Source organism: Mytilus galloprovincialis, chromosome 1 (assembly GCF_965363235.1).
Source record: "Mytilus galloprovincialis chromosome 1, xbMytGall1.hap1.1, whole genome shotgun sequence".
Classification (NCBI taxonomy): Eukaryota; Metazoa; Mollusca; class Bivalvia; order Mytilida; family Mytilidae; genus Mytilus; species Mytilus galloprovincialis.
This window is the reverse complement of record NC_134838.1, coordinates 35,052,194-35,196,372: the sequence shown is the minus strand read 5'-3', so window position 1 is coordinate 35,196,372 and position 144,179 is coordinate 35,052,194. Positions and strand designations below refer to the sequence as shown.

Below are 144,179 nucleotides of genomic sequence, written 5' to 3'. Positions count from 1 at the left end.
AAACGGATATTCCATAACGGTCAACCAACTGGTGATGGTGTCCATAAAATAACGAAGGGATGATTCAACTTCACCATTTGAAACTCTTGCTTAAATAGATAATAGTGAGCAGCAACCAGTTGCCCGATAGTAGAGTCGAACGATTAAATTGGCGATTGATTAACTTAACATAAGCTTTTACTTAAAATAACTTCTTGAATTCGTGTCGAATTTTATCATTTTAGTCAATAACTCAGAAAATAAAAAAAATGTAGTTGGCCATATTTTGTTTGTAACAAAGTATTGAGAAATGCATTTTATTACATTGGTTTTGTTTTCCTATCGAGTACAATTCAGAGTAAACATCAATAAAAATGAGTACAATGCATAAGAGAGCATACCATAGTTTTAAGTAATACAATGAATCATACTCCGATTCCGAATTATTACCTGAAGATCTTTGGAATTTAGAGTAAGATTTCAAGTTGAAATTCGGAATTTCAATTTTTAATTGCATTGGGGCAGATTAGGGACCCCATGTATTCATATTTGTTCCGTAATATATTTCTGGATTGGAAAAAATCCCCAAAGAAATGGGATAGTTTACAACTTACTATAAACTGACAGGTCACAAATAACAACAGGACCGTGTCTATTTAACACAGCTAGATATTGTCCTCTCTGTGGTCTGTCACAAAATACAGACGCTGAAGACCCGTGAGACTCGATCTCACTACATATCACCATGGTAAATAGGTTACCGTCATCTCCGACCTTGATCTGCCAATCAAATAACGAGGTGTTTGTACCTAATGTTAAAAATAGAAATAACGAGTTCAAGAAATTCTTTCAGACGATATTTTTTGAATTACAGGAATTCTGGCAGCCATTTTAATTATATTTCATACTGGTGTACAACAATAAAATGAATTGTTTGCTAATGACTTCTGCAAATGTTCTATAACCACAAACATATGTATTTGTCTTTTAAATACCATTTCATATATTATTTGAATAAAGCCTGAATAGTTTATAAACAAACAATGCCAAAGAAATGTCCACCCTCAAATCGTCTGTACACAAATATTTGATTTTAAAGTATTAACTCGAGAGACGAACTAGAACTACAGCCGTATTTTATATCCGTCGAACATGTGCGCTAACCACGTGTACTACATCAGATCCGATCCTCCAAAGATAAATTTTCACTGGGGGTAGTGTTGCCCCTGATTGTCTCGAAAGCTCTTATATTATACTAGTAGATATAAATTTATTTGCAAACGTCTGCGTATTTTCTTCAAAAACTATCATACCTGCGTTTAGATATATTGTATGGATTGTATGTGGTTTATCAAACTTGACCATCCACCAACCATTTACACCAGCCGTAGTTATAGCACAGGTACTAGTATTACCATCAACCCCATACCAAGATTCGGTTGATCCTGTTCCTACTTTGTGTGATGTAGATGCATTAAACGATACATTCTCTGAAAAAAATAACATGTTTATCTTATAAAACAGTTTGTTATGGATTAATGTAATATGTCCCAAAAGTGAATATCGCAAGGCCATTTACGATATCTGACCATAAACACAATTCCGTTACAAGCACTGTACAAACATGACAAATAAAAAGAAATTATAGAAGTACTAATTAGTATCACAAAGTAAAATCACAAAAATACTGAACTCCGAGGAAAATTCAAAAAGAAAAGTCCCTAATCAAATGGCAAAATCGAAAGCTCAAACACATCAAACAAATGGATAACAACTGTCATATTCCTGACTTGGTACAGGCGTTTTCTTATGTAGAAAATGTGGATTGAACCTGGTTTTATAGCTAGCCAAAATGTTGGTTGTTGACTGTTTCCTTGTTGCTTTATGCTATGTTGTCTCATCTCTCCGACTACATTCTAGAAGATATCATTCGAGTACATTCTCTATATGATGTGTTCTGACATACTAAGTGTTCTCACCTTGCTGGCAGTTTCTACCGGACCATTGACCTGTGCAACCAGACTCACAGTTACCAGTGTTTTTATCACAATCAAGAGGCTCCCTACAATGGCAACGAAACTGACACATTGTTCCGAAAGTACCTAAGGGACACACACTTTCTGAAAAACAATAATTTTAACAGTTCAATATTAGAAATAAAAAGTGAACAGTTCTTAGGCTTTTAGCGCAACTGAAGCAGACACCTTGTAAATGTACACTGATTATAGAAGTAATTCTTACAAAAATAGTTGTGGCATACTAGTAGCAGAAAAAGAAGACTTTGAAACCAAAGTTTACCTGTCATTAAAGAAAACATTACAACTCCAAATAAACAGAGAAGTGTTCGATGAATGTTTACAGACATTTTTATTTTATTATTCATAAACATGTGATAGTATTAACCGTCGAAGTTCAAAACATTAATCTTTTGGCACAGATAATCCTTTTAAAAGTAACAATACAAGCGTGAATCTTTACCTTTATATGTGAGGTGTAAAGAAATTTCTTTTAAAATATGACCATATGAATTGTTTACATCAAAATACTTGACTGACAAACGGTGAAAGTAAAATATTAAATGTTTAATATCGTAATTCATGAATGCAGAGGGATATCATGAGCGTTGTGTATGTAGCTAGCACAACATGGGGTCTCCTTTAGTCTCGTCTGCTATTTACGTCAAGTATAAATAGAGGTCATCATAAGATGTTTTAGGGGGGACCACGATATGTACATTGGAATATTTCTGAAAAAGATTGAATAATTTCTATGTATACAAAACTAATTGATAATATTAACTACACATTAACAAATTCAATTATTATAAGATTGAAGATTCTCCATAGTTTTATTTCAACAAAGGTTATATATACATCTCAACCTTTGTCTCTAAAAGCCATCTGAATTTTTAAGGTGAGAAAATAAATATCTATGCCATCAATTAAAGCTACTGACTTTTTATTTGAAGAAAAAGGAAGTAAAACATCTTGATAATGCTATCTGTTTAATACGAATATTTATGTTTATATATCTTTTTATTTTATTATACCGTTACGTCTGTGGGTGGTTTACCGTACGTTGCCAGTACGTATATAAATCTGAGTACTGACGGTAAAATTCTGATTAAAAATACTGAAAATGAGGAAAAATACGATGATTAAAATTGTATCCAGTAATCGTGTTCCCATCCCTGGATATTATAACCCTGTTGCATAAATCTGCCTTTCCAATGAAAAGTCTGTAATAAATGTATAAAGAATTTTAAAGATTGATATCTTTATTCATTTAAAGACGTTACACAAATTTTACTCTCATTGTTATAAACGATTTTTCTTCATCTGCATGAATTGTAAATGAACTAAAAATGAGTCAGATTCGAAGAGTCTAAAAATAAAATCATTGCTGGAATGCTTAAAATGCTTATCTCATTTCTGATTTTTGCATTTTGAAATATATTCTTTCACATAGTAGATATATGGATAATATGCGATTTTTTTTTAACTTTTGTTCATCACAAGTTCATCAAACGGTAAATTCAGAAAATGTCATATTTAATCAATCAATGTTATTTGTAAGCGTAAATCTAATCTGTTAGAGAAAAAACGTACAGTTTGAGTTGCATTAAATTTACATTTCTTGCCAAAAACGTTCAGGATTTATATATTAATCCAAATGCGCTGAAAAAAAAACCTACATATTAGTTAAAATCTGCCAGAGCGATTTGCAACCCTTGTCATGCAATGTGAAATTTATAAAATAGACATAGTGAATTATATTGCTAACTCCGAAGTATTGACATACAACAGATAATACCGTTAAGCCTCAGTCACACCTTACCGGATAGCACGAACGGACACCTAACGGATGAAAATAAAAGTTGTTCGTTGACAAAATTGTTATCCGTTGGGAGTCCGTTGATGTACTAACCAGATAAAACGGACGTGTAACGAATGCATAACGGACAGTCGGACACACACCGGATATGCAACGTACGAGAAACGGAAACGTACCGGACAGAACGGATGTCGAACGTACATCCAACGGACGAGTAACGCATAAAACAGACACCTAACGGAAGCGTACCGGATAAAACGGATGAACAAGATATACGGAAAAATTAAAGTCGACAATAATAATACTTGTACATTGCATAAATATTCAAAATGTTTCTATGTGACTGGTCTTGGTTTGTTTTTCAAAATGCCACCAAAGGGCAGTGTCTGGCCTGAATAAGAGCTGCTTGATTGTGAAGACGTGCCTTTACTTTAAGATCGATAATAAGAATTCATGAACCTTAAAAAATCTGACATGCCAATAATTGGCATTTCTAATGCGAAATTTTCAATTGGCATTTATTCGTTTCAGATCCGTTCATCATCCGTTTTATCCGTTATGTGTCCGGTAGGAGTCTGTTTCTCATTCGTTCAACATCTGTTTTATCCGTTAAACGTCCGTTAGAAGTCCGTTGGTGAATTCATCTTCCAGACATCCAACGGATGTATAAAGCCTCGGTCACACCTTACCGGATAGCTCGAACGGACGCCTAACGGATAACCTTTTTTCAATCCGTTCATGTCCGTAAGACGTCCGTTCTTATTCGTTAGACGTCCGTCCATATCCGTTGCATATCCGTTAAGCGTGCGTTTTATCCGTCGACGTCCGTTCTGTCCGGTGCAATCTAATTAAAATATTGATCTCTGATTACGTTATACTACAATCTAATTAAAATATTGATCTCTGATTACGTTATACTACAAATGAGTATAACGTAATCAGAGATCAATATTTTAATTAGATTGTGTCCGGTGGAAAATTTTGAACATGTTCAAAACTTTGAACGGATGTCCAACGGATAAAATGTCCGTTGAACGTCCGTTAGGCGTCCGTTTTGTACGGTACTCGTCCATTTCGTTTCCGTTTTGTATCCGTTACGTGTCCGTTATACATCCGTTGGAGGTCTGGAAGATAAATTCACCAACGGACTTCTACCGGACGTTTAACGGATAAACCGGATGTTGAACGGATGAGAAACGGGCTTCTACCGGACGTATAACGGATAAAACGGATGATGAACGGATCTGAAACGGATAAATGCCAATTGAAAATTTCGCGTCAGAAATGCCAATTATTGGTATGTCAGATTTCTTGTTAAGGTTCATGAATTCTTATTATTCATAATCGATCTTAGGGTATAGACACGTCTTCACAATCAAGCAGTTCTTATTCAGGCCAGACACTGCCCTTTGGCGGAATTTTGAAGAACAAAACCAAAACCAGTCACACAGAAACATTTTGAATATTTATGCGATTTACAAGTATTATTCTTGTCGCCTTTGATTTTTCCGTATATCTTGTTCATCCATTTTATCCGCTACGCATCCGTTTTATGCGTTCTCGTCCGTTGGATGTACGTTCGACATCCGTTCTGTCCGGGACGTGTCCGTTTCTCGTACGTTGCATATCCGGTGTGTGTCCGTTATGCATCCGTTACACGTCCGTTTTATTCGGCCAGTACATCAACTGACTCCAAACGGATAATAATTTTGTCTACGGACAACTTTTATTTTCATCCGTTAGGTGTCCGTTCGTGCTATCCGGTAAGGTGTGACCGAGGCTTAACGGACACGTAACGGATACAAACCGGAAACGAAATGGACGAGTACCGTACAAAACGGACGCCTAACGGACGTTCAACGGACATTTTATCCGTTGGACGTCCGTTCAAAGTTTTGAACATGCTCAAAATTTTCCATCGGACAGAACGGACGTCGACGGATAAAATTAACGCTTAACGGACATGCAACGGATATGGACGGACGTCTAACGAATAAGAACGGATGTCTAACGGACATGAACGGATTGAAAAAAGTTATCCGTTAGGCGTCCGTTCGAGCTATCCGGTAAGGTGTGACCATGGATTATTATTGGGAATATCAGTCCACCTTATGGGTATCCATTCAATGCTACAGCGGGCGATATCACAAGTAAGTAATAGTTCACAAACGTGATTATCTTCACAGTTCTATGGTGCATGATACCGTCTTTGACCACTAACTTTAGTATCAATCCAGTATTAGAACGGGATAAATTTCCAGTATATACTAGTCTAAACATGGGTATCGTTCCTGTCCTAGAGCGAACGATACCTCATTGGATAAATAATCCACCAGTATGATAACGCTGGTATCTAACAGTCCACAAGCATGCATGGATATCGATCCTGTTCTAGAATGAACGATACTGCATTGGTCTTATATTCTACTAGCTTAGGTAAAGATCAAATCATGTACCAGAGCAGATGATACCGCCACAAGTATGTTCATTGGTCGAATAAAAATTCAATATTTGAAGTAACAAAACATTACGTTGGTGAAAAATGACATAATTTGTAAACACACACTTTTTACTAATCGTAAAATTAGGTATTTATTGTGGAAGTATTTGACTCCAAATCACGGTAGAAATCTTTAAAAAAAAAATAGTATTTCACAACCCGTTGTTTACGGTTTCATTATCGAAACATTAAAATCAGTTAAGAAATTATCTTTGTTTATATATATATATAGATTAGCTTATTCAGTTTAGGTATGATTAAAAACATTATTCTATGATATGGTGTTATTTGACTATTATTGTTGTCATCTTTTGGTCTTGTAACTCCTCATGTGTTTTGGATCTATTACATCTTTAGCTTTCATATATTTAGTTTTCCATATAAAAAAGAAGATGTGGTATGATTGCCAATGAGACAACTATCCACAAAAGACCTAAATGACACAGACATTAACAACTATAGGTCACCGTACGGCCTTCAACAATGAGCAAAGCCCATTTCCATGTTGACCGGCGATTTCAGCAAGGCAGACAATTTATAAAGTGTTTTTTTTTTTTTCTTTTTTTTTTAGATAGTATTTTTATCAATTGTATACTGAATGAAACTGACAGGACATGGATGAAATGCTAATCCAAATTACTAGCTAATCTCAGTTCTTCATAAGCAAGTGCATTTAGCCTACTTTAAGTATTTTCATCATTCTTTGAAATGGTACCTCTCTCTTAAGTAACTATGTCACATTAATGAATAACAAAAAACGCATATCCAAATAAATTCTGTTTTGACCTGAAAATATGGAACTCGGTTTACTTTGAAGCAATACTTAATTACCTAAAATTACATGTATGTATATAATCTATGAAACATATTAAAGCTACACCAATAAATTCGCTTTCATCTGAAGATCTTAAAATAAACTCGTGCTGTAAAGATAACATTAATTGTCGGCTCCTTGTACCACCGTTACAAAACTATCAAAAAATACTGTATTGGTGCAACCGTTTGATCTATTAAACTATGTGCAACTGGTAATTTGGCTCTAATTATTTACCATTCAACTGTACTTGAAGTGCATTATTAAAACAATACATTAAACATATAGTTTGTGTTCCGAAAGATGTTATCTATGAAGATGTTTCTTCTCAGTAAAGAATTTTCAATGATCAAAGTGCGTCATAATTTACGTTGTTTCAATTTGTCCATCTTCATTCCGCCTTTTTAAATTTTAATGATACTAGTTCGTAATGATCTTCTGTCTCCTTTAATTGTCACTTACATACATCAACTTGCAAATACTCATGAAGGTGCATGTTACATTTCAATAAGTGTCGAAATACTTAACTCTGTCTTTTGTTCAATTACATTGTCACATCTAACGTTTGAAGGTGCATCCAATTACCCTACTTGATGTATGTATTACATAAGAAGAGCAGGTAAGACAAAATATATTTTGTTGTTTGTTCTACGTGGTCATTAAAATGCAATGGTAAACCACAAAACATATGTTAGAGGTCCATAATTGATTTTTTATCTTACAGAATCTGGTACCCCTGACAAGCACATCACATATACTTTACATGCACCAGGTGTGAAAAAGACAATTTTAGCTGACCCCTGCATGACTAAAGGTAACGTAATAACGAAAATGTTCTAAAAAGAGATGTCTATTCTTTTATGTGCATTATCTACAAAATCAGGAATCGCCGCTTGCTGCCAAGTACATTCATAAATATACTAAGGTAATTAATAACTTTATCTGCACAATAATAAGGGTGGCAGGTAATAAGTCATCTAAGTTTATGACATAAAATACTATTGTTTTTATTACAATAGGCCACAGTGCTTCTACTGTCATTCATAAAAATCTTTACTTAATTTACGACCATGCAATACCTACAGTGCACTAAAAGTGCATATAGATATGTACCCGAGTGGCTTTTGTCATTATATTAAAGCCCATGACGGAATACAAGAATAGAATGATGTACAATGTGTCTGGTTATTCAAAGATAAATCTATATAGTATTATTCATACAAGAGTTTGCAAATTATCTTTATACATATCTCATAAATGTCCACTCCCGGTCCAGACGAGTGCCTCTGGGAATGTTGAAGACTGTATTAACAGCATTTGCCTGTTGTTCATATTTCGAACCTGTTTAGCTATAATATCTGTCTACTGTTGATGCTTCTAATTCGATATAAATATGGTTCGTTGCCGCACATTATAGATAAGAATATTTCGATACTACATTTGTATTTCACTTTTAAGATAGATCTTTAGTTCTTCATGGTTAGTCCCTTTCATTTTTGCGAGAATAAAGAAAACATAGATATTTTTCAAATCGTATGAGAGATGATTTGAAAAATGTAAAAATAGTTATCAAAGGTACCACCAGCAGTAAACATCGACCCAGTGATGTAAATAGTTATCAAAGGTACCAGGATTGTACTTTGATACACCAGACACGCGTTTCGTCTACATAAACTCATCAGTGACGCTCAGATCAAAATAGTTATAATGCCAAAGAAGTACAAAGTTGAAGAGTATTGAGGACCCAAAATTTCAAAAAAAGTTGTGCCAAATACGGCTAAGGTAATCTATTCCTGGGATAAGAGTGTGATGTTTTTGTGCAAGAAAGTCTTTAAGAATTGATCATATATCATGTATTCATGAAGCACACTATAATCCAGTAATTTTAGTAAAGTTGATTAAAAGCTAATTGTCTTAAATCTATTTCTGAAACAATAAGATAAACACTATACCTCTGTACTGTCTGTACAAATCATTGTTATGCTTCAAAATAATTTTAGAGCTGCAAGACAGATCAATGTAATATAAACAAAAGCGTCTGAAGTTTAAAAAAAAAATACGACTTGCATATATTTTATCAATCAGCATATTTATAAAATTTTACAGATTGATTTTATTTTGATTAAGAAATTTGTAGGAGTGTCCTATAAATTTCTTTTGAAGTCCGTCAGTAAAAAGTAATTTTTAAATAATTTGAGTGACGTGAACATCATCTTGACTTTTGTATCTTATTTACTTTGATATAAAATTATTCAATATAAACTGTATCAACAAGGTAAAAGAAAAACTATCAAGGATTTCTTTGTTTATAAATTCACATAGAACATCTACCCTTAAAAGTCTTTTGATGTGCTTTAATGATACTCAAGCGGAGCTTAGTCCCATTTAAAAGGTTAAAGTTTGAATCCTTCTTTTAAACTTGCAATTGTATTTCTACATCTAATTATCTTGTTTAAATCCACTTTTATATACAGATTAGAAATTGCAATAGTAAGAAAATGTTTGCTTGCAAACTTTTCAAAAAAGTAAAATGAATTAATAAATGTTTAATATTATTAAATACTATTTTGAATACTGTTGGTTTAAGTATGAATACAAAAATGATAATATTAAGATATAGCTATTTAGTCTAAACGTGATTTCTAAATGTACTTTAAAGTATTAGAAAAATTGTTCCTTTTGAAACTCTGTTTAATAGACCAAGGCAAAAGTGATAATATCCGTTTGACTATTTGGTTTCATTTGTTGATGGATACGACAATGTAGTACTTCTGGATGTCTTTTTTTTTAAATGATTATTTATCTATCATTTTCACCCATGTTTCCCCGAAATGCTATTTAATTCAAGGGGTTTATGACCATGGATTATCCGACTTGTCTGAAAGCTTTGCAACTACACTGCCAAAAATAATACCGAAAAAAAATTGTTTTCTATGTTATACGAAATGTATAGGATAAATACATAATGTATCCCCGTAACATGGACAATCCTGCTAAGAATTATCACCCGTTATATGGATAGGCATTTCCTGCTAATAATGCAGATAATCATATCCCAAGGATAAGTATCTCATTCTATGAATGCATGTTTGTAGTTATACCTCTGTTAGTGAAATCGTCATTATGTAAATATGTTCTTGCATACAAAATATGGTATCAGCTTAGATACGTAAACAACAAAAGCACAGGCAGATGATATGTTTTTATAAATTTCTTGTTTACAAAACTACGAATTTTTCGAAAAACTTATGATTTTCTTATCTCCGACATAGATTACCTTAGTCGTATTTGGCACAACGTTTTGGAATTTTGGGTCTTCAATGCTCTTCCACTTTGTACTTGTTTGGCTTTATAACTATTTTGATCTGAGCGTCACTGATGAGTCTTAAACAGACGAAACGCGCGTCTGCCCTATTAAATTATAAAACTGGTACCTTTGATAACTATATTTAAACATCTTATCACAATTCAAGTAAGTATGCCTAGCATATTTCCCTTTTCTCCGCAGTAGAAACCTTTATATGAGTTGCAGCAATAGATATTTCAGAGGGGCCATGTCATTATTAAAACAAGTTAGTTTTTTGTATGATAAGATCGTTAGAACTATTCTCTGGAGATTAAATGTACTAATTTATTTCAACCAATGAAAGGTTAGATACGTAAACAACAAAAGCACAGGCAGATGATATGTTTTTATAAATTTCTTGTTTACAAAACTACGAATTTTTCGAAAAACTTATGATTTTCTTATCCCCGGCATAGATTACTTTAGTCGTATTAGGCACAACGTTTTGGAATTTTGGGTCTTCAATTCTCTTCCACTTTGTACTTGTTTGGCTTTATAACTATTTTGATCTGAGCGTCACTGATGAGTCTTAAGCAGACGAAACGCGCGTCTGGCCTATTAAATCATAATACTGGTACCTGTGTTCACTATTGCTACTAAAAAAATGAGAAGATGACATTCAGAAATTAAAAATTTGTCATATTATATATATTATATTTTGTATTGCCTATAATCACCAATTCAAGCAGAACTATATTTGTGTTTGTCTCTGCATCGTCTCAGTAAATAAAGACCTAACCTGTTCTTCTGTTGAAATATGGTTACTTGTCAAAAAAGAAAAAAACGTCTATTTATGGGGTCATATCGGTATACGACAGGTCTTACTGTGTGCATTGTTCCTGTTTTTTAAATTTTTAAAACAAATTATCAATATTTGAAATTTAAATGGTAGGCATAGTTATGTTTTGAACAAAATGAAGCATAACTTATTTCTCGAAATAAATACCAAAATAAAGATAAAGAAATGTCATATGATTATCAATGAGGACCTAACTACGACCAGAATCATATGACCATACTAGAATACGTTTATCCTTGACTCGGCTGCACTAGGGAAATAATTAATTAGTAATAAGAAAGCACATAGTTCATAGTTTATTTTGGTTTACTTTCATTAAAAGCAAATTCAACATCTCTAAAAATAAATGATACATTAAGATTTACACTGAAGTTATGCAATTGTCATTAGGTTGTGTAATTTTCATGATTATGCTTCCTACTTAAAGTCAAATTAGATTATCCAAGAGAGAAACTGTTAAAGCTGACGTAACTAAACCTAATGTAATATCAAGGTTACAGATACGGAAATACTTAATGTCAGGGTTACAGATACGGAAATACTCAATGTCAAGGTTACATACACGGAAATACTTAATGTCAAGGTTACAGATACGAAAATACTTATTGTCAAGGTTATAGATACGGAAATACTTAATTTTAAGGTTACAGATACGAAACGTCTTACATCTTTAGAAATAAATCTTTTCATCTTCTTAAAGTATCGGTTTTTTTTTTATCAGTTTTGTTTTGTTTTTTTCTTTTTGTTCAATTTTTGACAATAAAACAAAGTGCATATAGTTCATTAGATTTGTCAAGATTTACTTCAGAAACTGAAATACTTGCTTTTTTAGGGATACATAATCTTTTCATCAACTCATCGCTTTTTAAATGTTGTTTTTTTTTTATCTGTTTTGTTTTTGTTTAAGTTTTGACAATAATGCAAATTGCATATAGCTGATGAGATTTGTAAGATTACCTTTAATGTTTTTACTTCGTTTAGAATAGATAAGATTTGTATTAGAGCTTTCATATCACTTTTTGCAGTAATTCTAAACTAAATATTGACGTTAGAGTATTGTGAAGTGATGAGCAGAAAAACGTAAGAAGAACATCTGTATGTCTGGTACGTTTGAAGGATGTAGCTGTTTAATTTGTTAACAGTAAATATGTTGCAATTCTGCATTCCTCTAAACTGTACAGGTTTATAGTCCGAAAATGCAGCTTGATATCAACTATCCAGATTTCTTCAAATGCTTAATTATTGCATCGTTTATAAAGCGTAGTGGAGTTACTGCTCTAGAATTGTCTTATTTTATTTAGTGTTGTATCATAATTTAACGTGAATTTTGAATATTCGGTGCGTGGTCATTTGTCACAGATGTACCATAATTAGAATAGTTAGCCAAATTTAAATATTCAGAGAACGATTCGTCATCATCTTCGTTGTTGCAGAACGCTTCTTGTAACATCAAAGTTGAAACAATCATTCCTCCTAATGCGATGAACCCCATACCCACCGTAATACAAATGTCTAAATGATATCCTAATGTTATGTAAAAATTCTCAGTTGCTTCCATTTCGCGGGCTGGTTTATTTGGATCGAAGTCATAGCCACGTGGTACTGCAAATCCCACAACCATGAAAACCAAACCAACAATCATTATCAGCATCGGTACGAGAGTACAACGTTCATCACGTGCAGTACAGCAGCAGACGATCAATGTATCGTCTGGTGTTTCATCTATTTGCTGCGGTAACATCGACACAAAACATAATACCTACAATTATTATGTAATTTAGATAATCTGAAATGATATACATAATTTATCTACTCATGTTTATTGTACTTTCAATGTCAAACCATATTTCATTCGTGTTTTGTAATAGTAAATCAAAAATGATAAAATCTTACACCTTATGTTAGTTTAGTAGCAGGGGCTTTGGTATCCTTCCAGTCTTTATGTAACTTCATTTATTTATACTTTGATCCAGTTTCTAATAGTTTATTTTCTTTCAAGATTATGCAATTTTCTAATCATAAGGAAATTGTCTTAATCATAATAGCATCTTTACAAAAAAATATGTAAAACTATGATTTAAGAAAACATTTTTCTTTATAATATATCAAACAATATATGCTAAAAGTAATACATATTAAGACATTTTTATTTCTGACATTTGCCACTACAAACGAAAGTATTGCTACTGTAAATGATGTCAAATCCTCTATTCGAGATTGCTGAGCCAGCATGATGGTGTTTCTTTAAACATGAAGTACCCACACAAATGACTGATGTTTCCGTCTGATATTTCGTGTGATCTTGCTTCAAACATATAAAGCTCAAACATGCCCTTTTCTGTCCCTATCGTATATTTTCTTGTTTGACAGCGCCAACAGAAATGTCCCGCTCTCTAACTAAGCGGTACCTATTTATGAATGAATTGTTTAATTTGTTCTTGTCCAGATTATTCATGGAATATTTGTCAACTAATTAATCCCTTTAAATCACATAGCAAGAGTTCTTATGATTTTTTTACACTTTTCTCCAAAACTGCAAAACAAATGAGACAAAATTTGAACGAACTTCCTTGGGACGTTTAAGAAAGTTTACAAATGGGCCTACCGCATGCTACGAACTATGAACTTGTATCTAATATAAAGCAAAAAAACTTTCAGTGTATTGTATGAATAACCACGGGGTGGAGTATATTAGAAGTGGATAAAGGGTATCTTTGAGAACACGAGTGATAAGCGCTCTCGTCGAATAACATTAAAACATATGACCACTCTTCCATCTACCCAAGAATCCTTATTCTAAACTTTAAGTGAATAATTTTCACGGCATTTGAAATTATTACCAACAGATATCGTTTCTATCATAAATTCTTCTTTCGTATACGTTGCTGCAGACACACAAACTATTAATAAAATTGTTGTTAAATTTAACTTGATAATATTCTATCGAATGTTTTCATGGACGCCAACATGATTTGGGTGACTGTCATGGAATATCTGTGTCACATATGACCGCGGATATATGTTCTACTGTCGTAGCCATAATGCACCGAATATTTAAGTTTGACAATCGATTTGGCTTTACACTATAACTTAGCGAAAACATATACAAATATTATATTTTATTTTCAAAGATCAGCTGTTTTGCATGTAAGCCTATGGAGCAGTCAATTACAAGACTACAACCAATGCTAGTAACATAACGGCCGGTACCAGTCTAGGTATTGTCAAACTCCTGAATTGATAGTCTATCTTGTACGGTACTAAATAAGTACATGATAAATGTGAAAACGGAGATTCCATACCACGTACGAAATGGTTGCCAGCTGATCCATACTGACTTATGTGAGCCTCTAGTTTAAGCATCCATAATTTAAACTTCCATTTGTTTAATGTGAAATGTATTCTACTTTCAAAAATCTAAAGTATTAGATTGCTTATGTAGTCTAAAAATTGACGTACAGGAAGAAATATACATGATTTTTTTAAACTGAACTTGTACCTTTCTTTTTGAACTAGTGATAAACTGTATATGTTACAATTGTTGACATTGATGACGGCCATGTTAACCCTTTGACATATGATCATAAGGTTAAAATATTCAAAAGGAATTATGTTTTTTGACCATCAATAAATTCTATCTGTCTAACATGATTAAACATAGGCAAATAAAACCCCAAAAATCTTTTTAACTTTCATTGATTGTAATAACTGAGAAGGTTGTCTTTAACTATTGACATTTTACAAGTGGAGGTCTCTACTCACAAAGTCAGTGAACTTACGCACTTTGACCGAGGATTATTAGCCAAATTTTATATAAAAAAAAGAAGAATTAGTACTTACCACTATCTAATAGCTATTGAATTCGAGATATTTTTAACGTGCTATAAAGCAAGTATACTAATATGAGTTATACACAACAATGTAACAGATGTTGACATAGAAATGTTATAAAACCAATCAATGTTTATAAAGTTAGTTATCTATAATGCTATTTATGGATTTATTATGTATAAATTCTCATTATTTCTTTTTTACGAGGGTGTGATTTTTGCAATGCACTTTTCAATGTTCCTAGGAAAAAGTCTACATGAAATTTAGGACTCGTATTGCGGTAACGTAAAACGTTTCTTTTCTTTGAACGAAAACAGGGTGGATATCTCATTCGCTTGGTGCGTTGAGCCCTCCCCTCTTTTTTTCTTTCAATTATTTTGTGTATTATTTTGTATACATTAACATTTGTCTCAACTTATTATCATTTATCTAATGTGCTCTCAACTTCTCACTCTATTTCATGAGACACTACACTGATACAAGTAGTTTGTAGTTGCAGGGTGCTTTTTGTTGACTGATAGTCCTGCAGTAGAGGCATCGAAATATAGAAATGAACTTTAGAAAAAAGAACCACTTAATGAATTGCACGGATCGTAAGCGTTTTTCTGAATTAACTTTAATCGGGAAGGCTCAAAGCCTAATATTTGCCTCTATTATCTACATCGTACGCCATTTCTAAATACTGAACCATTTGAAGCAAGTTTTTGCTTGGCCGAAAGGGATCTGAATATTGTTTAAGACAGAGCACTTTACAGAAACTTCACTAAGGCGATGTATCATACCAAGTTCAAGAAACCATCGTCGCATTTTTTTTTGCTCCTAATAAATACCGAAAAACGTTTTCCTCTTGTTCTCTTGACGGCTTTATTTTTCTAGAGCAAGTTTGGAATGCAAGACGATGCAGATGGAGCACTTAAAACATATAACACTCCAGGACAGTTGGCTCGGATGCAAGATATTTTACCACGTAATATTTATTTTAAAGAGGAGTACTGGTATATTGACTATATATAAAGAAAGTTCAAACTGTTATAAAATATTGATATTGTCATACATAAATAGATTAACAGTGTGTTTGATTAAATCCATATTTGGCGCATATGTAGATGATTCACAAACGAATATAATACAAGAGGCAACATTACGAGTGCAACACGTCTGTTGATTTTATCATCACGTTTGCACCAAACTTTCAGTCTTTTCGGTAAAGATACTCCGTCTAGACCACTTTTTTTCAAATTTTATGTATAAAATGTTGTTTTATATTATATGATTTTTTGCTGAAAATATAATGATTTGTTATTCCAAACCAATTTACATAGCTTAGATTGTAATCGGAAAGAGTTTTATGACAAATTATAACTGTAACAACTGGTATTTTCATTAAGGTAATTTTGGAGATGTTAAAGGCAAAACATTTGCGTTTCATGACTTGTGATCAATTTAATTTCTTCATAATCGTTATGCTATTTATTTACAGATTCCATAATTGCGATTTAATAGAATCATCAAAATATGATAGTATCTGCAGTAAACTACGATAGTTTGCAGTCTACATCTTTTTGTTAAAACTATACAAATTACAGAATATAATCTGCACCATTTTGACAAACATGTGAATTAAATGCTGTAATATGTGAACATGAGATGAACAACATGTAGAATTTAGATCCTGTAATGCATGTGCATTCCGATCTGTAAGATATTCTGGTCGGATATATCTGCATTATGTTAAATAAAATCGAGAATGAAAATGGGGAATGTATCAAAGAGACAACAACCCGACCACAGAGCAGACAACAGCCCGAAGGCCACCAATGTTTGTTTAGTTCACGTAGAACTGTATAAAGTGTTGAAATTTGTTTTCTTAACAGATTTCTAAAAACGTGTTTTACTCTGGAAATGGAAAATGTACATTTAAAATAAGATTTTTAGAATGTTTTGATTAGTGAGTAGTGAGTAAACTCCGCCGACTTACTCATAGACATCTGACTCTTTAGGATGTAGATAAAATAAAAGTCTGTTTTAAAGAAAATCATAAGAATAATCACATAAAACACATGTATCGTTTGAAATGACAATTCGATAACCCTTTTCTTATGTTTGAGAAAGATTGCAAACAATCAATCTTTTAAAACGTAAACCGACTACAAAAAATAAATTTAATGAAACTAATATCCTAACTCGCTTATACGACAGCGGTCACCCTGTTTTCACGCAGAGTCTTGTTACAAAAATATCACAACACCAAGGTCATCTGTTACTGTTATTTGTTTTTATTAGAAAAAGCGATTAAGAGATAAATAAATACTTACTGATTTACATTGGCAAAGGAGATATTTATATAACTTGTGGAAAGTCAAATTGAACTAAATAAGATATATATATTTCAGTAAGTCAACCAATTAATGAGAAAAACACACGCAAATAATCTACGTAGAACTTCATTTTAAGAAAATCGAACTTGCCTATGAAGCTAGTGTTCAAACTTTCGGACTCAAATAAGACATTGTTTTTCTCTATTGGTTTTTGTTTGTCTGTTGCATTTTATTTTCGTTTAAAAATGGCCTACTTCGTTTTTTCTGTTCTTCAATCAAACATCGATCACATAAAATCTCAACACAAATTAAAGGGTAAAAAGGTTTTTAATTGTTACCAGAATAAAACAATGTTAAATCTTAATTAATGAAACTAATTAGACTAGACACTGGTTATTTTACGTCAGGATTCTTTTTTTTATTTTATGAAAGCCTGTTCTTTATTATTGTGTTTTGCGAGTTTTGGAAATCAAACACCAAATCATTTTGGTACATTAATACAGAAAAGGAACTTAAACACACAATAACGGTCACGAGTAAACTTTACTTTTTTTAAAAAAGATTATCAGAAATTTACACATTCAAGCAAAAGCACAGGTTATCCGGTGACTTCCAAGTCCATTGCATGGCATTGACGTTTTGATAGAAACATAGACATAATGTTTCAATTATAGGGAACTTCACAAGTGTTTCTACATCAACAACCTTTCATTAATTATACGCTCCAGACTAAGTGTTTTAAAATAGTTCAATAGACAGCACTCAGAACCACTCGAGTTAGAACTTTGCGTAAAATTAAGCACAATGGCTTAATGAACAAACATGAATGAAAGGAATATTAGTGTGAGAGTATTCAACACTATTTGTCTATTCTCCGTCTCGAGGTTTTGAAGAACACTAACAAAGTAAGCTTAAAAACACACTTAACAAATAAGTCAAGTTCAGTTTATCAGTATTGCGGAAGACAGGATCACTTCTCGTAAAACTATACATCATATTCTAGCCTAGAGAGGAGACACAATTTGTTACGGACAGACGGACTGACTGATCACTATAGAGCGATCCGCAACTAGGCGGGCCCCTTATTATGCGAGCTGTTTAGGATTTAAGTTACATTTTTTTATCTCAATTTTTTGGTGTGAAAACTGATGCAGAATTGAAGAAAAATAAATATTCAAACAATAAATATGATACCATACCAATGAATGTTCTCCGTTCAAACGGCAAATCAATTACGATAAAATATTTCGTCTTAATTGTCAGTCACGTACCAAATGACTGTTTACATGGTGGATACGACTGATTTATTTGTAACACATAAGAAATCATTTTTCAGCAATATTTTATGTAAACATATGTATCTCTGTCAAGTTTCCGATTACGTGCTTCAACATTCAAACGATTTCTGCTGAAAAAATTATGCTTCGTGTGGTGAAACGGTGGTTGTTTTTAAATAGTATGAAATCATGTGCATCCTTTGTAAAACATCAATTAATCAAAGCTACATTTGTTACATTTCTTGATTCCAATGAACATTTAAAAACGGATACTATTAGAGTACAAATACAAGAAGGTGTGATTTGTAGGACCAGATCTTTTACTTTAAGTTCCAATAATGGACAAGTCTCGGCTATTGTCTGCTCTATGGTCGGGTTGTTATCTCTTTGACACATTCCCCATTTCCATTCCCAATTTTACTTATATGTTGCTCCTAAACTGAAACTTTGCCGTCAAGCTAGTTGCATAATTTAATTGTTTTAAGTCCAATGTCTTTTTTTTTAATTAATGGCTGTTACAGACATGAAACATTTGACTTGAGTTACTTTTAATAATTTGTGAAAAAAATCTATTTCATAATCAACATTGGATTTTTATTGAATATGATGGGTATAAATGCAAAACGCAATGACCACCGCCACAAGAATTATTAAAAATTGCAATTAAAGCTGCGGAAATATAAAAAGTCTGTATGTGAGTGCATAATTGAACAGCTGTCCTGTTATAATTGATTGATAATTTACTGCTGACCTTTCACCGAATGATAAGAATTTTAACGCCTTCCTTTAGTCGTTATTTTTTAGTCCATTGGTTCCTCAGAAGCCATATCAGATGATCATACCGGACATCTTATGTTTTTGAACATTTCAAAGATATCAACTTCGACATTTAGATGAGATAGCTTAAGTCAAAGGGACAGGGCAATATTATATTCATATCTTTTGCTTAAAATATGTTATAAATTTGTAACATTGCAAGACCTTCGAACAATAAAAGACAACAGACGGAAATTGTAATGACTTACAGATAAATATGGTAAGTATTTAATTAATTCTTTTGATCATTTAACAACGAAGGGCAGTTGCCTTTTAGAGAGGACCGGTGTCTTCACGTAATTGATTTCTTAAAATGTATACAATTGTTGCAAAATATTTTAGTCTAATTTTTAAAACAATGTTATATTTAAGATTTTAAAGTGTTACATTCTGGATAGAATTTACAATTCACAGATCAGTAAGCAGTCTTGTATAGAAAGATCAAGAATAATACATTGTTTTATTTTGTTTCTGTCATGCTGTCGTTGATTTTTAATTATCTTCCCTTTTGGTATAAGAATTTAGATTCTTTATTTATAGATCTTATGTTATAATTTTTTGTGGTTTGCGGAAGCCGTCTTCTCGATCGTTACTAACAATGTTCCTGTATATGGAATTTTGGAAAAATAATTAAAATTTGCTTCAAATTTTATTATGACAATTGGATTGGGGACGTTCAAGTCTTAGTCACTTGTTTTTATTTTTATTTTACTATTTACAATGTCCCCCTGAACGAAAAGTCTTATCAATTTACGATAAACGCTTCAAATGTGACTATAAAATTGTATACTGGGCGTTCAATCATGCGTACTTAAAAGATGCAAGTGCTCAAAATTTAATACTTAATTGAATTAAATTTTACTTTTGTAATATTGAATATCATTTTATTATCATTCTGAACGCAGTAAAATTATAGATATAATTTCTAAAATATTGTCTTATATGACCTTCAAACGTGAATCATCATCGAATATTGGAAATTAACTTAACAGATGTATAATTGTTTTCGACCTCTTTTAAGTATGTTTGTAATTTACCCTTGACATTTTTTGAAAGAAAAAACCGTCAGTCATTCCTTGATTACGCATTTCTCATATCAAGTGCTGATTTAAAAATTGCAGATCATTATACATTATTATTTAAAAATTATTGTAAAAAATGCTGTAAATGATACTCCAGAAATAAATACCGCTAAACGTTTATAATAAGGCAATTAATGTATAATTGATTTTATCTTTTAATGCTACTCTTTGAAAAAGCATGTTTCAATTAATATTATTCTTATAGAAATTTAATTTCACAAGTAGATGTCAAACTGGCTTTACTCAAGATAGGAACTGAATTAAAACAGGACTACAGATAGTAATTATACTATATTTCACGAGTAAACACTGAGTGAAGACAGAAAAAATAATGTTGATATACTGTCTTCTTGCCATGCTGACATTGAAATAACATTACAATAGTTTTTATATATACAAACTCGAAATCGTGACCCTGAAATATCACTACTTAGTAATACATGTATTGTTAATACATAAATACAAATTTATTCATTGTAAAGAATAAAAATATTAATGACTTTCAATCAAATTTTGCTTCATTATCTGACTTCATTTGACAATTTTCTATCGTTTTTCATGTAAAAAATAACCTGAAGAAAATTGGGAGTTTAAAGGCAACAGGATAAAATTACAAAAAAAAAAACAGACTGAAAAAAAGCTTCAAAATAAAAATAAGTTGACAAGAAATTGAAACAGAAAATTTCTGATGGATTAACACGGACTCCACTTAACCTTTGTTATACAATGCGTTAAATTATTCACTCCTGAGCTTTGCAACTTCTTACTTACTATCTAATTCAACTAGATACTTTTATTTTTGCACATCTATAATTGGTTATTCCAATTCATTATACATGTTATACTCATGAGTTTGATTAAATTTTCTGAAATTTCTCTCGTAACACCCTCAATCAACAATATTGCACTTTTCCAGTCCATAATTCGTTTTTAACATTTTTCTGTTACACCATTAAATACATTGTAAATTATTGTTTATGGTTTTAGTTGTCTCGTGAATCAAATGTTCTTGTGTCTGGTTTAAGGCGACATAATCTTCATGTCTCACTGATGCAGAAATTTTCATATTCAATAAATACATTTAACAATTCTCCTTTTCTTAAAGCATTCTTTTATGAATGAATTTGGCGGATATGTGAAACCGATATTTGAAGAATTGAATGCTTCAATGCAATAATTTTGATTATTTAGATGTAATTGTGAAACTTAATGAGTCAAAATAGTGTTTCAGAACAATACATTATATTTACCATTTTCACACAAAAGATATTTGTCGAGCAGTAAACTGTGAAAACAGATATATAATTAGAGCTTTTGTTGGTGGGAAACTTTGTACATTACCCTTAAATATCGCAATGCTTGTCATACATGGTCATAAATATTGATGAAATCTTTACCCAGTGAAGGAAGAATTTGTAACATGTCTGTACGATTGAGCAAGCGTGCAAAGATTGAAATCTATTCTAATTGCTAAATGTAAATTTGGTATAATCGCTTTTCTTAAAAACAATCGTATCAAAAACATATTATATTATATGGTTTAAGTCGATGGACATTAGATAACCCTGTTGCGGACACAATCAAACAGACGTTCAAACACAAACCAATTCTGATGAAGTCTTTGACTTTTTCGTATGAACAAGCAAGTCCTATTCAATGTCCATGTTTTTCATTGTTTCTGGTACCCGGTAATCTTATAAATCAAAATACCTCTAGCAACGAGACTTCAAAGACTAGACAACAATACTGTGATGTGAGACCACCATTTTGAAAAACAGTAGTGCAACGCACCACACTAATCATCCGCCTCATTAGGTACACCATAATATCGGCTATGTCAGAGCAACCGGGATGTATTGTCAAATTAAAATTTATAAGTGATCAAAGCAAATAAATTAAACTTAATTCTTTTTAACAATTCAATACCTTTTAATCGAGCATGTATCTGTTTATACGTCAGACTGATTTTATACCACAGAGCGTCTCGATTAACTCAGCATTTTAAAAGTCAACACATTCCTTTTTAAAGTAGACACCTTCAACAGATAAGAGTTTTAAGTAAGGAGAGGTCAACAATAACAGCAATGCCCATACAAATATAGCTATGAACGCAAAAGAAAAAGATATGCCTCCAGAACCAACTTTAATGGATATAATACAGTAACTGTCGAGGTTCCTTCATAGAATACTGGAGGATGCCATACATTTAGCAAACATGCAGGTTTAAATACGTACCAATTGCAATCTTTCAATTGATAGATGCTTGTGTGCTTTCTTGTAAAATTGTTTGTTTTAAGATTGTAACAGTGATGACTGCTGTACCCATATTTTGACTATTTTATATATTATGTCTGTTTTGTTCACACATCGTTGTAAATATAACGGAATTTGATGAGACTGTTGTAAAATTGAGAGGTTTAGCGCTATAAAACCAGGTTCAATCCGCCATTTTCTTCTTTTTTTTTTGAAAATGCCTGTACTAAGTAAGGAATATGACAGTTGTTGTCCATTCGTTTAATGTGTTTTGTCGTTTGATTTTGCCATGTGATTATGGACTTTTCGATTGAATTTTCCTCGGAGTTCAGTATTTTTGTAATTTTATTTTTTTCAAGTATAAACCTGATATAAATTAAATTAAAATAAATTGCAAGTGTATATTGTTATACTCTTTAATAAATTTAAATGCATTTTTTTCTAAATAACAATTTGAAGCAAGTGCAGCAATATGCATTTAGGTTATGTCGGCCCATTTTTAAGACAATAGATTTCGACAATATAAATATTTGAGTAAGATTTACAATAATTGGTAACATTTGTCTTGTCATATTGACACCGTGAGAACAATACGAAATGTTTTTCAATTGCCAAATATTTTTGTCGCTATGAAGCACAACCTATTTTAATGAGTAATGAACTATATAGTTACTTAAATCTGTGTCATTTTGGTCTCTGATGGATAGTTGTTTCGTTGGCATTCATAACACATTTTGTATATCTTAAACTAGTTAACTACATATGAAATCTCTGATGTTCTACGAAAGTTCAGGTCTTTTAACACCTTTATTCTTATTTAAATAAAAAAAATCTTACTATACATAAATAGTTAACAACATATGAAATCTCTGATGTTCTACAAAAGTTCAGGTCTTTTTAATACCTTTATTCTTATTTAAATAAAAAAAATCTTACTATACATAAATAGTTAACAACATATGAAATCTCTGATGTTCTACAAAAGTTCAGGTCTTTTTAATACCTTTATTCTTATTTGAATAAAAAAATCTTACTATACATAAATAGTTAACAACATATGAAATCTCTGATGTTCTACAAAAGTTCAGGTCTTTTTAATACCTTTATTCTTATTTAAATAAAAAAAATCTTACTATACATAAATAGTTAACATATGAAATCTCTGATGTTCTACAAAAGTTCAGGCCTTTTTAATACCTTTATTCTTATTTAAATAAAAAAAATCTTACTATACATAAAAAGAAGAAAATGTGGTATGATTGCCGATGAGACAACTCTCCTGCAAATTAGATAATGCAATTAATGGTACATCCACTTTATACAGTACTGTCACGAAATATAAGTTCCTTCATGATGGAAGAAATGTACAGTATTTGTTCCTAACGGAATAAAGGATATAATGTTTTCCCCCATCAGGAACAGATATTATGGCATTGTTTATAACTATGTTTCTAGGTGAACACATATACGTTGACAGTACTAGTTTATTAATAAATTATTTTGACAGACTTATTATACTCCCCCTAGGTTTTCAAGATCACCTATTTCAAAAACAACACTTTAATTGTTACATATAAGCTGTCAGAATTGCAGATACCTACAGCATTTTTCTTGTTTTGATACACCTCGGCTAACATATCTGAAAAACCTTCAATTTCTTCTGATAAAAGATAAGAAATTAACAGAAGCTTATCCATCACAGCAGATGTAACACCAAAGATGTGAAAATAACGAACTAATTTTCTGAAAAAAATGGGAATTCATGTAATACTTAACCTACAATATAGGGTTTGAATATTTATACTTTTTGTGTTTCGTTATCTATTTCATTTGCTATAATTATAAAGTTTTTTTCTGGTGGGTCGCATAGTCACATCCGCCAAAACTATATGGTCACAATATACCAAATAAAACATGGGCGCAGCCATTTTACATAGATGGCTCTCTGTGATTGGTTGTTATATCATTTATATATTTTTCTTCTGGAAAGCATTATGAACGAAGTTTCATGCAAGCACAAATTTGTCCTTAAATTTATATGATGAAGGGCCGGAAATATTTTTTTCATGTTGATCAAAATTAGGGAAAATTTTCTGCGAAATCGTAAGGTATCGTGAAAACCCCTAAAATTCAGCAAGAAAAGCCACGGGAATATATATATTTGAGTGCGTTAAATCACAAATAGATATCGAGCTTCAATTAGACAACAGCATTTTTTCCATAATTAGTTCATTAAAAACGCCTTTTAAGGAGATAATTGCTAAAAATGGGGCCACCATTTAGTACTTTATATTCATAGCGTCATCTGTCAGCTGACATTATGTGTAAATACAATTGTTTGTTAGTCAGAAGGAAGATACATATATAATGAAAAAAAAACACTTTTTAAACAATTTGTGCGTCGGAAGCATTTTGCTGTAATGCTCAAAACGAAACACATGAAAGCTAGGATGTATAAATATTCAGCCACGTTATTAGCTATATAACCGAAAAGCGACTCAAATAAAACTGACCTTCATTTGAGGATTAGTTTGCCTAACGGAGTTGGAACATTGATTTCTAATCTTAACATCTGAAAGCTATGATATACAAACACGTATAGCGACGTTATTATATATACCCGAATGAAAAGGGACTTAAAAAATGGCTAACTTCATTTAAGGTGAAGTTTGCCTGAGGGAGTTAGAACCATTGCCTGGGTTTCTCAAAACTATGGCTAGATTTAGCAATTGGTTAGCTTATCCAATGGCTTACTATCCGTTGTCTATTTTTCCATTGCTCCATGGCAAAATGGGAGTCTGGTTAGTAAGCAATAGAAATTATCCATCGGTTAAAAGTTAGCCAGTGGATAAGACGTTTAACCACTGGTTAACACTATCCAACGTTTTGAGAAACCCAGTCCAGTTTCTAGATAATTTATCGACGGGCTATTTTAGAAAATAGTTTAAAAATCATGTCATTACCGAAGCACCGACAAATAGTTACAGTCCACCAGCAATAGTATCGGCTCGGTGCAAATAAATGAAAATAACACTGTATAAGTTTTGAGCATCCGAAGCTCTCATTTTGATATACATTAAACAGGACCGCCCATGTTTAAACATGTGAAAGCTGGCGGTGAATAAAAAATTAGCAAAGTTATGAGCTTCGTGATCAAACGGGACATGGAGAGAATAGCCAAATTTCCGTAAGATCAACTCTGTCTGAGGGAGTTAGAACGCTAGATTTTTCATATTTTTTAATTTACCAACTGGAAATTTCAGAATACATGTTAAAGATGTAGTCAGTAACGACTTTATACTAAACTGATTATACCTTCTGGGACTAAAAATCATAACAAGAAGTTGTATGGACCCAGTGCAAGTTAATTAGTATAGCACATTTTTAAACTGCGCTATTTTGCTATAAATTCGCAGCAACATAATGAGCTATGCAATCGAACGACAATAGGCAAACACATCTAAGGTCGCATGAAGGAGCTATAATAGAGGATGTTAAATCGGGAGAGGAGTTTTTCATGCATGGCATTTCGCCAAATGCAAACCTCTCAGAGAGTTAAAGCAATAGTTCGTCCACACAAAATGAGCGTAAGGCTCTCCCTATATACGAGACATCGGATTAACACAGCCATTCCTAACTTTAATTTCAAATTGATATATGTTGGCAATATTCACTCTATTGTATACATAAAAACATTTTTACATACTGTAGTAATACTACAGATTATGCACAAAAATTTTGTTAATGTGGAAATTTCTTAAAAGAGACAGTATCCTGTGAGCTATGAAACCTGGGACTGTTGCAAACCGGTTTTTTTTATGGAGTTTGTGTCTCGAAAACATTTAACCCAGTGAGAATGCAGACCTAACTGCCAGTCATATACAATATTTTCATTTTGGCAAGATCATGAAACATGTCAGCGTGTCATTATTTTTTTTAAACCTATATTCTTTGTCAAGTTCTTTTAATAATTTGTATTTGACTAGTAACATGAACCAATCTGATACAGAAAGTTATTTAAGTTCATATTTCCTTTCAAATCTTTTTTTTTTTTAAATAAAAATGAATTCTTTCAATAACAAGCGTGTATGGTCGTTGGTTCTGATAAAAATTATCCTTTTATCTTGCAAATGTGATCTAAAGTTTACGTTTTCCATGTGTGCTTTAAAAAGAAGTTTTACTTATTACAAATCAGGCAACATGCACATCTACTCTGGAAAATACAACTTTAAAAGTATATGCTTCGAAACATATGTACATCTTTTATTTTCCCCAAGAGTGACTGTGGAATATAAAAATATAGTCCTTTTTGGTCTCCTAATAAAGGTCTGTCTGTTTCTTTTATTTTTTCTCAAGAGTGTCTGTAGAAGATAGACATATAGTCATTTTAATCTTCTAATAAATTCTGTTTCTTTTAGTTTTTGGTTAGGATTTAGGACCTTGGGCTCACTTTAGCGTTATAGGTATGGATAAGGTTTGGGTGGAGTGATATTATTATAGCCTTATATAAAGGTCTCTAAAAATACACATATTCTTCGTTTTTTTTCTTTTTGCAATATCGTTGTCAGTTTCATTTGGAGATTTGAAATTTTATTGTCCCCTTGGTATATTGTGCATCTTTTTGTCCCTTGTTTGGTAAAAGGATGAAAAGAATTAAAAATATAGAAAAGAAGCAAACTTTTTGCCAGTTTATTCCATCTCGACACCAATTTGTAGTAAAGAGTTTCTTTGTTTAAACATATCTTATTGTTCAATAAGGACACACGGATTAGATACAAGTTTTCCAATTTTTTAACCTCTTCTCCTATTCTAAGAGTTCGTTACTTTCGTTAAACTTGGGCAAAATCTGTTTTTATAATTAGAATAAATAAACACAATTGAAAGAAGGGCATCTTAAGATAAGATTTCTGTCATTTTTATAGTTTAACAAACTGAAAATATTGGTCTGTATTAGAACAATGTCGTAATAGTTGATTTGGCCAAACACTTTTTACACATGATAGTGCAATGACATTGAATGTCTGTGTGATGCTGACAATACAGTGAACTGGACTTAGGTCAAATGATATCATAACCGAAACTAAGGGACCAACCTGAAACAGATGTACTGACAGAAATTGAATAGCCATCATTTCAGTTAATATCTATTTAAAAAATATTGAATCCATATGCTTAGTTAAATTCATAATTAGATATGTAATGTGGATCATTTGATAATGACAAATAATTAAAATGTTCAATTCATAAGAAATGCCAAAATGAAATACAGGTCAGAGAACTAGACACCCTGCTTTGTTGAATCAAAGATGTCTTCTGCTCAAACCTTTGATGTCTGCAAAACTAACCATTTCAACACCGTACGACAATAATTAATTATTATAGACAGAAGCTCATTAATTACAGGTACTCAATAACGGTTAATTAGATTCAATTATCTCATATCATAATTAAAAGATAAACGTGATTAATCAGGCGTGATAGTTTGGTCTCAGACGTGTGTAACCCAGACCAACAAGATATCGTTGACTCGTATACTATTTTATTCCCGCACACAAACCTTAAATTTCATATAAAGATATGTCCATATTTGATTTCTAGATCGTCCCTGGGAATTCACGTACTTTCTTAATCGATATTGTTGGCAATCACTGAATTCAATGTTTAAAAAGTCACAAAATATCTGTTTTTATTCGTTCACTCTTATGCGAAGTGACAAGGCGTAAAAGGAATCGCATTTTAAATCTTATTTTCACAGATGTATGTTATCAAAAGGAGACCACGTACCTTAAGAACCTACAACCCGTAAAACTGCGGTCACCAATATATTAAAATATTTGTTACAATTGGTGTTGCATGTGATCAACACACCTTTTGTAGATTATAGACCCAAATAGTCTGATATCTAAATATGCACATATTGTTTTCAAATAAATGCAAAGATATTAACAGTATTTAAAGAGAAATATGAAATATGTACATAAGATATTTCCTGTCTTTCGAATGTGATATATATCAAAGTTTAATCTCTATTGGCAAGAATTTTACTTGCGTGAGAAGAAAATATAAATTATCGTACATTTGAAGAAGATAATCTTTTAAAAAATATAATCAGACAGAAAATAAATCCCTCGTATGATATACAATGATATAATATAATAAAGTAAAATACATCAAATTGAATAAGTCAACATAAAACTTGTAACAAAACATCTTTGTCTATACAATATATGATAATATCTAGAAGACAAAAACATGGAATGACCTATATCTAGTTTTACATTTTGAATTTGTGATATTTTTATATCTGTTACCAAATTGTTAGAAGTTTGAAAATGGATCATCACATACGAGTAGCATGATTTCACTCTAGACCAGACATCCACTGATTAACATCAATGATGCAAACTTAAATTTCATATGACATTTCATGCTAACACATAAATCTCTCCAAACTTCCGCTTATTTGGATTTCAGCATCTAAGGGCGAATCTTCATAGCTTATTCAAGTTTTTTTCTCAATGAAAATAACACTTTTGATATTCCATGTGTTTGCCGCACTTTTTTTTATATACCTTAATCAGAAAAATAGTATGCTAACACATAAATCTCTCCAAACTTCCGCTTATTTGGATTTCAGCATCTAAGGGCGAATCTTCATAGCATATTCAAGTTTTTTTCTCAATGAAAATAACACTTTTGATATTCCATGTGTTTGCCGCACTTTTTTTATATACCTTAATCAGAAAAATAGCATGCTAACACATAAATCTCTCCAAACTTCCGCTTATTTGGATTTCAGCATCTAAGGGCGAATCTTCATAGCTTATTCAAGTTTTTTTTCTCAATGAAAATAACACTTTTGATATTCCATGTGTTTGCCGCGCTTTTTTATATACCTTAATCAGAAAAATAGCATGCTAACACATAAATCTCTCCAAACTTCCGCTTATTTGGATTTCAGCATCTAAGGGCGAATCTTCATAGCTTATTCAAGTTTTTTTCTCAATGAAAATAACACTTTTGATATTCCATGTGTTTGCCGCGCTTTTTTTAAATACCTTAATCAGAAAAATAGCATGCTAACACATAAATCTCTCCAAACGTCCGCTTATTTGGATTTCAGCATCTAAGGGCGAATCTTCATAGCTTATTCAAGTGTTTTTTTTCAATGAAAATAACACTTTTGAAATTCCATGTGTTTATCGCGCTTTTTTTATATACCTTAATCAGAAAAATAGCATGCTAACACATAAATCTGTCCAAAATTCCGCTTATTTGGATTTCAGGATCTTGAGGTAAAACTTCCAAGCTTATAAGAAGTATTTTCAATGAAATATCACTTAAGAAACTTGTTCGTTTGCCGCGCTTTTTTTTGGTATACCTTCATCAGGTAAACACAAACATTTCAAAGCCATGGATGTATAAATACGTAGCAACGTTTGGAGCAATATAGGTGAATTTTTATTATATTCATATCTTTTTTTTTTTTTTTAACACTTTATTGACGTACTGGTCAATCTGAGTTTGGTATGGCGATTTTTCGTTTTCATACGCCTGAAGCATTATAGTCACAAAGCGGCAGAGAAATCAACTGTATTGTGGTTCAGTAATTCATTAACATACACATTTTCCTCGAATATTCCGTTTATTTTGCAGTATATAGTTTACATGATGTTCTATCTTTGTGATATTAGTGTAATTGGATTGTAAACATTTTTGTTATGTAATTTTTCATTAGCACTACAGTCCATAGATCAAATTTTGATTACAGTAAAGCATAAATAACTCTTATCAGAAGAAGATATGTGACTTGCTGATATGATAACAGTCTGCTTAAACCACAAGTCATAGTTCCTATCAACAAGATACAATATGCAAGCTTCGGTGCAGTTTTCGAATTGGTTAAATTGGCATATTAGATGCATTCAATAAAATAGTAATCGAAGAACAAAAGGTTAATTGAGCATAAAGCTGCATTTTAAAAATGGTGTATGCACATTAATGTAGCCGGGAATTCTCCATTGTTTTATGTTGCCATTGTTGAGTATCATACAGTATAAATTCCTTATTGGATTGGTGTTGTTGACAGCGAGTAACGAATCTGTACAATACACGAACTAGCGTTAAGGTTAAGTTAACAAGTTTGTAATTTTCTCGCTGTGTTGAAGTTCCGTTGGTGAACTTCGGCTATGTTCTGCTTTTTGGTCGAGTTGCTGTCATATTCCCCATTTCCATTTTCAATTTCATTATCTTAAAAACATAATATGGATAAATAGATGTCTTTTACCTTTTTTTAATCTCTCGGTTGCTGGATAACTGATGTAGTTCTAACATCTCTTAATTTATATTTTGAAATCTATTATGCATTTATCATACAGACTTGCAATTCAAATTTATCAAACTTGACTGTACTTTTACACGAAGTGATTGTATAGTTAGACAAGTATTATGTCCCTAAATTGGCTATAATATAGGGGTTTATGTATCTAGCGGATGTATAAAATAATTAGGAGGTAAATCAGATGTTATCGCGCTATAATTACGTCTATTTGATACACTTAAACACGGTCATTGATGCTTCAGTATTGTCACCAAGACATAAAATAACGCAATGAAAAAATCAATTTAAAAAGGCGATAATTTGTCAAATTGATCATAACAAATAGCGTGAAATATAAGAAATTGGCCAACAAATTAGTCGAGTTATCAATACATGAAATACTACCCTAATGACCTACTCATACCAGTCTGTGCTGTCTCGAATTCAGTATAAACACAAACCGTTTGAAGATATCATTACAATCGTTTAATGTTTAAAACAATCTAATGGCAGGACTAAATGGTATGAATTACTGATAACTAGTCACCATAGCCCCACTCCACCCTTGTGGACGAACTATTAGACAGTACCTTGGACCAGACAAAACGTACATCGGATTCTTCTGAAGTACTATAGTATTATCTACGGCCTTGTTCATAGACGTAACTACACCGCCCCTTTAATTCGCTGTTACTATTGCACAACCCATTTAACGTAAGATTATATACCAATAACCAAATTTGTAAGAACAATATACTGATACCATGTAAAAGTTTGTGAAACACTATACATTTATTTTGGCTGAACGGCTTCATGTTAGACATCTGCTTTCAGCTTTACTCTTTTATATTTAGTCATCTGGATTAATTGGTAAATAATATAAATAAATAGTTACATTTTTAAGTATTTCTTCTGAGGCAAAGTGCAATTTTGCACGCTAAGCAGCATGTTTCACGGGTAATATATGTCACCTTTTGCTAATAAATACTATTCGTTTTAATGTGATACTCAGACAGTATTTCTCTTAAATCAAATGACTATATAGGAACTAAAATGAGAATCTCAGAAAAAACATAAACTTGATACTGGAAGACCAGAATATGATGCTTCTATCATTTTCCTCACCAGACATTGGTCTGATTGTAAAAACGAAGACCAAACTATAATTTCACATTCTTAGATACTTTTACTTATTGTAATTTGCTGTTCAGTGATTGGAAGGACCTTGTGAATCATTTGGCCTTGTTTGTAACCGCGCTGAAGTACTGGCTGAAAGAAAATTGAAATCAAAAGTTTAAGCATGATCATAGTGATATTTCCTAACTGATACAATTTATGTGAGTAATACGTCAATTCCAAAGACATAAAAAATATTCGGAAGTTGTGTTTTCTTATGAATTTAATTGCTATTTTCTTATTATCTATTAGAAAATAGATTAAACAAACATGAACAATTTTTAAATATTTATGTCTACTTTTTCTGTGATTTCATCAATATAAAATGTTTTGGTATACCTCGTAGGTAATATTGTTCTCAAGAAATCATTGCAATGGTAATAAACCAAACAGGCAAATTGTCGCAAACGATGTTCGATCTGTAATCCTGACCGTGATCCTTTTCTACGATTCCCACCCTAGTCTTCACGTGTAAGCATGCATGTTCATGTAGGTTGTCTACTTTTACACATCAGCAATGTAGCTAGAGTTATGGTTTTTACAGTAAATGATGATCTCGATCGTGCTAAATATTGAAAATCATTAAAATTCTTATTTTCTATCAGAAAGCCTCTCTGGTTGAACAAAATATTTACAGTTGAACACCGATATATTGCATTGAATATTCAACCATAGCAGTCAAGACGACGGTGTAATATGACAGTTATTCAAATTCTCGACATTAAAGAATCCTGTTAAGGGGTGGATTTTGGTCATTTAATATTTGAACTTGAGAATTACTATAATAAATGTACTGAATTGCAAGAAACATTTTACCACATAACCGTAGGTACGCACTTCTAGGATAGTACCAAAATACCAACAATGATAAGATCTAATTAATGCAGCTTTTCCTGAAAGAATTGCAACCTGAGTCCGGTTACATAATTTTATGAACTGACAACTTACAATTAAATCGTTTAAAATCATGCACGTACCGAACTATGCCTCACCGGCGGTGGTACCAATCCTTGGTAGTTTTTAAATCTGACATGTGTTTCTAAGATATTTTTATCAGACTGATATTCTTGAGGTCGGCAAATTTTTGTAAACCGAATACAGATAAAATTTGGCGCTTCTAAACAAATGTTTACTGACGCATTTACAACCTGTCAGATCTTAAGAAGAGGTTCCGTTAAATGATACATAAAAACTGACAATTATCAACAACCAAAATGTATACCGTTAGAATCAGACAATTAAATATTTTATTTTGTTTTTCATTTGATTGTTCTATATGGTTAGTTCTGTGACTTTAGATCATGCTGATTCTTCTTTGATTATTCATCATTTCGTCTATAAAAACCGTTTTTGGAAAATACCATATCATTTTAATTTGTGGAAATCAGTAGTTACCCTGTGATGGGTAGTATGAAGATAAATGTGTCAACTGTTCCGAAAGTTTAAAGTCTTTTAATGGTAACACTCAAACAATAAATAAGATGGGAAAGGCCCATTGGTGACCTTCGGCTGTTGTCTGCTCTGTGGTCGGGTTGTTGTCTCTTTGACATATTCCCCATTTCCATTTTCAATTTTAATACTAGTACATGTTTTTGAACATCAGTTTTATCGTTATATATTTATGATATTTTATCTCATAAAGAAAAAGCGGTCAGACGAAAAAGAACTTAAGATAGAAGAACTATTTAGAGATCTTTAGATATTTGTACATAGTTGAAGCCCGCCTCAATGTCACGTGCTCCGGAAGCGGGATTTTCTATCTGTGTTGATAATGTAGCCTTGTGTCGGGTTGTTGTCTTCTTGAAACATTTACCGTTTCCATTTTCTATTCTTTCTATGTCATTGGCCAAATATTGCTTTTATTTTAATGTCTGTAAATTTACATAGCTAGCAGACAAACGAGACGACCACAAATTATCATAAACTCTATCATATATAAAACAATGAGAATTTGAAAATAATAAAACAAATAAGCATAATCATAATCTGAATTGCACTATGCGCTTATACAAAATTATTTGATTTCAACATGGGCGACCATGAAGATATGAAAAGACAATTTCCAGTCAATCGAATTTTTAACAATATCTTGATCTAAAAATATTTTTATTTGTGCTATATGACAGATCTTGTCAAAAACCTAACAATGTGTAAATTTGTAGAAAAGGGTTTTGATGGAACGGATGATTAAAAATACATGTCATTTTTAAAGCAATGTAGATAACATAGGTCAAACAAGTTTGAGGCCGTTACAAAAAGAAATGTTCAAATCAGTTAACCCATCAGATAGTATTTTTTTGTTAATATTAGAAAGGGTCTTACCCCCAACAATCAAACATTGTCCCCTATCTTGATTGAGACAAGTCTACACGAACTTATATAGACTAATTTAATAAGAAATAGAAAAGTATGCCACTATTAATTAGAATAGAACAATTAGACAATCAAAGATTCAAGATAACGAATATTTCAAAATATCTGTATATAAAGCAAAGCAATGGTAACCGTATTGCATAACTATATATTTATATATGTATATAGATTGCTAGCACATTTTCAACGAAGTAACTTGTACGCAAGTCAATTTATCAATATTTCTTTGCACCATTCTAACGATCAGACGAGACTAAGAAAGCTAACAAAATAATTCATCAGATAGTATTTTTTTTTTGTTAATGTTAGAAAGGGTCTTACCCACCAACAACCCTATCTTGATTGACCCAATGTCTACAAGAAATTATATAGACTAATTTATAAGAAATTGAATAGAAAAGTGTGTCAATATTAATTAGAATAGAACAATTAGACAATCAAAGATTCAAGATAACCGATATTTTGAAATAACTGTCTATAAAACAAAGCAATGATATTGCATAACTATATATAGTATATTATGCCTATTCTGACACCGAAATCGGACTTTTAGTTTACTGAGTTTTACTGTGCCTATCGCAACATCTGTTTGTTTGTTCTACATTGGCTAGAGTTAATAGGGATGAGATCTCAAAAAACATGTTCAACCCCGCCGTATGTTTACGCCTGACCCAAGTCAGTGTCCTCTGGTCTTTGTTAGTCTTGTATGATTTATTTAACTTTAGTGCATTTATATGTTTTGGAGTGAAGTGTTACGTCCATATCACTGAAGTAGCACACATCTTAATTTAGGAACAAGCTGAAGCCCGCCTCCGGATGATGAATTTTCTCGCTGTGTTACAGAACCATTGATGGCCTTCGGGGTTTTTACGTTGTAAGTGGCAGCAATTGAGAATTAATACCCAAGCTTCGAATACTGTTTACTGTATGCTTAAACAATTTGGCCTGATTTTTTTCTGTTAATTTTTCTCAACTTTTAAAGACTGTGAACGCCTAAGAGCTTGATGTATTGTACATGCACCTATTTTCACGTAAAATGTATGCTGTCCGTTTTGGTATAGTTTTGTTATTTGTCTCGTTGGTGTTTTATTGACATTATCAATTCATTTCTTTTTTTATTTTATCATGCGACATTCTAACAATAAGACGAGACTGAGCAAGCTGACAAATCGCAACCATCCATTTCTGAGACGAGAACGAATACATATACTTGTCTTTACTCCTAAGTTGTTATACCACCATTGATTTTCCCCTACTAGTCTTTGTTAAATTTGCACTTTTCAAAAAATTGTTCAGAATTATTCTTTGTTTCAAATAAAGAAATACTTGACATGAGTAAAGTTTTATCCTGCCCAGTACTACAGACAACATTTCAATTCATACAAGAAATTACCATTTCTGAAAGTTAACCGATCACATTTTCACATTTGTTTTTTCCTGTGTACATTGTACAAGGCTTATATAAAGTGTTTTATAGGCCTTTTATAGCTGACTATGCGGTATAGGCTTTGCTCATTGTTAAAGGCTGCACGGTAAACTATAGTTGTGTTATTTGTGTTATTTGGTCTCTTGTGGAGAGTTGTCTCATTGGCAATCATATCACATCTTCTTTTTTTTTTTATATATTTAGTAATCATGTGACCTCAAGATTCAAATTATTCCTTTAGAAACACCAGATAAAAAAAATAATAAACGAAATAAGTTAAGATTAATTTCGTACAACTGTCAAATTCAAGGGAATATGGTTTTTCGATCTTTTTTCGTGACGTACTGAAATTTAGTGGTATTATGCCTTAAGTTAACTTCCAAACGAATCTTGGTTGATGTTTAATTATAAAAAAGCATAATTTATATCCATAATTAAAATTGCTCTTTGAACAATATTTTTTGGTACTTATAAATACTCTAAAATTGGTACTAAATGCATTTTTTTTTCTTTTGAGCTGTATTTGTGCTCAGGATCGATTTGATAAGTTATGCCTTATGGCTTTTTATTGATTTTTACAATTTGTTCTTATGTTGTGCCGTTGCACAGTCTGTATGTGCCTTCATAGGCCAGTGATTGTTGTTGGTTACAGTCGTTGTTCTTATGTTGTGCCGTTGCACAGTCTGTATGTGCCTTTATAGCCCAGTGATTGTTGTTGGTTGCAGTCGTTGTTATAATGTTTTTTGTTCAATATCAATTGCTGATACCAGGTCATTATTTTTCTCTTTTGTTTTGATTATTGAGCCATTATTAATTAACAATTATCTTTGAGTCACATCTCTTCTTTATGACTGGAAATGTACCCACAAGCTCTCTGCAAAAAGTAAGAACAGGATGGAGAGAACGACACTATTTAAAAGCGTGTTGAAAGGATTTAAAGTTATTATAGAATCATTGAGGATTAATTGATTTTCTTATAGTCTAGTTTATATCTTAAGGCCTGTAAAGTTTTAAAAAATTAAAATTTTATACCAGTATTTTGTTTTACAGTCTCATGTACAGTTAATAATTGTTTGACGGTTGTGTCTAACCAACAAATTAAGTGCAGCCATGGGTTCTGCAAAGTAATTCGACCGAGATAAAAGGCACGGAATTTGGATTTTTTTATTGAAAAGTGGCATATTTGAGGGGACTCGCAGAAAAATAACCTTAAGTATTGTCGTCAAAAGACACTCAAATAGGTATTGCAAAGGTTCAATTTCATGCACAACTCTAGTTTTCTTCCCAACTCCGTGTAGACGACAACTAAAATCGGATTATTTTCAATTAGAACCCAGAAATGCTGTCGTGAAAGGCCACAATTGTTCCCCTCAGAGTTGTTGCAATGGGTTTTTATTTCGCTAAAAATGTGACGAATCTCTACCACGTCTTGGCGAAACAATTTAAGTATAACAAGATCTGTCTTTGTTTGACGTCTATTTAATTTTCTCGGAGGCGTTGGTGGTCAGTAGATCAGATTTTTTTTTGTAATTACTGTTATCCTTTTTGTGTATTATCTAAGGAAGAAAGATGTCTATTAAGTTTCAAGCATATATCATAAAAACCTTATCTTTCTCGAAACTGTTTGAAAGATGTTTGCTTTAAGTGCATACTTAACTGCATATACTTAAACGAACGTTCTTCTGTATATATAACGGTTCTAAATCTGCGAGTATTGCTTTACTGATTCCTAATGTATGAAGAATAGTTTGTTGTAAATATGCAAATTGCTTTGATTGCATGAAAAACGAGAACATCGTAATAGTATTGGGACAAGGAGGAGTAAGAAAATAAGTTTTTAGAGATAATAAGCGTTAATTAAGATGTATCGGAGGTTTATAGGAAGATGATACGAAGAGGTTTGTGCACATTTTGATGACAACATAGACATAAGTGTATGTTTCAGTGCTTGTCAATTAAATAATCATTCATCAAACAGAAAATTTCCGGCTAGCTCTGCAGTCAACATGCTTAAGATGTTGACCTAACTAAAAGTATGTTTATGTTATTACGCTATTCTACGTATTTATATACTGAAAACACATCTAACGCAAAAATAAAACTGTCTGCAACTTCAAAAGAGTGTACAACTTTGGCTTGTAAACTTATTAGATTGATGGGTATTTTACCATACAATCCTTGTAACATTGTCTGCTGATATATATTAATACTAAACGGGGACATTATGTTACGATTAGTCAATGGATTTTAAAAGAACGTAGCCAAAGCTTAAATTTCAAAGGTTGTCTATGTCATCTGTAATATCTTCAACAAGGATCAATGTTTGAACTTCTCAATTTCGAGTAAGTCATCCATGCTGCTTCGAGTTACTTTTTTCATAATTATTGAAGCTTGATTTTTCTTGACTTTGATTTAATATTGTCCAATCAGCGTACAAAGTTATGTTACCCATAGTTATAAATAGTACAATTAGAATTAAATGCTACCTCTTTTGCAGAATAGGTGACAAGGGTTTGTGACATGGAATTGTGAGCGTTGTGGATCTACTGTTGAGAGATAGTTTGCTTGTGCTTAAAGTGGTATTATCAAACTTTGATTCATAGGACTAATTCACATGCTATTTTGAGGGAAAATCTTAAATATTCAAATAAAAAGGTAAGAAGAAATTGATTGCAAATATACACAGACAGATATTGAAAAGATATTTCTGAAGAAAAGACACATTTTTATTATTCGGAATTCTCTTATATTGTTAAAATTATTTGATAAGATTATATTTCTCTTTTCAATATCCGAGTGTGTACATTATCCATTTGTAATTTTATAAATTCTAATATTACTTTGATATGTTTTTGATTACGGGTTTCCTTTATTAATATATTTTTTTTTTTTGTATTTTAAACACATTGCTAATTATATGTTTGTAAACTGTAACTTTGAATTGGGAAATTGTTTGCGTGAGATCAAGTAGAAGTTAAAAGGAGTTTTATTTCACTTACAGACCAAATGGATACCCACCTGTGTAGGAGAAGTCATCTCCTCGTCCTAGCCCTTTGTATAGGTAAGTAGAAGTAACTTGTCGTGTTCATTTCAATTAACTATAGCCAAAAATCTTGTGAAGAAAAGCGGAAAATTTAACATGAAGGATATCTACTTTATCCGATTGTCCGGTGTTTAGTTTTCTCATTGAGTTTGATTTTTCACACTTGTTGAAATATTTAACTGTTGAAACGAAAAACATAATAGTTAAAATGATATTATATTTGTTAAAACGTTTAGGTTGTCAATAGCTTTCAATTTTATAGTCCATTATATGGGAAATGACAGCTTGTTACTTCTCGTTAAATTGTATCGCTGTCACTTAATATGATTTGCTGGTGGAAACTTTACTTAAATATTTGTTACTTCTGATATTAGTCTAGACGCAGTGTTGAAATTATTTTTTTATTCTTTCGGTTAATATTTCAATAAGATATGATTTGCAACTTTGCATACAAGTTCAAAATTTTATATTTTCTTTTAATAACATTCGACAGAGGAGTGATAACATTCATTAACAAGAAAAACATGTTCTACGAATAAGATGGGTAGAACAGATTGAAATCTCAAAGAGTTTTGTCTAGAGCTTGACGGCTTACATTGATAACATAGATGCACGCTGTCTAATATGATTGTTAGAATGATTTGATACGCTCGCTCCCAGTATGAACTTTCAATAGACATAGGAATTAGTTTTATGAGAGTGATAAGTGTGCCTGCAATCTGCGTGGACAGCTGCAATTGTTTTAATTCTTTACTATGCTGAAGAGTTCAGAATTGGGTTTTTTGCGCTTTTGGTTTGCACTACTTTTTGGAACAAAATGATTTTCTATCCATCTCTATCTCAATCGGCGTGGACAGCTGCAATTGTTTAAATTCTTTACTATACTAAAGAGTGCAGAATTGTTTTTTTTTCGCGATTTTGGTTTGCAGCACTTTTTGGAACAATACGATTGTGTATCCATCTCTATCTCATTCGGCGTGGACAGCTGCAATTATTTAAATTCTTTACTATACCAAAGAGTGCAGAATTTTATTTTCGCGCTTTCGATTTGCACTTCTTTTTGGAACAATGATTTTATATCCATCTCTACCTAAATCGGCGTGGACTGTTGTAATTGTTTAAATTTTTATTATGCTAAAGTGTGCAAAATTGGTTTTTTTTCGCGATTTTGGTTTGCACTACTTTTTGGAACAATGATTGTGTATCCATCTCTATCTCATTCGGAGCGGACAGCTGCTTCTTTACAAAAGAGTGCAGAATTGTTTTTCTCTTGCTTTTGGTTTGCACTACTTTTTCCACAATGATTTTGTATCCATCTCTATCTTATAATTGATAACTGTTGTATTATCGTCTGAGAATCAGAATAGTTTCAATGAATTGTTATTGTTTTCCCTGTTGGCTCTAACTTCTCGGTTTCATCAATTATAATGATACAGTGTAACACATTCAGTGTGTTAATACAGACATTATATCGAATAAAAATCTATATAAACAACTGTGAAGACAAAACAACGTGAAATATGAAGATAATGAGGTGCGCGGTGAAATTACAAAGTATAGCAAATCGGACACAAATTAAAGCCGATGTGTATAAGGCATACAAGATTCTTTTATATTTTTGACTGCATATGTATATTAAATTTAACAAAACATGTCTATACCAAAGCAGTTGACTGAGCACCCATTTACATTTTGGATATTTAAAAAAAAAAAAAAAAAAAAAAAACCGCAAAATTATTACAGTTTTAAAAATTTCAGGTGAATAATAAAGTTTTGCATTAACGCGGTTTCATACTTATATTTTATTTCAGAAAAAAAATTGGCCCAATTTCACAAATTGAATTTAGATAGTAACAAAGAGTTAATTCATTATTAATGTTAAACAATACTTTTCCACACTATTAGTCTTCCTAGGTTAATTTAGACTGACAAGCAATGTTACACTATACCCTTGTGACGACATGTCTATTCTTTCTAATGAAACTTTTGGTGCTTAACTACTGAAAAGTATGAATTTTCTGTCTTTAAATTAATTTATTGGCTTTCATTGATTGTAATAAAGCTCATTGTCCTTAATCGAAAATACTAGAACGATTTATGATCAATAATCATTTGAAAGACAACAGGTCAAATGGATCACCTTACATCTCAACTATCTGTGACTATTATAATTACCATTATCACGTATTAACAAGATTTCCTAACCTTTAAATCATAGTTTTAGTATAAATACAGAGCTGCTTTGTGTGCATTATGATACCAGGATATGTCGTATAGGGCGTACATCCTCATTTGGTTCCCCCTCCCCAAATCTCATGTTTTTCACGATTTGAATGAGTTTTGTCATTAAATACTCCCAGTTGTTCACCTCGGTCCATTCTACACTTTACTGGGACTACGCCCTCCTTTCTAAATTAAGGGTTCCGTCTCTCCGGATACTATCAAAGCATTTCGATTAGAGAACATTAGATCAGTGTATATTAATTCACAATAAATATTCAGACAAAAACTGGAAGACCGAAATATTTTAGGTTTTCAGAAACAGTATGATAGCTCTGCCAATAAATCTTGAGATAATCTGCAAAATAAGACCCAAAGTAAAAATGGTTCAGTTGGTTTTATTGAAAAAAAAAAAATGACGAAAGGTACTAGTAATAATTGTGACTAAAATCGGACGACACTATCATTGAACCTTACGCATCATATGAATACGTCGGAAAATGACTTTATTATGTACTTAAACTGACTGAGTCTCTCACATTTTACAATATTAACTCCCTCCCTAAATCAAACGGTCAGCCCATACCTCTTTTTCAAAGTTTCGAGTTGTATAAAAACCAATATTATTACCTTTGTGAATTAACTTGAGGTTTTATTCTAACAATGTAGAAAAGGTCTAATATACGATTTGACAAACATGCAAATTATTTCATATGTCTGATAAATTATCGGTCACATGATCAATGTCATAGTATAAGAAATTTATGAGTTAATAGTTTATAAATTCTTGGACTTTCACATCCTTGTTAATATTTACGCATGTTCAGCGTGTTGTCGCCCGTTGAAAAGGGGATGAAATGCCTGGGTCGATGTCAGACAACAATGTAGTCGTGAGTAGTTGGATTGGGGGAAGGAGAACGATTCCTCAATAATTCATAAACTGGTATTTCATTCCCTAAGTTCTATGCCATTAAAGTGCGCAGTTTTGTGAGTCGTTCCTTAAAAAAGTCAAAATAAGTTTTTCGCAAATCATTGTTACTAGTTTTGCTGATTTGACAATTTTATTTAATGGAGAACACACAAGTGCACTGATAAGATTTCTTTGAACCCTTTCCAAAATCAGTTTTATTTTTGAAATACTGTCTGCGGTTAAGTAGTAAGATCATTATTATAACCACATAATAGTAGCAAAGCTGTGCAATTACATAGTGATATGCAGCTGTTAAATCTATCGTAAATGTTTAAAACTTAAAAGAAATCAAATTCTTGTTTATAACATTTATTCTAATTTATAGCATTAAAAAACTCTACTATTATTCAAGATTAAGGAATATCGTTGTGCAACGCAACAACCAAAACAGTGTTATTTCATTTTAATGCATGTGAATAACTGCAGGTATTTTCAGCACGAGCTTTATCTGTCATCAAGCACCAACGAGCATGCTTTTTTTCATATAAACCTTGAAAACGGATTACTGAATATTATCACTTAAATATTTGAATTAGATTTTTTAGATTTTAGACTGAGATATGAACAGCATACTCGTGGGTGCTTACGTGCAAATATCTTCGACCATGACTTATATCAATAACAAAACTTAAATAATTCTGAGCACGAAGAATTATTGCTTATTTTGCAATTGCAGTTGTGAAATTAAAAGAAAATATAGGCAGTATAATGTTACCACATAAATAAACCTATGCTACACTGAGTTATAAAACTGATTCCAAGTTATCTCGATACACTTGTCTTTGACGCATCTGAGAGCTCCTTATTAACAAGGTAGCAATTTTTCTGAAATAAGTGTGTTGGTTTGAAACAGAATATGGGTTTTATGCTGAGTAATACATTATAAGTCGATACAATTGGAATTCCATATTGGTGATATGATGGTTCTGTGTTGTAAAAAAAAATGATGTGCAAAAGAAACGATCTCCATCGCCGAAAGTTTGCATGCATGTTACGATTATAAAGATATTCAATATTAAAAATAATAAATGTTTTTACACATTTGCACATATGCCATATTTATCATTTTAAATATATTTTGAGATATTGTATTTTTATATTATTTCATTTAGGTTTTATTTCGGTATCAGCAAGAACATGCCCTGACAATGTCGAAGGCGATGAAGATGCTCCAGGTATGTATTATCTGGGATTTTTTTCCTGCTGATTTTCAAATACATGCTGCTGTTGATATGTTTATGCCCTCCTTCCTTGACAATAACTCATGGATGTATCAGTTTTCTCTTATCCTTTACACCATAGTTTCCAGTTTCCCATAAAATTAAGAGACATACTTATTCGTCTCATTCTTCTTAATTTTTTTATTTTTCTCTTATTCTATGACTAAGTTTTGCGCGGGACATGCTTGTGTCTAGTTTCGTCTTTCTCTTTTGAATTGGTTAAAATACTAAGTCATTTTACAGATAATATAGTTCCAAATGAATTTACATAAAGGCTGCATTCAAAGTAAATGTACAAAATATGTTGCATATAGGTTGTTCTCTTAAATTTGTAAGTTGCTTCTTGTCTCATTAGATACAAAATTTCGTTTCGTGTTTCACACAAAATGTATTTAAAAGTACTGTAATGTTAATATTGTTTGTACCAATTTTTGAAATCTGACTTTTTGTTTTATGTAAAACAAATTCACATGTTTATGCTCTGATAATATGACATTTATTTCAGCTTACGATTTCATTTCTGCTTTAAACTTTGATGACCATAGTTCAAAACGAGGTATCCGAGAAGAAAGAGGGTCTTCACCTCGACAAAAAGCTTACAGGATATCACGTCGTACCGATGCCGATCTTCTGACCGTCTCTACGAGGTATGAATAGTATTACAAGTAATCATATTAGCGGACAAGTTGTTAAATAAGTGAATGTCGAACCATGTGCATAGAAAGGTTGAGCTCTTGTTACCGATCTGAAAAAAACTGAAGATGACTGTCACAGTTGAACACATTTTAACACACTTTGATCGAGACTTAGCCAGAAATAACTCTGGAAACAATTTGGTTGGGCAGAACTAATGTATAAACTTGGTTTTAGAAAACAATAAATAATAAACAAATACTATCTACACTGATTTGTGTCTACACTTGTTCCATTTAGATAATAAAAAGAAATTTTGAAACTTGTATTGTTACTTAAACTTTTATTAAATATCAGTTGCTTTTATCATATTTCAGTGATGTTTTTCCTGATGGATTCCCAACGCAATTTTCTTTTATCTCGACTTATAAAATGGCGAGTAAAACTCGAAGTGAAACTTGGGACCTTGTTGACGTTCAGGATAACAGAGGTGAAACTCAATTTGCTGTTCGTTTATATGGAAAAGGGAGAGAAATTCAAGTGATTTATTTAAACAACTATGGAAAGATTTCCATTGCCAAATTTAACAAGAAAGATGTTAGAAACGTGAGTATAGACAATTTGAATAAGATGTTGACAGATTACAAAAACGCAGATTTTTTTATAAGTGTAAATGATTGCATAGAGATGAACATGCTGTTTTATAGATACAAATTATGCAATCTTTTTACTACCATTATTATAATGTATATTCTATTTCGCAATCTTCACTTAGAATAGATAAAAACAGGCCATAACCATAACAGAATGCAGATTATGCTTCAGTAAAATAAATTCGTTACACAGTGTGCAGGTGACGTAGTACGATATATATATACGGGGACAGTAAATGCCTAAACCAAATCAGAAATATGACAGTTTTTATCCATTCGTTTGATGTGTTTGAGCTTTTGATGTTGCCATTTGATTAGGGACTTTCTGTTTTAAATTTTTCTCTGAGTTCAGTATTTTTGTGATCTTACTTTTTTTCATATGGTTTGATTACAAAGAGATGTTATATAAATATACATATTAAGCCAGCTACTTACTTCTAGCATTAGAATAAGCAATTACATAAACTAAAGATAAGACCGTTGTACATAGATTTAGCAGAATAAACAATCTTTTATAACTGTATATAACAGATTTTGAAGATTTTAATTTGTTTTTGAATCTGTTAAGCAAACTGTTTAACCCTGCCACAATTTCGCGTCTGTCCTAAGACAGTAACCTTTGGCCTTAGTCTTGTATGTTTTTTTTGGGGGGGACCATTTATAAATGTTTACAGTTTAGTGTGATGCCATTTTCGCTGGAGCACGCCTCCGTTGGTGGCATTCGGCTGTTCTCTTTGGTCGGGTTGTTGTCTCTTTGAGACATTCCCCGTTTCCATTCTCAATTGTATTTTTTTGTCAAAGGAGTACAACATTTTTATTTTATTTGTAGGCTTTCCAGAAAAAGTGGCACAAATTGATCATTGGTTTCACAGAGAAGAAAATAACCTTAGTTCTTGATTGTGAACATACATTTGTTTTTGCTACAGACAGTACAATGGGAAGCATAGATAACACAGGAAATATAGTCATCGGACAAGCACAGAAATCAAGAACTGTTATGGTAATGACATAATGATAAACTTTTTTATGACAGGGAAGGACCAATCCGTAGACACAAATTGGAGAACAGACACATACTGGCCAAAAGCAAGACGAGTTGACAAATAGTCGACAAAACATTACATGAAATAGATAATAAAAACTAAAATGCAACAGAATGACAATTAAAGCTCTTTCTGTTTCATTTGGAACACAATCATACAGCTCATTATTAGTTCAAAATCCAGTGAAAAGTTCAATTTTGCGATAAATAATATAGAATAAACAGTCCTCTAGTGGGGTATATTGAGTTTATCCAACTGTCTGTGAAGGGAAGAATAAACTTAATTCAGTCGTGACATGCTAATCAAGAAAAAAATACATATATACCAACCATCATATTTCATTTTAAACAGAATTTGCTTAGTAACACTATCTATGCTGAAGTTTTGAGTTCGATATATGTATACGGTGTCATGTACATTCATTAGTTTTCAATGAATATATGCATATATATATAGTCTCATGCTTACCAAAAAAGTTACAATTGCTATTGGTTTTTTTTTTTCAGTTTGATTTACAATGGATGGTAATGCACTGTGACTATTCTAAACCATCCAGAGCCTCATGTGACGAACTCAATCCAGTGGTAAGATTGAACAGTAATGAGGAAACATATTTTTTATTTTGAATTTCAATATTTAAAATGCGTGTTAAAAATTTTAAGCGATTTCTTGTTCAAACGATTATAGTTATTGTGTTCTCTTTTTGACTGCTGTCGTTAAAGAACATGAACTTTTTCTGGTCAATTTTACATTAAAATCTCAGCTGTATCATGAACTACTTATATACTCAGTCTGTTGAATAATCATAAACATTATGCTTGGTATTTATTGATATAACAATTGATTATGCAAAAATAAATAGATAGTGAACTTGTCATCTGATTAAAGAAAAAAGTTATATTCCACTTTTAATTATAACAGTAAAGATGCAATTGTATAAGTGGTTCGATATGGTTCTACAGCTTATTTTTAATCTAAGTGTTCTGAGTATTTGTCATGCTAAATTATGGTTGCTTGTAATATGTTATACGGCTAAAATTGTGAAAGACATGCAGTTGTAAGACCAGTGGGTACATACTTGTTTCCTTTGAAAGTGTATGTACAAAACTTCTGAATGTGAAAGTTATTATCCAGTGAAATTACTTTCACAAGTATTTTTATTTTCGTTTAGGTTTAGTTTTAAACATATTTATTTATAGTGGATTGGGAAACAAGTTTTGCAACTTATATTAATCCCTTTCCACTTTGCGGGTGCGAGTGCTGCCCTGTAGCGGCATTAGTCTGCTCTTTTTCGAGAATTTAGATGTTCTAATTTTTAAATCTCTTTGAAATTGAGCATGTTTGATATTAGCTGCGAAACCGTAGCTCTTATAAGTAAAGGATCTTATCCTATATTTTTACAATTTGTATGTATGTATGTTTAATATTGCTCATGTGAAATGATAAACATGTAGATAATCATTGATGAATATATCAGTTCATTCAAGTGAGAGGTTAAGCTAGCTGTAAAAGAAGGTTTAATCCACCATTTTCTAAATAAGATAATACCTGTACCAAGACAGGAATTTGACAGTTGTTTTCCATTCATTTGATGTGTTTGAGCTTTTGATTTTGCCATTTGATTAGGGACTCTCCGTTTATAAATTTTCTCGGAATTCAGTATTTGTGTGTTTTTATTTTTTGTAAATTTTGTAATATAAATATGTATTATATTTATTCCTGTAGAACTTTTGGGATGGATATCAGTCAGATAAGGTACAGTAATGATGCACTAATACTTATTTTGTCTTTTTCTATAATGCACCGGAAACTACCACTGCAAAGCCAAGCTACCCAAGCTACTGGCAGGTACCATACCAAATGAACAAGAGTAGTCAATCTGTTAATTAGCTAACTTACATTATATTTGGTTTGCTTTCCACCATTTTTATGTCCCATTTATGGGCATTATGTTTTCTGGTCTTTGTGTCCGTTCGTCCGTTCATTCATCCGTCTGTTCGTCTGTTCCTATTCAGGCTAAAGTTTTTGGTCGAGGTAGTTTGTCCAACCAACTTGAAAATTACTACACATGTTCCCTATGATATGATCTTTCGAATTTTAATGCCAAAATTAGAGATTTCCCCCCATTTTCACGGTCAACTGAACATAGAAAATGGTAGTGCGGATGGGTGATCCGTGTACTGGGGACACATTCTTTGTTTTTTTTTAGCTTTGAAAATGTTATAGTTTAGTATTTTGAAATACAGTTTTTAAAAGGCTGTCAACTACTCTTGTTCATTTTGTGTTCCATATAGCTTCTCATTCTTACAAATATAGCTACTCACAAAAATACAAACATTAAATTTCGCAAGTAATTTCAGTATCCTATGTTAATTGATGACATTAACAGTTAAATATATCATTTGATTTTTTTTAGGGTCTGTATGGTCGTCCCTAATTGCTGTATTCTTAAAATTTTTGTGGTATTTTATCTTTAAAAAATAATGTTAAATACGTATGAAAATAATGCTCTATTATTTTTTTTATATGATTCAGTGATCTTTATTCTTGACTCTTGTTTAATTCAGTATACAGTATTGTATTACCTTATTGTTTAATTTTCAACGGTTATTATCTATTCTGTTTTATTTTGTCTTTATTCTGTAAACATCATCCAGACCCTCGTTAACGCTTTATTTTCAGATTTCGTTGAATTGGATAATTCTAAAAATATCTATAAATAAAACAGAACAGATATTTCTTATGTAATCACCATATAAAATAACAATTCTCATATATGCCTTTGTTGACGATTAAAAATGTATAGATAAATCAAAGCTTTTCTTCATATAATCGGATTAGGTGTGTGATTCACTATACTAACTACACGGCGGCTAGATTTTCTCACGATGGTGACGGTACCAGCAACTAACCCACTTTAACACTTTGCTGTATTTCTTTTTAACATCCAGTTCCTTTTATCCAGAGAGGGGATACAGATCCAGGATGTGACACAGTGTGCCCTGAAGGTCCTCCCGGCAAAAATGGAATGGATGTAAGTTTGCAAAAACAAATGTATTGGTACTTAGAATGTTAGTCTGTCGTTAAATTGTAATTAGAACTTTATTTTTTTCATTAATCTCATGCAGTTGTTTGAATTAGTTCGCTTGATATTAAAAAGAACGTCGAAGAAACTTATTTTTCGTCATCGTAGATTAATACATGAATGCAGTCTCAGTGACCAATCAGAAGTTCGATACATTGATTGACGTTTTAATGATTCAAAACTGATTCTGAATTGCAGTATTGTCCTTTCCATGCTTTAATTTTGTAATAAATTTCAAATAGTAGTCGCTTTCAGACTTTTTTAATACACTTTAAATCTTGCTTTTTTTATTCAATAGATTTTCAAATTGAGGAGTTATTGTTTTACATAGTGACAGTGCTAAATATTTCACATATACATGATTACATTGTAGTATATATTTAGCCGGGTTACACATACTTGGTTGATGTCACGCGGATAGAATTTTACTTACTTGAGCCACACGATGGGTGCAACGTGTCGAGCAGGATTTGAGCTCATCGTTGTTTTTTTTTTTTGCGTCCTTGTTGCTCAGTTTTTAGTTTTGACATGTAGGCTCTTGTTTGTGTCTTTTTTCTAGTTTTTCCAAGGCATTGGCAGTTCGTTTTTGACCAATGTGTATGACTATCCATCTGGTATCGTCAGCCTCTCTTTTATCATATAACAAATGTTTGAGTGAAATAAAAAGGCATTTTGTGCGACCATTCAAATGATTATCACTTAAAATTAAATGCACAGTAATATTTTTTAATCTTTATTAGCTTAATCAAAAAATATGTTAATTTGTAGGGACTTCAAGGAACAAGAGGCCACCCAGGTATTCAAGGTTTGCCAGGAGATGCAGGCCTTGATGGACAACGCGGACCTCGTGGACAGGATGGCTCAGATGTAAGTTAATGGAATACTCAACTGTTATAACCCAATAATCATATTTTTCTCATTAAAAATATCATCATGGTATAGTGTACCATACTAAATATGAGGGTCTGATCGGGGTTTACAGAATAGGATATAATGGGTCAATACCGCAGATAAATGAGCAAAAAGTAAGAAAAGACCAAAAGAAGCAAAAGAAAATAAAGAAAGAAAAATAACGGGGGGGGGGGGGTGCTAAAATATCAATAATAGAGAATAAGGGTCAAAATAGTTAAAGAAAACGATGTGAAAAAATAAAGACCATCTTCCAGAAGCTTTCAATACAAATGGAAAATTTTAAAAGTTACATGGTTCAAATGTATGAATTTACAGAATAAAAGGATATTTGTGAATTTAGAGATTTTAAACATTTCCCCCAAAAATAGCGTACTGATGTTCAAATGTTAGTTTGCATTCATTATCTAGAAATTTGGATATTTAAATTAAGATGAATTATTTTACATATTAGGGAAAGCCAGGAGCACAGGGACTCCCGGGTATTGATGGTCTAAAAGGAGCACAAGGCGAACCTGGAAAAAATGGCTTAGCTGGAAAGAATGGATTACCGGGTGCAGATGTAAGTGGCGTAATATTTATAATGATTTATGGTATCCATATGTACATATTGATTAAACATTAATATCTTCCTTATTGCACATATAACATATGTTGTCAGGACACATTAATCTTAAATGACTTTCAGAATTATTTAGTTTGCTTGACAACATTTTTCAGAAACAATTATATAGGCTTAGCTAGCTATAAAACCAGGTTTAATCAACCATTTTCTTCATAAGAAAATACCTGTACCAAGTCAGGAATGCGAGTTGGAATCCATTCGTTTGATGTGTTTGAGCGTTTGATTTTGACATTTCCTAAAGAACTTTCCGTTTAGAATTTTCCTTTGAGTTTGTTGCTTTTGTTATTTCACTTGCTCTAGACATTTCATGTGACTACCAAGCCTATATATTATTACTATTCTATTGTAGGGAATGGATGGCAGAACCGGACCAGCCGGGCCTAAAGGAATTACAGGCGAACGGGTAATAACATCTTTTCTATCTTTTCTCATTATAATTTTAAGTTGTCTGATGTATTTTTATCATAGAACAATACGGATAACACTCTGCTCATCTCCGACTTGAAATAACTGTTCACAACATTTTGCATGAAGCTTAAGAATCCCGTAAAATATTTTAAAGTGCAAAAAGTGAAAATGGTCGGAAATTGTTTCTGTTTACTAAAAGTATATTTCATTGATTGGTGATGCTTTTCAAAAAAATGAGTTCATTAGGGACTTTCTTTTTTTAATTTTCCATGGAAATCAGTATTTTTGTGATATTACTTTTTACAATAGTTTTGATCTTAAAAGAGGGACGAAAGATACCAAAAAGACAGTCAGTTCAGTGTTTATCTTATGTCCAGATTTTTTATTTGTAGGGACCACATGGATTGGCAGGAGCAAATGGTATTCCAGGAAAACCGGGAAAACAAGGTCAACCAGGAAAAAGTGTATGTTGATTTTTTTATGTCATGTATTAGTGATTTATTTCAATTTTTACTTTGAATATCTGAGAAAACAATTGATGAATACAAGACATAGTTAAATCAAGTATCAAGGTAGACCAATGTTTTTTATTCTAATTTTAGATTACTGGACCACAAGGACCACAGGGACCCGCTGGTAATACTGGAGCTACTGGCCTAGATGTATGTATTATTTGTTCTGCAACTTTCAAATTTGACTAATGAAATATATTGCAGCAAAAACTGATATTGATATACAAGATACAATAGAAAAAAAAAATAAAAAGTAAAACTGCTCCAGACTTTTGTGTTGTGATCATTTCGAAATAATGATTATAGCTATTTTGCTTTTCTTTTGACAGGGCCTACCTGGTTTAACTGGTATGAAAGGTGACCAAGGCGAAAAGGTAATAATAATTGAAACGGTGTAAACTTTTTTGTCCTTATCTGGTAATTTAAGATCATCCTTATCTGGTAATTTAAGATCCACCCATGTATCCACTTTGACACATTATCATAAGACAATTTTATATTGCGATAGGGAATAAGAGAATATATGGAGGATAGGGCTGTCAATTTCATCTAATATATTGCCTTTACATAACTTTGTTCATTTCAAATACCCATTTATCATCCGGGGAACTCTTTAGTGCGATGATCGTTCAAGAAATATACAGATTTGTGCAATATCAAATTCAATAGTGTGAAATCCACACTTTAAGCTTGAGATATGTTAAGTTTTCATACAATCAACACACCTGTAACGTTGTATTCTATCTTATCAACCTAATCATTTATCATGTTCTGTGCCAAAGTTGTGCTCACTGAAAGTTTGACAATTGAGTGTTGATAACGATCGCGTGTTTAACGCTTGTTAATACTTTGCATGGCCCTTCAGCTTGTCAACGGATGTTATAATTACACAGACCCCTTCCTGTTCCCTGAACTTCATTTGATATTTTGTGCAATTTCTTGCAGATGTGAATACACCAATCTGTTTTAGAAAATGAAATAATTTGTTAATGATCATAATTTATTATGAAAGACATTTAAAAAGTTTTAACACCTGGCTGGTACTTACTAGTATACGTTTGAAGTTTATATTAAATTTGATAATTTCATTTCATTAATATATTTTCTGTGTCAAAAATAGAACCAGGACCTCCAACTAAGCAGAGATATGTAAATGATTTTGTATGTGAATTAAATAATTACCAACCAGTACATTCGTGGTACGATCAGATTTGTTTTAGGTCATGCTAATTACCAAAGTTTACAATTAATTTCAGACATAATTTAGTTGAAGTTTTGTTCATTTCTGACATACCATAGCAAATTATATATATTGATAACATTTTGTTTCACAAATTTTAGCAGCAATCATTTTATCAATATAGTTTTTGCAGATTTGCTGGTATAAAGTTTTTACACTCATAACAAAGAATTGTTAGCCATTTAACTATACAGTTCTATGCGTCGAGATGAACCGATAGATAATTTTAGCCTGTCAAAATATTGTATATAAAACACGTATATGGTTTAGTGATTATCAAATAACATCACCAGACATAATAATCAAATATAAATATGGTTGATTGGTTCTGTCAGCGAGTTGATTCTTTGAACGCACTCTAGTGATTGCATTGAAAACTATATAATGCAGCACGCAAATGCATTTAACAGCAAAGTATGGTATTTGATTACATTATTGTATCGTGAAGTCACCAACGATTAAAAATAAAAAATGTAAGTTGTCAAAATTTTAAAAGACTTGCACTTTAATCTACAAAACCAATGTTCTTTTTTCGCTCCTAAAACAAAGGATGACTAATACTAAATTGAGTCTATTATCAAAATTCCAAAGCCAAGGGTATGAAATAACCTAACAGTTTCACAAGATCCAAATCAGTAATAAAATATATGAATAAGTGTTTAAACTCGTGTATGTATTCCATTAAACCATCAAGTTTACTATACTTTCGTGTTGCACACAGATTTTATCTATAAAAGACTAATTTGTAAAACGATAACATTTCGAATTAAGAGAAAGTGATTGCTATCGATGTATTGATTCGAAATTAAACATCACAGAGTGTTACAATCTAAGAGGTTAAGTATTTTGGAATTGAAATAAAACATTAAATTTAAAGCTATTTCAAAAATACTAATTGACAAATAATATTGCTGATCCAAATCACATGACATTTACCATTTTACGTTCCTGATAATGTGAAAATAAAAACATTTCATTTCATTTTCACATATCTATTTCTTTTTCTTTTCACCTTAATTGTAATTGGTGGATTTTGGAAACTCATACTACAGACTTGATTGTCGAAGGGGACACCATACCTGTAATTTTTTGTACCAAGTTTCTGCTATTGAATTTCTCTTCGTATTATCGGCAATTAGTTTTTTCAGCAGTTTCATGTCTAATTAAATAAACCTTTCATTGGTGTCTTTGGGTTTCAACTTTAACAACGGGTACAACGTTTATTTAAATGAGAATTACATTTCAACTTGCAGAGTCATGGAATGAGAGAAAAAAAATCGTCTTATTCTTTTTCGACCAACTTAAAGACTTTATACTACCACAAAATAAACTATTACCAATTATCAAGTATAAACCAAAGACTAATGTTATTGATCATCGTCTTCATGTTGGTCGAATGTCTAAATAATAAATCTGAAATGTTGATTTCTGTTTTCAAATTGTCACTAATAAGTCTATTTATCTTTAGACAGACATGACATGTTTGATAAAGCCTAGTTTTTTTTATAATTTTTATCATCATACCTCTTTGTAGGGCGACACTGGTGATAAAGGAGATCATGGATCTCCAGGACCAAGAGGACTTGAGGTATGTGCTTATTTCACTAAATTAAATGGTTTCAAGAAATTTTAGTTTTAAATCTATGTTTGAATAAAAGGGATGTGATATATTGTAATAGTCAATGAGACAATTGTAAATCCATTTAAGTGACTATATATAGGTTGGATGTGCAAGGTTTGAAACAAAGAACACTTTTTTCATGAAAAATGTCATTGAACCATTTTTTTAATTTTAGGGACCAGAAGGACCACAAGGATTACAGGGGGCTCCAGGACCACCTGGTCCATCGGTAAGTTTATATATTGAAAATTTCTTTAGACTAACAACTGAATTTACTTAATATAGTTTAAGAAAATTCAATTTTCGAGTAGAAATGCGGTAACTGGTTTTTTTCATCATATGCTATAATATTCAAGAGGAACATTTTGACTACCAAACTAGATATTTTTATCTACCTGTTTCTGGGTAAACAAGAAGTGTTCACCAATATATTTTGACTTCGAACACATGCACACATATATAGCGTGAACCGTCTGCATAGAAATAAAAAAAATGGAAAGATTACGTTCATCGTTAATAATCTATGAGATGAAAAAAATGTTTGAGAATTAGGAACTAGACCACCTACATTTAGTTAATCTAATTTTATTACTGTCATAGTTGCAACATGAAACGAGATAAGATAACCCTTAACATCAACTTAGCTCTTTAGGGGTACATGACAATTGCAATACATTGCATATTATTAGTCAAATTATAATAAAGTGTAAATGCCTCATATTGATTATATCTGCCAGAAAATTATCACATGACACACGTTTATTATTAATATGTCTTTTAGACCTTTATGTCAAGTTTGAATGATTCCTTTTAACATCTGTCAAAATTATATGTGTATGTGCACACTGAATGACAATTGAAGGATTCACCCGGCAGACCTTTTATTATTTTGTGACATATTTGAAGATTTGTAGATTATCATTCAATGATATCTTTATGTGAGCCGCACCTGCAGATTTTTCTGGATATTTATGAAATTGTTGTCATTGATATCCATACATGGTACGAATCTGACAATATTTTAAGAAAAAGTATATGCCAAATAATGATTGATATAATTACGTAATGACTTACCCATAAATATTCGACGGTTTTATTTATTGGAAAATGTCTGTTCTCAGTCAGTCAGGAATATGACAGTGTTTCCTTTTCGTACCGTCGGTGTATATCGTGTGATTTTGTCAGTCTTGGACGTCAACTTATTGAATTTACCTTAGAGTCCAGTTTTTTGCTATACTTTCATACAGTTATATATGAATTTTTTAGGTACCAGTTGTTCAGGGTGAACTGTCCAACGCAATTCAACATGCTCAGGTATCTTCTATTTAGCGTTTTTCTTAGAATAAACAAATAATATTCATAAGCAAATTAACTGAATGCAAAAGAATCTACATGAACAAGACACAAAGAGATTTTACAACTTCTTGATACTATTCTAAATATGAAGTTGAACGATGCAATGTACCACAAACTTTATGTATGTACTTCACTGAAGTCTATTTAAGTTTCTATATCGTCAATACTTTTTTTGAGAATATTACCAAACTAAAGTCTAATGAGTTTATAATACTGATATAAATCATCAACAGGGATAACAAAAATACCTTGCAGTATAACATATCACCATCGAACAACAAAATCCGACTCTTCCATAAAGAGACATACAAAACAAAAACAAAATACATATACAATTTAATATATATATTGTTCTTTTAATTTAGGGTCCAGCTGGTCCACCAGGCTTGAATGGACCCCAAGGACAACAAGGCAAACAGGTATGATCACAACTTTAATTTAGACCATGTGTCCTTAAACAATTTCTTTTCATGTAGCGAAAGGGTGTTGCAATTTGAATTAGAAGTAAAAAGAAAAGAAAAGAATAAAAAAGACAAAGGTAGACATTCGAATATAAGACAATCTGAAAAGTATTCAAGGTAAAGACCCAAAGGTAGAAAAACTGATGGGAAAGTCTTCATCAATTTAAAGCTTTATAACTTTATATTTGGTCAAATTCCTTCAGATAGTGTGACCTTCTAACCTTTTCTAGACCTAGAATTCAAACAGGTATAAATAACTTGTAATAACATCAGGTATTGTATACGGGTTTGTAAGCTATATAATCTGTATTCAAAGACATTAATTTTTGAAAAAAAATAGCCTAATGTAAAACATTGACGATTGAACATATAACACATTTATTAAAAACTGTTTGGGACTGATTTGAAAAACTACAATACAATAAAGGATAAAAAAAAATCATTTGCTTGTGGTATAAAAGTTTATCAGTATCTTTTGTATATTTCTAACAGGGACCACAAGGTGAACAAGGCTTTCCAGGAGACTATGGACCTAAAGTATGTATCTAGATGTTGAAGATTTACATTTCAATAAGACTGTTTATTTAGAAATAAATGGTTGTATTATAATTCGTTACTAATTCATTTCTTCTATTTTTGTTCTCTTTACATTTCTTACGTTCATGAACACTGTAACTGTATCGATAATACATCTGGAGAAACGTTTATCACTTAATCCATTTTTGTTTAAACGAAGATTCAGACGCATTATATAAAGTTATCTATTATCACAAGCGAATTTTTGTGTATAATGATCTTGTTTTTGTTGCTCCATCTTACCTTTTTCTATGGTTTTTTTTCAAAATGTTGGCACTGAGAAATTTGTTTTCTCCAGAAAGCACTTAAAACATTTTTTTTTCTTTGTCAAGTCTTGTGATAGCGGAATCTGATTTTGAATGGCAGCGGTTATAGTAGTTTTGGCAAAATTATGTTTCATCACAAAAAAAAAAAAACTCTCTTAAAACAAATTGAAATATTTAATCATTGTCATTCTTTTTTATTGTAGGGCGATAAAGGGGACCAAGGGATTGCCGGCATACCAGGAAATAATGGTTCACCGGTAAGATTGATGAAAGGGGAATAACTCAGATATGATAAATATCGTAAAAACTTGTTTTGATAAAATTTTTAAACTAGACAAAACAAATGGAAAAAGCGATATCTTGAATTAATTTTATATTATTTAAAAATAAAATATAATGAGCTTGTTTTATAATTAATTATTATTGTCTGTATTTCAATTAAAACAGGGCGGCTCTGGAGCGAACGGTCTACCCGGAAAGGACGGAGAGCAAGTATGTATCTTTAATTTATCTTTTACTTTGGTATAATAAATATTGATAAGAAAAACATCCTGAGGTGTTGTTTTGCTGTTTATTGTAAAATATTTAATTATTTTACTTATTTTGTCAGATTCTAAATATATATATTGTATCATGTAGAACTGATCTGTCGAATCTTTGTGATTCTTCAAACATTAACAACAGGTTCAATGTTTGAAATTAAGTTTTTTTTAAGTTACTAAATGATGAATATTATATTTATAGGGTCCAGAGGGAATTCCGGGGCTTGACGGTCTTCCAGGAGAACCTGGTGAATCGGTAAGAAAACCTAAAATAAAAATACATACTTACATTTTGTACATAATTTTAATGTTGAGTTGACCTTTTGTAATACATTTGACCTGAAACCAGTCCACTTAAGAACCCTTTAAGAGTTGATAAATAGAGCGTGTCACATTACCTACACTAGGCACCATTGTGACGTCAAATTACCTACATGAAGCACAGTTGTAATGTCACACTACCCTCATAAGCATAGTTTTGCTACAGATGGATGTCCAAGTTGCTACTCCCAAATGAACCATTGGGTTTTTTCGAGTTTGCGATTTTGTTGAAAATTAACATACATTTTTTACCTTTTTAATATGAAGCTAATCTTAAGTATCTAAAGGAACATATTGTAAGTTGATACGGGTATATAAAAAGCATAGTGTCTCCGACCTCTATAGTTCTCCGACCTCTATAGTTCATCCATGCTGAAAGTAGGTGTGTTTGACTTTTTGGTACCATACATCTTGTAATTATTAACACACAAGTTTCATTACCAGTTGCATTGATGAATCTCTTCTCTAATGTCTTCCTCAGTTTCAAGTTTCATCATACAAAGTTATTTATTAAATCCTTTATTCGGGACCTGTTATATGCAATTATAAATTAATGTCAATTATTTATTAAAATTGAGGCGAACAGAGCGAAGGAAGCCACACTTTGAAGTTTTAACAATGGAAGTGTAAATATCTCTTGAAAGTTTACTTTTAACCATAAAGTATAATTTTACAATCTTAATCTTATGATTAAATCACCTATAAGTCACATCATAGTTTGTAAATGAGCATTATATTTTTGCCTTGTAACGTAAACAACTCTTTGTGGTTTTACTTTCTTGCTATTCATTTCAAATATATAGTATCAATTTTTATTCAAATGTATATTTTGACATTTTTACAAGTAAGTTTATACAACTAATTGAATTACAAATACGTTTTCCGCCTATGTCAGATTTGGTACGATGTTAAGGAATGTTTGGTTTTAAACTATCTTTATTCGTTTTGAGCGCCACTGAAGAGACTCATGTTAATATACACGCGTTTAGCTTACTAATTCATAGTTCAGTATCTGCTAAATATCTTATTTCAGAATGAATGAACTCTAGGTTATACACATAACTAATAGAGAATATTTGTAATTATTTGTTGTGATTGAATACCATATTATTGAAAGTATTTTACAAAGTCGGAATTATCTTGTCTATGCCTTTTGAAATTTAATATTTATTGTCAGGTGTGTAATCCAAGCTTATACAATATAAACATGGCATCTTTGATGACAATTTTATCAACCGCGTTGCCAATGCTACTGCTGGGGAAAGTTTCCTCCCTGAGGGTATCACCAGCCCAAAAACGGCACTTCTGTGTTGACATGTTTAATCAATGATATTGTCATATCTATAAATTGTTTACAAAACTTTATATTGTTCGTTATATTAATGAGTTTCTTCACCAGGAATAGATAACCTGAGCTGTATTTGGCAAAGCTTGTTAGAATTTTTGACCGTCAGTCTCTTCAATTTTATTGATCTGTTACTAGTCCCTTTTTTATTCGGGCGTCACTGATGAGTCTTTTGTAGACAAACACAAGACAAGCGTACAAAACTATAAGTTTGGTACCCTTAATTAGTTGTTTTTTTTTTGTACTACTGGTTGAGGTGTCTACCCCAGTAGTCAGTACTTCTGCGTTGACATGAATTATCATTGATATTGTCATATCTATAAATTAACTGTTTTGCAAAATTTAAATAATTCAAAATGCTCAGGAGTTTACCCCAGCAATAGATGACTAAAAACTCTATTTGAAAAACCTTTAAATTTTGTAACCCTATTGCTAGTCAATTTCCTACTTTATTTTGCCGCTGAACTTTTTGTATTCGAGCGTCACCGGTGAATGTTTTTGACGAAACGCACCGTACATCTGGTATTCAAAATTGTAACCCAGGTACCTTATCTGACCTTTTTCTTCTATCAAGGATCCGCAAGTTTTCTTATTCATTACCTTAACATTTGGTTTACATATTTATATAAACATCATAACTAATACTTTAAAATCTTACGTTCATTTTTTAGGGACTTCCGGGTAGAGATGGACAGCCAGGACAGAAAGGAGATTCTGGTCCAATGGTATGCATGATTATTACGTATTCATTTAAAATTAAACAACTACAAGTTCATGAAAGAAAATGAAAAGAGTAGCGTGATTTATAACAGATATGAAACAATTCAATTCATTCAATTATTTTAATTTTGTTTTGGAAAGGGGGGGGGGGGGTAACTGTCCTATTTGTAAATTTATCAAGCAATCGTGTATCCGCTCTTTATCTTATAGGAAAGATAATTAATTTTAAAATGACATTGTATTTTACAATTGAACAATACTCAATTACAATTAAAAAGTAGGGAGATACAAAGAGGAAATCATAATCAAAGATCAAAATAGAGAAACGTCGTATTTGCTGCTCAATTATTTACCTGGAAACTAATGGTAGGGGGAAAACCGACAGAATATTATAAATCCAGCAAATTTGTATTTTTATTAATTGTGTTGTAGGGTCCGGCAGGTCCACCTGGCCCGGCTACTTCATTTTATAGAACACAAAGAGATTCACGAGTGAGTATGCTAAATATTAGTAAGACAACAGTAATACACATATGAAATATATATAAACAAAATGTTTTTCCTTAAATTCAACATATCTTCACTAAAGATATTTTGATTTATAATCAAAAAGTAAGAATAAATGAATAAAACAAATAGTGAAAGTGGTTGAGTGCTAAAAAAATAAATTTTACTTTCAGGGATCACCAGGGCCATCAGGACCTTCTGGAGAACCGGGAACTAAAGGAGAATCTGTAAGTGTATTCATATCTTATAATTGTTAGTAAAGGGCTTTTAATAATATTGTTAAAAGATTTCCAAATCATGGATTCTATACTGTGAATTATAGTTTCATCAAATTTGGTACTAGTGTTAATGCATGAATAATGCAAACGTATACGTACCTTCTGCAATAGTGCTGAATTTGCAATACGAAAAATCTTAAATGTATCAATTGATGAGACACAAAATAATTTCAGGGATCACCAGGTCAATCTGGACCCGCAGGAGCTGATGGAAGACCCGGGGAACCAGGACATCCAGGTGCTAATGGTGAAGCTGGCAGAGAAGGACCACCGGTAAGTAATACGCTAAGTAGTAGAAACAAGGCTCTTGTTCATAATGTTATAATTCACACCCTAAGAGACAAACAAACAGTTGAAAATAGAAATTGTTAATTTAACTAATAAAAACAAATGCTTATGTTTGTTAAATTCAATTTACAGAAATACTCGATCATCAGCCCATGCAATTGCTTAAACATCCATTCCAGATATTTCTGATTTACAGATTATCCAAAGGAACAATTGGCTACTTGTCACTTTATTAACGATTTAACCATTTGACCATTATAAATTGCAACAAAACAAAAAATGTTTATATTCCGGATTTTTGGGATTATGTATACATAAAACGTATTTTCATATAATACTAAAATTGAAACTAAATTCCAAATTTTTTTTTCCGCGTAAAAAAAATTACTATAAAGTTCAAGTTCAACAGGTCAAATGATCAGATATTGATTTAACAGCAAACATAGGTATCCTTTTAGTAGAAAAGTGAAATGGTACATAGTGATAAATACTTAGACCGACACATGATACAGTTAATTCTTAAATATTTTAATTTCTCTAATAGCTCACATTGTTTCAGGTAAGAACAAATTACTCTCAACTTCATCGTCAGTTAAAGTACAAATCGAGACTTAAACATATATTGACTGTGAGGCTTTCATATAGGTTGTCTACGTTATATATTTACGTGTTTTTTGTTATTACTCTTTAAGTGTGTGTTCTAGATCCGGTCGTACACAATGAAAGATTCACAAATTCCTTATAATGAAGAAATATGTACTAATTCAGGGCCGTAACTACATTGAGGCAAATGAGGCAAATGCCTCATGTAAAAAATTTCAAAAAAAAAAAAATGAAACAAAAGGTTGTTTTCATACTCAAATTGTTTTCACGGAAAGTGTCTTGCAAGAAGCAAATTCTCTTCACTCCCTGGTGTATCCCCTGGATGTTTTTTCGTTATCCATGTTTCTATTTTCCTTCTAGTTTTCAGAGTTGATGGTCTATTGTTTGTACTTCTGTGTTCCGGGTTTGTCTTTTGTTCATTTATTGTCCTCCTTTATGACTATAGTCTGAGCGATGATATTCATTTGTAAACGTGGTTTTACAATGTTACATGTCCAACGATGTCCAGAATTGTTCGATAAATATATTTTGGACACAAAAAAAATGTCCTTTCTGCATGAATAATTGAAATTGATATCAAAGAATACAAAACAGTTTGTTTTATTGTAAAAAAAAACTAGATAGCTGACATGGTTTGAATTAAAGTAAGGTCACATATTTCCCGGTATCAAATAATTTGAAGAAAAAAAAAACAAGGTATTGCCATATATGACCTTTTACATTGAAAGTTTAAACTTGCATTAAGTCGTGATGAGACCCTTTAACATATAATAAAGGAGTATGGGGACATAATCGCACATACAGTCAATGCATAGAAAAAATACAAATGATCAATGGTCAAAGTTTGTGTTCCTGCTCTTCATCTTGATAGTTGCCGGGTGGTCTTCAACAATACTTTTAAAGAATCATTAATACCGTAAAAGATCGTAAAACAAGGTGAAGATGGTCCCTAGTGTGGACTTAAGCAGTTCTAGTACTTAAAGTATAATACTGCAATGTCACTATATTCAAATCTAGTCATAGGAAAAAATCACCAAAGTCTAATCACAATACAAGACAAGAACAGACAGACAGATACGGTATTAATAATTATGAGAATTACAATTTTCGCTTTATCCTACATATTAGTCTTTTAATGTTGTCTCTAATACCTAAAAGTCTTAAATTACAACAAGTGGAAGTTCTAAAATTACTATTAATATTTGTTTTTGCTTTGGGACCTGATTGTCGAAAAAAATATCTAAAAACTAATTAAGCCGTTTCAATGCAAGAAAAAGTCTGGGAAACGCTCAGAATGCACGATTTTGCGTTATTTTTCTCAGAGCTACTGGGGGCCTTGAGTGGCCCCCAGACCCCTCGCCCAAAATTTTTCGCCTCGCTCCGCTCGGCAAAAATATTTTGCTTTACTATTAAAAGAGGCTAGTTACGGCCCTGTAATTTATTTCGTACAGCACTCAGGAAATACATTTGGACAACAGCTACTAGTATGCATATCTCATTTTGAATATAATATATCAATAACCAATGATCTGTTATTATTTATCATGAATGGGACACAGTATAAAAATGCATTTAATGCAGATTACGCTATTGAACGATCGATATTAATTTAGACTATCAGTCCCAATCTCTCGATAAAACTGATAAAACCATAATTTTAACACAACTTCAAATTTATTTATCGAACATATTGTTTGCGAACATTTTTAGAATACAGTATTTTTTTTTCCCATATAGTGTAACTAATTTTAATATTTATTTTGTCCAATAGGGACTTGAAGGAGAACGAGGACCAATGGGTGATCCCGGAGAACGTGGTTTACCTGTAAGTTAAATAATCTTTATCTTGTGTTGAAGGTTTTACTGTAAGTAATATGTTTTATCTGTATTGAAGGTTTTACATCCAAACACTGTTTGGGATGTACTAATTGTATCGTTAGAAAAGATAACAATTAATGTTACTTAAATGTTCCTTTGATGTTGTTTGGTTTCCTGACCTAAATACACCTTTCTTTCTAAATTCCAACGAAACTATATTTTGATTCAAGATGCCGTTAATTTGACCTTATACCATATCATTTACCGACATCAATATTCTACTAACCTTTATCGGAATGATAATTGCTTGAATTCCTGGTCTATGTTATGGTTCTAACTAAGGCTCAACGCAAAGTACAAATAGTTTAATACTAAATTGTAACATTGAAAATGTAATTATGTAAGACAATACTTAGTGGTAATGTTTTTAAATATTTTCTCAAGGTTATTTAGACACGATAGAGTGAAAGATATAGTTTAGTGTTCGTGTTTATTTCCTTAAACAAATTTTCTATTTTAATTAAAATGCTGGTAAAGGTCAAACAAACTTCTAAGAAATAGATTGCGAAATAAGATCAGAATAAACAACTATATTCATCTCGCCAAAATACATGATCACAACCCAGTAGTCAGTACTACTGTGTTGACATGTATTATCATTTATGTAGTCATAATTATACATAAACTGTTTATATTAAAAACTTTCAATTTTTGAAATGCATGAAATTTTCTACCTCAGGAATAGAATACAATAGCTGTATTTTGCAAATGAAATATGAATTTTGGGTCCTCAATGTTCGTACATGTTTGGCCAACTGCTTTTTTATTCAAGCGTCACTGATTAATTTATTATAGACGATACGTGCGTCTAGCGTACACATTTTTAATCCTGATATCTATAATGAGTTCATTTGCAAGTAGTGTAACGCAATATATAGTTGAATGATGTTCCCAATTTTACTGCGAAGTAGAAAGAAAGATATGAAAAATTCCTTTCGTCTGTCCGTTTTAAACACATTTTGAACACTACTCCTTTAAGACATAGTACTCAAAAGCTTTCATTCTTTAAATGATTGCTTGTCCAGTTGGTTGACTAAAATTTCCACGAATAATGACTTTTTGACATCCAGTTTTTTCTTAAACTGTCCTGTATCAAGTCAGGAAAACTTAATATGTTTCCCTCAGTTTAAGCATGTAACCCGGATTTGTTTTGTTTTTTTTCGCAATCGATTTATGAATTTCGAACAGTTGTATACTACTGTTGCCTTTATTTGATTCTAAACTGCATCCCCATTTTTTAGTAGAAAGTCATCAATAAACTCATATTTACCTAATTCCGTTTTACCATACAAATGCTAATATAAGAGTGGGTATCAATTACTTTTATTTTACTAACATAATAAACCATAAATCTTTATCTACATGTATCCTTATTGTTCTCTTAGTTAATTCTTAAGAGAAAATATAATTAAGTTCTGAATTTAAAAAAAATGTATTAGTACTTGTATATACATACAACAATTTGAGAGGTTATGGAATTCACAAATTCATTCTAGTTCAGTCAATATAATTTTCCTACATGTGAATTTAGAATTAATGATTTATTTTAAGCATTACCCATATAATCAACCTTGAATAATTCGTCCAGACAGAATTCCTATAAATTTACTTTTATTTGCGATAATTAAATTAAAATTAACAGACGATTTGAAATTCCACTTGATTGCCTATATAGAAACAAACTCATGTAAGTTGATAAAAAGCCTTTGCTGGTTGCATAGAAACATGAACTTAAGAACCTGTTACTTTCACCTTGCAAATCTTCAAAGTTAAATGCAAACCATTCGAAGATCGCTGCATTGCTGGAATAGATTTCTTACAATAAATTAAGCATTAAATTCTGCACCATCGATAAGTTTACAAGATAAAAATTAACAAGAAGTTTTGTAACGCGAACATGCTTTCACAGATTATAGAACTCACAGCAATCATTTTGTCGGTATGCGAAGTGCATTTCATGTCTTGGAATTATGAGCAGCGTCTTCAGTTTAAAGACTCACGACATGTATACCAGTGATAGATTGTACTTTTACTTAAAGAAGTCTACGATGAAAACAAAACATTGAAGAAATCAAATACTAAAGATTAAACGTAACTGAATACATATGATACGCGTCGTGATATTTGATCAAGGGTTGTTGTCTGTTTGACATATTTCCCTTTTCCATTCTCAATTATTCATTAGCCTCATATTTCTCAGCTATATATGCACGGTTTCACTTGGGCACTATTAAACTAAACAAAAGTACATATTTCTTTTAAGTAAACGGAAACTTATTGTCAATGATACTGTATATATATGTCTGATTCTTTGGGTTTTTATTGAATTATACCCAGGTCATTCCACTGTTAAAATCAAAGTAAAAAGTACAGATTATTATTATTCTTCAAACGCTATTTTCTTTAAAGCAAAATGATTGCATATACAGTTGAAAATAATCTAAACCTGATAATTTGTCTTTTATTAAAAACAAATCCATTGCTGTTCTATTAATAAAAAAAGTAATGCGATATGATGTGTATGGTATAATATTGAAGCAGTAAAAACAACGCATCTTTCGAGATCTTTGAATTGAAGTTACGTTAAAAACAACAGAGAAGAGAGTCTGAACAGAATGAAATAATCAGATTCAAAACAAACGTTTATACCTTTATACAATTATTACGTTCTTACAATATATTTTAATTACCGGCACATATCCAGCCGGTTACATTTAGTACTAAATAATTTTCCGCGATTGTTTTTAAACAAATACACTATTAAGTAATGTTGTATCCTTTAATAATTTATAGGGAGCTATAGGAAATATTGGTGAACCAGGTGTGCCAGGAATGGAAGGAGAAAAGGTATTTTACGTGACCAAATGTAGATATTAACAATGTTGCCTATTGATATTAATATGTCACCGCTCATGCTCTGATTACAAATCTTAAAAGAAGATGCGGTTTCCATAGTCAGATATCAATCCTTCTCGTGGACCTTTTTACCAGACCAGATGAATTTCGCTGTGTCGCTGCATTCCCATAAGACTAAGCTCCTTAAGGAAAAAACCACCGTGACCTTAGTATTTTTTTCATGGTATATTTACTCACATATCTCCTCAAGCAGTCGAGTTCATTCTAAAAAATATCTTCAGGCCCACCAAATTTATGACATGTGATTTTCATTTTAAATTTGCTAAAGTGAAGTTTTGTATACCTGGGATTTCATTTAAAGGTAATTATAAAAATTAGAGGCAACAGAACTTTATCGATGTTCAAAATAGGAAAACGGATTGATCGACAGGAAACTCTGCAATGCTAATTTGCCATTTACTCATTTTTTTAACTTGCAAAAAAAATGCAGATTTTCTCCACGTTATCATTTATTGCATTATAGTCTTAATTAAAAAGGATATATTCTCTTTACTTCAATTGAATGGGAGCTTATTTAACAGGTGTGATCATAATTCAAACAGTACATATGTTTCCTCCGGAAAACAGATTCTAACAAGTTTCGAAATCTTTTGTATGAAAAGAAAACATAACAGAGATATAATTGTTTTATTAGGTTTTATGTTAATTGCTAGGAGAGTTTAGGATGTGCAACATTACGCTGTGTCTGGTCTTAAAGGGACTATTTCTATAATACTATTAAGAGAAATGCATTAATCAATCATGTTTTCCATCCTGTAATTTGAAAGCCAACGAAAAAAAATCTTTTCTTTGCCTCTGTGAAGAGGTCTTTTGAAATGTAACTGTTTGAAAGTAGGATTATTTGAAATAAATAGAATAACTACAAATTAACTTCCCTTTTAACAAAATAAGAAATATGTAGATACCATTTGACGATTAATTATGCATATTGTTAATCAAGTTTAAAATGTATGTGATTTATTAAGATAAGATTTCACAGAACTTTAATTCAGTTCATGATTTGTTATTAGGTACTATTTGTGTTTTCACTACTTTTTTAAATGTTTACCTTACCATCCCTATAAATGTAAGTCGAGTTTGTGTGTTCCATCTTTATCTTTTTGTTTTGGTTTTTGTGAACTTTTGTTTGTTTGTCTGTTTTTTTTTCTTTTTTATTCGCAATGATGTTCCGATAAGTGTATCTTTTCATGGAACCATAGTATAAAAAAACTGTGAAATATTGAAATTTTTGGCGATTATCTTTTATTTTCTAATGAATATTATCATTGTACTGAAATTTTGAACTCAACAAGGTGGACGAACATTTCCACACCTGTAATGTATGATACCTAATGTTGTTAATATAACGGAGTTTAAAACAAATGTCATACGGAAGAGAGGTTTAGTTATCCCGGCTTTTTTCAGAAATACCTGTACCAAGTCTGGAGTATGACAATTATTTTAAAATCGTTCCATTGGTTGATAAACATGATACATGATAAAGTGAAGCCTTTGATTTTTTCAGGTTTGATGGACATCCCCCCCTTTTTTTTTATTAACCTTGAAGTTTGGTATTTTTAAAAAAGTTTTGTGCTATTGCAGAGTGTTATTTTTGTTCTAAATATTCCAAAATTATTGAGCTACATGTACACGAAAATGCGCAACTTTTTGATTTGCATAAGTCATTTGCATCCTGTATTCATTGACTATTGAAAATTCATAATTGATTGAATTTTAGCTTGATATAGAATATAGATATATATCAATCAGTCTCTTTTGTGCTGTGGACTTTACATATTTGTTTCTTTTATCCTTTTACCAATAAAGAAGTTTGTAAAAGGAAAGTGTATCAAGTTTTGATATTTGCCTTTAATTCTAAGTTGTAAGGGTAAAATGTCCGAAACTTCTGTGTTCACGTTTTATTTATCTTGCACGTTTGTCTTTAGTTTTTAAATTTTAACATACTTGATTGATAATGAACTGTTTCATCAACCCTAAATTGCAAATGGAAACAACTCGGAATTCCTCTATATGAATGCACACTCTCATTTGTCTGGGGGTATGCAACATCTTTCGTTGGTCCTGAATGATGTCTTATGGTTGATATAAGGTTCTGCTTTTGTTGGTATAGAAGTTACGTTTTCTAATATATAAATTCGCAGTGATAAACTTGATATTATACACGCTTTGTTATCAAATACTGTTTATTAAGCCAAAGTTTTAAAATGGTCATTGTAGTCATACAAAGCCTTAAATTCAAAATGCTTGTCTTGCGAAAAAGATAAAGATTATTCCTTGAAATTATTTATTTCTACTTCTATTAAAGAATTTCATTAATTTGAAAAGAGTGTAAAATTAACACAAAGACGGTTCTGGACAGACATTACAATTAAATTAGCCTAAAACTGTTATATCTGTTTCGTATCAAGCATTTCTCACGATATAAACGAGGGGAGTATTTTATGGTTGATATCTGACACGTGAAGAGAAAGGCTAATTAAAAAGATTTGTCTTTTCTAGGTCTGGCTGGGTGTATCTTTGTAATTCTAACAATTAAGGAAATCCTTTGATTTATTTCAGTCTTCGAATATTATTTGCTAATGTTGGTGCACATGCGTATTGCTAAAATAGACCTTACATAATGAAAGACCATGGAACTTAACTGTCATTTTTACATAACATTTTTAAGACAAACATCGCATTCCATTTTTTTTATTTGTTAACTTAAAAGATTTGAAAATGAAGTTCAGTATAAGAGGACAATCGTTAGTTTTTGTTATAGCAATTTTCTGTTTCAACTATTGTGAATGTTTTCATAAACGAGAGGAACGTCTTGCAAGAAAGCAAAAGATGAGATTAGAAAGGAAACAAAAGTCGAAATTACAAAGACTAGAATTAAAGGCTAAAAAGCATAAAGAGTTAGAACAGCAATTAAATCAGACTGTAGGAAAATTAGAAGAAAAATTAGTTTTAAAAGAAAAAAGTTTAGAAAAATACTTGAAAGATAGTGAATTGTCTTTATCAATGCAGGGTGATCAAGGAACTCCAGGACTTCCAGGGATTCGAGGACCATCAGGACCAGATGGAAGGCCGGTAAGTCATCATATCTACAAAGATAAATCTTATCTTCAATCTTATTGCAAATTATAAGTTCTACAATATTCTGACTGATTCGAGTGTCACTGATAAGTCTTTTGTAGACGAAACGCGCGTCTGGCGTTTATATAAAATTTTCATCCTGGTATCTATGATGAGTTTATTTTTCTACAATATTCTGACAGCATTGGGTCAGCCGATAAATAGTGGTTGTGTATTAAAATAGATATATGTATGTTACGTTCATCTCATCCAGTCTTGTATTCTAAAATTAATGTTTGGATGTAATATATATGGTTATTTTATCGTAGCCATTGTTTTATCATAAAAATTGATATAAGAATATTTTGTAAAAGGGGTATTTTTTTTCTACAGAAATGAGTATCGGCGAAAAGCGACATTATTTGATTTTAAATAATCATAACAAAACTGATGAAAAGATTTTGTTCACAGTGTAATTAAATGAAAAATAAATGAAATATTTACGTGTCGTTTTGTTACATTATATTCTTTCCCGGGCTATTTGTCAGTTGAAAATACCATGAACTTTCATTCTAGTTTATAATTTTGCAATCGTATTTCCCTGGATTTTTCATTCGGTTTTATCATTGGACAAAAATGACGTCATTGACTTCTTGCGTTGTTACTGCTTATTTGCATGGTACCGTGAAACCGAAATGTTAAAGACCGAAAATCAATATGTATACTGTGAAATGACGTGATAACTGTGTGTCTGTCATGAATATCATATAAGTCTGCTTTCAAATTAATAAATTACTCGCAAAGAGCAATGTTTAAACTTACAGGAAAATCAACATGAAACAGTTATTTCTTTCAGAATTACAATTGGCTATATTATCAGCTTGCTTATCTGTGAAAACTTTGGTGAACGGTAATACAGTTTTAGTTTCCAGTAATCATTTATCTGAAAAACGAGAATCCGTGGTTTAATAACTGTAAATGAAGTATTAACGAATAATACAAGGACATATGATATTACCCTCATTGTACAAGTCTTACGAAACCGATACAGTTCAAGTCAATAATGAACTTAAATTTTGTACAAGCTAACAGAATAGTTTTATGGTATTTATAAACGATATTCTTCGCTATTCTTTTTTCATTAAGAATTCTGATTTTCTCAGTTTGGGATAAAATATCAGAGGGGCCAAAATATTTTCTTTTTAATGAGTTTGTAATTTAATAGATTGTTAGCTAGTTTTTTTACCGGAGTGCCCTTGACGAAGACTGAACCACAGAAAATTAACAATCACATTCAATGAATATTGAAATCAAACGCACTTACCATGTGCATAGTTCGAACTCACAACCCCAGTGATGAAATGCTAGTGATGAAGTAGTTGAACTACTAAAACCGCTTGACTACTTAGGCCCTCCCAATCTAAAAGTTTGTTCCACAACCGAAATGTATAATAACGACCAGTTCTACAACTAAAATGTATTATTTATAAAGTTTTTATTGCTTACATCTGTTTTTATTGTAGGGATCAATGGGACCAATGGGACCAAGTGGGCCTATGGGACCTGTTGGACAGCCTGGTGGTTCAGGTCCACCGGTATGTATATCTTATCAACATAGGCTACTTATTGTTATTTTTATATCACTTATAAGAAATATATGTGTACCACATTCAATGCTTTTTTTCTGTTCGAAATGTTTATTTGCTGCTTTACGACTGTCATAAAAATGAGAGGTTGGGCCAGCTATAAAACTTGACTTAATTTATTATTTTCTACATAAGATCAAACCTGTACCAAGTCAGTGATTTGACTGTTGTTATCTATTTGTTGGATGTGTCTGAGCTTTTTATTTTGCCATTTGACTAGGGACTTTCCGTTTTAAAGATTCCTCGGAATTCGGCACTTTTCTTATTTTTCTTTTCGGATCATATTTTCACCTATTTCACACTTTTTTACTTTTAGGGGCCTCCTGGACCACCTGGAGATAAAGTTGATTGGGTAAGTAGTATTTAAGAATATTTATATGATTAAAGTGCGAAATTGCTTTATTACAATATAACCATTTCGGAAATGAGTCGTGAACGAATGTTTTCTGTGATAATTGTCATTATTGAAGATAAGAAAATGATATGGTGTACTCAATCTTTAAACAACTTATATCCTGGTTATGTGTATATAATTTTAGTATTTGAAAATTACCAACTGAAAGAGTGAATGCTTGCTAAAAAATATCTATGAGACGTTAAGGAAGAATTTATGACTTTGTCAAGGATTACAATTGCAATCTGATGTTGTCAAGAATTTCAATAACGATGTCAAAGTAATGTCATACATATATCATTACAAATAATATTTTTCTCAAAAAATATATATTAAGTTATTAGGTTAGCCTGATGCTTATAATGTTACGTCGATGAAAATATATTATTTCTGATGTCATTTGATAATCTTAAGAATGAGTTTATAACATTTTATGTATTTTATTCATTGATACCTACTCTTTTATTAATGGATGATTCTTACGGAATACTATAGTCATTATTTTTATTTTTCAGACTGCTTTTATCAGTCATGCGGATAAAGATGTCGGGTTCCGTGGACCACTAGGACCTCCTGTAAGTTGTATTCGATTTCAAGAACACATTTTTGATGATTTTTTAAAAAGAGGAAGTCATTTCAATAAATTTAATACCTCTATATGTTTATGAAATTTATTTCAATAGTAACTGCAGCAGCTTATTACAAACATGTTGTGATCTTATGAATAATATATAGTAAAGTACGATATCTTGTGTTTCCTTTTAACTCATGAACCATGTAGTAACATACCATTATATTTTACAGGGTCCATCTGGTCAAGCCGGACCTCCAGGTGTGGTAAGTTTTTTTTTTATTTCTTATGAGATTCAATATGTTTTGGGTATCTTTTGGCTCTCGGTTATAAGGTTTGAATATTCAGGTTTTTTTATACAGAAATAGCTTTTTCAGAGACAAACGAAAAATCTTGCAAAGTTCTTCAATTTCACTTTTAGATCATACTGATGATGTAATGTCGTTCAATAATCCACATTCATTGAGTGATTAATGCATCTCACATTTTGGTAATCAATGTAAATACTACTACATCATATAGCATTACAAAACAACTCAATCTACGGATTATACAATCGTCCAGGAAACTAGGATATACACATATTTTGGATCGTATAATCTAAGATATTTAAGTATTTATTTTGTTTTCAACTGTATATTCAACGCTTTATATTTTTGCAGCCAGGTGTGAGAGGTCCAGGAGGAAGCCGTGGACCAGCAGGAGGACAGGGGGCTCCAGGGGTACCTGGTCTTTCTGGACCACCCGGCCAAACTGGACCTACAGGATTGAGGGGTCAAAATGGTATGCCAGGCATGCCAGGATTACCAGTAAGTTGAACATACAAAAGAAAAGAAGAAACCAATACTGACACGGTCGTATTTATGATTTCCTCAATTTGCATGATTAGCTTTGCATGTGGTCATTGTGTTAGTGTTGTCATCTATCCTATTAAGCAATCAAATTCGATCCTTTGGTACTAGTATTCATATTTCTGTAGTGAAAGACATTTAATGCATCTATTAATTGTGGAGCAAAATCATTAAATTATATAAAAAAAAATCAAGATATGAAATGTAGATATAAAATTAATAAGGAAATAAAATGCTTGGTAACATGAAATAAGAAAGAATAGCCCTGAATGATTTGATGCAGTAAGAAAAAAAGCATGCTTGACATGTCTTAATGTTTTTCATGCAAACTGAATTAAACTTGTGATGTATAATACATATCTTAAGTGATTTTTTTCTATGTCTGTTTTAGGGGAAAAGCATTCCAGAAAGCGAAGTAAAGGAGCTATGCTTCCAAATATTAAGAGGTAATATGCACATCAATTTAATAATTTACGGTTGATATCCATAAAAGGTATTAAAAAGAAAATTTATTAAAAGTTTCGAAAGCTATGATAAAAACAGTGATTTTCTAAATATAATAATGAGTGGTAATGTTGATTTTTTATGTAAATTAGAAGTGAATGAAGCTGTCGTCGAATATACTGTTCTTAATTACTAAGACAGCAGTCTCAGAATGTACACATGTTATGAAATTTTTGAAACTTCACACAATATTTTGTAATAAAATTGTGTTGAACATATTCTTGAATTGGTACTGTATATTTGTTTGTAGAAAATTATGAAGAGTTGGTTGCAGGTCTAAAAGGTCCACCTGGTCCTCCTGGAATTGGTTTGACAGGAAAACAAGGTCCACCAGGCAGATTTGGAGAACCAGGTTAGTAAATAGACTACATAAAGAACTAATAGGAGATGCATTAAAACATAGATTAAGATCATTTCCTATCAATGTGTCTACATCTGTTGTTGACTATGAAAAAAAGATACGGAGGATATCAACAGAACAATCTACATACATATATCGAGGAGAGACCGAGAAGCAATCAAAAAACAAAAACACAAGTAAATTACAATTCAAAAACACTACAAAACACTACATAGAAATTAAAGACTGTACATCATTAATCTCACCGAAAACAAGGGGTAATCTCAGATCTCAGAAAGGGTAAGCATGTTGTGACCACAACAGACTTTCGATGTCAACTTCTAGATGTGAGTCAAGATATGAGTGGGTTTTTCTAATACAGTATTGTGCATCGAGTCAAAAAGAATGGCAATCTACAATGGTCATTCTTGATATGAAACAAAGTCATCGAGATAAAAAGGGTGAATCGAAGGAAACAGTAACAGCAATAACAAAAAATACGCTATAAAAATGTGAACTTATATCGCAATCCTTTAACTTCCTATTATTGCAGAAATAATTGTATTTGAGTGCAGCTGTTGTGCCTTGTAATGGCGAAACGCGTGTCTGACGAACTATATTATCAACCCGGTATGTTTGATGAGGTTGTTTAAGGTTATGTTAAAATATAACACTCATTTTTTTCTAGGAGAAAAAGGACCCCCTGGTATGACTGGTGAACGTGGACCAATGGGAGTACCTGGTGTTCCAGGATCATCAGGACCAGCAGGACCTCCGGGACAACAGGGTCCTATTGGAGAACGGGGTGAGACAGGTGCTGGAAGAGACGGAAGAATGGGTGAACCCGGTGCACCTGGTAAGATATTTAATATATCTCATGGTAAACCGTCACGTTTTTGTTTAATGTTAAGGATGTTTGCTTGTCATGTTTTGAAATGTCAGATTTTCAGAATCCTCTGGTTTTATCCACTTGAATGCCTTAAAAAAATAGGCCAATTTACCCCTATTTTTCTTTTTATAAATCTTTTACATGTATAAGTATATGCCATCTGTTAATGCCTTATAAAAACCTAGTTATTTTTTAATAGTTTTTGAGCACTTAAAGATGTCAATGATAACGCTATGAAAAATCAATGGCTAATATCTCGAAAACAACCACATTGACCTATATTTTTTTTGCTCTTTTGGTTCCTTTAATATTCCCCTATCAATATATACTAGTGTTATTAAAAGCTTGTTATTTTGAAACTGAGTAGTGAACCTACTTAAGAGATTTTATTTTAAGATATTAAAAGTTAAATGAAAGCCTTTATTTCAACAAAAGATATATTTTCATATAATCGTGACCGATAACTTTCCTTTGGTTACACCCATTTAAATCGCTGCATAATTCGACATAACCTTTATATTTCCTCTGTGCATTTCAGGTCCAGCTGGACCGCCTGGTGAAGGCATCCAGGGTAGACCAGGTGAACGGGGAGCACCAGGTGTGCATGGCGTTCCAGGCAGAAGAGGTCCAATTGGACCATCAGGTCCTCCAGGATATTGTGAATTTTGTAACTTTGCACCGGGGCAAACAGGAGGACCAGCGCCAGAATATATACAACTTGGAAGAAATGATATCAAGAGACCTTAAAAACATTAGAACATTTTTATCAATTATTGTGATATCTCCTGTAGCATTGTCAAAACTAACTATCCCTTTTCCTGCTTTTCCATTGAAGCATGAGAATTCTATTTATTAAGTGCCTGTACTAAAATGTCAAATTGTAGTTATGTTTGAAATATATAGTATGGTTAGAAAACATGTGTGTTGGATGTTTTGCATTAGATCAGTTTGTTATGTTACTCTTTTACATAATATATATTATTCAATATAATATGTGTATCGGATATTTATTTTACCTCTCTTGCATGTATCTTCCTATCATATGATTTTTTTTTCATTTTATATTTGACAGTTTTGTATGTTTTCCCAAGCTATTAGTTGCAGCCATATTTTCATTGCATGCATGTTTTACATTATAACAGCTAGAAAAGATTGATATCATTTTATTCATTATCAGGCCAGTATACCCAGCAAACCAGCATGCTTTCACCATACAAATCTCAGGGATAAAAGAAAGCAGAATACTGAAAACAAAGCCGACCTATGATTGATACTGTTAGTGTCAATATATAGGTCAATTATAAATGTCATATACTAGATTTTCAGTATTCTCAATGCAAGCCTATGTTAGTATTAAAAAGACATGCTACAGGAATTAGTTCTCGTGTTCTTAAGGAACCTATGGGTATCACCGGCACACACGTCTTTACAAATTAAAAGCATTGACTCTAAATGGAAATATTCATATTCATCACAAATTGTTTGCGCATGTCTAATATGTGTGATGTATTCATGTGGTTGTAAAATGTTCTTATATGTTTGATTATTTAAGAATATATGAATTATGTTTTTTTTTATATTTATTACTTTCTATTGTTTTGTTGTTTATCTAATGAAAGTGAACGTTATCAGTTTCAATCAAGGTTTTAAAAAGAGCAGAAAAATAAATACTTGTATCTATGTAAAGGGTTCAAAACTATTGAATAAAAAAAATGATAAAATATGGGGGGAAAACTCATAGTTAAACTACCAGATAAGAAATTAATTTCATTTTGCATATAATAAACCATGGTCATTTAATTAAAGAGATGGACATTTTTCTATAGTTATACTTGTTATAATTGTTATATTTTTGTATTGTATATATAGATAAAAATATTGCTTTTTACGTATTTTTCTAATATATTTGTTAGATGTTTTGTACTTATTTTCTACTAACAATAATGCAATTTCTACTGTAGTTGGCTTATTTAAAACCTAAAGTGTGTAGAATAGAATACGATATACTAGTATTACACTGGTTATTCCAAAATTGAAACTTATAACATGTATTGCTTGCAATCAAATTATGTCTGTTAGATTCGTCTATGATTCAAGGCCAGTGAATAATTAACATCGATTTTCGGTTATTTTTTATTTGTTTTATACGAAATTGATCTTAGCAACTTTTATCAATAAAATGCTTACAAATACAGTTGTTGATTTTTACATGAATATTGTAATAGATGGTTTTTTTCCACAGCTGAGCCTTTTAAAAAACACAAAATTCAAAAGCAGTCCATGAAACAGAGAAGACAATTCGTAACCCTCTCAAAATGGAAAATCGGCTTTCATTTAGAGAAATTAACTACAGAAAACAAACAAAATGGTGTCTTTTTCCATATCATTAACTGGCACTATAAAAAGTAACAAAATGGTGTCTTGCCAAGTCAGGAATATGACAGATTGTATCCAATTGTTTGATGTACCTCTCGATTTTTTCAATTTAATAAGGGAATTTTCATCTGAGTTCGTTTTTTTTTGTTTTTTTGTTGTTATTTTACTTTTTTCAATAAAATTGACTGAAATATATTCCTTTCTTTTCAGTCATATTTAGACATACAAGATTTGTTCATGAGTTGATGCGACATATCTTTTCGAACAAGGAAAAACAAATAGTTTGATACAATATGTTTCTTTCATCGATTTTGAGGTGATCTTTTTGTGAAGATTATTCTCTTATTTATTTTAAGCAAATAAAAAAGGGAAACCGAGGTATATCGCTGTTCAGTAGTCATAATTCGAGTAATCAAAATCAAATCCGAGAAACAAATTAAAACCAAGAAAACACATCAACCATAAGAGGAAAAACAACGGAACAACGGAACTACGGAAACACTGAACTAACAATAAAAGCCAACACCAACATACATAGAAACGGACTATGGATACTGCCATATTCCTGTCCTGGTACAGGACATTTTCAGAAAAAAATACTGGGTTGAACCTGGTTTTATCATAAAAATATGGACTATGAAAATGACAATTATGTTTAAATAAATATATACTGTTCTACAAGTAGTTAGTTTAGCTAGCTATGAAACAACGTTTGATTCACTATTTTCTAGGGTAAGTGTATGTACCAAGTTAGAAATATGGCAGTCATTTACAATTGTTCCGTTAATTAAATTTAAAATGTTTAATCTTGTCAGTGTTTGAAGACTTTTCCTTTTTGAATTTGCCTGAGAGTTCTGAAGTTTTGTTATGCTTTAATATATTTCAGTTCTAACAAGTTCTCGACGTCGCTGCAACAACATAATTTAAATGGTCCACTTACCATAAATCTCATTCACAGCAAAAAAAAAAATAATACGTAAAGCTATGTTTTTAAATTTTCATAATTTGTGTTTCAAAGAGCCTTGGATACGTCTTTCAATCGATCTTAACAATGTGCTGAGAATCAACTAGAGTACAGTTCTATGCCATAGTTAAACTGTCTATAATATTAACACGAAACATTGATGCAATCAGAATTATCTACTTAACATGCCACACAGGATCCTCGTTTAAAAAATGGAACGCTTAAAGGCATGTAGACTTTTCAAAGATTGGCGAAAGATATCAATGGGATATTCAAACTCCTTAGACGAAAATAACGTACAAAGACAAGGCAATAAATTGAAAAAGAAAACTTTAAAACAAACTACAGTATACAAGATAGAAGATGTTTATTTCGGGGGAAAGAAGATACCAGAGCAAACCCAACAACCAAACATTACAAAACATATATAGGACAATTCATAAATTAAATTGACGGTAACGGCTTCAACAATAATCCCCACAGGGTCAATTACTCTAGTAGTTTAAAAGGATACGTTTACAAAATATATTTTTATAGGTAAGCAGTCAAGCTTCTTATATGTAAATCACATAATTTTAAATGAAAACTTAAATGTTTGTTTAAAAGCGGCATATAAAAAAATAACCTAAGCTGATTTCGAAAATATAGTTATACATGTTTATAATGAAAGGCTTCGATTGAAAGAATTCTAGTTTGCTCAACTGGCATCTTTATATATCCGTAGACCAGTAATGGAAAATTTGTTTTCCAGGGGATAGCTTCAAAAAATTGTTATGTAATTACCTAACACAAATGTTGTTTCATATGGCTTGTTGGTTTAGCAGTCAATTTTTCACATGTTTCAGTGCCCTATCGAAGTTAGGGGTACTAAAAATTGAATGTTATTAACGACTGCCATTTATTATCCACATATCTTCTGAAAATGAATAGAAAAAAGTAAGTGAAACCTTGTTTGATGGTGATTATGTCATCAATAATAATTGGGATGTATCATATATAATGCCAAATTTTGGTATCTTTAAGCTTTTAAGGTGATTTTTCATTGTAATTATTTGGGTCATCTAAAGAGATCCTATATTCCATCATTCATAGTTTGTTTCAATACTTGTACATTTTTGGCTTTCAACAAATAACCATGTGGTTGTTATTTTGTTTCTTTTGGATTTGTTGTAATTTGGATAACATTTTAGAATGTTATGAATAAAATATAAGAATCGGCCTCAATTCAGTGATCCTGAACAGCTTATGCCCCTTTAAAGATCTTCAACTAAATTTATTTGACATTGCCAAAAAGCTGTGTTAATTAGAGCACCACTGATGTGCCTCACATAGAAGAAAGACATGTCTGACATATAAAAATTATAAGCCTGGTATGTTTGATGTCTTTGATGAGTTTTTACATCCACTGTGCTCAATGTCATTGCTGATTGACTATGGTCCAAAGGATATCAAATACCCATTTGTCAATACTTTAGTGTTGACATGAAATACCATTGATATTATTTTTCTGTAAATTTGCTTTTTGAAAAATGTTAAAATCAAAATATTCGAAACACTAAGGACTTGGACTTTTTTTTACCAGAGGTATAGAGTGCTTAAGGAGGAAGTATGAGTGTCTTTTGCAATATTGAATTGTAAATTACAGAGAACATGAGAAGGAATGCAGATAAATAATGTGATTTTTTTATTAAAAAGAATGACTAAATAAGATTTTGCCTAATTTAATCTTTTTTAAATTTGCAGTTAAAGGGGAGTAACTCTGAAATAGTGCATTTTTTAAAGGAATCTACATGAAATTTTGCTTTTCACATTTTAGACGGAAAAAAACGTATCATGACCTTATTTTCTTTTTGCTCTTCTCAAAGCATTTTTAAAAGCTACCTTACTTTACAATTCTATCATTTCAGCTACAAAATCACTTAAAGATGTTTTTTCCTGTATATCAATAAAAAGTGTCATTTTGTCACAACCTGTACCCTGCGAAAATGCTTGGTGACCTATATTTTTTTTAACATATCACAATCTATATTAAGTTTTGGCAAAGTATGAACAAATTCTATCATTTTTTAATTTATGCTTTTCTTTCAAACTGAGTTTAACTGTTCATATTGCTGTCTGATTGTTTTTTCTACATTAGCTAGAGGTATAGGGGGAGGCTTGAGATCTCAAAAAACATGTTTAACTCCGCTTTATTACCCATTCCAAAATAAGAGCCTCTTGTCTTTGTTAGTCTTGTATGATTTTTTAATTTTAATCATTTATATATTTCGGATTTTAATATTACTTCCATTATCACTGAACTAGTACACATTTTTGTTTAGGAAACAGCTGAAGCTCGCCTCTCGGTGCAGAATTTTCTCCCTGTATTGAAGACCCATTTGTGGCCTTTCAGCTGTTTTCTGTTCTTTGGTCAGGTTGTTGTCACTTCCATTCTCAATTTTATCCCATACCATCTTAAGAGTTTTTGACACTCATTTTCAACATTTTCGGTATTCAAATGTCTATGAATTTGTATTTGATTAAGACTACCAACTGAGTTAATTCAAGCCCATTCGATGAGTCTTATGAAGACAAAATAAACATCTACCATACAAAATTATAATTTTGATATCTTTGATGTGGCTTTTAAAAAAAGGATCACAAGAGGACTATTACAGCAATGAAAACATTACCTTACTTGTCATGAGACAATATTAAAGGGCTTTTGCAAAAATAAACCAAGTACCCATCTTGAGTTCTGGAATTAACTTCTTTTATCTACTGGTTTTTTTATGCTTTTTTTAAGCATTTTTTTATGGACTGTTATTTATCTTTTTATGATCCTGCAACTGAAAGTTGGTTGCACAATGTTTTACCCCTGTACATCCATCCCATTATGGGTACATAGCTATTTCAAAGAACTCCTCCTATAGTCTAAATGCTAGGAAGTTTTCACTTGCTGACTGGTTGTTAATATATTGAAGATGTGCATGTGGTGAGGGTTTTGAATTTTATTAATTTTTGCTCTTTTGAAGATAGTTGAACTTTGTTATTTTTTGTAATATTTACTTGCAGGAGAAGTGTGTAGCATTCCTTGATAGCTCCTCCTATAGTCTAAATGCTAGGAAGTTTTCACTTGCTGGCTGTTTGTGAATATATTGAAGATGTGCATGTGGTCAGGGTTTTGATTTTCATTGATATTTGCTCTGAAAGATATTTGAACTTTGTAATGTTTTCGAGTATTTTCTTGCATAAGAGGTGCATAGCATTTCTTGATAACTCCTCCTATAGTGGAGTGTGGGGGCATCACTTTTTCTAGTTTTGCCTTGTTACTAATTGCTGTGGTGATTAAAAATATTTGTTGACACATAAAAATACATGCTTTGATAGTATGTATACTTGACACTTTTATATCACAAAATAACATTCAAAACTATCATTCAATGGTACATTCATTAAAACATGTAGATTTGGCTAGTCTTTCATAAACCTTCACGTATCCTCAGTTTGCAGAAGTTCTGGTTGTTTCTTTTTTGGCATCATTTCTTTCTCTGGCCTGAAATATTGAAGGAAGGATAACATCACATCTATTATACCAATATAATTGTGGAATAAGAGGAAGTGTGGTATTATTTCTGACAAGTGTAGATTTAAACACTTAGATTAGATGGTTTGGAATTTAAAACTAAATTCTCAACATTCACTTAAAAAAACGAAGATTTTCCACACACAATAAAAATTTCTTGTCAAGATCGTGTCATTTACAGCGCTTCATTGGAATCGAGTCATATTTCAAAGTACCATGTAAAAAGTTAAAATTCTAAAATATCAAAAATTTCATATAAAACAGGAACCCTCCCATTAAATATTTGATTAACAAATCTATCTACAGATTAAGATATATATTTTTTATATTAACTCAAATTACAATGTATTAAACAACAAATTTGATTAAATTCTTATAATCAACTTTTTTCAACATGTAAAATACTAATATCATTTGCACAAAGCGTTATAGCCAGTCAACTTCAACAGAACTAAAATGTTATCCGTAACTTTTTCCCCATTATATAACAACAAGAATCAGCACAAAAACAGGAAGGAGGACACTTAAGGGTAAAAGTAAATTTTATGAAATAAAATATCTTAATGCAAATCACAGGTCCTTTAGGATGATTATTGCTTTGTTTAATTTCAATTATCCAAATGTTTTCAGAAAACAATTTCATTCTAAGCTCAAACAAAACAAATGAGTTGGTTTGATCATTGATTGGTTAATAGCTGCTTGCCTAACATCCAGTGACAAATATTTCATGTATATTAAGGACAATAAAATAAACAGATTTGGAATAAACCATCTTTATGGTGTTTATTCCTGTATAGAGGGATGATACTTCAATAGAGGGATAAAACTATCCTTTTACAGAGGTATATAATTGTTTAGACTGGATTTAAATCAGGAAAATGGCTAAATGAAATTTTCTGGTTATATTGGCTATAATCTATAGCATTATAGAGGGTTTGTTCTCAACCTATAAAAAGTAGTATGAATGAAGTGTATCTATACCATTCAAATATCTGTGGGAAGTTATCTCTCTCTAACTGTGAATAGTCTTGTAATTGTTTAGGTACTATTTGTATCTGTTGTATCTGATCACTTATATTTGCCATTATTTCATCAGGAACATTCTGAAAAAAATAATAAATAACAAAGATTTATAAAATTCAAGTATTCATATCACAATAATGGTTGAAATATGTCAACAAATCCATTATGTTTGGTGGTTATTCCAAGAAAGTATTACCTTAATAAATCTCTTTTTTTTTTACAAAAATTTGAAAATAATATATCTGAAAGAAATTGAAATCATTCTATACAAAAGTTACCTTGAAAGGTAATTACATTAAACTTCTACTTGATACACATAGATTATAATACTAAACAGAGTGTGATACAAAATCTCTCCACTCCAGACAGAAACATTTTGCAAATTATTTGTGGTAGAATCTGTTGCTATAATGATTTTAGACAATATGCAGACAAACTTAACACTTCTTTCAATGATCTGCAAAAAGATGTGTTCTTTCTATTTAACGTTGCATGGCATGGTCACCTCAGAATTTAAAATGCAAAGGAATGTAAGGAGATTTTACGTCATAATGGAGTTTCGACCAATTACAAACTAGATCAAACAAACAATATGTTGATAAAATGAAAATAATCAACGTGTCACAAACAAAAAAAATCTACTTATAATGTAGAATTAGAGGAATAACAATAATTGTCTTATTTTTCCTTTACATTATTATACTTTACATGAAAAATACTTACATCATCAGGAAATAAATGCAACCGTCTCATTATATTTGGTCTTAATAAGTTTCCCTTAATTCTTTGATAACAAGCTTTGTGCATAACCTACAAAATTCAAATGTATTACATAGATATGGTACGAGAACCAATGAGACAACTCTCCATCCAAGTCACAATTAGTAAAAAGTAAACCATTATAGTTCAAAGTATGGCTATCTTCACAGAGCCCTTTCTACATGCAATACACACGAAAAGACATTTATACCACGCATTTCTAACAGTCATGACAGTCATATATAATATGCATAACAGACCAATATTGAGAACTCCAGCATTTCCCAGACCTTGTCAGGTTTGAATCATGCCGATAAATGTTCTTTTTGCAAAAATGTATTTTTATTTCATTGTGTAGGTGAGTTGCTGTTCCAATGATGTTCACGTTACATTTACATGTATTCAAGCATTCATCACTAACTGACAGAGTCAAAGACTCATGTTATTCAAACATCATTTCCAACTTTATACACAGTTTATTGAAATAAAATTACAAATAAAAGTATAAATCTTAAGATCAAATGTTGAGATAAAATTTACTGTTTCACATATTCTATTGTAATACCTTTGTAGGATCCATGTCATGTAGTCTCCATGCTGATGCCCTGGAAAATCCACCTGCATATCTGTAGTAATAGATAATAAGAACATACATTGTAGGCACAATCCTTGGATATGTTAATGTATAAAACTTAAAACTTCCTTTAATAAAAGTACTGTAGACCAACTTATCTTCCCAGATACTTTATTTTGCATTTAGCCCATTCATGCCATTGTAGTCCAGTTTGCAGCGTTTAAATTTCAGGATTTTCAAATTACTTGACTTTTTTAATAAGGCTTAGGGAAGATCCTAGTATTATACATATTCATGGCGATTTATATTTATGTTATTTTTCTACTTGCAAAAGTAGTGAAAATAAATCACTTGAGAAAATTAGTTGTATATACGTACATGCAAGGAATTAAAGTGACAATGAATTATCTAACTGCAACATGTGCATCATTTAAGAGTTTGGACATGTTTTAAGTTAATGAAATATATTAAATACATGACAATTTGATAAAAATCCTTATTCTGCAGTTGTCAATATATGCATGTGCAAACAAATTTGATTTGTTTTAGAGCATGGGTTTTTTCACAAAGCCAAAGAAGCACGTCATATTAGAACATGTATTAATTACGACTACTTACCCTGTGTGGTGAGAGTATGTAAACTTTCTCCATCTGTCGTCTCTCATGGCGACTAATTTAGTATTAATTACGACTACATGGTCACCAATATCACCTGTTAGAATAAAAATTGTGACAATCACATTTCAGATTTAAATAATTGTGCGTATTATTTTGGTCTGCATGTAATTAAGCAGTACTTCTTTGCTTGACAAATGCAACTTGACATACATTTGTATAAATCTCTTATATCATTCTAAATGTGTTAAAAATCTTTAACTTGTAGACATGGTAGATATGTACAATTTTTTTTTTTTGGTAGATGAGTAATGATTTTTATATCTTATTTAGATTTACTATTTACCAAAGAACCAATTTCCATATAAATGTATCATATACACTGACTTTAATGACCTGTTTCTTTCTCAGAAAAAGATATAGTGGACAACTAGATTGTACATGTATTTCTGCCAAAAAAATGATGATCCAATTATTGAACTGTAAACTCAAATCTAAAAACAACTTACTCAGAGGGTGGTATATAGGTTTATGTTTTCCCTGTAGATAGTTGACAATTTTACGAGCTGATTTAAAAGCACACTGGTTTTCTGCATCATATAACCACCAGGATCTTGTCATAACTGACCATTGCTACAATCACAGACATAAGAATTAGTTGAAATGGAACACAAATTTCAAACAAAATAAATATTATATATTACTCAAATTCATCATGTCTTGGGGCCAGAAAATGTTTCCATCCCTCATGATCCCTGAGAATTTAACTGACTAACTCTAAATCTTTAAATAATGTGTGTATCCAGGGTGAGGGCATCTGTAATGACTTTTTAGTACAAATCCCTGCATATAAATTAGAAGATATACTGACTGTGACTGTTATAATTATACATACTACAGTGTAGGTTTCAGTTTACACTAGTCAAAAAAATTATCATTCAAAACCATGTGTGAACATTTAACACCCCCTGAAAATGTTTGCCTGTCTGCCGGTTTCATTTGATTTGTTCCGATTAAAACAATGAAATTCATTTGCATGTAAACTAAGCAATACACAAACATATTGTCTTATAAGACATTTCAATTTGGCAGAGATTTAAGTTAAAATTATAAAATAAATATTTATTTGGTTTCGCTTTGTTGTCTGTTGTATTTGTATTCATATACCGACTCTATATCTTGGCATTGCACAAGGTCATGTTTTTTCTCTGACTGTTTATGATGTCTTTACACTAAAGCCATTGGATGTTGGATGTCTACGGATTGATAATTTAGTCTTAGATGCATGATATTTTTATTAGTTGTTAGTGGCTTTGAACTAGCTGTCAGATAACTGCGAGTACTCTCAGAACTGTTCCTAGTGTCTTTTTGTTGTTGGTGGTCTGTTCGTTCATCCGTTCGTCAATCCGTCTGTCCCGCTTCAGGTCAAAGTTTTTGGTCAAGGTAGTTTTTGATGAAGTTGAAGTCCAACCAACTTGAACCTTAGTAAACATGTTCATGATGTTACCTATGATATAATCTTTCTAATTTTAATGCCAAATTAGAGATTTTACCCCATTTTCAAGGTCCACTGAACATAGAAAATGATAGTGTGGATGGGGCATCCGTGTACTTGGGACACATTCTTGTTTTTATCGAAATAAAGCTTTATTTCTGTCTTCAAGTCTAGTAACATCTTTATCACCATGTGGTATTATTTGCGTTTGTTACTAAGTATAGCAGTGGAATAATACGTCATGAAGCATGCTTTGCATGCTGGAAGTGAAAGTAGAACTAGATATAAAATACTATATGAGACGATAATTCAGTAATTTTTAAACCAGATATAAATTATGCTTGGATTTTTTACAATAAATCTTAATATACATTTCTGCTGTCAATGGGACATTCTTATACATTGTTATAGTGTTTCAAAGGCTTTCTGACTTCACATTAATGTTCATCATAACAAACGGACAAATATGGCTGTATACATGTATACATTTGTACATGCCAAAAACTACTCCGAGTACAGACTTACATGTACCTGTGATGTTGGAAAAGATTTAATGCCTGGCATCCACTAGATACAATTTGTACATTAAAGTTAAATGCATTTTTTTTGTGTTTCAGAAAGATAAAATCTCTTTTGGATTTTTATGGGCATTTTTTTCCTTCATGCCTAAGGTGTGAAAATTAACTAAGTTGTGGTACAACTTTGAGATGCTCCCTCAGGTAAAACCAGTTTGTGTTGTTTTGATTGTCCTTAATTGACATGGACAATATATAGGTATCTTCACATCTATCATTCTATAGGCGAGTTAAAGAGTTTATCTGAGTGGACAGTATCAGAGTAATTCAGGTGTTTGTTTATCTTTACACCTTCTGCAGAAAGGAAAAAAAATGCCCATCAAAAACCAAGAAAGATTTTACGCAAAATGCATTTAACTTTTTTTATGTCTAGTGGATGCTAGGCCAGGCTGGCCTTAGAACTTTCCAAACAGCACAGGTAAGTCTGTACACAGAGTAGTTTTGAGGTAAAAATACGGCCATATTTGTCCGTTTGTTACATACATGTACCTGCCAACTTTCATGATTTAGGCGTGTACTACACGATTTTGACCCTCTGTCCCGATTACACGATCATGATCGTGAAAATAGCCAAAAAACACGATTTTAGTAAAATTTACACGAAAAATATTTTTGTTCCCGATTTTGAACTTTTTGAAAGTTTTCCAAAGGGAGACAAATCGTGTCTGACAAATTTCATCCAATCAAAATTTTAGTGATCACGCATTCACCAGTTGATTAATGTCGGCATAGTAAACAATCAAAGAATCGAAATTTTGAGATGTTTTTTTTTAGCTTGGGTGTTAAATTTATAAAAATTGGAATCATGATGGGCGAGTTATCACTTGCAAAATAGTTCTGTCACCGCCTAAGAAAAAAAAAGAGTGTTGTTTCGTGCAAATACTTAGAGAAATGGGAGAATTATGTCAAGTACAGGGGCTGGTTGTCTAAATCAACGTTAGGATTGTCAATGCGTGGTCAAATTTTTTGAAGATTAGAGAAAAAAGAGGTTAATTTTTTGAAGATTAGAGAAAAAAGAGGTTAATTTTTTGAAGATTAGAGAAAAAAGGGGTAAAAATTAAATGTTTACATAACAACAGACCCCCCCCCCCCCCCCATTCCAGACCCTCATATATTGTTGTTTTTTTTGTTATTTTTTTTTGTTATTAAATTATTAAAATTATTACTTTTTTTTTTATTTCTTGACAATGTATCAGACAAACATAAAGTCATCTTACTGGTGTTTATCTCAACAAAAAGAATACAACAATCAAACAATTTAAAAAAAGATAGGTTATAATAGCATCTTCAACTATCACCCCCCAAAAAAGAAGTATGTCAGCTGACACTTTTAGGAGCCAAATCATCACACGAAAAAATGCCGCGAAAAATTCTACCCTCAAAAATTGTGCCGCGCACAAAAACCCCCATGGCCATTTTCAAAAGTTGGCAGGTATGTTGTTATGATGAACCTTAAAAATAAAATCTAAGAACGGTAGGCATTGATGAAGTTACTAGATAGTGGCCGCTGGACAGATAAACAAACCTTCAAAGACAGGCATGAAATGTGATGAGTGAAAATGCTTTTTCCCTTACGATAAATTGTAAAGCTACCAATTTTCTGACTTACTAAAACTCTGTTGTATGCCATTTCAGATTATTAGTTTCTCAAAGTCATGTTGATATTTATAAAATTTGTTTTCATGTGCTCAAAACATACTTCCGGTGTTAAAAACTTCCAAACATCAAACGGTTTAGAAATGTCACTAAATCCGGACTGCAATGAAATAACGTCGGAACATTTAACAAACTTAATTCAGAGGATTTTATGGTCCGTTTAACACTTATTAACCATTCAAAATTTTAAAAAGTTTTCAGATTTTATTTTTTTAATTTTTTATTTAAGTTTTAAAATATGGACCTTAAAAATTAAAGAAATGTTATGTTTTATACCATGAAATTTTGTTATTTTCACCAAATGAAGCATATGAGTTTCATTTGAAACGGTCCATTCATTTGCATAGATCAGTCAAATATCTATTGTTGTGTAAATATGTATTATTCATTGATTGTCCGGTAAATCAATAAATTAACTACAATTATTTACATAGGGAGACATCTGATACATTTAGTTATTTTGGCATGCACCTTCTGTCGGGATAAAAAAGGAATTTCAAAACTAGAAAGTTTAATAATTTTCGATAAAATTCATTTAAATCAAGGATTTGCATAGGTAGTTAATTTATTTTTAGTTCTGACACCTTAAAAAACTTGTACAAAAGGTCATTATGAAACAGTAAAACCTCAATTTGACCACACTGAGACTTCACTTGTGGATCTTTTTGTGCATAACTACAGAAATAAATCATAGTTTGTGTGTGTGTTATCTTGGGTAATTAGTCTCCGACTTTATAATATTATTTATTTGTTTGCCTAAAAAACAAAAACAAAATAAGGAGATGTGATATGATTGTCAATGAGACAACTATCCCCTATAGTTCAAAATGAAATGGATGCAGGGGCGGATCCAGGATTATCGATTAGGGGGGGGGGCGCAAAGTTTTATTTTCGCCGAGCGGAGCTAGGCGAAAACTTTTTAGAGGTAAAATTATTGCAATATTCTTCTAAAGGGGTGAAATGTAGATATCTCGAACTATTGTGTGGTAAAATTATCAAGAAATTAACTTATATTATATAATATCAAGTTGAAACCGCCTTAATCCACACCTGACAACAATCTACAATCACCGTAATTAACAAGAAATATGTAAGCTTCTATTCATTGAGACTACCCCCATATATTTCCCAGAAAACGGGACTGAAGACAATAAGGATAGAGACAAACCTCAATTCGGAGTACACAAGCTGACCCTCCATATACAAAAAATCTAGCCAATCTATGTCAATGGTTGCTTGGAAAACTGGTGTTGCATTCATATTAGTCAACCGAATATCTTCAGGGGGAATTCAATAATGACGTACTAGTAATAGGTTTGTATGCTTTCTAGTGGATCCTCTGGACCAAATATCAAGTGACTGACTAACGGAAGGAAGGACAGAGGTAAAACAATATGTCCCTGTTCCGCGGAGAACCTACGAGTTATGATGGCAAGGTCGCCTACAAATCTACAACAATCTCCTAACTTACGCACTAAGGAATTCATATTACATATATGAGTGAGTTTATAAAGCTACAATAATAAAGCTGCAGCCTCACAAACAGAAGCTGCAGATCATTTTATTTTGATTCTGTGTCAATGTGTCTAAGCCATTTGTATATGGTTTCAATAAAGTGAAATTTAACTGCCTTACTTAAGAATTACTCTATAACACCAGCCCTTAAAACTTGGTTAAGAAGAGTAGACAGATAGACAGGCGGACCGACGGACGCAAAGTGGGACGAGATAGATAACAATTGCTCACCTGACCATTACAAGAGCGGATTTTGTGAAAAAAGGATGTTTTGGGACTTCGATTATCAAAGAAATAGATTATAAAAACTGCAAATACAATGTAACATTTGTTTTTTCTTTAACTGCTAAAAATCTATATTATACTTGTCATCCAACGCAGCTCCGCGCTTGACACCTTCCTTTGAAATAATTTATAGAACTTTAATCAATCGTAGGTCAGTTGATAAGTAATCACGTTGATTCTGACAAACTGACTGTTTTTTTATACTTTGACTGTTAAAAATGATGGAATGGTCTCTTCTGATACTTAAATAAGCTGAAGACAACCCATGCTTTGCAAATTTTAGGGGGGGGCGCACGCCCGCCACGCCCCCGCCTAAATCCGCCCCTGGGATGTAAGCACTTACGGGAAACCGTATGGCCTACTAGTTGGTATAATAGTCCCAGCTAAACATGATAAACTAGATATATTCATATGCACATTCATGGCTCTTCAATCAGTCGGTACCTGTATCACAAGTTCATGTTTTTCTCTGAATGTTAATGACGTCTTTACACTAAATCCATTGGATGTTGGATATGTACAGATTGACATGTTCTAAAAGTTTGCGATGCATGATTTTTATTAGTTATTATTGGCTTTGATCTAGCTTTCAGCAACTGCGAGTTGAACTCTCAGATTTGTAATAAGTGTTTTTTTGTTGTGTGGATGTTTTATAAGATCCTTGCCACGTCATGCACAGTTCACCGACTCTGTGTTTTTATTAGATGTATTTATGCTTTGAAAGCTATGAAGAGTTTTAAGACTTTAGACTGATTTTCATAGTTTGTTCTTATGTTGTACCGTTACACCACTGTCCCAGATTAGGAGAAAGTTGGCGCGCCTTCAAACTAGTTTAATCCTGACACATTTTGTATATGTACCTGTCCCAAGTCAGGAGCCTGTTATTCAGTGGTTGTCGTCTGTGGATGTATATCATATTTGTTTTCCGTTCAAGTTATTTTATACATAAATAATGCCGTTAGTTTTCTCGTTTGAATTTTTTTATATTTGTCATTTCGGGGCCTTTTATAGCTTACTATATGGTGTGGGTTTAGCTCATTGTTGAAGGCCGTACGGTGACATATAGTTGCTAATTTCTGTGTATTTTGGTCTCTTATATAAACTTTGAAATTCAGATGATGTAACATGACAACAGAAGAACACACTAAGAATTTGACTGCACGACAAGGCAGTGGTACCACGATTAAAGAATTTGCGGACGTTTTACCACCGACAATGAAGTACTATATATGTACTTTTAGCTTTTATCCATATCAGTAGGTATATATATATTTTTTTCATGTCTGTAATATTTAGTCAACTTATACCTCCACTTATATTTTTTTCTTTTTCTCATAAAAATGCATATATATAAAGATTTTAAGTACAAATCTATACAGATTATTTTTTTAGTTAAAGGATCTTATTTTTTATATTTCATTTCATGAGATATTTTTATTAATGGGTGGATAGTTTGTGATGTGCTTTGCCTCTTTTTTAAACACCAAAGTGCATTGTCAGAGTTATGTTTTCATTTAAACCATAAAAGTACAAATGTTAATACATTTTAATTATATTCTTTCAAACAACCATTGCATTTTTTACTGATACATGTATTTGTATCTTCCTTTCAGAAAAACCTCCTGTTCATTTAAGCTAAAAAGATATTTAAATCCTATACACTTCTTTTTCCTTTCTTATAGCAAAGCAACACATTTAAAGTGCAACATGTATTTTTCTGCTTTTTCTAATACCATTATTCAATATATAACAAATCAAATCAAATTAAAGTGGCACAAAGATAACAGAAGTATATGTTACAAAATTCTTATCATCATTGAGCAATATATGAGGGTATTGATGTAAGAACTTCATTTCTGTATTCGCTAAAAAAAATTTCGCTCATTATTCTCTATCTTATAAAAATAATGACTTATCTGGAATTCCCTGATAACTGTATTCTGGGAATTGTTCAATTCAGTTATCAGTATATTTTACGGTTCGGTGCTAAAATATAAAGAATGACTACAAAGGAGTAGGTCCGGTAAGGACCGATTTTGGCCTCAAATTTCAGTTTCATCTGACGAAAGATTTTGACCACTTTTTAAACACTTTTAAGTGTCTATTTCATTTGATTCATTAATTTATGTGAAAGATTTTAACTTAGTTAGTCATTAAAAACGATCCGATTCAAGCTCAAATATGAAAAATCTACCAAATATGCGAAAAAATGTCACTTTTCAGATGTTTTTTGTCAAAAATGAAAGTGGCCGCATCCGTGTTCATCCTCAATCTTTATATATGTTATGCATTATAATCAAATACAACTTCCATTTCAATATTTTGGATGAACACGAATGCGGCCACTTTCGTTTTACACGTTTTACACGTTTTAAACCGTCTAAAATTTAACTAAAATACTGGAATTGTGAAGATTTCAGTAATTTAGCATGACTTAATGGTGCTAGTACCCAATATATGTGCATTGTATTGTCAAAAACAGCCCGTATTTATGTAGCAGAACCATTCTACTATCCAATAAATAACTAAAAGTTTACATTTTAACAATTTTGTAAAACTGCTATATTTTGGGGCCAAAAAAGGGTCGTACTGGACCTACTCCTTTAAGAAGAGTCTACTTCTTAAATTTGCAGTTATTCTTTATATTTTAGCATCCCATTATTCTCTATTCTTTATTTGTTGTTCCCATTATTCCTCATTCTGTAGCCCATATCCACCGTGACCCTCATATATTGAATTTGAAATACAGTTGCACTTAAAAGTTAAAGTGCATGTACCAGGTGGACCCAACACGGATACTAGTTATAATGTAATTAATTTTTATAAGTTGTTTAGATCAATTTGATTTATTTTATGCTTTGCATTAGTTCAGTTACACTTAGTGGGAACATGAAAAGTTAAAATCATTAGCATCATATGCACCCATTTTTCACAAACTACTAGTATTCAGTAAAAAAAATAAGAAGCTATGGTATGACTACTTAACGTGGATGTAAGCATGTAGATCACCATACGGTCTTCAAAAATGAGGAAACCCCATACCGTATAGTATGCTATACAAGGCTTCGACATAACAAAATGTAAAACAACCCATACTAGAAAATCGACTCAGATCTCTGATCTTAGAACATTAATAAACGAAAAACAATTTGACAAACATAATAGAATTTATGTAATATGCATAAATTCGGTTATTCTAGTGGGAAGTTTAAATCTCGTCCGTTGCAGTGCTTTCCTTTATAAATTCATATGTAGTCGTTAAGATGTAGTGGTGACGTCAATTTGACGTTAGCGTTCTTTTTAACTTTGAGCTGCAAGTGAGCAGACGTGTATAATTACAGAGAGAAGTATTTTGAAAATATCAAGTGGATTTAATACTATAGTGGATATTTAAAGTTGGTATTTTATATATGTATAATAGGCAAAGAGACATATGGATATATAAAAAATTTAATTTTTACATAAAAAAAATTAAAAAATAAAAAAAAAATTGTAAAAATAGTTAGAAATTGTTTAATTTCGAAACGGCATGGCCGCCACGTGATGACGATTATGATATAAAAGAAAAATTATTAAATCACAATACGACTAAAGTTAAAGAAATTATAATTTTTGTTGTGACTTTATATTTGGTGAATAATTCACCCAGTGATTCTGCTGCGGAAGTAATTACTTCGTAGAACACGACAAACTCTATCAATTCAACAAAAACGATACATACATCGTTTGAACGGCTACAGCTTTAAGATATATTGATTAGAGACTTTTGGTTGCACACACAAACAAAACGAATATATTTGAAATAAGTAAATAAATAAATTTAATAAAAATAAAGGAATAAATAAATCTATTTGTGAGTTTCAGTATGTTGAGAAGAGGTACCAGGAAGCGTACAGCATCAGCGAGAGCAGGAGTAAGAAGGACCCCGGTGGTTTCGAAGGGAGTATCGTCACTGGCGTCAGTACAATCATCTATGAGGGATACAAGGCCTGAGGCTATCTATTCAACTTCTGGACATGTTGGCGCTGCCATACCAACAACTGCAACAGTATCAACGACAAGAATGTTGATGCCAACATTTTCTAGAATCAGGACAACTCCGTCCACATTCCGGACATGTTACCATGGCAACCAAGACCAGCAATAGACCCCCAGCCAACTGTTGATAACACACAGTTTGTGTCACAAACAGGTAATGTGACCATTAATGATTATGTACAAGTTCCCAATAGAATTGAAAGTGTTCATGAGAATCTAGGCATAAATGTAACACAGTCAATTAAAGAAAAAATATTGAAAGGGGAATTCATAGATTTAGCTTGTCTACTAAATAATTCAGTCAACACAGATTCTGTTAAGCAAAAGTTGACATGGATCCAAGGGGAATTCATTTTACAACCCATTTCTCAACAATCAAAAATTACAAATATTGAAAAGTGGACAGATGCTTTCATCATTTTTATTTATATTTATTGTGCTGTGCACGTAAACCGATTTAGGGAATTGTTAAAGTACATGCACACAATACGCCTTGGGGCACAAAGAAACCAAGCTGGGTTGGAAAAATTATGATGAGCAATACAGACTAGGAAAAGCTCAAGAACCATCCAGTTTATGGAGTAATATAGACAATGAGCTTTGGTTGTTATATATGCAACCAGTGAATACTATCTCAAATGTGTCTTTAAATGTATCTAATAGTAATATTCATGACGGTGATGGTCATGGGAATAAATGCTATAGTTATAACTATGAAGGAAGCTGTGGAAAAACACCTTGCTTTTATAGCCATTTGTGTTTAAGGTGTAATGGTTCACATCCAATTATAAACTGTCAAAGACAACTGGGAAATGTGAGACCACATGTTGGTAATACACAATATAACACAGGCTCTCAGTTTCAGTTTCGGGCACCCGGGGCTCAGTATAGAGCAGGGCCCCAGTTTCAATTTCGCCCAAGGAGCGCCGAGTCAAGAGTCAGATTTTCCCCAAGAAATGCCACACAGTTCACACAAGCAAGATCTAGACCAAATATCAGAACTATGGCGACTTGGTAGAACCCCTATTAAGATTGGTGTTTTGAAAAATATGCTGAGGGCATATCCGCATGCAGGTGTAGCAAAAGAATTATATGAAGGATTTTTATGTGGTTTTCGTTTGAAATATTCAGGTCCGAGAATTTCTTTTATTTCCAAAAATTTACAGTCGGCAAATTGTCATAAAGTTGAAACGTTGGATAAGTTAGATCAGGAGGTAAAAGCGGGTAGAATGGCTGGTCCCTTTTTAGAAAAGCCGATTTCTACACTTAGGACTTCTCCTATCGGTCTAGTACCAAAAGAGAAAGGTTGGAGGTTAATATATTATCTCATTTATCATATCCGGAAGGTTCCGGGGTCAACGATTTTATTGATCGCGATGAATGTTCCGTTCAATATGCATCTTTTGATGAAGTTATACAAATGGTCAGTTCACTCGGAAAGTCTGCATTGATTGGGGTCCGGGACATAAAGTCCGCTTTTCGTTTGCTGCCAGTGCATCCATCAGATTTTGAATTGTTAGGGATTTATTTTGATGAAAAGTTCTTTGTAAATAAAAGTATGGCTATGGGATGTTCAATTTCATGCAATTTATTCAATAAGTTTTCGACCTTTTTACACTGGTTAGTAGTTGAACGGAGTGGAGTGAAATCAATGGTGCATTATTTGGATGATTTTTTATTTGGAGGCCCTAAGAATACACCTGTATGTCAAATGATGCTAGACACTTTTTCAGATATTTGTGAGGAACTAGGTGTTCCGATTGCTTCGGAAAAATTAGTTGGACCTGTAACATCTTTGAAATTTTTAGGATTGATCATTGACACTGTTGAAATGGTTGTCAGAATACCACAAGACAAATTGTTAAAGCTAAAGTCCTTACTTGAACCGATTTTGTTGAATAAAAAGATTACACATAAGGACCTAGAATCAGTAGTGGGTTTGATGGCTTTCTGTTCAAGGGCGATTACTTCGTCTAGGGCTTTCCTTCGCAGGTTTTATGATGTCATAGGGTCTATAAAGAATAAAAAGCCTTTTTATTCAATTAGAATAAATAAAGATCTAAGAGAAGATGCAAAAGTTTGGCTGATTTTTCTGGAACATTTTAACGGAGAGTGCTATCTATCAGAAAACACGTGGATAACAAATGAAACGTTGCATTTGTACACTGACAGCTGTGGTAACTCTGATTTAGGTTGTGGTGCATATTTTGATGGTAAATGGGCACAATATAAATGGCCGGAAGCATGGTCAAATATGCCAATCATGAGGGACATTACTTTTTTAGAGTTAGTTCCAATTGTTTTAGCTATGTTTATATGGGCATCAAATTTCCAAAATCGAAAGATTTTATTTCGAATTGACAATTTGGCATTAGTTAGCATTATCAATAAAAGAACTGCCAAGTCGAAGCGTGTGATGGCATTTATTCGCCCCCTTGTTCTTTTTACAATGCAGCACAATATTCAGTTTAAAGCACAACATATTGATGGTTTTAAAAATGAAATTGCGGACTCGATTTCTCGTTTTCAGTTGAACAGATTCCGGGAACTAGCACACGGGACCGAGTCGGTTCCAGAAAACAACCCAGAAGAGTTCAGAGATTTGATATTGAGTCTGAAACAAACAGATTAATTAATTGTTCGCTTGCTCCTAATGCAATTCAAGCTTATCAACGAGCTTTAAATGCTTTGGCTAAATTTAGGGATAGTTTTGAATTAGATCATAGTTTTCCAATACCATTGAACCACATTACTCAGTTCATTGCATACATGTCTTGCTTGGACATGGCTCCATCTACGGTGAAGTGTTATATCTCAGCTATCAGTTTTTATAATAAGATTAATAATTACGAAGATCTGTCTCATTTATTTGTTGTAAGGAAAATGATTGATGGAATGGCAAGGTCAAAGTTAAAGAGACCTGACAGTAGATTACCTATTACTATTGATCTGTTAGAAAAAATTATAAAGATTTTGCCCGCATTTTGTATCTCTAGATATGAAGCTGTCTTATTTTCTAGTGCTTTTGCGATGGTATTTTTTGCATTTCTGCGAGTTGGTGAAATGACAACTGCATGTGGCAGGGAAGGGCCTAATCATGCCATTAAAATTGAAAATGTGGAGGTTACTAATCATAATATCAAAATATACTTAGTGTCTTCAAAAACAGACCAGCTAGGTCGAGGGACATCAATTTTTGTGGCCCGACAATCAGATGACGGAATTTGTCCGGTAAAATTACTGCAAGAATATTTAAAGATTCGACCTCGAATTAGTTGTCAATTATATTGCCACTTTGATGGCTCCCCGATGACTCGATATCAGTTTTCAGGGATTCTAAAACAAGCCCTGGGGTATATTGGTTTTGATCAATCAAAGTATGGGACGCACTCATTTAGAATCGGTAGTGCGACTTCAGCAACTATGCTTGGTTTTTCTGACGAGCAAATTAAAGTAATGGGTTGTTGGAGTTCTGATCATCAATACTTTCAAAAGTTATATACGAATACCACAATTTTGAATTAATTTCGTTGAATTTGATGGTCAATTAAGAATATTACACACATGTATTAAATTGTAGGCCAAGAAGTGTCAGTATGGACAGTAGGCTCATCTTTGATAAGAAATAAACTCATCATAGATACCAAGACTAAATTTTGTATATACGCCAGACGCGCGTTTCGTCTACAAAAGACTCATCAGTGACGCTCGAATCCAAAAAAGTTAAAAAGGACAAATAAAGTACGAAGTTGAAGAGCATTAATAACCAAAATTCCTAAAAGTTATGCCAAATACAGCTAAGGTAATCTATGCCTGAGGTAGAAAAGCCTTAGTTTTTCAAAAATTCAAAATTTTGTAAACAGTTAATTTATAAATATAACCATATCAATGATAATTCATGTCAGCGCAAAAAGTGCTGACTACTGGGCTGGTGATACCCTCGGGGAAATAAATCTCCACCAGCAGTGGCATCGACCCAGTGGTTGTAAATAAACTCATCATAGATACCAGGACTAAATTTTGTATATACGCCAGACGCGCGTTTCGTCTACAAAAGACTCATCAGTGACGCTCGAATCCAAAAAAGTTAAAAAGGACAAATAAAGTACGAAGTTGAAGAGCATTAATAACCAAAATTCCTAAAAGTTATGCCAAATACAGCTAAGGTAATCTATGCCTGAGGTAGAAAAGCCTTAGTTTTTCAAAAATTCAAAATTTTGTAAACAGTTAATTTATAAAAATAACCATATCAATGATAATTCATGTCAGCGCAAAAAGTGCTGACTACTGGGCTGGTGATACCCTCGGGGAAATAAATCTCCACCAGCAGTGGCATCGACCCAGTGGTTGTAAATAAACTCATCCTAGATACCAGGACTAAATTTTGTATATACGCCAGACGCGCGTTTCGTCTACAAAAGACTCATCAGTGACGCTCGAATCCAAAAAAGTTAAAAAGGACAAATAAAGTACGAAGTTGAAGAGCATTAATAACCAAAATTCCTAAAAGTTATGCCAAATACAGCTAAGGTAATCTATGCCTGAGGTAGAAAAGCCTTAGTTTTTCAAAAATTCAAAAATTTTGTAAACAGTTAATTTATAAAAATAACCATATCAATGATAATTCATGTCAGCGCAAAAAGTGCTGACTACTGGGCTGGTGATACCCTCGGGGAAATAAATCTCCACCAGCAGTGGCATCGACCCAGTGGTTGTAAATAAACTCATCATAGATACCAGGACTAAATTTTGTATATACGCCAGACGCGCGTTTCGTCTACAAAAGACTCATCAGTGACGCTCGAATCCAAAAAAGTTAAAAAGGACAAATAAAGTACGAAGTTGAAGAGCATTAATAACCAAAATTCCTAAAAGTTATGCCAAATACAGCTAAGGTAATCTATGCCTGAGGTAGAAAAGCCTTAGTTTTTCAAAAATTCAAAATTTTGTAAACAGTTAATTTATAAAAATAACCATATCAATGATAATTCATGTCAGCGCAAAAAGTGCTGACTACTGGGCTGGTGATACCCTCGGGGAAATAAATCTCCACCAGCAGTGGCATCGACCCAGTGGTTGTAAATAAACTCATCCTAGATACCAGGACTAAATTTTGTATATACGCCAGACGCGCGTTTCGTCTACAAAAGACTCATCAGTGACGCTCGAATCCAAAAAAGTTAAAAAGGACAAATAAAGTACGAAGTTGAAGAGCATTAATAACCAAAATTCCTAAAAGTTATGCCAAATACAGCTAAGGTAATCTATGCCTGAGGTAGAAAAGCCTTAGTTTTTCAAAAATTCAAAATTTTGTAAACAGTTAATTTATAAAAATAACCATATCAATGATAATTCATGTCAGCGCAAAAAGTGCTGACTACTGGGCTGGTGATACCCTCGGGGAAATAAATCTCCACCAGCAGTGGCATCGACCCAGTGGTTGTAAATAAACTCATCATAGATACCAGGACTAAATTTTGTATATACGCCAGACGCGCGTTTCGTCTACAAAAGACTCACCAGTGACGCTCGAATCCAAAAAAGTTAAAAAGGACAAATAAAGTACGAAGTTGAAGAGCATTAATAACCAAAATTCCTAAAAGTTATGCCAAATACAGCTAAGGTAATCTATGCCTGAGGTAGAAGAGCCTTAGTTTTTCAAAAATTCAAAATTTTGTAAACAGTTAATTTATAAATATAACCATATCAATGATAAGTCATGTCAGCACAAAAAGTGCTGACTACTGGGCTGGTGATACCCTCGGGAAATAAATCTCCACCAGCAGTGGCAACGACCCAGTGGTTGTAAATAAACTCATCATAGATACCAGGACTAAATTTTGTATATACGCGTCTCGCGCGTTTCGTCTACAAAAGACTCATAAGTGACGCTCGAATCCAAAAAAGTTAAAAAGGACAAATAAAGTACGAAGTTGAAGAGCATTAATAACCAAAATTCCTAAAAGTTATGCCAAATACAGCTAAGGTAATCTATGCCTGAGGTAGAAAAGCCTTAGTTTTTCAAAAATTCAAAATTTTGTAAACAGTTAATTTATAAATATAACCATATCAATAATAATTCATGTCAGCGCAAAAAGTGCTGACTACTGGGCTGGTGATACCCTCAGGGAAACAAATCTCCACCAGCAGCATTTGTACACGCAAGAAGTAGAACAGGTGGTGTAAATTTAGGTCTCCATAGAATGGGAGTTAAAATTTGGTGGCAAGGGTATGGTGGCATGGGTTTGAAAGATTTGGAATCAACAATAAAAAGACTGATGAAATATGAAAAAAAAAACCAAAATATCTTGTCCTTCATATCGCTGGCAATGATTTGGGGAAGACGAAAATAGGTTTTTTAAGACATGAAATCAAGGCCACCTTGGAGAAATTACAAAGTTATCTACCCAATTGTTCGATTGTTTGGTCTCAGATTTTACCGAGAACAAATTGGCGTCATTCAAATAGTCATGATAGCATGATGGCATGCAGAATTAGGATAAATAGTGCCATTGCATCATTCGTGTTAAAGAATTGGGGACATTATATAAAGTATCCAGATATTCTTCCTAATAGTACTTTTTTAAAGGAAGATGGTGTTCATTTGACAGACCTCGGAAATGATATATTTCTGAATAATTTGCAAGGTGCGCTTGAAATGTTTATTTGTTCTGGTTCTTATACATATCCAGATACATTTGGTACTAGTATGTGTATATCTTAAGTAATTTTAAAACAGTATTGGCCACAGTCCTATCGCAGCTTCATCCCCACTTTAGTGGCGGTTGATCCGGTACTGTTACTAGTTATCTGTAGGTTGCCAGAGGTAACCAAAAAATGATCTATACATCTATGAATCTAGTTATCTATGAACCTATCTAGTTGAACAATATATGTCGTTGAATCTATATGTGTACATATTTAAATTTGTGTTTAATAATAAAAAGCTGTGGTCAATACTGCCAATAAATCTTAGTTTTACAAGCCATCTCGAATAATAGAATTTATGTAATATACATAAATTCGGTTATTCTAGTGGAAAGTTTTAATCTCGTCCGTTGCAGTGCTTTCCTTTATAAATTCATATGTAGTCGTTAAGATGTAGTGGTGACGTCAATTTGACGTTAGTGTTCTTTTTAACTTTGAGCTGCAAGTGAGCAGACGTGTATAATTACAGAGAGAAGTATTTTGAAAATACCCACCCTCCCTCCACTCATAACCAACATCAACCACTGAATAATTGGCACAGACGCATAAAGTTCGTGAAAGGGTTAAACTTAAATTGTATGTGATCGTATGTGAACGATCAACCATCCCCTAACAAAGTCCAGTGGTGTAACAGAAAATCAAAATCAGTCTGAAATGGCTTGACAAATCAAATAAACACGAACGCTCGACAACGACTAACGACATATACGATTCAAATGTAAATTAAAAATATAACCAATCAACAATATAGCAAGACAACAAGGAACACATTAAATAAGTTCATACATAAATGATACTTAAATAAGAAATACCAAAAAAAAAAAAAAAGGAAAACTGAAAATGGGGTCCATGAACCGCGCTTGTTTAATTATGTTCATGATTATCTCCGATCAATAAAGTTGCTGGGACAATGTGACAGAACTGTCTGTTTACTTTCACAATTGTGGACACTTTCTCAAACAACATTCACCACACTTGGTATACACAGTGAGGTATAGTAGCTGGGATAGGTTACTGATTTTCGAGGTGAAAGGTCGATGTCACATGGATATTTTTAAACCTTATGCTATAAATACCATGTCATTTAATCTGATATAAACATAAATAATTACTAGAACACACCCACGAAATCGCGGGTAAATAGAGCGTATGTTAACTGTAAAAAAAATATAACTGGAGAATTTCAGGAGAGGTATCAAAAGTCAAAGGTACTTGGGGACTGGGCACCTTTTTTTTTCTCCCCCTTTTTTCCAAATACCGATTTTTATTCCTACTGTTTTTCTGTATACTATGAACATACATATATACTATAATTACTATAAACGGTCACTGATATATTATATAAAATGTATCAGTGACCCCCCCCCCCCCCCCACCGACCCACCCACCCAGTAAATTTATTCATAGTATATGTATATAGTAGTATGTAGTATACAGAAATATATCAGTGACCGCCGTGGGTAGTAAACTATTGGAATTAATAGTAAATAGCAAATACACTTTATTTATAGTATATGTATGATCATAGTATACAGAAAAAACGCGAAAATAATTGTCCTGTCCCAAGTACTTATGCAAATTATGTTTAATTTTAAAACAGGCCTAAAGGGCTGCGGAAGTCTTTTATATTCCTCAAAAAGTCAGTCCGATGACGCATTTATTTTCATATTCCTCCCGAAACATGCAAAATAATCCAAACTGAAATACGTTAATCATTTTTTCCCAAAATTCCCATTTTTTCTATGTATTTCAATATGAACATACGTTTAGTATATTATGAACATTCATTCATTACTATAAATAAAGTGTGTTTGCTTTTTACTATCAATTCTCAGTTTACTAATCAATCCACGGCGGTCATTGATATATTATATAGACCCCTCTATTTAATGACTTTAATATACTTAGACAGTGACCCGATGAATTTTTGTAAAAGATTTTATGACTGGAGAATTTCAGAAAAGGTATCAACAGTCATATGTACTTTGGGACATGACAATTGTTATTCTAACCCGGCTCCTCATTTTTTGGCTCCAAAATTCCCATTTTTTTTTTTGTTTTCTATTAGTTTCAATAATGTTAGTGTTTATCTGTATATTATAAACATTCATTATAAATAGAGAGTCCCAGGTTAATAGAGGGAGAGTTGGGATCCCGCTAACATGTTTAACCCCGCCACATTATTTATATATGTGCCTGTCCCAAGTCAGGAGCCTGTTATTCAGTGGTTGTCGTTTGTTTATGTGTTACATATTTGTTTTTCGTTAATTGTTTTTACACAAATAAGACCGTTAATAGTTTTCTCGTTTGAATTGTTTTACATTGTCATATTGGGGCCTGTTATAGCTGACTATGCGGTATGGGCTTTGCTCATTGTTGAAGGCCGTATGGTGACCTATAGTTGTTAATGTCTGTGTCATTTTGGTCTCGTGTGGACAGTTGTCTCATTGGCAATCATACCACATCTTCTTTTTTATATGTATATTTGCTTTTTACTATTAATCCTCAGTTTACAAATCGATCCACGGCGGTCATTGACGTAATATATAGACCAACTCAAATTAATAAACTCTGTGGCCGCCGTGGATAGTAAACATGAAAATAATAGCAGATAGCAAATACACTTTATTCATAGTCTTTGTATGTTCATCAAAGGAGGTGGTTCAAAGTACAGAAAAACGCAAACCGGAAGTCTAGTCCGACTTAAAATTTCGTCCAATGACGGTAAAATATCCGGACGCTTTTTTTTTCGTTTTTCTCCCAAAATAACCCAAACTGAATAATAAGAATGGATGACAAATGCGACTATACATGGTACCTATAGGACACAGAGGTATGATGATTAATTTATTGTGGAAGGAAGAGAAGCGACACACAAAACGAGGTCTTCTCGTTTAATAGTATAGATAGATAAATAGATAACGAGCACGTGCAATCGGATTTTATAGGTGTGTTTGATTTCATGTTATAGGTTAAAATATATGTGGTTATCGTCGTTTTACCTGTATAATATTAAAGGGGCACTAGCTGTCAAATTCATGGTCACCGATTTGACTCAAATTCTCATATTTGATTTATAACAATGTAAAACATTTATCCAAACTATCAAAAGTCTAAAATAAACAATTTACAAAGCATGGGGTAGATAATATGTAGGTTCGTTTCGTGTGTATTTTAGTCCAGACGCCATCTAATTAACTATCGATTTGACCTCAGATGACCATATAAGCGATGTAAACATAAATACAGATATGAATAGATTAAACCAACACGTGCAATTGGATTTTTATAGGTCTGTTTGATTTTATTTTATAGATCAAAAATAGATGTTTCTCATTGTTTTTAACCGTATAAGAATGATTTTATGTGCATCGAATTAGTAATCAAATGATTTACCGTAGTTTCACTTTCATTGTTGACATTCTTTTTCTTTAAATAACCAGTACACGTACAATGCATGCGTTGTCAATCTCTAGCTAGGGGTTAAATTGAAGTTGACATGAATACGGATTTAAAGAGGTCGACTCATTCACTTGCAAATGAATTACTAATTATCAATGTTTCTTAGCGTAATTTGACAAAATTGAACCTTTTTGGCTGCAAAAAGCGAATTGTTATTTCACTATTTCACTTTCATTATTGATTGAACAGAAAAAAATCAAACTTTAGATTTTTTATATATCTCGTAGCTTGTGCCCCTTTAAAGGGGCACTAGATACAAATATATAAAAATCTAAAGTATGATTTTATTTTTCAATGAAAGTGAAACAGTGAAATAATGATTCGCTTCTAGCAACCAGTATGGTTCAATTTTGTCAAATTAAGCTTAGAAACATTGATGATGAATTATTCTTTTGCAAGTGAATAATTCGACCTCATTATATCCGTACTCGTGTGAATTTTTATTTAACCCCTTAGCTAGAGATGGATAACACATATGAACTGTGCGTGTTCGGTTATATAAAGGAAAAGAATGTCAACATTGAAAGTGAAACAAAGGTTTATCCTTTGATTGACTGATTGGATTCACAAAAAACGTATATTTTTAATCTATAATATGAAATTAAACAGACCTAAAAAATCTAATTACACGAATATCTATATTTATTTTGATATTGCTTATATGACCATCGGAGGTCTTCGGAGGTCAACTCAATGGTCGATTAGATGGCGTCTAGACTAAAATACACACGAAACGAAGCTACATATTATTGAGCCCATGCCCAGTAAATTATTGATTTCAGACTTTTTATAATTTGGATAAATGTTTTACATGGTTATAAATCAAATATAAGAATTTGAGTCAAATTGGTGAACATGAATTTGTCAGCTAGTGCCCCTTTAATCAATGTTGACCGGACCAGTCAACAAAATGGTATTCCTGGTTGCTCCATTGTTTCACTTTAAATTTCAATCTTGACATGAATGAATGAGACACATAAGCACATGCGCAACCATCTCCTCTAACTTTACAAATTAAAAGGCATGAATATGTGTTGGATTATAGACTTGCAAGTCTATAATACAACAGAGATTATGTTTAACTTATTTGACGAAATTGAGCTAAACTGACTGCTAAAAGCGAAATATCATTTTTCATTCAATGTTTTGTAAATGTTTGAATCCCAAAAGTTATCTTTTTTTAAGAAAAGCATATGTCATTAACCATATTATTTGAATGTTTGTTGATACTAAATTTGCATATTTCTGAAGATTGTACAAGTACGTCTTTGTGACGATCCTTTATTTGGATTTCTAAACAAACAAATCATTTGAGTTCCCCTTTAATCATTAAAATTATGAATATATACCCGGCACACCTTTAACATGGTTACATTGTAGAATTAAAGAAGTCTGACATCATTGTACCAGGAAGGAACGTTTGAAGAAGACTGGTAGGCGTATTTGCACCCGGAAGACACGTGAATCTACTGCATTATGGTATACCACTCAAATCATTTCTTTTTTTTTTAATTGTGTATGCATAATTTAGATTGCATAATTTAGATATATATATATATAAATATCAAGTATCGTTATATCTTTACATCTCATTTATAATCTTGAGTTTTTAACAAATTTAAGTCTATAGATAACCTTGAAAAGGGTCATGTAGACTTTTTCATTAGTTTTGACGTATGATGAATGGATTCCCATCTCTTGATCGCCCACATGATGAATAAAATCAAGGTTATCAACAAGATGAAATAAATAAATAAAATTATAACCTTTACAAATTTCATACAGTAAAAAAAACTGATGAAGCGAGAAGAATAGAAAAGTAAACAGAAAACAAAATCAATTATAAATCATATACTAGTATTGTAACCGAAAAAACGTTTATGGTCGCTTGGGTATCGTGCTTTTCGCCTGTTTAGAAGACAGATGTACAAAAAATAGTCATATTTTGATAACTAGTAGCGCTTCTGTGTAAAAACTCCTGATTTCAAATACTAGTAGAAGTTATATACGACAATATTTTTGGACTCCTGGAGTTGTCTTGAAATCCTTTTTAATTAAAAACAGACACGAAGTCGATTTATAGTTCAATATTGTATTACTAAAATCATCACATAACAAGGTAACATTTTAAGTTAAAATAACAATATATAAGGATGCTCAACAATCCGTTGAAAATTTGATTTCCCGACTCCTGCTCCACAGTCTCTCTCTGTTTTATTTCCCTTCTATTTAAGAAAACAATGGTAAAAATTTACCAAGGAACCATCTAAGTCTATACTAGTCACTGTGGAATCTAAATATAACTTTAATAATATCCGTGATGAAATACTCAACTCTTCTGTAAAGTTATGATGACATGTACTGTACCAAGGGAACAACCACTTAACTTTGAAGGGGGAGGTATTGCTTTTTTTCATTCTGAAAGTGTTTTTTTTTCTTTCGGATCATGTAAGCGGGCTGTAGTTCAAATCGCGAACAGAATTTAAGAACATAATCTAGAATTCAATGACAAATAATCCCAATCAGAATTTGTTTTCTATCTCCATGATCAAAATATTTTGTTCTTCAATGTTGTAAACCAGGATATATTTTTTTTATAAAAAGAAAGTCCACATGCACCCTTTCAGGGTTAAATGGTTCTCCCCTGCATGCCATTTACCACAAACAATTAAAAATATGTCATACTATTATAAAATTGGTACTATTTATATTGATATACGACTGATTGAAGCATTTAAATAATCAGAAATATTCGAATTCTATATTTACAGTTTTCATTAAACACTTAATTTTTTTTTTAAATGTATCATGATGAGAGTCTTAAGTAAAATACGGACTTCAATAATATACAACACGGTAAACTGTTTCCAATTTTAATGTTACCAACTTTATCGAAATGGGTGTAAAACATGTTCAAATGGTTGGACCTTGTACCATTTTTTTGACAGAACTGATGGCGTTGGTTCTCGATAAACACAAAACTAATGTAATTTAAAAAAGAAACACGTCACTTTTAACATTAATAAAACAAATATAGACGCATATTGAATTGTACATGTATACTTTATATTGCTGTTTTGACTAACTCCGTACACAGGCCTGTAAAAACAATTTGTACTTTGATGACGCCCAGATAAACATGGAAAACCACGAAAATAGTATCCCACGTATAACAATGGTACAATGTCAAGAATACTTTAAATAAATAAATAAGAGTACCACCTCATGCAACCGTAATCATTTAAATCAATGATTATACAATCGGTTATGTTATTATCTGTTGTTTTCATAAATGAAATCTATGTGAAACAAACCAGATGAAACCGGTGTACATTCTGACATTATGGTTGTTTAATAAAAATAAAATATGATTAGTCATTGCTTTTAAACATCTGACTCCTTCGTAAGAAGCTTATCAGATTGTTCAGTTAGCCCGTTGTGTATCTTTGATTTAGAACTACGTGTTGAATTTCTTGTATATGTCCAGGGACGGAACAGAAAATATCCAATGGCATATCCCAGAACGACAGAACCAATAATCCAGACATTCATTATCATTACACATAACATCAGAACGTATCCCAATACAACGCGAGTCATATGAATAGCTGTTCTTTTACCCACAAATGCACACTTTGCCATTTTAACAGTTCTTTTGCTGTCTGACCTAGAAAAATAAAAAAAGATATAATGCTAATAACTAAAAGTAAAAACAACACATCGCTATACGAAAATTGTATTCAGATTTAAAGCTAGTTAGACTAGACCATAGATGTAATCTATGACTAGACTATGTACTTGCCACTCTGTAAAGGTTTTTTTTTTTTTTTGCAACGTTCTCCCTAGCAAGTTAACTAGTTATTAAGGATATTTTTTTATTTTTTTTAGTTATTAACGCCCATTTCAGCACTACTATCTATTTTGTAGTTGCCAGTTGTTTTTGGATATAGAAAGCCGGACTGAACCATCGATCTCTGGAAGGAAAACTGACAACCTAGTCAATTAAGATCGGCGTAGAACGCACATGTCAGTTAGGTGATTCGAAACCCACGACCTCATTACAATATATGAGTTTATTAGACCACTGGGCCAAATATATGAGTTTATTAGACCACTGGGCATTCAAAGCCTTTTATTTTAACATTCGATTAATAGATCTTTACCAAGTATTTTTTATCCAAATGTTGTCTTTTTCTATATTTGAATATTTCAGTTTCCTTAGTAACTCCTTAAAACGGCATTTACGACAAAAATAGGATTTTCAGTTTCAGATTGTTAACTTTCCTTTTTTATAGTGATTTTCCGTTGGTTCCTTTCTATTGTGATTTTCCTTTAGTTCCTTTCTACTGTGTGTATATTCCCCAAACCCTTCCTCTTGATCTTTACTGTACCGATATTATAGATATCAAAATAAGTGATCTTTGGGTCTGATTTATTATTATGGATTTCCTGACCACAAATTACTTTAAACTCTTATATTATTATTATTCAATTACTTCATTGAAAAACCCCCATTTGGTTTGAAAATTTCTGTATCTGTAGATCATTATTACAGAAGAAGAGATATCGCATTCTTATTTTTACGATTATGTTGCTTAAAGAGAAGGTAGATTTATATACGAACTGTGTAAACTGATTGATCACTTGAATAAACTTAACACTGTCGTAGGATTTTTATCATGTTGTATACTTACGTTAATAGGCTGTAGTTAGATTAAAGAAAACCTAGATATGTTGTGATACACAACAATAGACAATTTGATGATATTTTTATTCTGACCTTGTCCAAAAATATGCATTTTTAAGTCTGCGTTTATGATGTCTTTATTAAAGGACGAACATGACTTCCTCGTCCTTTGTTTTCCTTTGTCGTCCCATTTGCAATTATACATATCACATCTGTTTACTTTTGTATTGGACTTTAAATTCTATGTATCAACAAAAATAGAAAAAAAATGTGTGTAGATCTTTGCCTGATATTTTCATATATCCACTGAATTACAGACATCAATTGATCTGAATATTAATTTTTTATTTGGTTTAAGTCCGATTTGAAAAAAAAGTGTTCCAACCCATGACCTCGCACATTCGATGCGAACTCTCAAGAAGAGAGATAATTGATAGTAATCAATTCCTTGACAAGTATGGCTTTTAGCTAGGTAGATAATGTGAGAGGAAAGGGACGGTAAATAGTCCGGTACTAGAATAAATTTATATTAGACATGTCAGGCGAGTGAGAAGTGAAGACAACTAGTTATGGAAAGATGCTGTACGAATTATCTTACAACTCTACAATTTCAAGGTCCAAATAATGGCTCTTATTAAGACATATCGTTTGCAAGTAACTCAATGGGCAGGTTTGGTGATTTTTTCTTTTAAATAATTGGCCTCATCAGTTATTTCAAATGTTGTCGGAATACAGACGACAGCAAGTTGATGGTAAAAATGACATGCAAGACCTTTAAGGAAAAGTGCGAGAGTTGATAACTTTTTACTCTAGAATACTACACAATATTACTTAATACCTACGTTTCTCCTTTTTGTAGTTTTGATTCGATTAAGTGTAGACTCTCGAATAAAACGCCCAAAACGACAGTTGTTATCATTCCTACGACCAAACCTAATGTAAAACACTGTAATTATTGATCAATACTAGTAATAATATATGGAACCTGATGTTCAGTGGTTGTCGTTTGTTGATGTGGTTCATAAGTGTTTCTTGTTTCTCGTTTTTTTTTATATAAACTAGACCGTTGGTTGTCCTGTTTGAATGGTTTTACAATAGTCATTTTATGTTGCGCTTTATAGATTGCTGTTCGGTGTGAGGCAATGCTCCGTGTAAAGGACCGTACTTTAACCTATATATATAATGGTTTACTTTTACAAATTTTGACTTGAATGGAGAGTTGTCTCATTAGCAAGCATACAATCTCTTCTCATATTTATCTTTAAAAAATAAAAACATTATGATTCTTGTCAGTTGAAGTAGGTAGTTGTCTTCTATTAAAAGCATGACTCGTAAACCATCACGTTTTAACCAAATGGTTCAGCGAAAGAAAAATGCACTTGGACTTTCTGTTGAGTGTATCTAGTATAAAATAACAAATATATATAAGATAGCTCGACTTTTCGTCAACTTATTGTCAATCTTTGACTTTTTTGTTAAAAAGGAGAGTGTCATGCCATAGATAACTGAATTAGAGTAATTTTTTGAACCAATGTATTTTGAATGTATGAATCAGTCTAATATGTGAATATAACTTACCGATATGGTCGTCAGTTTTCCATTGTAAGAATAAAAAGTTCGAGGTAGTGTATGTGGTCAGCACTTTATTCTGCAATAAATTTAATTTAAATAAAAAAAAAAAACATTTATCAACGTTTCAATTCAAACTACACGTATTATAATTCACTTTTAACTGAATCTTTATGTCAGCAAAACAACTATTACCTAACTATGCACACAGATTGAAAATGTGCTTTACCTGTTTTTGAATGGATTTGAATCATTTTTTCTCAGTGAATCTTATTTATTTTGTTGTGTCATGTAAACTCCCATGCAGTCTTAACATTATTCAGCGAATGAGATTTTACACATATCAAAGGTACCATGTTTAAGATTTGATAAGCCAGACGCGTTTCGTCTACATAAGACTCACCAGAGACGGTCTGATCAAAGAAGCTAGAAAGCCAAAAACAAGTACATAATTGAAAAGCATTGAGGACCAACAATTCCAAAAATTTGTTCAAAATACGTCTAAGGTAACCTTTGCCTGGGATAAGAAAATCCTTAGTACTTCGAATAACTCATACTTTGCAAGCAGCAAATCTATCAAATGATTATATAATTGATATTCATGTCAACACCTACACATCCTGGATAATCATAGGTCTGTTCTATGTTCCTTTGGAATTTCAACCAAAGATGATGAACTGGATCTTCCATCACTGTATTGGATACATAAACTGCATAAGTGTCCTTACAAACCACGTTATATTGCTGGGTCTTCCAAGTGCTCCACGAAACCTCTTTATAAATTATTAACATCTATTTTATCAGCAATCAAAGACGGGCTTCAAAGTTATTTTGAAACTGCCTATTCTAGAGATGGCGTGAATCAGATGTGGATACTAGAAAATTCTAAAGATCTTTTAGAGTACATACAATCTAACTCTCTTTCATCTTGTAATAGTATTAAAACATTTGACTTTTCTACACTTTATACAAGTATTCCACATTCTAAACTAAAAGACAAATTGAAAGAGTTGATATTGCTTTGTTTCATAAAAAAGAATGACCAACGAAGATACAATTATCTTGTCTTAGGAAGGGATAAATCCTTCTTTGTAAAGGACTACTCTGACTCAAACAAAAAATTCTCTGAAACTAACATTATCAAGATGCTTCATTTCTTGATTGACAACATATTTGTTACGTTAGGAGAATGTGTTTTTTTCAACAGGCCATCGGCATTCCAATGGGAACGAATTGTGCCCCTCTTCTTGCCGCCTTGTTTCTTATTATTATGAGGCTGACTTCATACAGGAACTTCTTAGGAAGAAAGATAACAAGTTTGCAATATCCTTTAACTCTACTTTCCGCTATATAGATGATGTTCTTTCACGAAATAATTCAAAAGTTGGTGACTATGTCGAACTCATCTATCCCATTGAACTAGAGATAAAGGATACAACAGATACAGTTAAGTCGGCCTCATATCTTGACTTACATCTAGAAATTGACAATGAGAGTCGATTGAAAACAAAACTTTATGACAAAAGAGATGGTTTCAGCTTTCCAATTGTGAACCTTCCATTTCTAAGTAGCAACATTCAAGCAGCACCTGCATACGGGGTATATATCTCCCAATTGATACGATATTCCCGTGCTTGCATTTCCTATCATGATTTTCTTGATAGAGGGTTGTTGCTGACAAGGAAGCTATTAAATCAAGAGTTCTAAATGGTGAAGTTGAATTCATCACTTCGTAAATTTTACGGACGCCATCACGAGTTGGTTGACCGTTATGGAATAACTGTTTCACAAATGATATCGGATATGGTCCGTACGTCGTAACTACAATCCCCTTCCCTTTTATGAATGTGACCTACCTAATTAGACTATTTACCGGATTTGTTATCTCATAAGCAACACGACGGGTGCCACATGTGGAGCAGGATCTGTTTACCCTTCCGGAGCACCTGAGATCACCCCTATTTTTTGTGGGGTTCGTGTTGTTTATTCTTTAGTTTTCTATGTCGTGTCATGTGTACTATTGTTTGTCTTTTTGTCCTTTCCATTTGGCCATGGCCTTGTCAGTTTATTTTCGATTTATGAGTTTGACTGTCCCTCTGCTATCTTACGTCCCTCTTTTCTAGTTTAGACATCATTTTATCATTTGTTCTAGTTTCCCATGCGTGAAACCTAGTATTTTTGTCATGGATTGCTATTGAGGATAAGTTTTTCGTGACATTCGAAAATCAAACAATGTCCTTCACCATTATTAAAAAAATTCATTTCTGGCGCTTTAAATTAACATATTTTTTTTTGTTAAATGCATTTAAACTTTGCGTTTTGAAGTAAAATAAAAAGTGGTGGACTTAACAGTTTTTCCATTGAATCAACCGATTGCTTAGTGCCGATGTATACATATGTGTATGAAAGTTCACATGATTGTATTCTTTTGCAGAAATAGACAACACTGCAATCGCAGAAAAGTAGTCTTAACAGATCAATAACTCCAATAACGAGTCATAAGACAGTTTCAGTCATTTCACTTTTTGGTAAATCTTGTCAAATCAGCATTTTTGCCTTTTGTCTGGAATCTTGTGTCTGATGATAGACTTGTAGAAAATTAAATAGCCAAAAGTATCAGTCAGACAAATAAAAGCAACAGTAGTATATACCGCTGTTCGAAATTCATAAATCGATTGAGAAAAAAAATTCCGGGTTATAAACTTAAACTGAGGGAAACACATCAAATATAAGAAAACTACGACACAACAGAAACACAACATTAAAATGTAACACACACAGAAACGAACTATAATATAACAATGATCATTTTTCTGACTTCGTACAGGACATTTTAAGAAAAAAGTGGTGGGGATGAACTTGGTTTTATGGTATGCCAAACCTCCCGCTTTTATGGCAATGTCTAAACAGACTAAACAGTGACGCTCTGATGAAAAAATTTCGAAAGCCAAACAAGTACAAAGTTGAAGAGCATTGAGGACCAAAAGTTTCAAAAAGTTGTGCCTAATACGGCTAGGGTTTTCTTCCTGGGATAAGAACATTAAATTTTTATAAAATGACTATATAATAGATATACATGATAAAACCGAAGTGGTGACTAACTACAGAATGAAAACGGATACAAGATGAACAAATATACTGAAATTGTCAGATAACTCTTTATAGAAAAGAGGTCACAGTTGAAGATGTGGGTGAGTGACATAGTCTCTTTAAATCCTTTTATTATAGCAGTGTCTAATAGTAAACATGACAATACGTCACTTTTGATAAAATAAAAAATCACTGAAACGCAAGAAAGATTAACTTATTGGTATATCCACATACCATCATTTTGATGTCTTAATTTTATTTCTTTTCTTGTTCAGTTACTGTGTCATCTGAGAAAAAAAACATGAACATGAAGAACGAAAACAAATGATGTTTTTATGATATATAGAAAAAATAATAATATTGGTCAAATAATTCAACCAATCAAATTTAGTTTTGCTGCATGCATAAACACTCTTCTGATAGCGTAAATATGTTATCAATTTGATCCGATAAAAACTCAAACGTTTAAAACAAAACATCATTTATGCTTAATTTATTCACTTTTTATTTTCTATGAAAGATTATAATTCGTCGCACGACTTGAGTATCTATTAAATAGATAGGTTGTACATAATTTGTGTTTTTCTGTCGAACTTGATATGTAATCCACATCTCCTTTCGTTTCAAATCTTCAATGACATGTATTGCCAAAACTGCATCCAACGAATTTGTTATTAGATAATGCAACAGGAAAGGCAAAGATTTGTTAACAACCAACAGCTTGTCTATTGAGAAATTAAATGCCCTAGAGAGCATGAATTGCTCACCTGGCATTTTTCCATAAAGGAGAAGGCACAATTAAAGTCATTATTTGGTCCCTGAAAATGCAAAATTGTAAACTTATAGAATTTCTTTCAAAATTATTTGAATGTAATAATAAATGAACATGTTAATATAATCTGGACACTAAGCGCTAAAAGGTCACTGATGATATAGCTATGACGCTACAAACATGTCCATATCGACGTATTTGGCCTAAAATAAAATTGTACATATTATGGTGAAACGGTATAGGAGCAACAGCGTTACCCAAAGAGACAATGTATACTCTTAATATCTTCGTAAAGTACATTTTGTACAATTTTTTTTTTTTTTTAGTAAAGATGTTGCTCATATATTGATATCAATAACAAGATATTAAATTGTGTTTGTTGTCAGTTTCTGCTGTTTTGCATGGTATTGTTTTGCTGAATAAAGGCAAAACAAAGAAAAATGTTAAAATTGTGAATAAGGCTACTACATGTATTGACAAGTTTTATCGTTAATTTCGACTTGTATTATATTATGATGACACTGTATTGATGACCATTTTTTTTGTTCAGAATTCAGTTTCTCCATAAAAGTTTTAAAGATAATAAAAGTAAAAACATGTAAATTGGTTTGAATCAATATCTTAGGGCTATAACATAAGGAGTTCATCAATGAGTTCTTTTATTTCGACTTATTTGTAGATCTTGTTTTCTGATCATATTTATGAACAATATCTCTCTGTTTTTATAAGTTTCGTCAAAAAACAATAGGCCTTCAAAACCCAAAATTGTTAATGCGTATGCATACTGTTATACATGAGGAGCTATATGAGCAGGAAGAACCTTGTGAGAAAAAATAAATCCAATCAAGGATTCATTTACTTAAAGTAGTTCAAACCATAGCTTCTTAACAATTATTGATAATTTAAGAAAGGAATGTAATACATTATGTCAATGTTGAATCAGGAACTTTTCAGTTAGTGGTACGCTTGGATGCAAGTGGTCTACTAACAGCAGTCTCAATCGAAATTCTAGAATTTGAAGCAAACATCGTGAAAACTCTTTAAGAACATCAGTCGTTTGACATTGATGCTTTTATTCATTACTACCGACCAATATATTACATGTCAATGAATGCAATATGATAAATGCCTGTTCGGTAATAACTGCGAGTTATTGCAGTCTATTCAAAAATAGGATATCCATCCCGTGAGCGTTTCAATGTAAGGAATTTCTTTTCTAACAGAGAATGAAATTGAAAAAAAAAATGAGAATACTTATTTAGAAACCAGTATTTTGTATGACTAGACAGTTAGGTACCAGGTTTATAATTTGAATCGCCAGATGCGCGTTTCGACTTCATAAGACTCATCAATGACGCTCCGATTAAAATAGTTAGAAAGGCAAACAAGTATAACGTTGAAGAGCATTGAGGACCCAAAATTTAAAAAAAAAAGTGTACAAAAACGGTTAATCTAACGGTTAATTGTGGTATCCTCGAGGACGAAACGCCCACCAGCAGTGGCATCGACCTAGATGTGTAAATAGTTATCAAAGATACCTGGTTTGATACATCAGACGCGTGTTTCGTCTACACAAGACTAAACAGTGCGACTCAGATCAACATAGTTAGAAAGCCAAACAAGTATAAAGTTGAAGAGAATCGAGGACCCAAAATTCCACAAAAAGATGCGCCAAATACGGCTTAAGTAATTTATGCTTGGGAAAAGAAAATATTCAGTATTTCGAATAATTCGTACTTTTGCAAACAGTTTTATTTAATTTATAAAAATGACCACATAATTGATATTCATGTAAACACCGAAGTGCTGACTACTAGGATGGTGATACCATCGGGGATGAAACGTCAACCAGTAGTAGCAACGACCCAGTGGTGTTAATAGTTATCAAAGGTTACCATGCAGGCTTGTAATTTGACACACCAGACACGTATTTCTTCTATATAAAACTCATCAGTGACGTTTAGATCCAAATAGTTAGAAAGCCAAACATGTCAAAAGTTGAAGAGCATTGACTAGAGACAGTACTGTATGCATCATATTTATCTGTTTAACGATTAGACACGTTCTTACTAAGTGTATTGTTTTAAAACACCGTCTTTACTGTCAAAATATGCATACAAGCCCTTTTATTGTAAGGCGGAGTAAAGCATATATCAATCACTCAATTAAAACGTTAAATCATAACAAAGAAAAAACTGAACTCCGAGGAAAATTCCAAAACGGGAAGTCCCTTATCAAACGCATTCGTCACATTTTTACGTAGATAAAGACATGGAAAACTAAGCAATATCTTTACTCTTTCATATGACCCACATTCATTGTTTTATTTTAAAAAATGTTAAATAAAAATCCTTGATAAATTACATCTAAATGATAATGCATGACTGTTGAAAAAAACTTCATAACGTCATGTGTACCATATGTACGATGGTAAAATTACGGTATGAAGAGGGTTATTGTACATATCAGTTAGTATGTGAATAGCGTGCAGTCTTTTATTGCATTTTTTCCTACTATTTTTTTTCTTTATTTCTAAAAATGTGAAATAGAAAGCTCTTAAAATAAACAGATACGGTTATAGAGGTATATTTGGTTTGTCTTACCAGATGAAAGTTTTGTCTACTATGAAATTATTTCCCCCAAAACTGAGATAAAGACTCTATTTTACTTTTTTTATTCATAAATCAATTTTGTACATTAAAAGCTTCTAATGTACGCCTTACTCTATGATAAGGATTATATAACTTAACGCTCCAATTGATTTTTGGTATTTAAAAAGTATTTCATCATATTTCCCCCTTAGAATAGAAAAAATAGTCCAAAGTATATTTTAATGTTATGGTTTAGGGACATCTTTAAAATTCATAAAAAAAAGTCACTGGCACTCAAAATAACAATCGTTTAATATAGAATTATATCATTCTCAATAAAATATTTAGACAACAGCATCATATATTTCATCATTTTAAATTCAAAAGTAGACTAGGATAAATCTAAAAATAAAATCTAGATGAAATTGTACGTCCGGCCGTCTCCATGACTATTAGCCAGTGAACCAATGTGTCTTAGCACGTATAAAAAAAAGCTGATGCAGTAGACACAGTACCTGAGTGAAACATGAGAATAGAATTAGTATTGCAAAATGATAACGTCATTACAGAAGACAGAAAAACAAACCTATTAAAACAAAAAGAGGCCAACTAAATTCTGCATGATAACTTTTTACAAACTTTATTTAGATTGGATCAAAATATAAAGAAAAATAGGCTTGACCCAGTTCCATTAGGAAACTGCTGCATTGATTTATCGTTATATATATAGATCCGTGATATTTTTGAACATATGTTCAAATATTACGCAAATAACTTAAAGCTAGATAATGTCTTACATAGGACGATTGTGTTTTTTCAATGGTTAAATGACACTTAATTTGAAAAAAAAACTAGTCTGCAATATTTATATGGTGATCTATATGACGTTATACGCTTTTAACAATTGCTATTGGCGTACTGAATGATAATCCTGGTACCTTTGATAACTAGTTATATAATGTGACGATAATTACTGACTACATACTCAGTTTCTCTCTATCTGCTATAGTTTCGTCAGAACCCTAGCAAATTTTCTAACACGTTTTCAAAGCAAAGGATGTATATATACTTCAATTCTCGAAAGTGATCAGGAAAAACATTAAGAGAAAGGGTATAGTTCCTTGATGATTTTTAATTGATCAATTGATAATTAAAGACATGAATGCAAAATAGTATGTCGGTTTTGAAGCATGGACTATCGAGCTTGTGATAATCCATGAATACAATCGGTCACTATCAGCAGTTTCAATCAAAATGCTAGAAAATGAAGAAAAACAACCTGAAGTGTCTGTTTTAAAATTTAGGAGTCATTTTGGTTAGCTATAGCTAAGCTTTAAGTCTTACCCGCCTGTACTAAGTCAAAAAGTTGTTGATTAAATATTTGATTTTTTACTCCGACGTAGAATAAAACCATTATCTGCATATTTTGAAAGTTAAGATGTTTTTTTAAAAATCAGTTCACTAGATAAGAACGTGTTTAATCGTTAAATAGATAAATAATATGCACAAAAATCTTACTCTAGTTGTACGAAAATTTTATTTCTAAATAAAAAGTCTCAGTTTATATCAAAATCATTCTCATTGTAAAATCTCACATTTCAAACATCTCACATACTGATGTTTCTAGCAATTTGTAATACATAATCACCGTTCATCTATTAACGAAATATTTGCTTTATAAGGGTCTACGTATGTACATTTTACAAATATATTAAAGTGCACAGCAATAATAGCTAAAAGTACATGAATCGGAAAGAAAAAAAGAACTACATTTTTGTTTGATTAAAATCATTTTTTATAAGTTACATTTACATTTAAATAGTTTTGCAGATCTATTGAAAACTTGCGAGTGTTATAAACCTTTTGCACTTAATGTGTACTATATGTAAGATGTAAGATGTATGCAATAATTATATGCAGTCATTTGTAGCGTGTCTTCCTTCTTGTTTTTTTCTTTTTTTTTAATATGACACAGAACCCCATTATATAGTAAGATAAGGTTGTAGAATAATTATATTAGTTTGACTTACCTGATAACAGCTAAGTCTATTTGGGAAATATTTGCCTTAAACTAAAATCATATCCTATCTATTTATATTCATAAATTGTATGTCCAGTATTTTAAATATTAATGGACGCCATACCCAATGCTAAGGATTATATAATTCAACGCTCCGTTTGATTTTGGTATTCAAATAGTATTTTCTGGTTTTTCCCTTATAAAAAAAGACAAAATAGACCAAAGTATTTCTAATGTTATAATTTTTGGACACAATTAGAATTCGGAATGGTCATTGACACCAACAATTTGTTATAAACGTGTAATTCATAATTTTAATTCTCAATTAAATAATTTGTACAACATCAGCCCAGCATCTGATATTTTATGAATACTGAATAGTTGACGTTTGTTGATCCCTGCCTTAGAATAAAGGAGCGTGTATGCATATTTTGACAGTTAAGAGCTTGTATTAAAAAATAAGTTCACTCAAAAAGAACGTGTCTAATCGTTTAACAGAAAAATAAGATGCACAAAACAAATCTCTCAAGTCTTACCGAAAACTGTTTTGTTAATAACAATTTAAATAACTGTTTTTATCATTTTCATTCTCGTTGTACACTCTCGTACTGTGAAAATCTCACAGGTTGTATATCCTAGCAATTTGTACTTTGTACTTGTTTGGCTTTATAACTATTTTGATCTGAGCGTCACTGATGCTTCTTATGTAGACGAAACTCGCGTCTGGCGTATTAAATGATAATCCTGGTACCTATTGTATTGTAATACATAACCGCCGTTCTACTATAAACGAAAAATTTATCTTGTAAGGGTTGTGTCTGTGAAGTTAAATTTTTCAAATGCATTTAGGTGCACAGAAATGATATATTTTTTTTTATATAAAAACAAAAATACTACATTTTTCGCTGCATTTTAATCGCTGCAGAGCTGTTTTATCGTTTTGCTTTATGTGTTCTGTATGTACAAAGGTAAAATGTTATGACGGTATGAAGAAGGTTATTGTACATATCAATAAGTATATGAATAATTGTAAGTACTCAGTCTTTTGTTGCATTTATTCCTTCTTTTTTTGTCTTCGAATAATGTGAAATAGACACCCCTCCCTTAAATGATAACATAAAATTGTAGAGATATAATTGATGTTGTCTTATCTCGACAAATCTTTAAGTACTTGGTAAAAATTATGCAAAAACTAAAATCAAGACTCTTTTTTTTAAACCGTATGCCCATTAATAACTACTAATGGACGCCATGCCCTATGACAATGATTATATAACTAGACGCTCCAGTTCATTTTGGTATTTAATTTCTATTTCTCGTTTTTCACCTTTAGCCCAGACTCTTATATTTCATCTCGTTTTTTATTCAAAGATGAGCTAGGGTAAAACAAAATAGAAAATCAAGAGGAAATCGTTCGTCCTTTAACAGGTACAGCTGAATCAATGTGTGAAAAACGTACGTTACAAAGAGAATGTAGTGCAATAAACATGCAAATACTGTTGAAATTGCAAAAAAAGATGCAGTCGATACCGAATGGAGAATAAAAAAAATGATGTCATTAGACTATCCTTAATTTTCTTTCATTAACGTTACGGCAGATACACGTCACTGACCGTTTGGTACCACTGAATTATTAACGGTTACCTTCATGAAATGCTAAAGATTGAGAACCACGAACTTGACCAAAAGTCGGATCTGATATCAGGTGCTTCAGAGGGATAAGCACACAATGCTCCACACGAGTCATTCACTGTGTTACTAATTTATTTACATATAAAGACTCATTCGGTGTTGAGACAACATAAACTTGCATTATAATTTCATTGCTGCCCCAGATATTTCATTGAATGACAGTTTGAAACATATAAGCTCGTGTATTTGATGAAGTTTACATCGATATTTTTTTCGTTAATAAGAATAGGATAGGTCTTTTGTTCCGATCTAAATATAGTTTATTTTAAATAACTTCCTAAAACTTGAAACCTAACACTTTATATCAGGTAGAAATCAAAACATTTAGTTTAATATGACGTATATATTAGAAAAAAATCTAATGTTCGATGTTGAAATAGAATGTTGACTGCGAAATGCGAATGTTGAAAAATTGATTATGGAATGTCGAACATCATATCCATTGAAACTTCTTAGATACGTGTTTTATTGGCAATTATAGTAAATTCATATTGAAAAAAACTTGTTTGCATAAGACTAGCTTTAAGCAGTAACAACAACATATTTGTAATACTTTGCAAAGATGTACTTTATATTCTAAAAATTCCGGTAGGTGTGACCGCAGATAGTAAAATAATAATCTTTCGGTACTAATTTTCAAATCAGTCAAAAAAATCGCTAATATCAACCTATGATTCAACTTTCATGAAATTTGGGTATGAATTGTACATGTGAGAGCGCCTAAAATGCAGTTCTCAAAATAATTATATTTCTAAGACACACCACTCTATGAAAATTAATTGATCGGCACTAATTTTTGAATTCGTCCAAGACATTGCTAATATAAACCTAAGATGCAAGTTCCGTGAAATTCTGTCAAGAATTGTACATTTAAGAGAGCAAACAATGAAATTTTGAACAAAACTATTATAAAAAACACTATATAACATAAGTTTCATAAAAAAAAATCCGGCAAATATGGTAACGTGAGACGGACGGATGAACGCACAGACGGACGGACGAAAATACAAACGCCAAATACTTCCATTGACCCTGCAATGCGTCACGCGGGTAAAAAAAATATATAAATGTACGATTTACCCGGTCCCTTTGCCGCTTACGTCCACCGATTTGGTCATAAGACTTTTTTCCCTCTTTAGTCAATTAGTAAATTGTGTGACTTTAATTTTTCACAACCGTATTTAAACAAACTATCAATATTAAGGTGCCATAAAGATGTATTAATTTTGATCTAAACCATGACAAATGTAACCAAAACCATGACGATTTTCTAGACTCTTAACTTAACCATGTCAATCGCTTAACCAAACCATGCCAATTTGGATATCTTGGTTATACTGGGTTAATTTCTTAACAACAACAATCTAAAGTCAGATAGTTTGACTTACAATATAGATTCAAACATTTAATTTGCTTTTTATTTGCTAATTTGAGAAGAACTGCGGCAATTATTTTGGGAAGTTACATGAAAGAAGGACGAAAGATACCAAAGGGACAGTCAAACTCATAAATCTAAAACAAACTTACAACGCCATGGCTAAAAATGAAAAAGACAAACAGAAAAACAATAGTACACCTGACACAACATAGAAAACTAAAGAATAAACAGATCCTGCTCCACATGTAACACCCGTCGTGTTGCTTATGTGATTACAAATCCGGTAAATAGTCTAATTCAGTAGGTCACATTTGTCGTAAAGTTTTGTTTTCAACCGACCCTCATTGTCAATTTCTAGATGTAAGTCAAGATATGAAGCCGACTTAACTGTATCTGTAGTATCCTTTATCTCCAATTCGATGGGATAGATGCGTTCCATATAGTCACCAAATTTTGTATTGTTTAGTGAAAGAACGTCATCTATATAGCGGAAAGTAGAGTTAAGGGATATTGCTAACTTCTTATCTTTCTTCCTAAGAAGTTCCTACATGAAGTCAGCCTCATAATAATAAAGAAACAAGTCGGCAATGCCGACAGTCTGTTGAAAAACACGTCCTCCGAACGTTACAAATATGTTGTCAATCAAGAAATCAAGCATCTTGATAGTATCGGTTTCAGAGAATTTTTTGTTTGAATCTGAGTGATTCTTTACAAAGTATGATTCATCCCTCCCTAAGACATAACTGATCCATGAACAACTTAACCAAATTATGACAAAATTACTTTACTAAACGCTCCTCGATATGACGACCTTACTACCCGTGATACATGTATAATGTTTGTGGTGCCCATATCTCCTCTTACCTGTGTACCATGTGTAAAAGTACAACATAAGAACAAACTATTTACACCTGTTTTCATTTAAAATGCAATGACTTTTAAAAGTGCAATATGATCATCCGTGAATGATAATCGGGGTTTGTGTGTAAATATAGATATTACTTTTCATTGAGTTATTTTGATAGCTTTTGTAGATAAAAAAACAGAAGTCAATTATTCAGATATAAAAATGAAAAAAATCATTTACTTTACCTGTGTATTCAAAACTTTAAAAACAAATTGTCCTCAATGCTATTCAACTTCGAACTATGTTTGGCCTTTTTAACATTTGTTTTTAATTCTAGCTTCACTGATGAGTCTTTTGTAGACAAAGCGTGCGTCTGGCTTAAGTATAAAATTTCAATCCTGGTATATATGATGATTTTAGTTACGTTCTCTTTTAGTCATTAGTGAAAGTTACACGTTTTAACCTTATAAAACTTATATCAAGTATTTTACAATGACGGTCATTCATTTTCGTTCACAATCAAAAAACATTTTTTCCCGAACTCTCATTATACTTTTTGATTAGATATTCACAAAATCCTACTTTTTCAAAAATAATTTAAACCTTCTCAGGGATAAACACACTTAGAATTTTACTGATTTTACACAATAAAGATTATTTCATGATATATATATTGGAATGTGACCATTATAGGACCAATTTTTTTTTTTGTAATGCTACACTTAGGATTATGTGTCATCTTTTGTGTGTTTTTTTCTTCTTCTTATCCCTATCCTATCCCTTCGAGGTCATTATTTATTGAGGAATATTAATTGTTTTGACAGATACCCTCTCCCACCTTTAGATTATATAACAGATTTTTTTCAACATACTTTGAAGTTCTTTTTTTATCTAATTAAATCGATAAGATTATTTATCTTTTTTTTACTATCATTTTATTCGAATTACCAAATGAAGCTGTACAAATGTGTATTAAAAAGGACAATAACAATGTTTAATTTTAAAATGTTCTCATCTGGGTACTTTATGAAAACAATTTACTGCTTGATTAACAGTGAAAATAATTTTACAAATTTACAATTAATTTTCACAAAGACATCTTGTCTATCAGCTTAGAGCAAAGCCTGAAGTTAACATTATTCACACCATTTTTAGTGTGTAAAATAAATACATGTAAACGGAACACTTGAAGGCTGATATAAGTGTACGAATTCGTTTATTCTATCACTTTACCTGTCAACGTATATTTGTTCCGCCTAACAGAAGTTCCAATGGAAACTTTGTTATAAACATTGTCATAATATCTATTCCTGTTGGAACAAATATTCTATACCATTTATTCCGTTAGGAACCTCCAGTACTTAGGCATGAAAAACCATAGCCAGATTTTGATTTTTCTTTTATAAATGCCTTACATCTTCTTGTTGACTTGGCATTTGATATAATAAAATAAACCTTGTATCTTTGATGAGTTTTAAAAAATATATATTTCTTGACACTTATAAACAAAAATGTCAAAAATTAATCGTGTCTGGTGGTATATTCTGATAACCCAGATAAATCAAGATATATTTGCATTCAATATTAACATCGGAGAAGGTCAGTTTATTTGCTTAGAACCTTTATTTCAAAAGTATTAATCTTTCTTTGCATATCAATCGATTACTTTGGATTTTTTCCCCTAATCTTTCTGATCTTGCTGCATATAGATAAGGATAATTAGCATGTCCCTAAGAGGTATACAGCCAGTAGAGAAATACATTAAAGTTGCTACTCCAGAAATTTATTTGCATAGCAATATTTTTCACCAATTTTACATCAAGCTCCCAAGCCATCTCTACTCGTCGTTTGCTATAATAGGAGGGAAATGATATCATTGAATGGAAGTTTTGTAAATATTTCAACGTATTACTATGAACTAGATAGTTTTCTCGTGCTTTATAATTGATAGCATACTTGCTAAAACAGGACAAACATTGAAAAGATCTAGTGTTTATATGGGAGGTAAAATTTTGTCATTAGATTTTGCACTCGTAAATCAATTAACAAAAGAGCCAATTATGTTTAGTTAGTTATAAAAGACCTTGGTAAAACAAAATGTGAAACAAAAGAAAATCAGCTGAATTTTGAACAATCAACGAAAATCAAACAACATCCAGTTGTAATAACTCCAGGCATGAGACGGGTATTTACAGAATGTGGCGGGATCAAACATGGTTGTAAACGCTCAAACTTCTCCCCCCTTACCGGAATAGTGGTGTTACAAAACAACATAAGAACAATCGGAAAAATCCATGAAAAATTATATGGTAAAAATATAACTGCAGACAAAGTTATTATCAAATAAAGTATATTACCTCAGACAATTCTGTGTCATTTAGTACATAACTTTGTGAAAACCTATTAAGATATGTTTTTGTGTAAATGTGATATTGTCTGAAATATCGAATGAAAAAATGACGATGACGAATACTTATTGCATAACATAATAATCAGGTCAGACGGTGAATATCAAGCCCTTCATGTATTGTGATCTTATCGAAATTTGTGTATTTTTTGTTTATTTTATATAACATATACATATGCATCAATTATTTGGATGTGTAAAGTTTCTTACATTAATTTGAAAATTTAATGAATTTGAACCGACAAAAAGATATAATAATGATAATATGCAGCATGCATTAAGTCATGAGTTTTGAGTTTCGAAATTTCACATATTGACAAAAATTTTAAAATTAAAATATCAAAAATACCCAAATCAAAGGAAAATTCCAAATGGAAGATCTCTTACTATATGGCAAAATCAAAAGCTCAAACACATTAAACGAAATGAAACCAAATAGCATATCTAAATGATTAAAGTACAATTGAATTCATGTTAAAGTTAATTTTCCTAATTTGTGCAGAGTAAGAGTTTGGTGTGTAATTAAGATTGATATCTGCAAATTTAAACCGTCGTCCGTGTACATTTACGCCAAACATTTTTCATTTTAAAATGAAAAATAAATTTTGAAATTTACGGAAGCCGATAAGGGCCATTCAAAAAAAAAAAATTATGTCGTAATTACGACATAGCATGTCGTAATTTCGACATAACATGTCGTTATTACGACATCGCTATGTCATAATTTCGACATAACATGTCGTAATAACGACATCACTATGTCGTTTTAACGACATAGCTATGTCGTAATAACGACATCGCTATGTATATAAAAGAATATGTATTATGATTGCCAAGAGACTAAATGACACAGAAATTAACAACTATATGTTATCATAATGCCCCCAATAATAAAAAAAGCCCCCGCATAGTCAGCTACAAAAGAGGGACGAAAGATACCAGAGGGAGAGGCCCTGAAATGCTGTGTGGCAGACAGTGTTAACATTATTTAATTATTAGCTCCCTTGGTAAAACTCCAAATTTCATATTTAAAGTATTTCATTGTTGATTAATTTACATGATGCTTAATAAGTATATATTTGTTAATTGCATAGCTTTTGCTATTTGAATTCATTGGTTAAAGATATTTATTCATATTGTAAAGTTTAATATTTGTATCGTTGCAAAATCTTTGGTCACCTTCTTTGGTTACCTTCTGTGAGAAACTTATATAATTTATAGATACTGATTCCGGCCGTAGAAGAGATGCACAGTCAGTCTAGGTCTTCTAAATCGTTTACTAGTTCAAGCAAATTTGTGTGGAATTATATGAGGACTGATAATACATTCCTACCTATAAACAAGCGCTAACTACATGCCTTCGTGTAATAAGGGTGAATTGATATATTAATTGCTCTCTTTCTACTTTCAAACGTTGGACACGATGTTCCTCCAACCTCTAGGATTTAAAACAGAATCTTCGAAATTTCATACGCAAAACAAAATAAAAATGTTAGAAAACACGAACCAATATTAAAACAAATTCAATATATGTTTCAAATTATGTTTTTACAGCTCTTGATCATATACTAAGTAATATCTAGTATATTTGATGATTAGATTAGCCAAGTTATGTGAAAAAAAAACAGATGTCCAACGTTACATTTATGAAAAACTGTTTTAAATCTTATGTATAGTGATCCTATTTCTTATTCTCTGATCTTCTTGATACTTGGCAGGAACAACGACAGGTGTCGGTTCTTTGTGGCGTTAAAGCCGTTATTTTTGCCAAATTTTATTTGACTCGGTGGCTTCATATTAAGCGGGAATAAGAAAAATGTCCAACGACGTTTTTCGTCATCTCAACGACTGAACGTGAATTTTGTAAGTAGCAGAAAATGAATAAAAAGAGTAAGACAATAATAATATCTAACAAAAGTACAAATATTTGCCTCATTGTTCGTGAGTTTAAATATTGCTGATTCAATAAAATCTTCTCTACACAGTCGTTTTTCAAACGGTAGCCATTTTGTCCAAGTTGATATTTCATTTTTCAAAGCAGTTAACGCGTATTTTTTATAATTAATCAAAACAAAAGTTAGATACACGAAGAGTAAAAAATGCCAAGATTCTTTTCTTATTAAGTTATGAAATTTGGAAAAACAGGTTGATGATTACTGCCGAAAAAAAGAATAGCGCATGTTGCTATAGACTCCACAAGGGGACATAGGTTCGACACAGCTTAAATTTTGCAATATTTATTAATCGTTTATAGCTTTTAACGATTTATTTAAAAGAATGGTGAAATGGGGAAAAACATCTCATTACATGAACTTCGTCCAACTATTGCAAAGACAAATTTTAGACACCAAGACAGTCCTCTAAATGTAAAATTCGAATTGAAATTTATATTGTGGAAGTACTCATAGATCATTTAAAGTCGTCACTTCAGTAAGGTGCAATCACCAATATTAAAAGACTTATACCAGTTCACGGAGTGTTTTACTTCGCGATTTGTCCTGCTATTCATGTTATAACTGTCGTGATGAAATAAATTCCTGTACTAGCGAAGCCGGAACTTTTCGTCAATATAAACTTGTGCATGAAATGGAGGTACTAGTAATTGAAAGACAAATCCCAAACATCGACGAAAACCGTTTCATCGAATTTTAAAAAACCCGGGATTATTTAAGCCGTTTTCGCGGACGATCCAGGAGTAGATTACTATATTTCATGTATATCAGAAATTAAACACTATAGATGACTTGCGGAAATAATTCTCAATCGTAGGTTCAAGTAATTGAAGGGGTGTATTTCGACAACTTATGTACCAGGGAAAATACAATTCTATTCAAATTTAACCAAGGGTAAAAATGTTCGATTTACTTGCAGTGTCAGATATATTTGTATTGGGGTTGAGTTAAGATATAGAAATTTTACAATGACAGATGATATGCACCTTGAAAGTTAAACATCATATGATAATAGTTTCGTACATCTAAAAAAATATATCTTTTTTATGGAAAACTGTACCACATCTTCCTATATCTACTTCCGTCCCATCTTTCTTTCCCACATTACTTGCGACAGTAATGCATTTTTAGTTGAAATAACTTAAAGGGTAAACATTATTAAATAGATTTCCACAACTTGAGGTAATTTATGATAAAATGACATCACAAAACGAACAGAACCAGAATCAGAAATTTTAAAAATTTTGTAATATAATGAATAAATCAACCAACATATAAAAAAACGAAAAAAACTTGCAAAAATTAATCAAAAACCCTCTTCGACGCCACTTTTTATGTGTAACGTCGTGTTTTAGGAACATCGTGCCCATCGTTTGACAGTAAATACAGAGCAATCGATACGTCCATCCACCATCATTACAACCACCAATGAAGTTATTCGCTTCTTCATTAAAAAGGTGGAAAGCTTTGCTTGCCTTGAGAGGTCGGTTTCTTATTACTTTCAATCAGGATCTATAAAATATATAAGTTTCTCACAGAAGGTAACCAAAGAAGGTGACCAAAGATTTTGCGACGATACAAATATTAAACTTTACAATATAAATAAATATCTTTAATCAATGAATTCAAATAGCAAAATCTATGCAATTAACAGATATATACTTATTCAGCTTCATGTAAATTATTTAACAATGAAATACATTAAATATGAAATTTGGAGTTTTACCAAGGGAGCTAATTATTAATTAATAACACTGTCTGCCACACAGCATTTCGGGGGCTCTCCCTCTGGTATCTTTCGTCCCTCTTTTATAGCTGATTATGCGGGGGCTTTTCTAGTTATTGGGGGCATTATGATATGACCTATAGTTGTTAATTTCTGTGTCATTTAGTGTCTTGGCAATCATAATACATATTCTTTAATATATATAGTGATGTCGTTATTACGACATGTTATGTCGAAATTACGACATAGCGATGTCGTTATAACGACATATTATGTCGAAATTACGACATAGCGATGTCGTTATAACGACATGTTATGTCGAAATTACGACATATTATGTCGAAATTACGACATAGCGATGTCGTTATAACGACATGTTATGTCGAAATTACGACATGCTATGTCGTATTTACGACATAAATTTTTTTTTTTGAATGGCCCTTATCGGCTTCCGTAGAAATTGCTCTGCAAATATTAAAGGTAGTTGGTTTGAAAAATGTAACAAAAACCTATAGAAATCACTTTCGAAAAAACATTTTCTCTATGAGATTTGAAATTTGTTATTTTCATGAAATTATATTTTTGATTTAACGAAGATATTGAAACAAATAACAACTACTTTCTGTTAAAAATGATTTTATTTTGTCAAAAGTTTAAAATTATTAAAACACTTGTATTTGCTTGCTTTAGAAAACAAAACATATTTCAATCTCATTCTTAAAAGCAAATATTGAAAATACTGACCTTTAGCATTTTTCAATTTAGTTTACAATATTGACAAATGGAAAATGATCTAACGTGGAGCATTTTTCAATTTGACTTACAATATTGAAAAATGAAAAATGCTCAAGCGTGGAGCATTTTTCAATTTGTCTTCAAATATTGAAAAATGAAAAATGCTCCAACGTGGAGCATTTTTCAATTTGACGTTTAATATTGAAAAATGAAAAATGCTCCAATTTTTCAATTTTCATTTTACTGTACAATATTCAAAGGAGTAGGTCCGGTAAGGGCCGATTTTGGCCTCAAATTTCAGGTTCATCGAACGAAAGATTTTGGACACTTTTTAAACACTTAAGTGTCTATTTAAATTGATTCGATTAGTAAATGTAAAAGATTTCAACTGATTTAGTCATTAAAAACGCTCCGATTCAAGCTTAATTATATAAAATCTATCAAATATGCCAAAAAACGTCACTTTTCAGCTGGTTTTTGTCAAAAATGAAAGTGGCCGCATCCGTGTTCATCCTCAACCTTTATATATGTTATGTATTATCATCAAATACAACTTACATTTCAATATTATGAATGAACACGAATGCGGCCACTTTCATTTTAGACGGAAACCGTCTAAAATTCAGCTAAAATGCTCAAATTGTGAAGATTTCAGTAATTTAGCATGACTTAATGATGCTAGTACCCAATATATGTGCATTGTATTGTCAAAAATAGCCCATATTCATGTAGCAGAAGCATTCTACTTTCCAGTAAATGGCTAAAAGATTACATTTTCATACTTTTGCAAAACTGCTATATTTTTGGGCCAAAAAGGGGTCTTACTGAACCTACTCCTTTGAAAAATGTTCATTATTTAAATGTCTAATAATGGGAACGAAATGTAATTTGTTTCAATGTAGGCGTTTTAAATGTTTAAATTGTTGTCCCTTTTTATTAAATGTTTTACTATTTCCGTTTTTTTTTTTGTCTTGTTTTAAGCGCAATATGTCTTGAAGATCTTTTTAAGGTGTGTCTGTGTGTGTGTGTGAACTATGTGTGGTATCAACAAATTTCGAACAAGAATGGTACACTGACAAGTACGATAATGACCACAAAGAATCGTTCTTTATTTTTATCTATATACAATGTATATAGCTGTATTTGTAGCTACGTGTTTATATCTATCTTTCGATCTATCAATCTGTCATTCATTGTATATATCTTGCTATCTGTCTATCTATCTGACTTTTGTTTTTCTTTGTCTTTTCTTTCCGTAAGTCGTTTTTGTTCTGAAAATGGAATTACTAGGCGATGCGGAGTAGACGAAGTAGCATTGAACCATATCGTGGCTGAATGTGTCAAACATGTTAGAAAAGAAGAGAAAATATTAGAATATTAGATATTGTCCATGTCAGTTTCTGTACATGCTCAAGGAGCAGGGTTCGCGATTCGAAAGGGATGGGGAGGGATGGGTGTAGATGTTAAATTATTCTGATCACTGTGCTAGTATATGTTTTCAATTTTGTATTTTTTTTCATTGTACAGCGTTTCCTAATTTTGAATCTGTTTAATACAAACTTGTTTTTCCCAAGCTTATGATATTCACAATTTCATTCGCAGAATTTCAAATAAGCAATCATCTTATAAAAGAAAACATGAAATTAACTTGCATGCATGTATGTGTGGTAAATGTATATTTCGAAGAATGTATAACGGGGCTTTCTGTGTGTGTAGATGAACTATGTCATTATTTCGGATCTACGTATCCGGGATCGTAATCCATGTTGCCCGTTAACATAGGGAACTAGTTATTGTAAAGTTTCTCCGTAAGCTCACTTAGTACTGTCTATATAACGAAGTTCATTTAATGTTCACATGTTTAATCTTATAAAAGTACATGTATATATATAATATATTTGAAGGTTCACAATTATAACTTCCAATACAAAACGTTACTAAATTCCAGCTATATAAAACAACATGTTACTTCAAACTACTACTCCAATATAACTGACCAATACATTAAGTTTCTCACAAGATCCAGCTATAAACACATGTTCTTAATTTATGTAAGCAAAGGCATTGATTAATGGTCTTAGATTATTTGGATAAACTATTGCAGTTCAACTGTGCAACTAATGTATCGTATAAAGTGTCACATTAAACGAGATGAAAGATCATTAAACTGATTAAGAACTGACCATCAAATCTTTAATGTAAATGACCACGCCACAAATGAAAGACTTCTTATATTTGCTTTTACCGAAAACAAAATGTAGCAAAGAATATATAATAATTATGTGAATAGTATTTCAACAAACATGAAACAGTTCCCCCGAGGTTCTGTATTATGTACATTCTATTATCATGTCTTTAATATGATTTTACATACTCAATATGTGAAAGCAAAACGAGTATTTTAGGACAAATATGTCGACACAAAAAAGGGGTCTCAGTCAGTGACAATCATTGTTTGAAATACAAAAAGGAAAAAATAACAGATCAACACAGATCGACACAAATGATCGAATTTCAAACCGTATGCATCATGTACATGGAACAAATACTAGTAGTTACATTTATCAAGCAAAGGAATCAACGTGTGTGAAGCTAGAGTTGGTAAAGCATTAGCGACAGTTAACCCTCGCTACCATCATTTACGACAGCAGTGGTTGATCCAGAACTTTTCATAAGGGGTGGCACTGACTGACCTTAAGGGGGTCCAGTCATGCATCGGCGATTTCCTATATAATCAACCAAATTTTCCCCACAAAAGGGTGGGGGCACCAACGGAAATACATAGTGTTTCAACTTCTGCAATGATGACAGCGTATAATGCACATGGTCGACGCTTACACAAAGCCAAAGTAAGGGACAACATCAAAAGTTCAATGTAGGATAATAAAAAAATACTTAATTTACATAGTTTTTTTCACTGATTCCTTATTCTTAACTTAATTTGTGAAATATGGATTGTAAAAAACGGACATATGTAAAATCGATTTTGGATAAACAAAACTCGCAGCAATTTCACACCCCTCCCCCTCTATTACAAACATCGAGCACGCTTGTATCTGTACTATATGTTTAGCATTTTTTATAACTTGTTTCTTTATTTGTATACGCCCGTCTAAAACGGGACATATTATGGTATACCGTTGTCCGTCCGTCGTCCACACTTCGGACAATTAATAAAAAACGCTTCCACCAACTTTTATGGAACTTTATCGAATTATTTATATCTATTGACGTAAGCTCCCTTTCGATTTTTATAAAATTCAATTTTTTTGTTTCCATGCTATGAATTTTTTTTCCTTAAAAAGGGGGGAGTTTTCCAGTTTTCGGAGACTAATTCTAAAATGCTTCCATCAACTTAATGAGAATTTGGTGAATTGTTTAAATCTATTGACGTATGCTCTGATTTTTATAAATTTCAGATTTTACGTTTCCGTGTCATGAATTTTTATGCTTAAAAAAGGGGGGATTTTCCAGTTTTCGGACAATCACTCATAAACACTTAAACAAACTTTTATGACAGTTTAGTGAACTGTTTAAATCTGTTGACTTAAGCTACCTTTCAATTTCAGATTTTACGTTTTTTAGTTATGAATTTTTATATTGAAGAAAGGGGATTTTTTCCAGTTTTTTGGACAATAACTCAAACACGCTTTTACCAACTTTTATGAAACATTTACATTTTTGGAGTTATGGAGTTTTTATTCATAATAAAATAAGGCTTTTTTCCAGTTTTTCGGATAATAAATCACAAATGCTTTCAGCATTTAATGATTAGACTATGGTGACTTGTTAATATATCTAATAATTAAACTAAGTATACCCTTTTGATTTTTATTTAATTTCTGATTTGATGTTGTACAGTTTTGGGGATTTTTTCTTCTGACAAAATGTTGGAAACGGTCAAGGAAATTTTGCATGACGAAATTGAAGAAATGGTGATAGACACAAAAGAGAGTACTGACAGTATAACATGGAAAGACGGAACAAGAATTGTGGAGCTTTTAAGTCTGGCACTGAATAACTGCAAAACGATGCACGGCCCATCGGAATCTGCTCAGCGTAGAGAAAGAAATATTTCAAGGAATTGGGATCTATCTTACTATTCGTTGCTTAAACTGTAACATGCTGAAAAACAAAATTCGGAACAAAACGACCTGCACTGGCTAATTATGAGTATTGGTAGCTGCTTAACGTACAGCGGCAAATATTTTTTGTACATTTATGACATCCAAACGTTATTTTAATAAATAAATAAAATAAATAAATAAATAATCTTTATTTCAAGAGGATGATCCCATTAGTTAAAACTAATCTTCCTGAGAGTCCTCAAAATAATAATAACATATTTATAAGTACATAGAGTATTATAAAGTTATATTATACACAATATACAATTGTATTTAAATAATAATGAAAAAGCATATTAATTTGCACAATTGATGAAAAATTTGTAACATTTTGTTTTAAAAGATACAAGTGTATTACTCATTTTTATTTCATTTGGTAAACTGTTCCATATTTGAGAACCTGAATATGTAAATGTTTTCTTTAAAAAATTAGTTTTTGGTTTTGGAAGATTTAATACTTTTTCATCAGCTGAACGTAAGTTATAATTTTGATTATCAGTAAAATGAAAATTTTCTTGTAAATAGTTAGGAACCATACCATTTAATGATTTAAATACAAGTATTGCCTTTTGGTATTGAATGCGTTTTTCCACATTTAACCAGCGTAAACTATTAAACAATAAACTGGATGATGTCATTATGTCAGCTTCTACTATAACCCTAGCAGATTTCTTTAATAACTTATTAAGTTTATTTATTCCACTTTCACAACAGCTTCCCCATATATTGCAACAATAATCAAATAATGGCAGAATATAAGCATTAAAATAGATAATACGTATATGCATAGGTAAATATTTTCTTATCTTTTGTAATAAATTGATTCTGTTTGATATAGTACATGACATTTTATCTATCTGCTGATTCCAATTTAGGTTTTTGTCAATATATAAACCAAGAAGTTTTTCACAATCTACATTTTCTATTTGTTCATTTGAAATATTGATATCTAAACTGTTTCCAGTTGAACAAAGTCTTTGTTTTGAACCAACAATCATTGATTTACACTTTTTGGCATTCAATTTCATACAATTTTGCGCACACCAGTTTTCAATTACATGAATATCATTTTGAAGGTTAGAAGTTAACTGAAGTAAATTATTACCTTTACAATGTAATGTAGAATCATCTGCATATAAATCTATTAATGAATGTTCTATATTAAGTGGTAAATCATTGATATATAAAATAAATAACAAAGGGCCCAGGATAGAACCTTGTGGTACCCCAGTTTTTATGCATTTAGTATTAGACATGACGTTATTGACCTTAACTTGTTGGCTTCGTTCAAACAAGTATGACTTAAACCAGTCTAGTGTACAATTTGAAACATTATAATATTCAAGTTTTTTCAATAAAATTATATGATTAACCAGATCAAAAGCTTTCTTTAAATCTAAAAATATAACTCCGTTTATCTCTCCATTATCTATATTTGCCAACCATTCATCTACTAATTTAGTAAGTGCAGTAGTACACGAATGTTTAGGTCTGAAACCTGACTGTGTAGTATTAAGAAGGTCATTACTATTTAAAAATATATACAAACTATTAGCTATATGTCGTTCTATGATTTTTGAGAGACAAGGCAAAACTGCTATTGGTCTATAATTATCAGGATTACAGGCATCGCCACTTTTAAAAATTGGGCAAACTCTTGCAGTTTTAAAAATACTTGGAAATTTACCACTTTTGATGCTTAGATTAAATATATATGTCAAGGCTGGTGCAATGACATCGCTGCACATACTTAAAATATTTGGTCCGACATCATCTAAACCAGTTGCTTTAGACTTGTCAAGTTTTTTTAAATACATGTTTACATCTAAAATACTCATTTCTGGTATAATGAATTTTTCACTACCCGTTTGTAACTTTGATTTTACAAATTTATTGAGTGCATCAAATCTGGCACCATCATCATTATTACATAACTTGTCATCAACTATACTTTCAGCAATATTTGTGAAATGCACATTAAATGTATTTGCTATATCAACATCATTTTGAATTACACTATTTTTATATTCTAAATGCGTGATATTATTATGTACTTTTTTAGGATTTAGACTTTTGACATACTTCCAAATAGTTTTACTATCTTTACAATTTGAAATAGCATTTTGGAAATATTTTTTCTTTGCCTGTTCTATTAAAAATGTAACCTTATTACGCCAAATTTTTTGAAAGAGGTACGAAAATAACTGTTCTCGTCATGAAAAATATTCGTCAAAACTATTTAATATTTTGAAAAACGGTTTTTTCTATTATTAAACAGAATGTTTCCTTCAAAGAAAAAAAAACGCGTTCTAATGAAACTTAAAGAAATGAGAAAACGTATGAACCCGTAATAAATGAGAAAAATTTAACAAAATCTATGGCGCGTAGGGTAGCCGAATCTGGTCTGGTGTTGAAATCCATACACAAAAGTCATTACTACGGCGTGTTGTACAGCTGTGCAATATTTTTCATGACGAGAACAGTTATTTTCATTTATTGATAATGAATTCGAAGACGTTACGCGCGATGTTCGTACCTCTTTGGAAATTCGGTGTAGTTGGCAAGATGCAAGTCCAAAATATAAAATTGTGTGATATCATATTCATTGCTATTGTACGTATTTTAAAAAATAACGATTTTTAAAATAAAAACGAAAAAAATAATTGTTAAAACTATGTTTCATGCTGCATGCGACAACTTTTATTTAAAAAAAACGGCGATATTTAGGTTGTCCCGCGTAACATATTTCATTTATTGTAACCACTAAACTACGATTTTCGTCAAAACTATTTAATATTTTGAAAAACGGTTTTTTCTATTATTAAACAGAATGTTTCCTTCAGTCTTTTATGCATTTTTTATGACGTTATGATGACGTCATAGAAAAAAAAACGCGTTCTATACTACAAGGGCAAATCTGTCCCGCGGGGAAAAAAATGGGATTCCAGAAATGAGAATCAAAAAACATTTATCTAAAATGAAAAAAAGTTTAGTATTTGTATTAACTACATCAATGTTAATTTGCTTAATTTTATGAATTTAAAGATAAATATCCTGAAAAATGATATATGGTAATTTATGAGCGATTTTTCAAAGGCTTACAAGTTTGTCGCACCGCCATTTTTTTTACGTAAAAAAGAACTAAACTCAAATTTACGTCAATTGTTTGTTTATCACTGCTCTTATAATGGTAGAATTTTATGACTTTTTAAAATGTTATTTTTCTTAAATTTTCAAAAAACTAAAATACATCAATTTTCGATCAGTAGTTAAAAAGCACCGTCGATTTTGCGGAGTCTTACAAGAATGTCGCACTTGCTTAAAAACAACGTTTTAGTCGGATTTTCCATTTGAACGTTGTACGAAATACTCGCGACGTTGTGTTACGCTTACATGTACGAACATCTCGCGTCACGTCGAAGTAAATAATACTATCTTGAATTCTTTTCTTGTTTAGCATTTGGCAGCCTCCAAATTTTACGGAGAATTGTCATTGTAAGGCCAAATTTAACAGACTATCAATGAAATAACAAAACCGACTGCATGTGCGAGACTCTCATTGGTGGACAAGGTCGTATAACACCTCTATTCGTAAATAGAATAATAAGTAAAGAGAGTGTCTCATCCTATTCTGGACTTGGAATTGGTACATAAAAAAGCCGATTTTAATTGATATTTTAAAAACATATAATATTGTATGTGTATGAAGAAAAACTGTCAATAAAAATCCGTTAAAAAGATTTCAAAAAATATATTGGTGTCGTTTTTGGTTTGAATTTAAGCAAAATATTACCAATAGATGCAGCATTGTCACACGTTAGTTTGTTTAATTGGTTGTACATGTATTCTTTTTGTAGATGACACTGGATGTAATAGACCAAAACAAGAAAACGCCCGTTCACATGCTGTTAAAAGGGCTTGTAATTAACGGTGTCTTTTGCTATTGTTCATCATATTTGTATTTTGTTAATTGTTTTGTACTTAAATCAGGCCGTAAGTTTGAGTTTTTTTGCATTTGTCATGTAGGTGCCTTTCATAGCTTACTATGCGGTATGGGTTTTACTCTTTGTTGAAGGCCGTCTGATGTCCTATAGTCGTTTAGTCATTTGTCTTCTTATTTGTATAAGCATGTCCCTATTGTACATTTTTTACTTCAATGTATTGAGAGATAAAAATTGAAGTATCGGCAAATGTACACTAACTGCAGACAGACAGATCAGAAAGTGTACACACGTTAAAACTCGTCGTATAGTTAGACGATCAGACAGACGAACAAAGTGTTTTCAATATAGCTCTTCTTCTAGACAAACAAGTATACACAATATTCATACGTATACGCCGTAAAAAAATGTTATGTTACTTATCTTTTGATAAAGACATCGTTCAATATCATTCTCTTATACCGGCTGCAGTACTTCCTATGAAATATTATATTACAACTTCATTTTCGGTCGATTGATGCAATAATGGCATGAGTTAAATTGCACAAAACAGCTCTTATTATAAAACAAGAAGTACTGCTCATAATTTAAATTTGAAAGATAATTATCTTTTGAGTGTAAAAAAAATAAAAACAAAGTACGTCGGGACCTTTTAAAGTTGACGATACGGTATCGGTTTTGTCATTGTTAACGGTTATATGGTATGATCGCCTCACTTAATTTATAGTTGGTTCACATTTTGTCATGTCAATAATGTTGTCTATCATCCTACAGTACATCAAGCAATTTAGAACTAATGCCGGACGGAGGTGCACCTTTATACTTCTAGCAGATCTACATCTGACAAAGCAATCTGCTAGAATCCTTCATTTATATTAAGTATCAACGCTTTGAAAAACACCTGCATAAACTTGACAGCGAACTCGTGTACGGCGGGAATGAAAAATAAAGATGTATGGCTTTTATTGAAAAAACAAGCACATGGACCCCAATTGTTTTCTTTTGCAATCAATCAAGTACTGTTTCAAGAACACTCCGCCAAAATTTCAGGAAAAAAACAACGATCAAATTTTTTCTGCACTTCCGAAGAGACGCAAAAGTATGGTCAATTTTTTATTTCGGATATAGCAATCTAAATCCGGAACATGATGATTTGGTTTAACCTTAAACTTGTTTCAGTATGTTGATGTCATGGATCAAGGGAATATTTTACAAAAACCCGGTTAAGTTATGACTTTTCGTTCAAAAGTATTGTTACTTTCTTTAAAAGTCATAATTTTTTAAATTTCAGGGATTTTCTTTCAAATATGCAAATTTCGAACCAAATTATCTCTAAAAGTAGGTCATGAAGGTACTTTTTTCTTTGCATATTTAAAAAGTACACATTGAAATTGACCTTCTATCAAAATTTTAAGAAAAAATCAACGAGGGATCTCTACTGTATCGTATGCCCTTAAAGCATAAAGACAAGAGGAGTACCATGCGCTTACAGCGGAGCTCTTTATTTATTTATTTGAAAAGTCTTTTCAAAAGAGGGACGAAAGATACCAAAGGGACAGTAAAACTCATAAATCTAAAATAAACTGACAACGTCATGGCTAAAAATGAAGAAAGCAAACAAACAAACAATAGTACACATGGCACAACATAGAAAACTAAAGAATAAACAACACGAACCCCACCAAAAACTAGGGTTGATCTCAGGTGCTTCGAAAGGGTAAGCAGATCCTACTTCACATGTTGCTACCGTTGTGTTGCCAATGTGATAACAAATCCGGTAAATAGTCTAATTCGGTAGGTCACATTCATGAAAGGGAAGGGGATTGTAGTTACGACGTAAGGAACATATTCGATATCATTTGTGAAACGATTCAACTGTTTTTATAATATGCTTTTTATCACTGTTCAATGTTAAGGAGATGGTTGTGCACATAAAACGAGTTTAATCACTAAGAGTCCTATATATGCGCCGTAAAACTAATTTTTCTCGAATGAATTGAATTGTTTTTAAATTTTTCTTTTTGGATTCTCTTATAGATTGTTGTGCGGTAATGGTTTTCATCAATGTTGAAGACTGCACTATGAATTATACTTGTTCACTTCACCATCATTCAATGTCTGGTGGAAAAAAAATTGTTTCTCTCGCAATCATACCACATCTTTTTTTTTTGTGAAATTATGAATAAAACAAAGTTTATCACTAGTATTCGCCAGTTTAGTTACAGAGCATTCCATTCACGGATTGAGTAAATGAATACATGGAGAGCGCAGCGTTATTTATTTTCATGTGCCATACATGCTATACATATATATATGAATTTTTATAAATGTACATGTATCAATTGGTGATGTTTTTTGTACTTGCTACCTGGGAAACTAAGAAAAAATAAGATAGCACAGTTTTTTTCGGTATTGATTATGTTTATTGACTACGTTACGACCAATAACAATAATAACAACAGTTGAAATTACTGAACAATAAGTGATATATATTTCACGATTATTAAAAAATGTATTCTGACACGATGAAAGCAGGAAACGAACGGTATCAACAATTCAAGACAAGAACCAGTTGCTCATTTTGATCAGTAGGAAAGGTAGAGAAACAAGGAGCATGTTTTATGTCCAAGTCACACTAGACCACTATTGCACCACGCACACCGCGATCTAAAAGGTGAGGTCCCGGTACGAGCAGGATGAAAGTTTGGATTTTCATTGTTTTCACGATGCTACTACGATCCCGCTACGGGTCACGTTCTCATCACGCCTATTCTGAGACTTCAATACGATAATCACGATTTATTACGCTAATCACGTTTTCATAACGACAATACATGCACGATTTATTCGATTGCAACACGATCTTAACACACCTTTTCTGCGATTATATACCGCTCTTACATCGACCGGTCTAAGTCCTTTCCACTTTCAAAACGTAATCTGACTACGCTCTCGTCATTATCATCAACATCATATTGCATATACATACTGTTTATAAATACTGTTCCCTTTAATTCTTCTAATTGTCATTTAAAATACGTAGAATTCTCGCAAACAACACATACCACCAAAATATACCAGAACTAGTGGGCGTGATGGTAGAGATAGAGGTATAATCAGAGGAGCCTCTGATACGAATTTTGATCCAGTAGACATATATGCATGTCAGATCAACCAAACCAACCTGAGTCACAACGCGATGCTGATCCATCGAGATCAAATGACGATATTTTATTGAACAATAGAGGAAATGATATAGATGTGTCAAGCATGGTTGTGCTTATCAAACCTTGACCAACGTTAAGTTTTTGATATTTGGTCATTTTCTAACACTATATGCAATATGTAATCTTTGTTTGGTGTATGGAGATTTTAATGATGTGCATGTCAGTCTGGCAGGTTTTATTTGGCCTTGACCTCATTTTCACTGTTCATTGCACAGTATTCAGTTTTTTAGTTTTGTTCTGATTTTCTTAAACTATAAGAAATAGGTTAACTTTACTTGCTGTATGGAATTGTAAGTTGTACACTTCTGCCTGCCATGGTTCAGATCCTTGACCTTAGTTTCGTGGTTCATGTGTTTAGTTTTCTCGGTTAAGTCTGTTTCTTAGAAACTATTAGCATAGGTCATTTATACTTAGTGATTTATTGTAAGGTGTACATGTATTTCTTGTTTTGTTTATATGACCTTGTCCTAATTTTCTTTGACCATGTTAAGTTTATGTGATAGTTGTAGTAAGCTTTATATTTAGGACTATCAACATAGAGGGTGGGCAGGACCTTTTTCAGGACGTCAGGATCGGGTGTTTTTAAGCTTGTGATTTCGGGATTAACTCTTTCGGGACCCGGGATTTTTTTTTCATTCAGGACCTCGGGATTTCATGTTTTAAAGTCCAGGATTTTGGATCAACATAATATCAATGATTAGTAAAGAAGGCGAGACATTTCAGCGTGTGCACTCTTTTCGTAATTTGAGAAATTTTAAATCATTTGAACATTTATCGAAATTGCCTCTTTGTTGATACTATTATATTTTTTGTAGCTCGTCCGCTCCCCTTTTATATTCGTTATGTAAACAGAAAGTCACAACTGTTTTGTTTTTTTACAGGGATCACGAAACTTTTATCCTGATCCATATCAGGCTGATAATTCTGAGCATACAATCCATCTTAATCAAAATGAATTTTGCAAGTTGCCCCAGAAGTGGGATATAGAGAGGGTGTGCTATCGAGGTTACAAAAAGGGATGGTCGGATATAGGATTATTAAAATGTGGGTAATGAAATCAAGGAAACACCAAAGGTGGGATCTGGAGAACAAACAAAAAAGATGAATTTAGGAAAAGGCGCACACCGAGTCACTCCAACCTCATTCACGTGAATGAAATGAAATCCCATCTGTAATGTCAGATTAAGATTTTAGTGTTGTTTACTTTTTTTTAGGGGGAGGACGGGCGGGCATCATAGGAAGATCTCCCATCTCTGACTCAAAATATGGATAATTTTATGTCAAGGGTTTCATGATTCTCCCTGACAGCTTCAGACATAATAATTTTGTATCTTCTATTTTTTTAAATAGACAATCCAATTGAGAATGGAAATGGGGAATGTGTCAAAGAGATAATAACCCGACCATATATATAGAACAGACAACAGCAGAAGGTCACCAATAGGTCTTTAATGCAGCGAGAAACTGCCGCACCCAGAGGCGTCCTTCAGCTTGCCCCTAAACAAATATACACATACATGTACTAGTTCAGTGATAATGGACGCCATACTAAACAAATTAAAAACTAAAAATTAATTTAAAAATAATACAAGACAAACAGAGGCCAGAGGCTCCTGACTTGGAACAGGCGCAAAATAAGTGGGGTTAAATATGTTTATGACATGTCAACCCTCCCCTGATACCTCTGACCAATGTAGAAAAGTAAACGCACAACCATACACCCAGTAAAATTCTGTTCAAAAGAAGTCCGAGTCCGATGTCAGAAAAGGTAACAAAAGAAAATAAACAAAATGATAATAACACATAAATAACAACAGACTACTAGAAGTTACTGACATGTCAGCTCCAGACCTTAATTAAACTGATTTTAAGATTACGTCTTCATCATAGGAATATCAGGCAACTCCCGTTAGGGGTTCAGTATTATACAAATTATAAAATATTTAAGAGACGAACATAACCCGTGTCATGCCAACAACTGGTTTTTAAAAAATATGTATAATCCCGATGTAAAGACCCTATAAGTGAAACAATATTAAAACCAAAATATGCAAACTTTAATAACCTGACAACCACAACAGAATCGTACTATGTCCCTTCTTCCTAAGTCTGTTTAACAGGTTTTTTTTTTATCTTCTATAATGTTCCTTGTTGTCGTTAGTTGATGTGATTCATAAGTGTTTCTCGTTCTGTATATAGATTATACCGTTGTTTTTCCCGCTTGAATCGTTTTACACTAGTCATTTTGGGAACAAATTATAGCTTATTGTTTTATGTGAACCATGACTCTGTGTTGAAGACCGTACTTTGACCTATAATGGTTTTTATTTTAAAAATTGTGACTTAGAAGGCAAACTGTCTCATTGGCACTCATACCACATCTTCTTATATCTAGAGAAATGTAAACTAGCTTCACATTTGAAGTTAATTTTTAGCTAAAATGCCACCGCACATTCATTCCAAATAAAAGAAAATCTGTCTCAAAATGAACAAACTTTAGGTAATCAGCAATATCAGTCTTGACAACATTAAACATATTTTGACTATACATTGTACATTGACACAAAATGTACCAAATAAACCATACTATAAAAATAAAAGACCACAATTATACACCTACATTTTCAAAAAAAACCAGTGAACAAATTATTTAATTCATTTTATCTAGTTAAGAAAGGGAGCATTCAATGACTTCCAAAATGAGCTGTATTTAGAAGGAAAATGGCAGATTAATCAACCTTATACAGAGAGACTGGGAACAGAACAGCTTTCCTAGGTGTTGTTTTTATCTTTACATATTTTCTAGGTTGTCAACGAGGGTATAACCAAATCCGTAGCAATTGCATGAAAGTACGAAATCTTATGTTACAATATTTTTCATTTACTATTTATTGATGAATAGCTCTCAGCTTTGGTGAAGCTATTCTGTCGTTGAGGGTTTTAAAGAGCATATTGTAATTGCTTTCCGCTATGCTAAATCCTTTAATGGCATTAACCGAACCGTGTTGTTACGAGCAGGGTTATATATGCCTTGATCTATGCGTGTCCGTATTGCTCAGATGTTATCTTAAATGTATATTAACTTTTTAAAGAAGTTCACAAATGTTTTGCAACGGTGCAAATACTAAACTTTGGAGTAAAAATAAATATCTCTATCAATGAATTAAACAAAC

At 31.9% G+C, this 144,179-nt stretch overlaps 4 protein-coding genes and 1 long non-coding RNA gene across 10 annotated transcripts in view; 1 reads left to right on the top strand and 4 right to left on the bottom strand.

The window, feature by feature from the left end:
• Nucleotides 1-2,397, bottom strand: part of LOC143076008 (uncharacterized) — a 9,746-nt gene extending 7,349 nt beyond the window's left edge. Inside the window, exons 1-4 of the mRNA XM_076251653.1 lie at nucleotides 2,278-2,397; nucleotides 1,959-2,099; nucleotides 1,293-1,469; nucleotides 594-788 (exon numbers count right to left, since the gene is read on the bottom strand). Coding sequence (XP_076107768.1) covers nucleotides 594-788; nucleotides 1,293-1,469; nucleotides 1,959-2,099; nucleotides 2,278-2,368 — 604 coding nt within the window. The 5' untranslated portion in view covers nucleotides 2,369-2,397. The remainder of the gene's footprint in view (nucleotides 1-593; nucleotides 789-1,292; nucleotides 1,470-1,958; nucleotides 2,100-2,277) is intronic.
• Nucleotides 2,398-11,555: 9,158 nt separating this feature from the next.
• LOC143072726 (uncharacterized) lies at nucleotides 11,556-15,197 on the bottom strand. The gene is made up of 2 exons (XR_012977287.1): nucleotides 15,113-15,197; nucleotides 11,556-13,031 (listed from the first exon to the last, which is right to left on the bottom strand). It is a non-coding gene; the product is annotated as an uncharacterized LOC143072726 (long non-coding RNA).
• Nucleotides 15,198-38,641: 23,444 nt separating this feature from the next.
• Nucleotides 38,642-76,829, top strand: LOC143072715 (uncharacterized). Its single transcript, XM_076247812.1, has 39 exons — nucleotides 38,642-38,799; nucleotides 39,146-39,205; nucleotides 43,490-43,552; nucleotides 44,103-44,244; nucleotides 44,608-44,836; nucleotides 45,713-45,883; nucleotides 46,433-46,510; nucleotides 47,652-47,681; nucleotides 48,892-48,960; nucleotides 49,780-49,878; nucleotides 50,375-50,482; nucleotides 50,895-50,948; nucleotides 51,346-51,417; nucleotides 51,556-51,615; nucleotides 51,795-51,839; nucleotides 54,240-54,293; nucleotides 54,502-54,555; nucleotides 55,593-55,640; nucleotides 56,048-56,101; nucleotides 56,636-56,680; nucleotides 57,189-57,242; nucleotides 57,433-57,477; nucleotides 57,730-57,783; nucleotides 59,865-59,918; nucleotides 60,346-60,405; nucleotides 60,594-60,647; nucleotides 60,873-60,971; nucleotides 63,361-63,414; nucleotides 66,261-66,314; nucleotides 69,393-69,455; nucleotides 70,964-71,035; nucleotides 71,403-71,438; nucleotides 71,996-72,055; nucleotides 72,285-72,317; nucleotides 72,714-72,860; nucleotides 73,294-73,348; nucleotides 73,657-73,758; nucleotides 74,435-74,602; nucleotides 75,174-76,829. Exons 2-39 carry the CDS (start codon nucleotides 39,151-39,153, stop codon nucleotides 75,380-75,382), a joined length of 3,003 nt encoding a protein of 1,000 aa, XP_076103927.1. The 5' UTR covers nucleotides 38,642-38,799; nucleotides 39,146-39,150; the 3' UTR covers nucleotides 75,383-76,829.
• Nucleotides 76,830-81,336: 4,507 nt separating this feature from the next.
• LOC143072700 (large ribosomal subunit protein uL13m-like) lies at nucleotides 81,337-105,698 on the bottom strand. Of its 3 annotated transcripts, none has more exons than XM_076247789.1 (7): nucleotides 105,595-105,698; nucleotides 85,021-85,144; nucleotides 84,515-84,608; nucleotides 83,888-83,948; nucleotides 83,287-83,373; nucleotides 82,522-82,643; nucleotides 81,337-81,510 (listed from the first exon to the last, which is right to left on the bottom strand). In XM_076247789.1, the coding sequence occupies exons 1-7, from the start codon at nucleotides 105,610-105,612 to the stop codon at nucleotides 81,447-81,449; spliced, it is 570 nt and encodes a 189-aa protein (XP_076103904.1). In that variant the 5' UTR covers nucleotides 105,613-105,698; the 3' UTR covers nucleotides 81,337-81,446. The 3 variants fall into 3 exon arrangements, with proteins under 3 accessions (XP_076103904.1, XP_076103914.1, XP_076103897.1); XM_076247799.1 differs by having other exon boundaries at nucleotides 105,604-105,698; XM_076247782.1 differs by lacking the exon at nucleotides 105,595-105,698 and adding an exon at nucleotides 88,191-88,318.
• Nucleotides 105,699-106,321: 623 nt separating this feature from the next.
• Nucleotides 106,322-119,113, bottom strand: LOC143072676 (protein SLC31A2-like). 4 transcript variants are annotated; one of them, XM_076247748.1, is made up of 6 exons: nucleotides 118,985-119,084; nucleotides 114,359-114,409; nucleotides 113,826-113,878; nucleotides 110,511-110,580; nucleotides 109,775-109,865; nucleotides 106,322-107,912 (listed from the first exon to the last, which is right to left on the bottom strand). In XM_076247748.1, exons 3-6 carry the CDS (start codon nucleotides 113,829-113,831, stop codon nucleotides 107,630-107,632), a joined length of 450 nt encoding a protein of 149 aa, XP_076103863.1. In that variant the 5' UTR covers nucleotides 113,832-113,878; nucleotides 114,359-114,409; nucleotides 118,985-119,084; the 3' UTR covers nucleotides 106,322-107,629. The 4 variants fall into 4 exon arrangements, with proteins under 4 accessions (XP_076103863.1, XP_076103871.1, XP_076103876.1 ...); XM_076247756.1 differs by lacking the exon at nucleotides 118,985-119,084 and adding an exon at nucleotides 116,967-117,037; XM_076247761.1 differs by lacking the exon at nucleotides 114,359-114,409 and having other exon boundaries at nucleotides 118,985-119,113.
• Between the last annotated feature and the right edge of the window lie 25,066 nt (nucleotides 119,114-144,179).

Bases quoted from the DNA above. Each gene is read 5' to 3' on its own strand.
- LOC143072715 (XM_076247812.1), top strand. From the start codon at position 39,151: ATGGATACCCACCTGTGTAGGAGAAGTCATCTCCTCGTCCTAGCCCTT. The intron at 39,206-43,489 runs GTAAGTAGAAGT...TATTTCATTTAG, and splicing joins CGTCCTAGCCCTTTGTATAG to GTTTTATTTCGGTATCAGCA. The intron at 51,616-51,794 runs GTATGTATTATT...TTCTTTTGACAG, and splicing joins CTGGAGCTACTGGCCTAGAT to GGCCTACCTGGTTTAACTGG.
- LOC143072700 (XM_076247782.1), bottom strand. From the start codon at position 88,211: ATGGCATACAACAGAGTTTTA. The intron at 83,374-83,887 runs GTATTACAATAG...TGAATTTTGTAG, and splicing joins ATGACATGGATCCTACAAAG to GTTATGCACAAAGCTTGTTA. The intron at 81,511-82,521 runs GTATAGATACAC...TCAATATTTCAG, and splicing joins TTCCCACAGATATTTGAATG to GCCAGAGAAAGAAATGATGC.
- LOC143072676 (XM_076247761.1), bottom strand. The intron at 109,866-110,510 runs GTAAGTTATATT...GTTTTACATTAG, and splicing joins GAAAACTGACGACCATATCG to GTTTGGTCGTAGGAATGATA. The intron at 107,913-109,774 runs GTAGGTATTAAG...TTATTTTTCTAG, and splicing joins AAACTACAAAAAGGAGAAAC to GTCAGACAGCAAAAGAACTG.